This window comes from Pholis gunnellus (genome assembly GCF_910591455.1).
Source record: "Pholis gunnellus genome assembly, chromosome: 10".
Lineage (NCBI taxonomy): Eukaryota > Metazoa > Chordata > Actinopteri > Perciformes > Pholidae > Pholis > Pholis gunnellus.
Window position 1 is genome coordinate 10,510,639 of NC_136537.1, and position 132,400 is coordinate 10,643,038.

Sequence of the window (132,400 nt, forward strand, 5' to 3'; positions counted from 1 at the left end):
CTACTAACCAGTGTCTTACAGTGCACTGAATAGATCTAATAAAATTTCTTGAACACATATAACCAGGGAAAATCTGGCAGCAGAAGGATGAAGAGTAATCTGATCATATTGATTACAAGAAACCAATTAGACACTTGTTATATAAGATTCGTCGTCTTTCTGGCACTTCAAAGTGTGCTTAGGGTTGCAAATGATGGCTTTAGTTCTCTCATTCATTGTAACATGTCAAATGTATTTTATATATATATATATATATATATATATATATATATATATATATATATATATATATAGATCTATATATTTCAATCACTGCACCATTCTTCTGTTTTGTATGAGTTTCAAGCAAAAAGCAATATCATTGTGAATGAGTTGCATTGATTGGACTCGGAGTTCCATAAGGCACTGAGAGGAGGGAACCGCAGCGGCTCTTCCCGTGACCAGTCCAGTCGTGTCGTCATTGCAGATTATCGTGCCGTGTCCGCCCGAGAGGATTTGGCTTGGAGCCCGATCCTCGTGTATCCTGTCCTTTCCTATAGATGTTCGGTCACAGTTGTAAGGGACAATGGAAATGTTTCCTAATCCTGTGTCGACATACAGAGCAGAAGGAAACATGGGAAGAGTTGAGGTATGTATTGTTTGGCAAGAAAAAAATTAAATTACATCTGTATATGACTGTCAACTTCAAGATTTCAACTTAAACATGCTTTTAAAGAAATGTGTTTTTCAGTTCAACACTGAAAAACTCAGTTTATCTGCTTCATCAGAACTGTGTTGGTGGTTTGATCAGATTCGATTGACAGCACCGGCAACACAAGCAAACAACCCACCAGCTGTTATCAAATTTGACTTTTTTTTTTCACACTTGAGCTCACTTGAGAAGAGCACAGACAAAAAAACACAAAGACAGAAGTCTCTCACATAACTAATCTCAATATGTTTTCAGGGCCTTTAAATGACGTAGCTCTGTTGTACAGCTGTGCTTCTGTAAACAGACGTATCACACTCTGTGTTTAACTAGAAGCAACAGAACACACATGCGATCAATCCAATCAAATACAAAACGAACAATTCATTTAACGCTGTACTCATCAGGGTCTCCTTTGTGTGGTTCAGTGCCGTAGAACTGCTTGTAAAGAGATATTGTTTTCATTCCGACTTACCTCTAGTGAGCTTTCAGTGGAACTACCTAATAAGTTTCTACAGAGGAAATGCTCCGTATGAAAGCCGTTCACAGTGTGCTCTGTGGATCATACAGAGGAAGAGGTTTGTTTCTAAAAAAGAAACTGCTGAACTTTTCAAAACTGCACTAACTAATCAACATGTTTATATTAAAAATAGGTTACTTTATGTAACCATATGTGATGTGACAGGGTTCACTCATAGTGGCAAACTCACAGATAAATATCACCAAACTCTTTAGTTCCCCTCAGCACTCTGCAGCATTTTAGCCTCTTTTAGCTCACTGTTTTGGTTTTCTGTCTCACAGCTTTACTGTTTGGATTCACTCTCACTGCCCTTCTAAATGTTTTCAGATTCAATAGACAGTTATTTTCGAGTTTTGATAAGTGACTGTACACCAGCCCGGCACAAAATGACAGATACCATTTTTGTTTAGTGCTGTGAGCACCACAACTTGAATTCCATTCACTTCTATTGTGTTGAGATAGAGGAAATATCAAAACTTGTGCAAGTAAAACCCAAAATATCTGTACAGCTAGATACCATTAGAGGTAAGTGAGAATTTGTTGGGTGATTTGGGAGAACTGACTCTTTAAAAACACAATTGCAGTCACAGAATAAAACACATATTAACATGTTAAATACACACAATGCAGAGTAACCCAACAGTTCTATGAAACTGCACCACCTGGTCATTTGCTACGGTTGTGTGTTGTAACCTTCATGTAGCCTGAGGGGACTACCCATGCAGCTATATGTTACAAGGCACAAACAATATCTCGTGGTTTAGTATTTGAGTGGGCATGTGTGTTCTGTTGTGCCCAACATGACAACCATAAACAATTTCACGAGCAGCAGCCCCACAGCAACGCATACGCACGAATGTCCTCACTCTCACTGGTACGACAGGAAGCTAAATGATTCATCCGCCGCTGAGCCCGGGGACAGAGCGGACAGTGAGCAGCGGCGACGTACCTCTAGATCTTAACGCTCTCGGTTCCGTACACGTTGTAGCCTTCTCTGTATGTGGCAAAGTTCTGGGTGTTGGTCGGGGGAGCCGGCTTAAAATTCTGGGCATTCTTGGCCAATTTCAGCCGTTTGGTTTCTTGCCGTGACTTATAACAGAACTCTATCAGAGCCACCATCATGGCCAGCCCCAGCCCTCCAACCAGAATATAGAAGACCCCAGCCACATTGCTTAGGCTGAGCGCACTTGTCTTGTCCTGGGGGAAAGGGAATAACGTAGTTTAGAGTTTTGCAAGGGCAGCAGAACAATACACAGCCTGCATCCTTCAAACTGAGTCCTCACATAGCCTTGACTTAAACTGCTCTATTACATCATCATACTCTATCTTACTTGTATGGCAGATCATGGACACTAACAGCTACAAACAACCACAAATTTGAAGATGTAATGAGGTGATAAGGCTAGAATTTTGACTGAACTGATTTCCCTATGGTTGTCACAAAGACTGCCATAGTCAAACCATTCTCCACTCAGGAGAAAGAAGCCAACTCTTAATGCTCTATCTGCTGGTGAATGTAGAGCTCTCCCTTCCCTACACTACGTGTATGTAAAATGGCTTCTGCTTTTGACCATGTAAGGAAGCTGGTCAGTATCGCATAGGTCGACAGCTCTGAAAATCCCTATCTTTTTTAAAAATTTTTAATTTATCCTCTTGGCGACATGTACGTATAACTCTCATGGCAACATTGTCATACAGTACAGTCAAATTCATAATAGATGAATGATAGTTCCATTAAAGTTAAAAAAAAAAAACACTAAAGGTCAAACCATTTTGCTGCTGCTTACCTACCAAACATATTCATAAAAAATTTGTTCATTAGAGTTTTACTATTTGCAGTTTAACCCTATGAGCATGGGAATATCATAACGCTATCGAGCAAACCTAACCTATGATCTGAGGCTTCGACTGTATCTCAGAGGGTTAAATAGTGAGTTTATTACATTCCCTAACTTCTTGTCATGTGCAAACAGAGCCTCTAACCTCAACTCCGAGCAGCCACAAGATTTAGAGAAACACCCTGCGGGGCTCTCGCCGCTTTGAGAAGTTGAACTTGAGTAACTCATCACAGTAAGAGGCTTTGCTTGTTCATCACACCACATGAGGCCAAAGAATCTAATAGACACATCTCGATGCAAACTAGCAACAACACAAATAAATCAAATTTTCATTAACAGTTCGGTAAATAGGAACAGCAGCATAATGGTCAACGTATCATGAATGTCAAGAGTGAAAATGAGCAAAAATAGCATTCATCAACAACTGTTGTGATTCAATTGAAATAGTGTATCTAAAAGGCACTTTGGCAATTTCCCCACATTGTTATCCTTACAGTTTTCACAAAAAGAGAGTTTCTACATTTGATATTACATCAAAAATGTATCATTTCTATTGCAATAAAAGAAAAAAAAATCAATTTGGGGAAGGAGTGCCTTGTGTCGATGCCACATATGAACTGTGTTACAGTTTGTGGCAGAAAAAGCACTAAAAAAAAAAAGAAAAAAATTATGTGTAGCAAATAAGCAAAATGTATAATATAGATGTCAGAGAAGTCTTGTCTTGCATATGAACAGTACGTCAAAATGCAATTTGGAATCAGTACAAAAGACCTGCAGCGACTGACCTTACTTCCAGAGTCCTTGGTTCCACATTCACCCTTATCGTACCACCATTTGTTTTTCAGCTTGTCTAAGATGCCTTGTTCACTGAGTTTCAATACTGCAAGGTTTACAGGAGTTCTTCACGTGGGAAATAACATAAATAACATTATATTATGTTATTTTATGTTATTCAACTTTTAAACTACTACATACTTTACAAAGCGATAAAGCAGGGCTCCTGGCTATGTCAACATCACAGAAAGCTACCTATTACCTTTATAACCCCTAGTCTAAAGCCAGGACCTACCCATATCGCTTTGAGTAATCGGCAGACGCTGTTAACAGGGCGACGAGCAGGTACTTCAAGTACAATTCTGCAAGTCTTTGAATTTCAAACAGCACAGGGGTACATTGGTTGGGGAACGGGTAACGGATCACAGGGGCTTTCTGAACAGCATTTAACAAGTTCAGTCCAACAGGAGCTTTGTCGTAACAAACAGAAAAATGATGGACGCTACCCCTTCCATTTCCACAATCTCAGCGTAATCCTGCGATGGCTAATAGCACCAGCACGACAACAATCCATTCTGCAGGTATTACAACCAATTTCATATCCAAGCAACTACGCCCAAAAGTGAAAGCTTGATTAATTCCTACGTGTTCTATCCCGACATATCGCTAAGAAAACATTATCTCCCAATTACGCCAGATTAGTGTCAGATGAGTGTGTCCCAACCAAACGGCACAGAGCTGCAGGACTAAGCTCAAAAGTATCAGTGGAATAATTCCTCTCATATTTGCCTGTAGCTGCATAATCTAATGTCTGACGCAGCTTTTTTTTGTGCCGTTTGATATCTGTAAGACGTCAAACTACTGCATGTAACCATAAATTACCACAATGTTTTAAAGTACTAAATTAATTTAGCAAAAAAAACAAACAAGTGTAGTCATAATAGAACAGTGAATCATTTGTGGTTCGCGTCAATCTCCCTGTGTTAAAGTAAAAAGCTAAGAAACACAGGGCATCGATATATGAGTGACCTGACTACTCCCTGGGAGCAATGGCCCCCAAGGGGACTCATGCAATGTATAATGCACTGAGAGAAGATTACACCACTGTACATCCCTCATAGCCAATCTGCAGAACCGGACTGTGAAGACCAGACCATTGTCTTGGCTCGGAGAGACATTGATTAACAATGCAATTACCCTGTAACATGCTCTGTGTCTGAAACTCAATCTAGGCTGCACTGTGTTGTGCCTGAAGGCAAGAAAGAGCTGTGCTAACTCTGTGTGTGTGTGTGTGTGTGTGTGTGTGTGTGTGAGGGCGCGCATGCAGCTGTGTGCATGATTGTGTGCATCTCCCGATGTCTGTTGGAACATGGAGCTGTGAGTGGGACGGGGCCAAGCGATGCCCTGTTTGGAGCGGAGCGCTCCAGGCAGCTTTAGTCCACCTAATCGGGCCTTTCCACTGAGTCCCGGGGAGTCACAACAAGCCAGGAAACAGACAGTACATACCTGTGCATGATAAAAGATCGATGGCAGCACAAGAGACAGATGCTTTCAAATGGCTCCTGAGCATCAGTAGCACAGGGAGGCCTCTCGAGCTCAGTGACTACAGAACATAGCAATGTTAGCAATGCAAACATTGAAAAAGGTGACATGAAAAAAATATAAATCCTTCTCAGAAATCGACCACCGGCTTTTAGTTAGACATTATTTGTATCTATGCAGCCTCTTGTGGTGATGCTATTTAAAAAATGACTGGCTGCAGCTTAACTGTTCATTGTGGGTTTCGCCAATCCATGACAAATGGCATTAAGGGTGTAATGACACAATCTGCAGTCCACGGGACCTTTGCAGCTTGTCGGTAATCTCCCCAATTACCTGATCCATATCATCACATTTGTGCTGACAGCTTCATTTGTTACCAAATTGACCTGCAGTGTAAAGAGTAAAATGCCACAGCCTTATATGCGATCTAGAGAAAATAGCACAATTCTTCATGGCACACGATCTCAGTAACATTTTGTGGTCGTGGTAGAGTGAGGTTTCACACTTTGCACCATTAGCTTCCACAATGGAGAAAAACAAAAATCATTCATCATTTAACCATAGAAGAAGAGGGAGAGGTCTGATGGTCAAAAGGGTCACAGCTGTGCTGTTAATGAGTTGGGGTAGGAACGGCATGGAGCAGAATCAAACCACAGGTGGGTTATCAGATGACTCATTAAACAGAAATCATTTGTCTTTTGTTTAATTAGAATTCTCACGTTTGCCTGAAATGCTTATTCCCCTCAAGACGCAGCTGTTCCCCTTGCTTCCCTGTCGGTCTCAGCTGAGCAGCCATTTTGAGGTTTTAAAGCTCACATGGTTCTGGGCCAGTGTCATGGATGTGAAGCAGCTGTGCGGTGAAGTACTACGAAGCCATGTATTTCAACGAACTTCACCTTCAGGAGGGAAGGCTGGAGGTTTTGGCCTTTTTCAATGTCAAATATTGAATCATAGGCAAACTTAAAGACCTCTTCTTGAATCACATACAAGTGACTTCATCAACTGGTTTTACTCAAACTGTCAAAGCTACCTAGGCAAAGCCCTAATATCTGCAACTAGGTGATCTACCCTACACATGTGTAAGGGTGAATAAATAAAGCTCAACCTTTCACAACTGCAGGGCAGCCACATTCACCTAACAGTCTCCCTTTTATTTTGAGAATTCCTGATTAATCTCCAAGAAAACTCCTGTTTTAATTCTCTTTCTATGAACATTACTGTCTCAATAACCACAAATATCATTTTTTTCTGTCAGCTACGCAAAGGTCTCCTTAGTTGATCTAAGCTGTTAAAGCGTCTGGTCAGACTAGCAGTGAATTTGGTAATCTGCCGTGGGGCAGCAGCAGGTTGGTTGGGGCGGACAGTTGGTTTGGTTTTGGTTGGGTTGTCGTAACAGCCTTGCCGATTACTCTGCACTATGGTACCCGATTGTGGTGACATCGAGGCTGACCTTGGAGTCACCTCCCCCGCTGCCGCACTCTCCCTTGTCGTACCACCATTTGTTTTTCAATTTGTCCAAGAGGCCTTGCTCATTCAGTTTTAAAACTGCCAGGTTAACAGCATTTCTTGAAACGATAAAACATAACTTGTAAGAAAATGCACAGGTCCGTGAGAAATCTAATGCAAAGTAATAATTGTACTAAGCATCATAATAGGTAATGGTAGCGAGACTACCACTGTCAAAGCAGGGGCTTATGCACATAATCTGTTAGTCAGAATGGTCTAGGAAAGGACAAATTGTTTAAGAATTGAAGGAATATGGAGAGATAAGAAAAGGCTCATATCAGGTAAAGACAGTGTTAAATCTTGGAAAAGGTGGCATGAAGGGTTACGTAGTTTAGAACTGAAGTGTGCGGGATGGGGACACTTGTCATTGAGAAGAAAAGTAACAACAACAAACATCATGCAATTAACATTCGTCACAAGTGACAGCGCAGCTTTTAAAGGCTAAATTGAAAAACCATTGAACTGTTAAATTAAAAGTGACAACACAACAGTCAGGTAGGACAGCACACGGGACAGAGGGAGAGATTGAAGGAGAGAGAGAAAAGCAACAGTAAGAGAGACATAAATATGAAATGATTGTTAGCTTTAGCCTTATCATCTGGATTTGATTCTTCTACTGGATATTAGCAGCTCTTATCACATGTATAAAACATCAAAAGTAAACATTGATTATCATTAAACCTTTGTATCCAAGTGCATTGAAAGGCATACTACCGTTACCTCTGTGTCCATAAACAAAACAAGAAGAGGAAGAGAAGAGAATGACAACAGGGGGACATCAGGGTAGGTGGAATACTATAACAACATGGAGGATATTGTTATATTATTCCACCCACCTTAATGCTGAGCCTTTGGGCGTCGCCACACCGTATCCTTTCGAGTCGAGGTTTCCGCCCACTTTCATGGTGTCGCAGGGCTTCCGCTGCTCGATGTACTCGTTCATGGTGGACTCGAGGAGAAAGGCGAACTTTCCCTTTGACTTTCGTACCCGGGCTACGCCATCGGGTGTGGTCTTAACAAACACTGAGGGCTCAGCGGATTTCATGTATGACCACATCTTCTCATACACTGCTATTTTGGATCGCTGTGCAGAGAAGGAAAAAGGAGAAGTAGTTTAGAACAACTCAAACAGAAATCATAGGCATCTAATGAATTTTGTAGGATTTTTGTGCTTAATGATCACTTCATTTAAACTGGCATCATGAAGTATTTATAGACATCTTGGAAAAAGAGCAGTGTGATATCTTTAAATACTTCCAGAAAATATAGCGGGTGGACTTTACCAGATCACGAAGTACAGAAATTTACAAAATCCATTCCTCCTCATCAGCATAGATGTACTCTTCAAATATATTGTTGCAGCTTGAGGCTCAGATTCACCGAGTGTGAATGAGGACCACACATCACCTGTTCAGTACATAATGTCATGCAAATTGGGTTATAGTAGAAATACTGGCATTTGTGGACTTGGTTATGCAAAAGTAACTTCAATTATTAAACTTTTGTGTCAGTGAAGTGTGGATAATGATGATTTAAATGGAAACTTGCAAAAGTTTTGGACCAATCTCTTGGTGAATTTGAGCCTTGGTTGATAGTCTTAATTTAACTTGTAGAACTTATTACAGTCATTCATTTCAACAAATCTGTCCTTAATGTAACATCTCAACTGCGACTCAGAGGCAACGCACATAAGATTTAAGAGAAGTGAACAAGAAAGCGGGCTGCGCAGACACAAGGCAACTCATCACAAAGTGACACAGATGAGCCTTTTCCCAGCGCCTGGGGTCAGGCTTAGCGAGCCTGTAAAATCTGTGGGAGTTGAACGCTATCTATAATAAGCATCAATTAAATTATTCAATGCCGCTGGATTTATTTTGGCATAGGCATTTCACACTTTGAACAGATCCCGGTCCAAGCAGCGTTGAGCCAGTTCCCGAGTGGCACTGTGTGTACTGCAGACTGGATCCCACATAAAAAATAGACTTTCTTTTAGTAAAGGCCAGCGAGAGAGACGAAGGGGGTTGGACGGTTTTCAACAACCGGCTCAATCAAAAGATCTACTGTCAACCAAAACGTTTGTTTGTGGAATATGGACAAGCTGTTGACGTACCAGCCGGAAATATTTCCCTTGTGTGATTTTTAGTTTTATTTTTCTCACAAGGCCATCAAAGTCATCAGTTAAGTGATACCAAAATGTGAAATGATGAGTCAATGAATTCATTTGACATCAACAGTCCACAGCCACACTAGCAGCTCTATGAGGCACAGCGGTGCTCAGAGCTAAATGCTAGCATCAGCGCGCTAACATGCTCAAAAAAGGCAATGCTTAACACGCCGATACGTAGCAAGTGTATTGTATCATTTTCATCGTCTTAGAATGGCATTTGTTGTGGAGATGTTTCTTCACAAACCAAAGTACTGGACAAAATCTAAAAATGTACCTGACGGGGGAGTTTTTTAATAACGCCACTGGCATTTTTAGCTAGCTAGTGTGGCTAAACATGCCATACATTTGCTAGAAAAAACAGTACAAATCATGTATTGTAAAGCTCTATTATTGAAAGTTGAAGAGTTAGATAACTGCACATGGATATTGACACTCTTGATCTGTAGACTCATTACTGTCCTCAATTGGTAAAACCACCTTAAACAAGAGCATATCCATCTCTAATGCATTTCTATTAATAAACAAAAGCATTAACCTTGACCTAACTAAAGTGCTTTACTGGCTTTATGTAATCGTATACAATTTGTTTGTAGGCATCTGTCATAGAGCATCAGGCCAAAGGGTGAGGATGAGATGAGACAGAAAAATACCCCGAATTAAAAAGTCTGCATGGTGAATGTCCTCTGCTCAGATGAAAAAGCCTTGAATTTGGGGTGATTGCCATTTTGTTTTAATGCAACGGATTGGGGGGGGGGGCAGCCGGAGTTAGATGTGATGTTTTTGTTGACAATCTTTGTCAATGTGTTCAATTTGCATGTGTCAGACATCATGGAAAGGACACTAGTTTAGAGGGCAATTTCCCAGGCTCATCTGCGCTGCAGTGGAAAAACCGCAGACGCCTCCTCAAATGAAGAGAAAAGAATGGATGTAGGCATTGATTACTGACGACAGAGTGTGCTGCCTCAGTGCTTTATGAAGTCAATTCATCAATATCAGAGCAGGGACGAAGTGCGACCAAAACCTAAATAGGCTGATTCCACTGCAACTAAAGTCACCGCTGAGATGCTTAAAGCAGATTCTGATAACGATGGAGAGACAAAACAAGATACCGTGAGAAAGAGGGATATTTGATTATTGACTGCTGGGGCACAAACATGCATACTCACAGAAACACACACAACACACACGCACACACATGAATATAATGCATTGAAAATCTACTCTCATCTCTTTTTAAATGTAATCATTCACACTCTGGTCGACGGTGGTCATTTGAAATTCAATTAGGGAATAATGACTGCAAAAGTCCATCATCAATGAACAGACAATTTGTTGAGCAATTATAGTCGGCCATAAATACAGCTTTGTACATGTGGCTCTCCTTCACCCCATATAATTGCACCGTTAGAGCATGCTGCTGTATCCTAAAGGAGCTTCCACACAATTGAAAGGGAGTGGTTACATTTTAAATTTTATTTGAATAGCTATTGTAGACAGCAAAAAGGAACACGAGTCTATGTTGGGTGACTTACAAACAGCATTATCCATCCCTCCTTTAAAGGTGCTAAGTTTGAAATTGAAAGCATATCTATTGCCTCTAAACGGCTCTCAACATGGCGGCGGCTCAGCGCTAACAGCGCAAACATCGGCAACGCACAGTGCTGACAGAGGTAAAAGTGTTAACCTGGGGTGGAACCAGAGGCTGGGTGCTACGGTTCCGCGACAAATTGGTTGTCAGCTGTTGCCGCCGTATGAGAGCAGTGCAGAGCGTAGCAGTTGTAGACTTTACTCTAGTGTATCTTTACATAGCACATAGAGGCTTGCTGCTATATTAATGATCTGAATGTCGTGAAGCGAACGTTAAAATGTCTTCAAATTATACTAAAGCAATCATAATGTTGCTCTGTTCATAATGAAGTACCTAAATAGTGGATCTCAGCCAGCCCTCCTACCTAGGCGACACAGTTACATCATGTGCGTAGGTGTTCCTCCTGCAAATCTGTCTGACGCAGTGAGTTTCCTGCTGTCTCAAAATAGTCAAAGACAAAGTCACGGCTTTTATTCCAGCCTGGTGACCTAAGATTTGTGGAATAAAGAGAACAGGACTTGCCTTCAGGAAGACAAGGTTAGAGGGAAGCCAGAGGAAAACTGGCACTCTAACGCTTGCGCATACAAATTAAGGTTTCCTTAGAGCAGGGGTTGGCAATGAGGTACAAGCATCGGCCAGCTATTTCTAGCATTTTTCACTGGTGGCCCAAAATAGTTTCACAGGTCGAAGGATACCTGAAATAACTGATTTGTTGGCCACTTGGGGGCAGCAGAAACAAGCTGTAAAAACAAAACTTATCAACTTTTACACTTATATTTTGAACTTGCAGATGTGGAGTAACATTTGGATTAGAGTTAGGTTCTTTGCCACCTGATGAATTTAAGTCCAATAGTCACCCTTTAAGATCTGTTTAAGTCACCACCAACTCCTGAGGGAAATATCTGACTCTTTAGGTGCTAAATGCTCCACAATGTTCACCAGCCAGCAGGTGATTTTGTCTGTCTGCTGGACAGGTATTATCAGTTGTTAGAATTTCTTTTACTGAAAACAGCGGCCTGGAGCAGTTGAAAACGACACCAAATAAAATATGTTAATATTTAGGATTATTTTTTCTCATCAGAATTTATGCACTAATATGCTAACCGTCTGTGAGATTTACTTGCTAGGTTGTCCACACACAATAATGGCCCCGTTGTGCTGTATTAGACTACCACCTGTTTGTATTTGTGAGCTGTAAATCTGTTATGTCAAATATGCTAAAGCCGTGAAATTGATACTGTGTTTGAATTTAAAAGTCCTTATTTCAGAAGAAGTGGATTGCATTATTCATAATTGAGAAGAAAATGCTTATTGGCCAGAAACATTAAAGCTTGTAAAGCCTTCCATTACACACTGAAAGCCAAAAGGAAGATAGAAAGACAAGCGAGATTTGCTTTCCTGTATTTTTTGAAAGATCATTAGTAAATCTAGATTAGAGATTTTGTCGTTCCAGAAATCCCCGAAAATGTGATTAAAGTGTCTGAGACGAGTGATTAAAATCCAAAGTCAAAGCAATTGCCCTTTCCATTCTAAACAACCACTTAATCTGTATTGATTCTCAGTTATGCAGCAATTCCAGACCTCTGTCCACTACCCTTCGAACTGCAGCCTGCTTTTTAGTCTTCCTTTGGCGTTGCAGGCTGCTTTCATTCTGGCTGCTCCCACATACAGTGCACTGCTTGAGTGGCATCTAAATGCCACTCACTACATTTCCTTCTACTTTACTTCTTTTACATTTCGGTTTGTGGACATCACCACTTTCCCCCCAATATCCTGCATGTCAGGACTACCTGTATCTCAAGAATGCAGAAATGAAAGTTGAGGCCCTGGGGATGTACTTTGTCATTGAAGTGAAGCTACGCCCTGAATACCAATTGCTCGTCTTTGATGCTTGTTGCTGGACTCCTATAGCTCTTCTTGCTCCTGCTGTTGCTGCTCATCTAAGGTTCGAATGGGCCCGCTGAGGACGGCGCATTTCCTCAGAGTTTATGCCTATCTCGCACTAGTCTATCATCACTTTTGTCAGCTTTCTCTTTTATGCAAACAGGCTCTAATCTTTATCGCAGCCTCCCCTTCACTCTGCACTGTATTGAAACACAAAGTGACAAGAGCTCTGGGAATTGTGCTGCATGTGATTGCGGGGCAACCTCAGGATTTCTTGAGTAAATCTCCTTGGCGGCTCCTCTTCGTGCAACCCTGGACTAATGCAGGTCTGCTCTGCATAAAAAAACCCTGCACCATACAGAAGCTATAGCGTCGACGCCACAGTAGCTGAGACGTGAAATTGATTTTCATGCTTAGTAAAATGTATTGGTGACTGCACTCAAGCTGTTGTTCCCATCTCCACGACACCTGCAGATCAGTAGGATGCATGGTGTTTGCTGTCGAGGCTTTGGGTGATGTATAATCTTTTCAGGGGAACAGAAAACAATGCTGCCGTCTCATTTCTCAGTGCAATTATCATTCTTTCATTGTTACGCTGTTAAATGAGGTGCATGATGGGACAGCAGCGTGGTTGCCTTTGATGGTCTCACCCTGGTCTTTACACGTAATTAAACAGCCACATCAGCCCATTTTATCATCCCAGCCACCATTACGATCCAGCTTCTCCTTCAAACACTTCAAAATGTAACCGAGTCAAACCTTTTGATGGGATAAAACCCTCATCAAGGGGATAGACATGGCCTCGTTGGAACAGCTCATCATTTTCTCATCATCATCCAAAACACAAATATTCATCTGACTGCATGAAAGGATCCATGACAGGAATTAAAATGATGATACGAATCAAAGTGGTGCAGCGGCGCACGACAGCTGCTGCGTCGAGGAAGAGCAGCACAAAGCTTGAAGCTATCCGGCATTGTCTCAAGGTAAAGCAACAGACAGGCTGGAGACAGAGGAGAAGAGGGTGCCCAAACAAGCAGGGCAGTCTGGGGAAGAGGAGCCAAGTGCGGGTAGAGCCGCTCTGCCAAGCGCCTAGAGCCATTCAGGCTTCCACTGGGCACGTCAATGGATTCCCAGACCATCTGTCCTAGTTGGTTGTGAGCAGCCGAATCAGGGGCTTTCTCTGGGCTCTACTCTAACACCTCTCTCTTTGAAAATTCCTCTGCAGCTCCCCCTCGTTCCCACCACCAAATGAAGACACACACGGTGGTGTGAATATTGTCACTGTGGGGCAATGAGCCGTATGTCCAAGCTGTCAATGTTTCAGGAGCTAGAAGAACAGAGGATCTCGAAACCACAGACGACAATGAGATAGTTTGACTGATTTAGAAACACAAACCATCATAATAAGAGTCAGAAGGTTTTAGAGCTCTACAGGCCATAGTCAAGTTACTGCATCTTGTTTTTTTGCTTTACGCTTACAAGGAAAGCAGAAAAACACATGTTCAAACATGACTGTGTTTGTTCTACCTGTCAGGCAGTTTTATAACATAAACCAGGTGAAATCATCAAAAATTGAAGCCCGGGGGTTGGGGGGTTCAGAGATGATGACATATGTCGTGTTTGAAATATTGGACTTGATTTTGAAAATTTCCAGCTGGCTGATGCCGTATGGGTCTAATTAAGCCTGAATGTATTTCCTGAGAGCCAGATCTGAAATAGAACTTTAACTCCTATTAATCAGTGTGTTTTTCTCCTTGTCAGCCCTCTACAGCTTTAATTAAAAGTCCCTCTGAGTAGCAGTTCACACATGTCATTTCCTATTTGAAAACTTGTGGATGTAACTAGGACACTCATTATAATACAGAATACAGGAAAACCGCGACTCCTCGACCACCTCTCGGATTGTTCTACCGGCAGACCCGGGGTGGCTCCACTGTCAGGCTGGAAACCTAATCTGTAATTGCCATCCATCATGGCATTACAGATACACTGTACATACACCTGTGCAACACCTCTGATGTAGGGAGAATTAAATGACAGGCTTTGTGAGGTGTTGTACGGAGAACAGAGTGCTGCTGTCATGCATGTCATGTGCCATGTGTTCCAGAACATACAGCATTATCTTCACACTCTACAGCCTCTGAAAAACCAGCTCCTAAGAAACAAACCTCAGTTAAAAACAAAACACTGCAGACACCATCTTGTCCTTCTTTGTCCGAAAAAACAGCAACAACCCCAACATGAATTTGATTTTGCGTTTCGTTGTTCTGAGCAATTCAACCCAGGGGTAATACAAATGAATAGCTCTTTCTGCCAACAGTCTGCAGCTGTGAAACATATGAATCGTTTCTTTCCTGCTGATGAGTAATGAGGGAGCCTAGGATAAAAGACTGTCATATTGCCTTTTCGTCATCATAGGCAGAGTGCTGTTCCATTAATTCTACTTCGACTTAGTACTCTGCAAATGCAACGGACCGGACTGCTGTTTGCGGCCCCACGCCACAAGTTCAGACATCTATGGATTTTCACAGCAGAAGATATGCAGCGCCGTTTAACTCCTGCACAGTGAGCATGTGGTTGCCTTTCAGAGCCTAATGTACTTTTGCTTCAGATTTTTACTTAATTTATGACTTAATTGCCAGGCCAGTCCCTCATGCCGACGGACATATTGCTTATTCCATCTGAACCGTCTTTCAGACTGCTCTGTCTGACCTACAGGGCTCTTCTTCATCAGGTCCAATTTGCCAGCCATGGCCAGCTAGCTAATTATATTTCATGAGCTGACCCTTCTGAGTTTGAGCCTGATGTGGATGCTTTGATTAGCCTCCTGTTTTTATCACCTCTGAGTCTTCAACGTTGTTATCACACTTTCTGCTGACAGCCCCAGTGCCTCAAGGTTGCACACTGCAGATCTGCCGCATAAATTTCACGTTCATGTCATGAGAGTTCAAGAACTTCTTCTCTGTCAACATGCCTCATTTGGAGCAATCTTGTGCGGGTCAAAAGTACTGCACTAAAGGTACAAAATGGTAAAAGCTGCGAGGAGGAATTTATAAAGGACATTAGATAAAGTCACATTTATGATGCGCCATGCCTGAGTGCAAAATATTTATGTCTTCGTATATTTTGGACATTTGACCCGAAAGCAAACGAGCCACTGGCCGATTAATAAGGTGCTGTGTGTGCGAAACAGTTTTCTCGTACTTACTCACCCCAAAAAACTCCTTTGTGGAGCCTGAGTCCAGAGTGCCATATGCTATCTCTGTCTGCTTGGCTAAGTCTTCGGCACTTTCTATAGGAGAGACCATCCTCTCCACTGTCAAGAAGGCAGCCAGGTTGGCTGTGTAGGAGGAGATGATGATGAGGGTGAAGAACCACCACACACCACCGACAATACGGCCCGACAGAGACCTGTGAGAGGGGGAACAGAATGTAATTACACGGGGACATGTGGTGCCCATCAACCGTGCTAAGACGCTAACAAGTTTAATGTACCTAATTGCACCGGTAATCAGAAATTCCTTGCAAATCAACCCGGTGCTGTGTCAGCACTCCAAAACAGCACATTTCCAAGGAGAATAGCATGCGCTGTTTAAAATGTGCTCTACTCAAAATTGGCTGTGAAACAATCAATTCTGGTAGTTTTTGTTTCTACTGCCCTCTGTTGTGCACTCTTTGTGTTTACTGTGGAGTTGACCCACCTGGGGGAGATGTCACAGCCCTGCTGCATGAAGGCTCCCAGTGAGAACCAGAGGGAATTGAAGATGCCAAAGTCATTGGGAGGGTCGGGGGGCGTCTGGGGGTCTTTGGTCTCGTCCTGTTCATCGAGGTTCCACTCATAAGGACTGAACCGACTGACCAGGAACAGGACCACGCTCACCCCAATATAGGCAAACACTATACACATCCAGATCTCATAGGCCAGCGGGTCCAGGAAGGAGAATACGCCAGGCTTGGACTTTTGGGGCTTCTTTATCATAATGGAGATGCCCAAGCTCATAAAGGGCTTGGAAAAGTCTATCATCTCCTCTCGAACCAGAGTAATGGTGAGAGGGGCAACAGCTATATCTGCTCTCTGGAAACAGGGACATGCATAGCAAGCATTAGTCAAGACCTGCATAAAGAAACGTGCCATTTTAAATGTATATGTTATGAATGCCTGGAGCTGGAGGAGAAGAATAAAACAATGTTGTTAGCACATTTTACACACAATTATAAGAAATAAGCCACCGGCTGTGAAAATTGATGGCAGGCTGGAAAAAAAGCAGAGTAGCATTTGCACAGGGTTATGACCTGGGATGTTAGCTAATACATTTGACACTCAAACTGTAATGTGTATCAGATATTTGCCTGAATATTTGCCACATTGGGAAATTAGAAGAAGAAAAAGTTCACGAGGGCCCTGCTCGACTTTCAGAGAAACAGCTTGGAAAGAATCTGCCGAGGCAGATGGGTGTTTGAGTCGTGTTTGACCAAATGTTTCCTTAATCAGCACCCAAGGAGATACTGAGGGTGAAACTTTGGGCAATAAAACAGGCAAATTTTACACTACGTCTTACTTTTCGACTTGCTGTTTCATTAATGGTATTGCTTAAATTAAAACAGCATATTAACCCAGTCGGGCTGTCTTCAGAACAAGTGTAATGGGTGCCATCTAAACAGCAGAATATTCAGTAAAGAGGTTGCTGTCTACACAAAAAAGGAGGGAAAATAAATCAGCAAGCCCTGGCTGTGTAAACTTCATCACATGCCATTCAGTAGGCTGGATTTCCCAAACACGGCTTTTCTGGCATCAGCTTTATTTATGTTTTATTTTTCCAAGCTGTGTCTCTTTATCTCCCTCCTTTGCTCTGCTGCTTCAATCACATTACGTTATCAAAACACATCCACGGAGGTGGGGCTGCCTTTCTAGAAATCACTATGGGCTTCTCTTTAAAAGCCGGATAAAAAGAGGAAAATAATTAATCACATTAAAGAGTGTTACTGCAGCTAGCGTGCATGTGATTAATTAAATAACTGCTCCTCTTCAAAGCAGGACAAATCTTTGCATTGTTCTGTAATGTCTTTCTGTGTCGAAATTGAGAAAACATTGGATTGAAGCAGCGCGAGGCGGGAATGTGTTTCTTACAAGGTCAAACTAGGAGCAGCACAAATAGACCCAATAAACATGGCTGTTTTCTTTACCCTGTCAACACAGCATTGTGAAGGGGCTATAACCATTTAATCCTCGTGCAGGCGTAAGCAGCACTCAATCAATGTTGAGCGAAACAAAGCAATAAAGAGCTGCCTCGGGCCTAACCTTTAAAAGACAACTAAAATCAAATTAATTTACTGGTCAAAAGGTCAAAATGTACAAAACTATTAGTCCCGGCCCACCTGCTTTAAAATTACAGGCCTGGAAATACTTGACAGCGACGTGAGTGGGATATTTTTTTTCACCCTCCATCTGCAGGGACTGGACTTTTCCCATTTGAAAGATAATTTGGTGGCGATAGCGCATCAAACCAAGCAATCTCTCAGGCTGATAGTTGGGAAATTGAACAGATGAGGAAGCCTCGCCCTCATGCATTTTGCATTTGGCCCCTGTTCAACTACTGTGGCCTCGGAGGAAGGCGAGAAAAAGGAGGGGCGTCATTTTGGAATGCCTGAGGTGTTGCGAGAGCCCGAGCGCTCCGTCAGATGTACAACACGGCGTGACCCTTCCTTAATGTGAGAGGCTCAACCTTTATGAAGCGCAGCACATATGGATCTTGTTGTTTCAAACCGCAAACCACCATTTAGCTGTTGATTCTGAAGCACATTTTCTCAGCTGCGAATTTACAATGTGGCGTATTCATCACACACATCAAACATTGAACATAATTACACAATCACTTCAAAGGCATACAATCTTTCATTCATCAAAGTGATTACAGTGTGTTTGCCACATGGACTCATTGTTTTCATGTACCTACCTCTGTTTGCGACTGTAAGGGAGAGAGAGCTTTCTAGGCTAAGCAAGAAGGATTAATTGCAGTGAACAGCCCTGAGAAATGATTTCATTTTCTCCGTCTCAAGATGATCACCAACTCCCCCAATGCTTGAGGCTGCGTGTGACAAATTCACTCACAGCAGAGCGTCCTGAGACAGCCTTACACTTTAAACTGGGCAAGAGCTGATGAGTTCACAACGGGTTGGTGATAACCTTAAGACAGAAAAATGAGATCTCCTCTCATGTTGAAGTTCCTTGCAAACTGTCATGTAATCAGCGAAATTAAGGCTCCCAGTACTCACCCCATAGACCAGTTCGCCCACCATCCCGTTCCACGTCTTGGTCTCGGGGTCTCGGGCTCCGTACTTCCCATCCATTACTATAGACAGTTTGTACTTAATTCCAACATGTTTGGCAATCTCAGATGCTAAATCGACGCAGTAGCCTTCATATCTGTCATTCCCATCCAGATGCATATAATTTTTCTTGTACATCACATAAGGAGCTTCCTGTTGATTCAAACACACGCTGGTTTATTCACTCCCATGCCCTGGCACACATTCAGTTCAACAGAAATATGCATACATGCACTCATATGTGCTCGTGCGCACACACACACACACACACACACACACACACACACACACACACACACACACACACACGCAAACAGGCACGCCCGCACGCGCACACACACTCACACACAGAGATTCAAAATATCATAAGCTGCTATAACCACATCCATGCAGTCATGCATATACAGATGATGCCCCGCGAATGCACAACTATACTCTGATAACAGCAGCATGATCATGTGGTCACATTGCTTTCATCAGGCCGTGGCAGCCAGCAGACACCAAGCCCAATGCACCCAACCCATTTTGAGCCCAAGGGTGCAACTCTGTGGCATATTAAAAGAGGGTTCGGGGAAGGAAGTTTTTTACATTTTTTCTTTCATTTATTGTAGGAGACATAAGGCCAGAATGAGTTTTATTAGGGCTGGGCGTCATTGGTAGGCAAGGTGTGGGTCAGCTCAGAGGTGGGTGGGGATGGGAATGGGGATGGGTTTCATAAGTAAATGCCAGTGACAGGAGAGGGATCCAAGTGTGCCCATAGTATCTCAACATATTCAAGCACATTGCACCAATGCGCAGTTAAAGGCCGTTTCATTCCAAAAAAAGAAGAAAAAAAAAAAGAGCCGTTATTTGCTTTCCAGAAAAATGCAACAAAAAAAAAATACTCCATAAATAAAATAATTACATCAGGAGAGCAGGATCGTGCTAGTTTGCCTCTCCTTTCCAAAACGCTGGTGCAGCTCGTCTTTTCTCTGACTGAGCACATCATCATTACCAAACAATAGGACTGCTCAGGAGAGCAGGCATTGTCATTACAGCCACACACAATTAGAGTGCAAGTAGGAGAGCAATGGTTTGTTTGTTCTGTGCTGAACGTATCCCCTCACCTCGGATCTATTGAGTGTTCCCCTCGAGTTAACACATGTTAACTCCTGACTGTATTTGTCTTCTACGGATCTTAAATGTTTCTTCTTGCTACGGAGCGACGAAGGCTTACGCCTTGGAATACAGATGATCTAAGTGTGCATAAATAAAAGAGATCATCGTCGCTTCCCAAACACTCTTTCTTTATCACTTCAGAGTGTTTGTTTGCAGTGAATGAGGTATGACGTCAGCGTAATTATAACATAACTACATTTTCAATGGCTATCCAGCTACCCAATGAGCCTGAGACATTTAGTTGAACATAAATACATCTAAGTTATGTTGTTTGTTTATCACTCTTTGCACTGGGAAAATTCCCAGAAAAACGATCCCTCCGAAATCATTGCCTGGAAGTTATACTTCAACACAGAACACATGTAGGAGCAATACAAAATAGATTGGAGAGGCGATAACAAGGGAAAAAAAATCCCACACCTGCTTATCCCTCCTCCAATACTGTTTATTTTGCTTTGCCCAGCTCGAGAAACCATTGCAGTTTCATCCTCTAGTCATTCTTCGGCCGGTCTATCCCAAGTGTCATTGAACATTTACTTGATGAGGACAGACAGGTCTACTTACGTATGCGTTTGTATGCGTTTTGTAATTGATGGAATCAACCATTATCATTTATACCATTATTGTGATGTCACTGCTACGACAGGCCACTGAAGTATGGAAAATCAAAATGCTTTGACACCCACACGGATACAGTTGAAACACTCCACCGTGTCGGACCGACTGTTTCAACATGTAGTGAGTGGATGGAAAGCAACACAAAAAAGATGTGGTTCTACCCGCCCAGGACAGAATGTATCACTCATTGGAATCAACACCATGACCTTGAGTGGCAGAATACGTGAAACATTTAAAACTGCATGGAAAGTGTACCATAATAGTAGTGACCACAATCGTTCGGTTTTCCACTGAGGAGTCGTTGGAGACCTGCGGGTCCATAATATTTACAAATCGCGCGTACTCGTTCCAGTACCCAATCTGCAAAGAGAAAGCCGTGGTTAGTGATGCATTCCAGCACACTGAGGACATGTAATATATGTAGCAGGGACACGTCTAAGTATTGCTGGGAACTGTCACGGTGCCGGGCTCATTAAAACAACACTGCGTTTCACAGAGGCCTGATGCCATAACGTTTGACCAAAAAAGCAGAGAATGAACAGAATGCTAAAAAAAAAATTGAGATTTCTACATTCAACATGCAGTTAGTGTCGTGATCAAAGATATTATGATCATATACTATTGGTATTTATGATCTACATCCGTTCGAATAGCCAAATGTGCAGGAACTGAGCTGCATGAGCATAACTTCAATCCCCACCCAACCTTCAGCTTCCCAGGTTTTACGGTAAATAATTGATATTCAGGCCTGTGAACTGCATACACGTTTAATAATTTAGCATAATATTCCAGTGGCTCCACAGTTTCTTCTGCACAGTCTGCCGTTGCAGTTTTCTCTCTACTCTGCTGTACAGATGCTTAAGTCAAACCAATGTCAACTGTTTGTTTGCCCATCTGAAATAATGGCTGCTCTGGCTCACGATGAAACGTGTTGCATATGTTGCTGCCAATATTCTAACTGTTGCTGGCTGGGATTTTCCTCGTCACATCTGGTCCGCATTTTCTTTTTCTTTTTTTTCTTTTCTGTGCCTTAGATCTTTAAATGTTCAGGCCAGACAGGTGTACAACAGTGCAGAGTTTTTAAACGCCAAGTGGAGGCGCTAGAAAGCAGCAAACCTCTCAAAACATCAGCTCCATAACTGTGGTTACAGTTATGGATGTAGTTAGTGCACTTGCAAGACTGGAGAAAGCTGTAAATGTTTATTCCCTCGCTGGTGGGGGGGGGGGGACTGTGGTGGGGAGTCTGTGGTGGAGCTGTGTCATGGAGTGCTGTTCCAGAGGCAGAGTCCTGATCCCACCCTGAGCAGCTTGGACAGATATCAGCTCATACATCACTCACGACAGTCACAGTTAAGAAGCTTCATCCTCTAACTGTCAGTGGGGGTGACTGGGGCTGCAGGTCCTGACAAACTGCTGCCCCACTTGCCTCATCTTCCCTCACTCTCTCCCCCATGACCTCCTTTCTCCCACACTCCTTCCACCCTCTCCGTTTGGCTGTGCGGAGAGACGGCTGTAAGGGCTGTGTGATGCTAACTGAAAGTGTGGGCTTTGGGAGGCCTCGGAAGCAGGCGGCATTATCAGACTGAGCCCACACTTATCCAGCTAACGAGAAACTCACAGCCGTCGCTTGGAACTCGGTGAGGTTATGAAATAAAACCAGAGGTCATCATATGGTACCGGTTATGATGTGAACGAACCGCTGGGAATTAGCATACTGAAGGGGAGCCAGAGGAATTATTGGTTCCCTTTTATAGTAATCGGTTATCTGAATGGTAATTATTGTCATGAGAGAGACCAAAAATCATATATCTGCGCTATCACACAGCACCGAAATAGTCTTCTATCATTCTTTTGCGAGGGCAGTTTGAGTGATCAGATCGCAGGCTGTGTGTGATTTGTGTGGCGTGTGATGCTTGGGATAGCTCATCAGTGCTGCTACATAACAGAGTAGAGAAAGACAATTAGCATAACTCTGCACTGTCCTGTCAGGCCTGCTGGTCCCACATGACTGGGAAAGCCCTCAGCACTTTAATGAACGGAGGTGGAGGCTCGTTTGTGTCTTCTTTCACACAATCTTGCTTAATCAGTTCTCTCAAAATAGTTTGGGGCAACTTTTTGACACATTTTGCCGACATTCACTGACTTTAGTTCTTCAGCACAGGTGATCAATAAACCATTTAGAATTGGCCAAATTCCTCACTTTTGACAAGTAATGAGGAAACCTTGATGTGGGCCAGCTGTTAGCTGTGTGCTCGCTAAAGGCTTTTAGATCAGGTCTGGATCTGACTTGCTGACGGAGGTCACCGCTCCGACTCACCTTCCGCGGCCCACCTGTTTTCATCTCATAAACGTCGATGGTGTAGTTGGTCCTGCGGCCGTAGTTGTCAAACTGGATTCTCCCAGTCATACCATGCACTTGGACCTGCCACGAGGGACAGACAGACAGACAGACGGACAGACAGACACAGGGGAATGTGTAATAGCCATCACTTTGCATATCTAGCTGGCATTAAGGTGCTCGTGTCCATGGAGCTACTAGAGTGCGAGCAGTCTGTTAATCAAATGATGAACTGGATACGCTTTAATAAAAGATGTAGTTTTATGGTAATGAGCGCCTGGATTTGACTGAGCTCTGTGCAGAGATATCTGGGGGCAGAGGGAGGAGAACAGCTCTGCGCTCTCTTCCCTTCTCTCTGTCACTTTCCATCTTTATCACAGTCTCACTCCCCATCTCTGCTTCACTTCTTCTAGCCTCCTCTTTAGTTATCAGCTTGCCACTCTCTCTCTCTCTCGCTCTCTCTCTCTCTCCCTCCCCCCCCACTGTCTCTGTTTCTTTTCTAAGCCCCTACCGTTTTGAGAGCCCTCTCGATGTCGATGCCTTGGCTCCAAGGTACAGCGGGATTGGCCAGGCAGTCTCCAGCGCTGCCCCGGCGAGAGACGTCCACGCGTTGGCGCCGCAGGTACCTGAAGGCCTCTGCTATCACCAGGACGGCATCGTGGGTCAGAGCTGAAGTGTACTGTACAAAATCAAAGAGAACGCAGCGCATACTGTGAGACAGGAACACATGGTGACTACATTTTTGTAGTAAAGCTTTTACAGGTTTTATATATATATATATACACTTTATACTGTGTAAAGACGGTCAGAATATGTTTTCTAAGAGTAAAACAAAACAGTTTAAAACCACTTTGGTTATAACTTGTATTTGATATTTTCAAATGACTCTGTTTGCATAAGTTTCTGCTTGCAGTAAAATGAATCTTTCGGCCGATTTCGGCCGATGCATGTCAGTGACCCCCCCCCACCCAGGTGGGTGGGTGCAATCTCCGATGCCTTGCTCATGATACAAATAGCTTGATTAGACAGATGTAATTAGAAAAGCCAAGACTTGTCAGACGGTCAGGACCTCTTTCAAAACTTTTAGTGCAGAGTCGGGAAGTAAACGGAGCATTAATACGTGATTTTATCTCCCACGCACTTCCCCTCCAACTTCACCTGACCTTTTCACCACTGACGGTTTGAGCCACTTGTTTGTTGACCACTGCACCATGACAAAATCTAATTAAATGCCATTCAAAATCCATTTCTTTCTTGATCATTGTTTAATTAGATGTAAATTGAGGCTGCGATATAACCTTGCCTTGCACCGCCTATCAATATATTGATTGCTGGGAGGGATGCAAAGCAGAGAGGAGGAGGCCAGGGGTGGGAGGGAGACAGAATGACAAAGGCAAACAGAGGATGAGAGGAGGAGGAGAACTGATAGAGAGCACTTCAGAAGGGATGATCGTTGCGTTCTGCATGCGCAATGAAAGGCCTTGCAAGCAAAGTACCTTCAGAGGAGTGTTTCGGGCTTCTGGGAATTCTCTTTCATCCAGCCGCTCCCAGCGCTGCATAAACTGCTGCACAATCGGGTTCTCAGGGTTGACTATCTGAAAACCTGAAATGTTGGCTCCACCGGCGAAGACTTTGTCCAAGCTCACATTAGTAAATCCCTGAGATGAGACAAAAGGGAAACAGTGGAGGAGATGACCTGTGTCACATGTTTTTCTTTAAAGTTGAACCTGGGGAGAAGCACCACAAAATATTAGCAGACATTCTGGCAGCGTGCCATGTGCGTTTCATCATCGACTTGCTGTAGTTGCAGAGAGAGAGCAACGTGTTGCCTTTACACTGACATCTTTGCAAGCTGTGGTGCAGGCAAACCTGCATTTATTTACAGATACCTGCCGGTACAGTTTGTGTCAGCTCAGGTAGAAGTCAAAATAGTTTACTTCAACCAGGTGGCCTACTATTATTCAGATCAAAAAACATTTTACAATGCATTTCAAAAACCTCTGCTGCTCAAGCAGCCTGTAAATGTCCTTCTTCGCCCTCGAGCTGTGACATGACTTATTTCTTTTTATGGTCAAATTGTTTTTTTTTTAAGAGCAGCATTGTGTCATGGTGTACAAGGACACGTGTTCAACTGCTGCATAATCACATCTTCTAAAGTCGGGGAAGTAGCAGCAGGGGATCAGCAAGTGAGAGCAGGGCCGGCCTTAAAACTCTCATGCTAATATCAAGGCTAAATGAACATTTCCCTCCCGAGAGTGGGAGGAAAACATGGCTGCCCTCCAACGATGATTAAAAAGGTTAAATGCTGTTTATTTATTGCTCAGGACATTCAACTATACTTAAATATGAATATATTCATTTAGGTCAATATGCAATGTAGTCAGACTGCCAGATTGTGATTGATTAGACATGAGGAACAAACAGAACACACCCTATGTATATACAGTATGGAGGAAAAAAGAGAGTGTGTCTTTCCCTGATTTCATACAAAAGCTTATAATCCACTTATTGCACATGCACATTTGTGCTCATGGCTGCGACTAAGTCCCATCACATGCAGCAAAAAAAAGCTGGTTCCACACCCTCCCAGGGGAGCGGCTCGGTTATTACTCACGAGATTGGCCAGAATGTAGTGGTAACCACGGCTGTTCTTCCCCAGGGTCACAACCTATGGGAGAGAAAACATTGATACAGTAAACCACCCATGAGATGAGAGCTAAGAGCCACGGCTTGTGTAAGCGGCCACAACAGTCTCCGTAAATGCAGCAGCGCCCTGCGAGCGCGCTGGATGCCACTGAAGTTGACACAAAGCAGAGTCGATTGCGGAATAACAAGAGGGAGAGGGTGCGGCGAGAGGAAGTGATAATTAAGTAAAGAGCTGATAATGAGAGAGAAACAATGTGGAACACCCTTAAATGTTCTGCTTTGAAGTCATTCAAGGTGCAGAGATAGGAGGCCTCAGCAACTGTTGGACATAAGGTAAGAAATCGAAGAAAAAAAACATTTCAAAGGAATTTACAGTGAGACGGTAAGAAGTGGATCTCGCTCTGCTTTGAAAATATCACACCTTTGGAGCATAACAGCATGTTTCAACCCACGCAGCCTGTCTGAAAATAGTAAGTGGTGTTCTAAGCCATTCCATCGCCGTAGAACTAACCATATGCTGCCTTTTATTCTAGATTTGCTCCTTCCTTTTGTTCCATGCCTACAGATAAATCAAATAGTGAGACTCTAAATTGTCCTGTCTGTTTTTTTCTCATTACATGCCGGACAGGGTTTTCAACCGGGCCTCATAAGGTCTGTTATTTATGAGTTTTTGCAGTCTGCTGTAGATGGACTGCTGAGTGGCTGCCATGCAGAAACCTGACAACCCTGTCTCCTTTTTCATCTGCGTTCTACAAACACAGCGACACAAGTTTACAGCAAAATCAGCATGTTTGCACATGTTCTGGCTCTGTCACGAAAACAAACTGTCAGTTTATCATCTGTTTGTGTGTGTGCGTGTTAGGTCGGGGACGTTGGGTATTTGTTACTGTGGATCGTTTACGACATTCTCGCTGAGTAATGAAATACAAACGTGTATCTTCACATCCGATGGTGGAAAAAAAATTAAATGAAAATCTATGAAGGACGTTTTTAGTTTCACCCGTTTCAACTACAATTACAGCTATTAATTTAGGCTGAACTTAAACTGACCTATAGGTGCACTAGTACTGTATACAATTGCGCCAAACAATCATCCTTGCTTGGACTGAGCACCCTGCTAAATAGAATAAACCACTTCTCTCCCTCTCGAGTGGAAATCTGAAGGTTGCTCACAAAAAAAAAAGGGAAATTGGTTGTGTTTTTCACAAAGAACGGCGCACGAGGGAGCACAAACGCACAAAGCCTTTCACTCACGCTATCAAGCTGCTTGGGTGGGTCAGTATTCTTTGACAGCCTCCCCATCATTAGGGCTTTAATAAACCTCCAACACTGCAGGATGTCAGACAGAGGAGAACAAATCAAGAAAGAGAAATAGAAACAAAGGGGAAATGAGCTGATTGTAATGCAGAAAAAGAAGGAGTTGGCTTTTTAGAATCCATCAATCTGAGTCTAATGAGAAAATGACAGACAGCTCCATAGAAAAGATAATCTCTGCAACTCTTCCACTGCAGCGTTATCGGAGCTAGATGGATCCCACTGTAATTGTTCACAAGTCTTACTTCCAGACTTTTAGCCCTGCTGAATTTTCTTGGACAAATCCCCGCAGCTCCACACCCCTTCACCGTGTGCTGCTAACCTTGACTCGGGCCGTAAGCCTCCTCACACCTGTCCTGGAGCGAGGCAGAGAAAGGCCCCGGCCCCCCCCCCCTACCCCCCCTACCCACCTGCTGCCCCGCAGCTCACAGCCGGCCTGGCAACAGCTACAAGCCGCAACCTTGGGATGAAGCACAGCGAGACACTGATGACACAGAGATTCACAGAACCTCCGGCCAGATCACACCAACCTCTCCCCTCAGCCTCTTTAATTAGGCAGACGGCAAGACCCGACTCCAGTCGAGACGGACAGACTTCACTCTTACTTGTTGTGATGCACCGCTGATTGCCCTGTCCCTAAATCCCTTCGCTACTGCAGACGGTGATAACTATCTTTTAATGGCGATTCTCTTGAAAGTCCAATATTATTTGAGCATTAACACACTATGATCTGAAACAATATTTACTCAGATAAGACATAAGAAAATGTGCTTACTTATGTAAACAAAGGCGCAGCAGTCCATGCTGTTAAGTTACAGGCATTTTGAAGGCATAGTTTTGGGGAATACACGCTTTCCTTTCGAGAGTGAGATGAGAACACTGATGCTAATCTCACGTCTACAGAGTTGGAGTCCAGACCTGATGAGCTTAGCCTAATGTAAAGGCTGGAAACACAGGGGAACAGCTGGTTCTGTTCATAGTTAAAAAATACAACTACCAGCTACAGCTAAAGCTCACTAATTAACATCTGGTGTCATTTAAGCAAAAGTGCAATGTAGTCGGACGGACAGATGTGATTGATAAGACATGAGCAACAAAAATGATAGTCATGCCCGGACTTGACTAAGTTTAGCATTAAAACAGCTAGCAAAATTAGGAAAAAAAAACATAACTCAAAAAACATCTCATAACACTGTTAGTGAATGGATTAAATGACGTACAATGTGTTAATTAATGAGCTTTACAGGTGTTGGAAGACGTTGTTTTTATGACACTTTTAGCTAGCTGTTGCCCCACGCCTTTTGCCGTTATGCTAAGCTACGCTAATCACATGAGGGAGATATTCACCTGCCCATCTCACTTCCGAAGAGAGGATGAATTAAAGTAATTCCCAAAACGTTAAACACTGACTTTGCTAATATGGCTTCAACCTAAAACAGATATCCACCAAAACCACAGACTTTGCATTATTTTTCAAAAACTGCTGCACACCGTGGATTTTCCTCAGCCTCTTTTTCTTGTCTCCCATTCGCCTTGAATCGATTTATATTGCTGTTAATCGCCTTTAGAGCACAGACATACAAACACAAGCCTACTAACCAATTATTCTGTTTCCCAGTGACACTGACAAGAAGAAATGTGTTTAGTGTGCTTCAATAATGCCGTTCCTCTTTTTCATACAGTGTACCCTCTTTCACATCGATCCGCTAACTGGCTCCACCTTTTGTTCTACTGCTGAAAGAGAGCCAGCATTTCGCAGACTGGAGTTTTCTTTAAAGCCTGATGGGGACAGACAACCAGGATGACCTTGACTTCACCCTCATCCAGACTCGGCCTGCCTCGGCACCGCCAGAGAGAGATAGAGCCCTAAATGTAAAACTACAGCTACACAGTCTCAATAAAACGCCAGAGCGTTTTTCCTCCAAGTATGACCTTTCCACTGCAGAGTTTGCCACAACACAGCAAGAAGCAGACTGAAAATGATAGGTTACCCTGAGTTTGTAGATATCATACTATTCACTGAGGTATAGGAAAAAAGGAGCAAATAACGAGGAAATTACTTTTAGCCTCTTCCAGAGCTATGAAAACGTAAAGACCAGACTCCCTGCCAAAGTGGTGCGGAATATTTCAATCAACTAATTAATCTGAATAAAATATCAATACAAATCTACGACCTTCAGAATATTTTGAAGCCTGAGGTGATGTGTTAAAAACCTTCTATACCTCCAACGTTTACAATCTACAATGATATGAAACAAAAGAAAACAGTCCGCACATTGGAGAAGCTGAGCAAAGCATTTGTCTTTGATTAAGTTGAGCATCCCATGAGTCAAATGGTCATTTCAGCATTAATTGGCAGGTTATAATTATAAAGATAATCAGTGTTTAAGCCACGATTGTCTGGAAGGGATCAACGGTCCAGTTTTGTACGGGGTCACTGCTCATCCATGGGGGACAATAAAAATACTCTGACATAGACATTTAACAATTGTTATTTATAAGTACTGACCACATGGCATTTACTTAGGAAATTATATAAAATCAAAATATATGAATAAAAAATAGGGTGATCAGATATGAATCTTTGTTCAACCACAACAAATATTGTATCAGTATTTAGCTTGAAGTCAACTCCAAAGAATTGATTTGTGACTAGAAAGCCAGACCTTTATTGTGGCACACAATACCTTTTCATTATTTTAATAATTACATTCAAAAGTGGAATTATTAGTGTTGACTGCTATGTAATTGTCTACTTATGGTAATAATAACAAACTGCTGGTGAAGTCACGTCTGACAATTAAATCTGAAGATAGCCGATATCATCTAAATTAACGCATTTACACACTGGCGCATTGACCACTAAGAGACACGAAAATCGAACAAAATCTTTGTTAAGGTTGAAAAGAGTTGGAAAGCTTGTCATCTTGGTTTGGACTACAGAGCCTCCGTGTTTTTGTTTAGTGAATATATCTTTTGGGCACAATTCAACCTGCTCGATTGGTTGAATTGAAAAAAAAGACGTCTCCGGAAAAAAGTATCTTTTTCACCGTGTAATATTCACGTTATGTGTGAAAGTATTCACGTCAAAAACTGATTGGAAAAAATACATTATCGTGTCACTTAATCGCATGGCTGGTTTCTCTCTTACGAACCAACTTTGTTGAAGTGTAACTCACCGAATAAATCTTGACGCAGCTTAATTAAACAAATGTAAAAATCCTGCTCACAGCATTGATCCCGTCCTTGATTTTCTGGGGATTAACTGGATGCAGGGTCGAGGTTGTAGTGACAGAACATTTACTGTTTCTGGCTCAAACCTTAAATATCACTGTCGATTATATTTGCATTATTAATCAGAGTGTTAATAAGAAAGCAGCATATAATTTGTGGCTGCAAAGTTATCAAAGTGGTCCACTTCACACCTAATTCACGACGGGCAGAAGGGTGAATTAGAGCTATAGGCTTTGACACAAAAGGACTTTCGTCTACTTCAGTCTCTAGTTCTGCTTCAAGGCTCTTGGTAGAAGTGCTCTTGGTGGAGCGCTCTCTAATTAATAGCCAGTGGCAGCTGAGGCTGCGATGCTTTTCTTGGCAGTGGCGTTACACGGGGCTGAAGAGGGCAGGGGCATAAAGTGTTGGCCTTTGACCAAATGTAGAACATTTCGGAAACACCTGACTCATATTCAGATGATTATGTATATCATTGCTCTGAGATACCTAACAATGTGAGATGTGATAGCTTGGGAGGATGGAATCACTGACACTGCAGCTGGTACGCCCTTGTGTTTGTGCGGCAAAGCTTGGCTCCGAAACAGCAAGATGTCCTCTTTCACTGAACATGATCGGGGTAATTTAGTTTGATTGATAATGGAAGGAAAAAGGTTCTCTGATTTACAGACTGTACTATTATAAGACTGCGTTCTTAGCGCAGTTATAACTACACACGCAAATCGTCAGAGTCAAAGCACACCGGTCTCAGCTTCCCATTCAGTTGTGGAGTCAGCAGGTCACATTCTGTTTAATGATAACACTATAATCCCATTTAATTCTATAATCGCAGTTTGTAAATGGCCCTCAACCGCCAAGGATGGTGCTAGGGATTTAAAAACACTACGTATCCCCGGCTTTACGTCGAGCAGGGGGGAGTTTGGCTATATTTCTGTCAGCCCTTCTCTCAGTATCCCGGGGACAATAAGCCGATGTTGAGATCAAGAGCACCTTTCATATCAGTAGAGGCATTAGCTCCCTTTCTTGCCTCTCTCCGCCTCTATCTTTTAGAGTTTAGAGCCAATAGAGAGACATGCCAGGAAGAGTTACCAGAAAACATAGTCAAAAGTAATCAGGGAGGTTTGAATGTCTGTGAGGGTTCAATGTTTACAGTACATTCATTCAGATTTGATTTCACCTTGTAATACCTCTAGTTACGTCTGTGCTTGCCAATGTGTTACATGAGCACACAAATGTCAGCCCCTGCTTTACACAACGTTGATATTGCTCCCATTTTTCATTGTTTCATCCACAACCCTGATTGAGCATCTTCCTTTTATTGCTGACATTTTTCTATCAGCTGCTGGCAATCTATCGTGCATCCATTCCCTCTCCCACGACTCCTTATCTCCCATGGTCAGATTTCGTTCCCTTTCTCAAATTAGATACAACACCATTTTTTTTTCTATGAAATTCCTTGCAGTCCTTCATTCAAGAGCAGAGAGAGGGATATGGAGGATCTCTAATTCTCCATGGGGAGGCAATGTGGCCACCCTTCATGCTTCTACAGGCGGCAGAATGTTGTCCTAACAAATCCCCAAATGTACCGCTCTTTTTTTTCCTCATTCTGTGAATCCCTTTCACTTCTTATTGTATTTTTTTTTCTTTTCCTGCATGAAAATGCAGCTTTGCGGCTGGCAGAGGGCTCACTGCCTGTCTGTCTTTGAACAGCTTGCGTGCCCTGGGCCTGTCCCAGACGCCGTTCTTATTTCTTTTTTTTTCTGCCTGCCTCTCTTTACACTAGTGATGAGCAGGTTGTTGCCTCTGAGCAGACTCCAGCTCAGAAATCCCTGGAGGAAAGAGGGCCAGGAAGGAGCCTTAAGGCAGATATGATGCTATATGTGCTATCTCATAGATGGATCAGATTAGGCATGAGCACATGTACAGTCAAACACACATGCAGGCTCTCAAGAGACCGTCACACACACACATACTCGCTCTGAAAAATCATCATTACGAAGAGCGGTAGTAATGCAGAGATGATTATCTCATATTCAATCACACTTCTTGCTTATTTTGCCCCTTTTTAATGCCACAAACATTTTTCTCAGCATATAATATCATAAACCTAGACGGTCCAATGAAACCCGCTTGTTGGATATGATTCAGCGAGCAGAGCTGGCAGAGGCTCTCCCGTCTTTGTCGAAAGGGAAGGAATGGAAGTCATTGGGTTAATTTATCTGCAGTGCAGTATATTGATGGAAAAGTCCTATGAGCAATAAATCCTGAGCGGTTGTTATTGCATAAAATGATAATAGCCCGGGTGTAGCATTCTCCTCAGCATCCCAAAACAAATTTGTTGGGGAGACTCACTCTGCTCTTATAGGAGCAAACAAAACTGCGCCTGATGCAGCAGTATGCAAATATTTTCCTTACCGCATTTCTACATCATGTCAACTGATAAATGAAGCTAATAAAAGTGACATTCAGCTGAGTGTGCTTACGACTGAAGTTGAGGTGCATCCAGTGTGTTTGTGTGTTAACAGTATGATGAGTCAATGACAATTTAGAGAAATTGCTGTCCAACACCTAAGCACAGGTTGCAGCGAGAGCTGAAACCATCAGTCAATTAATTGATTAGTCAACATAGGATGAAAGTGCAACAATTATGACAATGAAGAACCTGTGTCAAGGAAATAAAAAGGTAAACTATTTGCTGGTATTAGCTTCTTAAAGGGGCCAAATTCTAAATTCTGAGCATATCTATGATCATATCTGATTGAGGGATTTCCTCCGCACAGTGCGCAACATGACGAAGGCTGAGCCGGCTGCTAGAAGCTAACAGCAACATATATATATTTTAGAAAAAGAAGTACCTATACTCAGTTAATAACTGCAAACTAAAAAGCAAATTGTACTTGAGTAATTGAGAAAATACAGCACAAGTGGATGTCCCTTTAATAATTGAGGAACATTTGAAATGCTGAAAAACTCTGACAGTGCAGTGAGCTACTGCAGTAGAGCAACAAAGGCCCAGCAGGACCACAGCATTAGCAGCCACAGGATCAAAAGTGGTGCTAATGAATAGCAGCACAGAGGGTTTTCTGCGTGTGGAAAAATTGAACCAAATTGTGGAAGCTCGACACTTGCCTATTCTATACACCATGAACTGCACTGCCTGGTATAAAGACGCTCATTGTGTGCTGGGATTCCTCAGACAGAAATCATAAAACTAAGCCACTGAGCTGATTCCCATTTCCCCCAGCAATCAGGTGGCTGAATCTGTCCTGCCTCATGATCCTCCCTCAACAGCAGTGACCTTGATGGATTGAAGTGACACACACAGACACTGGCCTCGGCACACAGGTTGTGTTCAACCTCCTGTCCAGAGATGAAACTCTATCCGTCAATCATTGGCTAATAGAACTACAATAGCAGGTAGAAGCAGCGGGTTTCCACATAGCTGACAGTGGGTGCCATTGTTTTGGTGTGATTGCCCTCAGGGGGGAAGGTCCATCCCTGTTTCAAAGTATAATGGTATGGCCCAATAGGGGGTGGTCCAGCAGCTTCCCTAAATGCTTGTGACTCATCCATATTGGCAGAGCTAGCCAGATTATTTCAATTAGCTCCAGGAACAAAAGAAAATCCCACGCTGAGGTTGCCACTGAAACAAGGGGCACAATTCAGCACACTGCTGCTTTGAAGGTTAGCTGTTGTAAAAGCTTTATTTTCCCCTTTTGTGCTAAAACAAAGTTAAGGGAGAAAAATGTTTGATGGTGATAGTTGGAGGAAGGGAAAGAGGTCCCTCTAGACGAAAAAGAAATAATTCATTAATTGGAAAAAGACAGAAACAGAAGAACATCAAACAGATTATTGCTCTGCCTACTTATTATTGTTTGCGGGAGGGGGCGGGGGGATCAATTAAAGACGCAACCATTAATATGCCTAACATGTGATTTGTAATGCTTTTCTTAAAAGCTGATGCATAGTCTTGACACAAAAAGGAAATAGATTCCAGTATAGTGCCTGAATGGTAAAGGAAGGAAATGTGCAGCACAAGAATTAAATTAGACGCAGAAAATTAATACTTAAAGCCATTCTGCTTTAAACTATGACTCTGGGATCTAATTTGATTCCTGAAAAAAAAGGGAAACCAACACTGGTTGAGGGGATATTGTGAGGCAGAGAGAAGCCAATAACTAAATGAATGTTAACGAGCAGAATCCAAAGCGGGAGCTGATTGCCTTGTAAGCAGGCAGCAGCAAGCAGAGGAGTGTAGGGTGGAGCGGGGCGGCCGAACAGAGGAGATGCATGGCATAATAGCCACTCATCTATTCATGGTAATTGTGTTTCCCCTACTACAAGGACTGGTGGACCTTTCATTTCCTCCTCAGGCAATGGACGTGATAGAGGAAAGGAGGGGTTAGAGGAGGATTAAAAAGGATGCCTCATCCAGTGGTCTCTCAAATTGGCTGCTCACGTTCGGACCTCTCAACCTCAGGCTCTCGGGCAGCTTCAACAACACGCACTGGTTGTCAAACAAGTCGGCCTCCAACTTGGCAATCAAACGGCACCAAACGCAGCTCCTCACACCTACTGCTGTGCCTGACATTCAATTTAACACTGCCTTTATGAGGTTACACAAACTCAAGGAAAGAACCTATCAGCTATTTGTAAAAACTCACATGCAGAACAAGCAGCAGAACAAAAATGATCTAAGTAAGACTTGGTGAGTCTTAGATCTTAGATCTAAAATGCTGAATAGGCCTTTTTTATTGGAAGACGTTTTGACATGTCACAGTAGGAAAAGCACAGCAACATTAGCATTTATTTGGAGCCTTTGTTTCAGGCGACTGGAGTCCAATATCTATTTTGTAGCTCTGTTTTGTTTCCACATACTTCTGAGGAAATAATGTGGCTCTTTAGTTGCTAAACACTCCGCTATGTTCACCCGCTAGTCTGTAACCCTCTGTGAGAATGCTGATTGGTGCTGGACAGGTAGCGCACAGTTGGGTTTTAGTGCTTCTTCTTTTTCTGAAAACAGGTCCTCCTTGCATGGCAAGCAACTATGTCTTTCATACTCTTTCATACTAGGGCTGTATATTGGAAAGCACCTTGTGGTGCCATACCTATTGTGATACACGTGTCACAATACGATATATATATATATCGTGACAATACTAAACATACATATTGCAATATATTACAATACATTTTTTCTTTTTACTGAAAATGTAAAAATAGAGCTGAAAATATATCTTGCTGTGTTCCACCTGGATAGTCTAATACGTACATCACATGTTGATAACTCAGTGTTACTGACCACTCTTAGGTCCCATTCCTCAGGTTCAGTTTTCAGTAACTACGTGACGTTACTGCCTGAACGGCTCTCGGACATTGCCCCGTGTCTGCAAAACACGTGAAACTAGTTCCCACTCCTCAGAGATGTGGTGTGACGTAATATACGACTCGGTGGTCTAGTCGTCTGACATCTCACGTCAGGGCTAGTCTGGCGCGAGCAACGTTTTGACACGTTTCTTCACCTCTTCGTAAATCATGGGCACTACACTGCTACATCCATCATGTGTCAGCAGGATTGATTCAGGATCACATAGCAGCGCGGCTCCACAGTATACGGCCGCTTGCTTGTGGGACGCCATGTTGTCATATTGGCCGGATCAAGTGACAGTCCGGGAGGTCACTGGCCTCAGCTCAGAAGGCAATAGCCAGCGACATCTATCTTCACAGGAGCGGAGGTGGAGGTAATTTGACACTATATCTATATTTTTGAACGGCACTATTTCATACACATACACAGTTTTTGTGCTACATTTGTCATCTTCCAGTCTAACTCAAGATCGCCATAACTATTAAAATTGACATGTAAAATCGGTGGAGTGGCTCTTTAATATTTGTAACTTTAAATTTGCTTGGTAATCACGTGACTAAAGCAGGAAGCAACAAAAGGGCTAGATGGCCAGTGTAGTTGTTTGGTTATTTAATCTGCAGCTGTTACCACATGTGCAGTGAGTTTGAGGCTCACCTGTTCCAATATGGTGTTGATCCTGTCCACCTCGCAGTCAATCACAAAGCGCTTCTCCTGCCTCCTGTCCATCTCCTCAATGATGCGCTTGAACTCTGCTGCATCTGTTGTGCCGCTAACAGAGCGGGCGGTCACCTGCCAGGTGTTAGCTACTGCAGCCTCCATTATGGCCTGCAGTATAGAGAAACCTAGAGAGAGAGAGAGAGAGAGAGAGAGACCCAGAGGATTAGACACAAAAGAGGCACACGGTTACTGTTATGCAAGAACTGGGAGGCTGCTAATTTATTCTAGAGAGGCTCTTGCTTGAATCCAAAGGTTAAAGGCCATCTCATTACAATCTAAAATAGCATTCCAAACTCTGCAGGCCCTCGAAAATATTGTCTAGAGTCTAGACTTCGTGCGCAAGTGTGGAAGCTATCGTGAATTTACCTTTGCATACTGAGAAGGCAATATCATTATGAAGTAAAGGGACAGGAATTGTATCTCCATAATATTAAAAGATCAGCGGGTGATGTTATTGCGCTTGGCGTCAATTAAATCATGGCACTTAGCTCAGCCACATGTTAACTTTGACAATGTGGTGAAACACATCCCGGCTCATGTCTCCTTGGAGGATTGTGCCAACTCATTTAAAGATAAAGACAATGAAAGATTCATCCAGGCCAGTGGTAGAAAGAGATCATTATGCTACCAGAGGAATGGAGAATGAGCCCTTCCAATGATTAATTCACACGTGAAATATTTTCATTTAATAGAGCGTCTAGAAACACTATGGTCAAATCATATAGCACCAAATGAATAATGAAGTTCTATTTCTGGAGGGATAGATTGCACACAGCAGAAGTAAAAAAAACAAAATGGCTTAACTCTTCTCCAACATTAAAGAAGTGAGAATGAACATAAAGGTTATTAATGAAAATCAAGCACACTGCTGGTATTTCATTAAGCCATGGACAATGCAAACGCAAACTTTATGTAAAATAAGCTTCAGTTCCATCTCTCTTTTCATTTTCTATCGTGCGTCATGCGGTTAGATAGACGGTGCCGAGAAGCGGCGAAAAATTTGCAGGTACAGCAAATTTCAGGCACGCATTCAGACATACAGATCTTATGTCGATTACTACTAATGCCATATGTGAATGAGTATTATGCAAATTGCCTGACAAACTGAACAGCAGTGTGCAAAGTAAACATTTCTCATATCTTTTTTTCACCGTGTGCCATTTCTCCGAACAACCTTATCTCTATGAACCGGCTGCAGACAGTCAACAAAGCCAGCGGAGAGACCAAAGACACAACAACGGCTATATAAGAAATCCACTTTGTGACTCTCTTCATTTCTCTGCTTTTGAAATCTTTTTCCATTCCATTCTGAATGGTCGTGCTGCCCTTTTTCTTGTTACTCTTAAATGCTCTGAGAGTAATGCGCCGTGTGAGTCTGCAACCCCGGTGTGCGGCCGCCTCTGCAGCACACGGCCACAGCTCCATCGGATGATCTTTTGGCGTGCGGCACAGCAAGCCGCAGAGGATGACGAACTGTGTGTCATCAGTCCAGTGGAGCAATGGCATACCGCCTGGAGACATTGGACTCTCAGACCTCGAGGTTATCTGGCAACCAGGTTATCAGGTCACATCTCCAAGTAGTTGAGCCTACAGTTCGTGAATGTACCTTGTAGCACAACACGGAGTGCAGATGCTGTGTTTGCATGTTGAGGGCATGGAGAGGCACACATATAGTCCCTTTGTAGCTGCTGGGTCACAGAGCTGGTTAAAAGTATCAACACTTGTACATCTGGCGTGAAACACCGCAGGACAAGAACAATATGAAGCGTAGCCTGAAGGCATACAATCGTCAAATGTATTTTTTTATATTTTTACCCGGACAAAAGCCACAATTTTCTAGGAAAAAGAAAGACATTTAAAAGTGAAGAGAAAACATCTGAAGCTTTTCTGAGGTATCATCATTTTTACATGAGCACAGCAGCGGCAGTCTCTCATGTAGTATACCTCCTCACATCTCCCCTACCTAAAGCAAAAGTTACAGAACGAAGGATTGAATAACATGGATGCATTATTCATTTTCCTCAGGCATATGCTTAGAACCTCAGCAACCACAAGCCAGCTGGATAGCATGGCAGTCTTCCCAGCAATAAAAGCCTCTCACATTAAGAGATGTCATGCAGATTAACTTGGTCAAAATGTTGTCTTTTGGTTTGGAAACTGACAAGAATACGGCTGGTAAAGGTAAAAATGCCAATGAACCATTTAGCACACTGTAATCACGTTGGGTGTACGACATGCCATGCACATGGGTTAAAATGATAGGGTGGCTATTTGTTTCAGGGCTGAAAGTATCAGTCCAATCACTGATTCCTGTGCAGCTTGAAAGAGGCAATAACACATCAAAAGAAAATATGTATGCCTACATGGGAATGCTCTAAGGATTTGGGTTTCATATATTTAAGTATCTGTAGAGTTCTCTCTCCATACAATCTGTGCATTTCCAATTTTCATTTCTGAGGTCTGAGGTGCCAGGAAAACATGAATTATGCTAACTCTTATGTGCAAGAAGGAAACAGTGTCCTGTCAATCAGATTACAATCACAGAGGGCTTTTATTTTGAAATTGCTGATTTGTGCGGAGCTCATCTTCTCCTGCCTCCAGCAAACCCTGAACTGTGTTGAAACAATTGGATTAATTTAAGATTCACAGAAGATTCCATGCCTGCCTAGTTTTACATTTGTATGGAAATTAAGAGATGGAATCTGGTAGTGGTAAATAGTCTGTCCAGAAATGGATTACTTTAGCTCGACAGTCAGCAGAAAAGTTTTTGTTTTCGTGGTTTAGACTTCAAAATCAAATTTGAACAAAATCCTTTGAGTGCAACTTAATGTGACAGCAGCAACGAGACTGACAGCTCATTTTTCATCTCCACCAACAAGTAAAAAATAAATCAGGTTGTTAGTCTCTGCATAAATGTACAACTGCCAGTCACCTTTGTCGGCCAGAGTCCATTCCAGCTTCAGCTAATCAATGGATTCATCATCATCATTCATCCTACAGCATCGGAGACCCCTCACGAATGCTTTTGCTCATGATATTTATTTCTAACATGAAGAAAAGCCATAAATCCTTTTCACCTCTTTGCCTTCTGGAGCCCCACAGCTGTGTTTCATCCAAAAATGTAAAACAGTCAACTACATAAATTATGGAAGACAACAACAAGATTTCCTTATCACTGGCTATAAATCCCCGATGTACAGATGTCGCAGCGGCATGCAGCAGTTTCTGCTGATCATGCTCCTCAGAGCTAATCATGCCATCGAGACAGGGAGAATATAAACATGGTGTAATGCTCGCTGATGCCAGTATGTACTGTAAACAAAGAAACAGTGTAGCAGAATACAATGTGCATATTTGGTGTGTCACGGGACATTATATTTATGTTTTACTGTATGTGTGTTCATTTGCATAAAACACTCTGAACAAAGTTATTCATCCGGCGATAGCAATGTGCTTTCCTGCGCTGTGACAAGAGTGCGAGCATGAACTATTAAGTTGTTGCATTTTACTAATTTAGCTAGTTAGCTACTTTGCTAATTCCACCATGCTTTCATGCTAAAGTCACGCTTGTACAGAAAAAGAAACCCCACAGGAGGCTGGTGGGTAGCGGAGGCGCTGGGTCTACGGTTCCTCTGCCTCACTTCTTGCCGGTAGGAGTCTATTTCACCGGTAAGAGTGCAGGCAGGAGCTCTGTGGGCTAGCTAGCTAACTAGCCAGCCTTCCACTCCAGGGCTTCTGTCTGCTCTCCTCCTGGCAAAGTAGTCTGCCAGCAAGATATGGTCCCATTGGTTGTTAACTTTCTTAACATTCACGGTCCCGGAGAGTGAGGGACTGTACATATTGAGAGAAACTTGTATTTTCTTTAAGGATTATTAAAAAAAACAAGCCGATACAACTTGCTAGTCGGTGTTAACTAGCGTGCTCAGAGAAGTACTCTGCCTCCACCTATATATGCTATCAGGAGGGGTCTATTCACTACACATATTGTTTAGTTATTCAGATTAGTTAAGTTAAGTGCTACTTTATATTGCAGTAGAACACTAAATCCACTTGTATGAGTCAGTAAGTATAAGTATATGTTATATGTACACTTACTTTGATATACTGTCAATTGACATTAATCCCAGTCTATATTGTTCATTGCTAAACTTTTTGTCTTTTTTCCAGAGAAAACCAAGTAGAACTGCCCTGTAGACCAAAACCAAAAGTACAAGGCAATATCCACCACCTCATAGACTTTAAACGACGCATGAGAGCAATGCTGCAGTTTATAGTTTGGCGGGGTATATATTGCACAAGAAAATAAAGACTTCTCCATTTCCAAGCATAATGCATCAGTCTGTCTATTGGCCAAGGCTGACAGGATACAGGTCTAAGTTGAACAAAGGTGAACTCAGACTGAGTCTGCCAGACTGAAGAGCGGCACCGAAAAAGAAAAAGGCTGGAATATGCTGGGGATGCATGTACTGTAGGCGGACGAGCACAGAGGTCATTTGGATACATAGAGAGTTTCTTTCATACTAACATACGTACAGACTATGAGTGTAACGTATGTGTCTCCTTTTGTGACCTATGGTTAACCATAACAGCTTTCACTGCGTTCGGTCCAAGGAGAAGTTTAAACATGTATCTCTTTACCGATGCATAATTCCAGCCTCCGTCTAACAGGCTTAAATGGAGGCAGAGTCGGTATATATATATATATATAGTGGTTGTGGTGTAACATCAACGACAAGGCAGTGGGGGTGGCACAATTACAAACACTGCTATGGCGATAAAATGACCCGCCCTACTCTGCCTCTGATTAGCTAGTACTCGTTGCCTTCGTTGCTTTCGTTGTCATATGAGGATTGACATTGGTTCGGGTTAGAGTAAGTTTCAGGGTTAGCCAATCAGAGGCAGAGTTTTTTAATCAAGCTTGAACAGGGTATTAAGTTTCTCTTTAATCTCAAATACACACTTGAAACAACTCTGTAGTTGGTGGAGCAGTGTATGAACGGCTGCGATGAGTGAAAACTCAATTATTTCAGCATTTCCCCTTAAATCTATATCAGAACATTGCAGCGTCTGCTCGCAAATCCCGACAGAGCCTAACGACGCTCCGTGTGCTTATAAATCAGAGCTGTTGCCAATGAGATGTTGTGGCAGTGTAGCATGCAGCAGCTGAGTGAGAGCCGCAGTCCGCTTCTTCGTCTGTGAACCGGATCTTAACAGGATGAGTTCTGAAGCGTCACCCGTGGCGGCTCAGCTGTAATTGAATTGAGTTGCATCTAATCTCATTGCCCAGCTCCTTTGGTTCCCTGCCTCTCATTAGGGTATGGTGCAGTGTCACAGGCCTCCATCTCTCTCTCTCTCTCTCTCTCTCTCTCTCTCTCTCTCTCACTCACACGCCTTCTCATATCTCACAGCTGATCCAGGCTAACTAGGCAAATCAGAGAAACCATATTGCAAATTCCTCTAAGCATCTAGCTCGGCATTAGCCACAACTGGCTGTCAGCTTCCGAGCCACAACTACACCACTTGCTTACATGACACTGCATCATCTCACTTTGTCATTGATGGTATTACACTAATCCACATCCAACAAAAATCGTATCTACTAATCTAATCGAATTATAAAAATGTAAGTAAATAAGTCGCCATCAACTACACTACACAATGAAAAAAGGGGGAACCACAAGCAGCTGATTCTACCCGCTGACAGGATAGAGTGCGAAAACCCCAAAAACCTGAACTCATTTCTGAAGGATCAAAGTCTAAAGCTCAGAAAGGAAAAAGAGGCGGTGGTTGTTTAGCCAATAATAAATGTAGCTGCTCCCCAATCCGCTGGTAAATGAGGGTCTGTGGCTGGGCGAAACGGCCTGCTGAGCATAGTCCAGGGTCTCAGAGGGCATCAGAAACAACTGAATTGAAACCACAAAGATAATGGCTTTGGCTCATAATAACGGGGTTTGGTTTGATATCGAGTTCAGGACTGAACACCTGCAGAGAAAGGCGGAGAGTGAACTTTACAGACACCGCAGCAATTTACCTGCTGCCGCATGTTGCTGTATACAATATATCTGTAAAGGGTCAATTAATCAATTCAAGTACAAAAAAAAACATTAATATACTGACTTTTTAATAGACGTGTATGATAGGGGTATAAGAATATACCGATAAACTTGAGTATCTCAATATTATGTTTGATGATACTGTATCGATTTTTAAATAATACTTTACATGCAAAAACATGTGGCTCAGAGTGCACAAAAGTAATGTTATGATGAGGAATGTTACAGGCACTGTGATGAATGCAAATGCAGATGTTCTGATTGCATAAAAAAGGTAAACTTTTTCTCGTCAGATTTTATGCATTTGGTGGTGTGTTCTTTTGCAATATATTGAATCGTAACCTGTATCATGATAGGTATCATATTGCCATATTCTTGCCAATACACAGCCCTAGTATATGACTTAAGTAGTGGTACTGAGCCATGCAAACTCAGTGGTCTTGGAACTTGGAACATGACAAGTAGGCAGGTCATAAAATAACAGTTGCCAGCTTCGTTCGCTTGAAATGTCTACCTAAAATTCTTCAGCTGTCAAACTCTCACTCTTCATTAACTACGTCGCTACGTACGTTCTAATTTATAAATATTCCCACAGCTGCTTCCTCTCTATTGTCTTTTGAGGGAGCCAAAATAAATACTTACAGTATTTAGGGCCTGGTGAGTGTTTGCCTCTGGGCTAAGTATGCTCACAGGGCTCTGAGGATCCCTCCAGTGTTTGCACAGTGGAGATCAAAATCTTAGGCTGGGAGAGGAAGACGGCTTTATGTTTCCTCTCATTAGTCATCTGGCAAAGGCCCAAAACTTAAATAAAATAGGCTGTGGTTTGCTAGAATTATATGACCAGTGCTCTTGACTTGTCCAGCAAATGATATACAGAAGCAACAAACAGGCAATCAACGTCCGACGCTTGATGAAGACCGAGATGAGAATCTCGGAACAGCTGTAAAGACATGGTAATTGAGGTGCCTTTTGAGGAAAGTGTTTAACTACCGACAATTAAAAGAGGAAGACGCAAAAAACAGGTCTATTCAACTTATGTAATTTAGTGGAGGAGAAGGACATTATAGCCAGCACTACAGTATGAGCTCCTCCACTTCTCTCCGCCTGCGGGAGGAGGAGGCTTTGCCTCCATGGCGGGAACGTTGCAATCGCCGTGACGCGAATGCCAAAGTAGCCCCAAAAGTGTGCAGCCAAGGCTTTGATGTGTTGTTTACAGTAGGCCTACAACCAGAAATCATTTCACTGCCAAGTGTTGTCCTAATCAAAAAGACAGCACATGTCAAATCAAACGGAAGCAGCATGATGTCTGTATCTTTAGAAGTGCATACATGTAGGAGGGAAGAGAGCGAAAATCCACCCACAGAGCTTCTCCATCTCTCCCCGTCTTTGTTCCCTGCTCTCTCTCGCTCTCTCTCTCTCTCTCTCTCTCTCTCTCTCTCTCTCTCACTCACTCACTCACTCACTCACAAGGCGTACTGATGTCAGCACATAAACACAGATGAGCATGTGCGCCAACACATGACATAGAGTTGTGTGCGTGTGTGTGTGTGTGTGTGTGTGTGTGTGGGTCGAAGGGATTGATGGGATTGATCAAGTGCTGCACCAAACTCTCTGGCCAGCTGTGGCTGATCAGCTGAAAATGAAGGACAAATGACAAAAAAAAGAGACTTACCTTTAATGAAAGGAGTCCATACACTATTTTACTCTTGTGTTTACACTTGAGAATATATATATTATATTTGTTGTTTCTACAAACAAATTGGCCCTGTAAGATAGCGTAACATCAAAGAAATCAACCTCTACTATGGCAGCAGGAAGCAAAGGCCAGGACCTTTTTGTTATAATGAAAAAAAAGAAGCTCCCAGCAGTAATTTCATGGCTGCTGAAGCTAGCAGTGGGTAGGTGGTAAAATGGCTTTATTCCAGGTTCAGTTAAAAAGGGACACAGAGACAGCATAGAGGTTCATTGTGTGCTTATTGTGACAGGCCATGGCTCTCCAATCTCTTCTTTTGACTTGCAGGTTTTTCAAGGGGTTACTGAATTACAGAGGTTGCCACTGCAGGTCGGACTATCTGTATATTTGGATGTCACTTTGGCAGTGATACCTGTTTGTGCGCGCAAAAATAAAACGAGAGCAAAAAAATGTCAGTGATGCATCGCTTCGTCCATATTTCTTTAATATTATTTTTTCCTGTGCATTTTACGGCTTCTCTGATGTGCCCTTTCTTGTCAGCATGTCCAGGCTGATTTATTCTCCCGATGCATGCATAATTTAGCTGTTATGAAGCCGGCGTGAAGGAGAGGGCCACTAAAGCACAAGAGGCATATTGTGTGCGTAAAGTCTCAGCTGGGTGCAGCTGATGTGCCATTATAGCTGTGATGAGACCACAGAGCCAAGGAAACAAGCTGTGGTCTATAGACGTGGTTGCAGTAGGGAGCTGTGCATTCACACTTATTATCTCACATTGTGAGCAGAGGGTATAATCAACAATTGTGGGAGACAACATCGCACTCGACTAGACATTATTTGTGTGAAATGTGTCAGAGTGGCATAAAAATGACTTGTATAACAAATTTAAAGGGAAAAGGCAGCACGTTGCTTTGCAAACTAATGACACTGCACATGAAAATAAGTCACCGCACCTTCTTAACTGATTATGTACAAGAAAAGGAATAGCCATTTCATGCCTGTCTCCCTGTGTTTAATCACTGGAGTTTGGACTTTCCTTTTCGGTAGTGTAGCGCATTGCTTGATTTGTTATGTTGTTTACAACAGTGAGAGCAATGCCAAACCACTACAGTCAAATTAAAGGACAGACTTGATTTGGTTTGCCATCAAAGGCATCCAGGAGAGCAGCGGGAGACATTAATTATTTGACTCTTTTAGGGAACAAAGGCAACTGTCTCTGGATAGCCAATTAAAGGGATTGCAGAAGAATAGGGAGCAAGGTTTGCTTTGGTTGTATCTGCCTGATTGGCCTCCCCCCCGTCATATCTGTCCTTCTATCTTTCTATCTACAGTAGCTTGGCAGGAACTAGAAGAAACGAGGCTAACTCTGTGCGGTCATCCAAGCCTCCCATCCACAAGCCTCTTGGCCCTGTTGGCGCGTCACTCTGCCAATTGTGCCAGGCTGGAGTTCTCATGTCTGCCTGTTTAACAGCTGATCAACAGGGTCTGTGGTGAGTTACGAGGGGTCCCATTCATAGCCAAGTGGTCCTGATTGATGCAACTAGAATATCATTAATCTGATTTATTTGGCCTTTCAGCATGTTTGCAAATAATCATGTAATAATAATTACCCATCCACTGACATTAGCAGCCATTAGAGAGGCAATCACATGTTCAGAATTCTCATCCACTTTCCATATAATTTAGGAAATTTACACCACGCTCATACTTCAAGGACTACAGTCCACGATCCACATCTTTCTTAATTCTGATTTATTAAACTCTACTGCTATTTAGCATGGAAATTACAACTCTGTCTGGAAAGAGACAATTGGAATGGAAATTACAAGCTAAGGAGGGCAATTTGGCCCTTCAAATAGTCATAAAATGAAAGACTGAATATCAAGATGAGTTATTTCTAACACCTGATAAATAAGAAGATACATTTAACATGGTCTGTATTGGGCTGAAAAGCTAAATTCTTCTGTTTGATACATTGGCCACTGTTGGCCGCAACTACATGTGACTTGAATGCTACACAAGCCACATCACACAAGCAGCTTGTCAGCAGTGTGTGCATGCCGGCTGACAGCGTCACACTGATTCTACTCAGTCACTTTTGTCACATGCTGCAGTCGAACTCTTTCTGACCCTCAATACAGACCCGGGCATAAAAATGATCCTTTTTTAAATTTTACAGTCACTGAGTGGCTTGTTCTTTGATATTGCGTACTGTAAATTATTACAAATTAGCTGACTGCAAATTATTTGTCACCTTTAAGAAATGTATCGTTAATTGATAAGTTAAGGGAAAAAACAGAAGCCTTTCATTGTAAAAGGTTGAGGTGTGACAGGAAATCTACCTGCCTGCCTATAATTTGCTATGTAACCTTTTTTTTCAGTTTTTTGATAAACAATACTATGTATTATGTAATGTATTGTCATTTTAATGTGATTTTATCCTGATATCATGATAATATGAAAAGCATAATAATGCAAGTACACCCTTTCAAAAAACAATTAATTACATTATTTAAGAATTTTCAGATATTGGAATTGGATTGTGAAAAAAAGTTAAAAAAGAAAAATCTCCAATGAATAAAACATGAATAAATTAAAACCATACAGCCGAAACAATAAATAAAATGGACTCTCAGGCGCTTTTAACAACAACGTGCGAAAAGCTTTATAATGGTAAATAAAACCCTGCTGTTTATTCTGGCATCTATTTAAAATGTGGGTGAAGAAACTGAAATTGTCTTATTTGATTCAGTTGTTTTTTTTAAAGTGACTACATTTTTCTTGAGGGAAGATTTGGCGTATAGTTCAACTTCTTCCTGCACTGTAAGGGCTTGCTTGTGTTTTGCAATAAGAAGCAACATTTTAATTCAATATTGGCATTTTTAAGACCTTTAACAATAAATGTGACTCAGATAAATACTGTATTAAATGCCTGCACACACTTTGGAGACCATATAGTATAGGTCAGAATTTGCACATATTTGCATGTTTCATAATAAGCTGCTCCCTTTTTTGGTTACAAATACTGCAGCAACCTCTCAGGATCAATACTGTTCATGCGCCTTATTGTTCCATATAAGTTTGCTGAATTGACTCCTCAACAGTTGGGGGTCATTGGAAATATTGACAGAGTGAATGAAAGAAGTGCCCTGCAGATATTTTGGACTAAATGCTGGAATAAAGCTTCCACCTGGCAGGTTTTTGTTCAAAGAACATTTGAGTTCCTGGTGCTATAATGAGGCTATGACATCGAAAGCTATTTCAACTGTCAGCAGTTAAATGATAAAAGTAAATAGCCCTGTGCTTTGAGTGCAGCGGATACGTGTTGGATCGCTTTCCTCCTAACGATATCACATTCAGAATATCGATTGCAGAGGGAATGATGGAAAGCGCCGACATGAGGCCCGCCATTGTTATTCATATGTCATCAACGCATCGGTGTGGCGATGGATATTGTGAGACGGGGTAAAATCCGGTGTCTCACAACATCATCGTGGATATAAAGAGGTGGCATCCGCAGGTCTTACCACAAAATACCACTGCAGATTGATATTCACTAAATGTCAATGGGAAATATAAGTGCTTTCCCGCCATCAGAGGACTCCATCAGTCATACTTACATCTTCATTAATTTTTTTGTCTAGCTGCTCAGTTCAAGGTGAACAGGATTTTTTCAAATCTGACAAATAAAAAGGAACACAGAGAGGCACGGGGAGCGACGTGGACACTGATGAAGCAGAATGAAACAGCAGCCGTGAGGGAAGGACAGGTATACAATTGACCCTTTTCTTAACCCCTCCCCCATGCAGCGATGGTCCAATCACTGCTTAGCGACTGTGACTAGGCACAGCGGGCTTGTCAAGCTTTACAATTAGAACAATACTCATTTAATACACATTCAAATGTTAAGATAGTGGTGTCCTTTGATAGCCTTTCCCAAACCAAAAGAGCCAACCAGTAAGTAATGGACAACACGTTCTCGCTCCCAGTCAGCTTCCATTGACACGCTTTGGCTTCTTACCTTGAGGGATGTCTTACCCCGGTTTAGCCTATCTTATACTTTTGCTACTAAAAAGCTTCACACTGGGACATTTTAACTATAGCCTGAGTCTTCAAGCCCAATATCATGTATGTAGCTAACAGGATTCTCATTCAAAAACAAGTCGGCTGGAAGAATAAGGATGTCAGCTGGAGACAGCGTTTCAACCAACTTGTGAGGCTAACGTTAGCTGATGAAATCTGTCAGAGACAGTTGTACGAAAAATGGGTAGAAATGAGAAGCTCACTTTTGTCTACCTTTGTCCTAACCGTTGAAAATGAGTATGAATTTCGGGTGCTAAATCTGCCACTTTTGTCGTTTTGGACTTCACACTGTGCACTTGTGGTTTGTTTCACAATTCGTCTTTTCTTGACCACTTTGCAGCACTTAAGACAGGACAGGTTTTCACTCTTGTACTTCCACAGTCACAGCTAGGCGACTCTCACGAGACTCTCAAGAAGAAGGGAAATAAGAGAAAGCTAAAAGCATATAAAGACACTGCGTAGAGAGACAAAGAGAGAGCGAGAGAGAGAGAGAGAGAGTGACTCATAAATCAAGTAGAGGTGAGATTGCTGAATCAGGGTTGATTGTGCCTGGGAGAGACAATAAAGCCTGTAATCATCTGTCTCTGCTGCACAGACCTGGCAATTATCTGCCCATACCTGACCGGCAGAACAGAAAGGTCAAGGTCCATCTACCTTCACCCTATACAGCTCGGGATTTTTAAGGGGAAATTTGTCTGCTGATGCAAGCTGGAAGGACAGAATAAGCAATATTCACTCTTGGAGAACGAAGAATTGGGGGGAAACACAGTATTCGGTTGAAGGAGCGCTGCGGGGACTGTCAGTTCTTTCCCGGTGAGTCATATGTGATGTTTGGGAGTGATTCAGAAGAACCAGCGGTAATATCTGTTTGGACCTTTCATCTCTGTCTACCCATACATGTGTTAAAACACACACCCACACACACACACACAGTTCCCTGTCAATAGATTACATCCTATAAAAGAAGAGGAGCCAATCATTAATATCAGTGCCTGCGGAAGCTCCATTTGCTTCCAGTGCAGGTCCTTCATCATAACATCTGCTTTCATGCTGTCTCCTAATAGCATTTAGGGTACAAATTTACCTTCATTTCCCTCCAATACATCTGAGCCTGAAGCATATGGACCATCCCTCTCTGACTGAAAGCACTACACCAAGGACTAAAAGCATTTTTTGCCAGCCCCAATATAGGAGCCAAATGAATAGTGTGGCTGTAATTAATCTTTTCTATTGACTGAAATCTCTTGGTGGAACTCAGCTAGTGAATGCGCTGCGCTTTGTCTCCTGAATAGCAGAGTTTGGAGAATAATTGAAAAGTTGCTTCCACTATTATGGATGATCAATGCTTTCATCAGACACAAATTAAAAAGGCAAAAAAGCACTCAAGATAATAATGCTTAGTACATCGCAACAGTTACTTTGTGTGGCACAACATGAGCAGAGTTTACTTACAGCAACATTTGAAATCAGAACCAGTCAGAACCAGCAGCTTATGAGGTCGTATTGTGACACGCCTTTGCTTTTTATGTACTTGTGTAAAGATTATTTAGGGCACATTTAAGGTCAGAGTTCACTTAGTGGCGTTTGTCAACATGTCAGGCCTCTTTTTCAGACAATGCAATAACACAATGGATAGCAAGACAATGACCTTTCATTAACTCCCAATTTAGTGACCCAAAGCAGCATTACCGAGAGCGTACAAAGAATTGAAGACATCAGTGACACCCGACCAGGTACTTGTACCCCAGGGTATACTTCTGTAGCTGTAAGAGGGTACGTGGAACGATTGTGGAGTAGCTCATCTAAATTTAAAAACAAAAGAAAAATACATATTCATGTAATTGTTTTAAGGAGGAAAATAAAAATCAAAAAATAATTATTTTGATGCTGCTTTTTAACATTTCTTTTGTCACAATAACCAGTAACCTACCAGCTGTTAGCTAACTGCACCCACCAACAAGAGTCAGTAATTACGTGTAGCTAGCAAGCATCACAATAGTTAGCTCAAATTAATGGATGAACAGTTGAAGTGACTTGTCAAATTTAACTTATAAGCAGTTGATGTTGTTCGTTAAAAGTAATCAATATTTAATAGGTTGAAAATATTTGTTAAAAGTAATATTTTAACAAATATAATATTTGAAAGTAATATTTGAAACAGTCAGCCTAAAAGTAATTGATAAATAACTGAAGTACGTAAATAAAAGTAATGGATAAATAGCTAATAGTAATAGATAAACAGTTGAAATTATTAGCTTAAAGTAATGGATAAATAGCTGAAATAATTAGCTAAAGGTGATGGATAAATGGTTAAATATAAATATGAACTATTTTGTGGTGTTCCTAACATACGCTTTAATAGACAATACTTGAACATGACGGATGTGGTCAATGAAGGGGTACTTATCAGGGTACGTCAGACAAAATAAAAGTTGGGAACCATTAAAATAAATAAACAACTCAAATAATCCAGAAAACGATACAGACGAAAGCAGTTGTCTGACAATTGTACTTTTGCCTCAGAGCCAGAGGGGTCAAAAAACATACACCCTTGAAGACTGTTTTCCCTTGTCACTCCTCCTGGTTCAGCCAGCAGTCAGTGTCCATATTGCCTGGGGAGCTGCACTACCTGATAAGCGAAGGTAGAGGCTCCCTGACACATCTGTCTGCTTGATGAGCCAAGTGTCAAAGCCCCCCAAAGTGCTGGATGGAGTGCATCAATAAACGACTTTAATCCCCTCCTGGGGCCAATGTCCTCCTACTAATAAGGGATCGTCTTACACCACTGGCAGCGAGGAGGGAGGTAAAAGTGGCTTGGCACGGGCCTCAGCACGGGTACGTACAGTACGCAGGGAATAGTCTGTACACAGGTAACAGCCTGTAAATCACACGCGCCTGCTGTTGGCTTAATTGCTGGATTATATCGGTGTTTTGTTTCCTCTTCCTTCTCACTTTCCCTGCCTCCTTTGCCCTCTGTCCTTCTATTTTCTCTTCAAAGTACACGGCTGTTTGTCATCTCTCTTTCTCTATCTAACACCACTTCTGTTTTGGTATTTCAGCCTCTTTTCTCCACCTCCGCTATATATCCAACTCTGCCCCAGACAGTCTCACTTGCCAGACAGAAGAGGAGAAGCAGAGGGATGGGCAACATTGGCTGCGCTGAAGGACGTGTGGGTTGCTAGCATCCGCAGGGAAAGATCCAATGAGTGTTCTAGTCAGAGTGACCCTAATTAACCACATATTATCTGCAGGCTGTGCGGAGGATTAAGGCCCTCAGCTCTGGACCTTGCAGGCCCGGAGACCCAAAGACTGTGTCCGCTAAAGCCCACTTCATATTCTGCCTCAAAGCAAAGACACAGAGAAGAGGGGGCGTGAGGCGAACCACAGAGAGAGCAGATAGCTCGGAGCATAGCTGGACCTTTCTGTAATGAGCAAATAAACACGGGCATCCCAACTGCTAGGTGCACCTGCAGGAGGAATACGCAGCCACCCTTTTTTGGCACCCTCGCAGAGAGGAAGACATGTTTTAGCTTCGTCTGTCAAATCCTGAATATATATCCATCCCTCCCGCCCAGGTGGTGCTTGAGCAAACTGAAGTTTCTGTCGGAGGACGGGATCATCATTCTATTGAGAGATAATGAGCTCATTTTCTCGTTCGACATTAGAACACCCAGGAATGAACACTTCGCCATGTTTACAGGTCGTCAGACACGCGACATGCCGCCACATTAAACCAGTGTCTATTGTCAACTAGGCAATGCAATCTGGGAACTGCACAAAAAACCCTCATTGACGCAACATAATAAGCGGCACCCACAGGCAGCCAGAGACTCTGATTTCTGTAGAAAGCACTTTAGCAGCAGCTGTGACATACCTCATTTCAGATGAAACACAAGCCAATACCAACAACGTGATTAAACAGAAGATTAACTGACACCAACCAGCCGACTGCTGAAAAAAACCTCCCAAAAAATCCCAACCCAAAGGTTATAGCTCTTAAAATGCGTTGTTTCTTAAAGTGGAATGTGTTATTACAAGAGTTAAGAGCTGCAAGTGGATATAGTATATTTAACATTAGCATAAAACCAAACTACTGTATAGAATAGTGCAGTGTTCACAGTTCAAGCATTTACAGGGCTTTCATGAATTATTACGGGGGAAATCTATCCTCCGCTAACCCCGGAGTGCAGCTGCTATTCTGAGCCCCTGCAACATTTCCTGTGGTTCCACACTGTAATTCAAGCTGCAAGTCCTGGTTTCAGGGCCCATGCTGTCACTTACCCCGGTCGGTGTCGTAGAGGTAGACGAACTTCTGCCACTTGTAGTGAGAGAGCAGGCTGAGGACGGCACCGCGGAGGGCGGGGCGCATCTGGATGACAAACTGCACCTCGTTGTCGGTGGGGTAGCTGGGCGTGACAAAGGAGGTGTGCAGCGCTCCGCAGAACGACGTCAAGGTGTTCATGGACTTCTTGTCGTAGAATCCGAAGATGGCGTACACTCCGCGGGAGAACTGGGAGCAGACTGCGGGGCCAGAGGAGGACAAGAGGACACACGCGTTAGGACGTCAGAAGAATATGCACATTCACAAACGTGTGCCTCATCACTTCAGGCAGTAACAGATCAATTGGGTTGTTTGACCCACCACTAATAGCCAATTAAGGGTATATGTCACTCTAAACGACCCCCCAAAGACATTTGACAAAGTCCTGTAAAAATATGAATAATGATACAGATTCTGTTTATTATAATAATTACACAGCCCAAGGTGATAAAAATGAAATAGTTGCCAATTAATTTTCTCACTAATTGATCTTCTATTACTCTTTGATGAGAGACTTCCTGATTGAAATGAATGGCCTACTACTCAGCCTGTAAAATAACCCGAATGATGACATCAGGGTTATCCGGGCTTGGTTATGGACTATGGACACACCACACTCTGCCTCTGCTGCTTTGACCGTTTCCCAATACTTTATATGACTTTGTATTATTACCAAATAACTGGAGTGCTCGTTAAATTGAGAAAATAATCATTGGAGTCATCAATAATGACGTTGCAGCTCCAAATGGAACCCAACCCCCCCAGTGATCACAATATAAAATCCTATTTACACCTGGTATTAACGTTCATTATCTGCATACGGATAACCTATCTGAATGAGAGAAATGTACGTTTATACACATTGCACAAAGAGACAGCACGCATTGCATCAGAAGGTGAGCAGATCTGGTAATAGAGGACCGCATAGTGACAGGATGTCAGCAAACATCCCGCAGCTGTAAATGCAAGCGGTACAGTGTGTGCTTGTTTGTTTTGGTGGCAAAGCGGCAGCCAATGGATAGGAAAAAAGCCACGGCGTTCACCGAAAGGTCTCCAGCTCCCACCAGAAGCTCCCCGCCGGTGATCGCTCCGTTCCCTCGTCCACAGCGAACGACTCACTGCAGCATTCTAAGCAGCAGCTGTGAGCTGCCCGTCACCGCTTCTGTTGCCTCCTACGAAAGGAGCTGAAAAAGACAGCTCTTTCTGCCTCGAGTGCAAAGTGAATGCAGCTTCACTTGCCGCGACCTTGAAGCCACAGCGTTTGTGTTTGTCGGTGCCACGATGTCACTAACAGCTACACACCTGAGCGGTAGCTTTGCATGGTTACAGGGTAAACAAATAGAGATCACATTTTAAGGCAAGATTGACCCCCCACTTCTGAAGAGAAAGACAAAAAACACACACACCCTGTCAACAATCTACAGACTGTTCAGTGAAAATGAGTTTCTGAGGCGACTAGAGGAAGAAGAAAATAAACAGTTGCACCATCATTTGAATGTTTTCACTTGAACAAATCTATAACAACCACTTCAGGGAATGAACATCTCAGTAATACAATAATGTTTTTTTCTCCATCTTTCTGTTATTGTGTGCGTCTGATGACATTTCCTGAGAGGCAAAAAAAACTTTTCCCTTTGTTTGTGTATTCATCACGCTCTCTAGTGGGACGACTTCCAGTCAGTCAGAAGCCATTAATGTGTAAACTAACAGTCAGAGCTACAGGTGCGTTCTGCTTTCCCACCCTATCATGAATGGCTGCTCACTTATTCTGATTGACTCTCAAGTGCTCCCGCTGGCTAATCAGGCATTCTTAACATCCGTAAACACTTTGGATATTCCAGCACGGCGGTTGGATTACAGGAGGAAAGGCAGTCATTACCTATCTCATGCAATTGCTGTGTTGAATATTTGTTTCCGATTGGCTGACGGGTATTCGTTCAATTGTTAAAGGATGCGATGCATCAGACATAGCTAACAGGCTCTTGTCTAAACAAGGCTCTAAATGACGAGTTTCAGCACTCAACAAGGTTATCCATGCTGAACTGGACACGTTGGGCGAGATTGAAACCATAACTGTACGCACACAATAACTTTGTTACAGTGCGACAGTATGTGCGAACCTTTCAGGCACTCAAGAGGACAACATGGCGGTGCTCATGTATACGGCTCTTAAGCACAATTGCTGTGAGTATGGGACATCTAGTCACTGGTGGGATTTGCCTCATCCTTTTTAATTCTATTCCCTCCCTATCTGTCCTGGTACAGACACCTCTCCCAAGGTATAAGCAACCATTCTCAGCAACACACACACACAGACACACACACAAGCATGCCCACATGCACGCCAGGATGCAGACATACAAACAGGCACATACACACACACACACACACACACACACACACACACACACACACACACACACACACACACACACACACACACACACAACACTGCTTCTTGATAAGTGAATCAACAGATGGACAGCGGTATTGTGGGCAAGTGCTGCAGGGTGAGTGGTGCAATCTCCCTCACTGAATGGGAGGCGGTAGGAGCTGCAGTCCTCGTTGAGGCCCAGTTTTCTCTGCACTCCCTCTTAATTTGGGCCAGTTCTGACACAGAACCTATCCCAGGGGACCAGATGTGGCAGCCTCTTTCTTTCTGCTCAGCTGTCCTCTGCTTATTAGGTTGAGCTGAGAGCAAGCCCGAGCTTCGGTAACAGATACGTCCCCCGTAACCTCCCTCTTGCCCCCGTTAGATGTCAAGTGTCTCGATGCTGCACCCTTTTCGGGGTTGCCGCGGGAAGGTTCGCACGTTGCAGGGATCCCATGAGCTGTGCCATCTAGAGTGATCCGAGCCAGCAGGTATGGTCTCCCATGGCGGTGAGGTTTTACGAGGATGTTCTAGACTAAGAATGACCTGTTCTGTTTTGGGGGCACACATTGGCCAGTCTCCCTGCACCAGATCTGCCAGCATCCTATACCAGCTCTGGCCCTCAGAAACAAGGCATCCTGCCACAGGAACTGCACACCGTCGGCACCTCCAACTTCTGCAGGGTCTGTCAAGCTGCAAGCTGTGCTGTGCAGAAACCTCGTTTTCTCACTGTTAATCACTACCGGCACATTTCCTTAGTCAGAGGCGAACACGCCACGCCACACGGTGAGGCAGCGTGGGTTCATGAGGCGTTTATATACTGTGGCATGCAGGTGACAGTAAACCTGAGCTCCAGGAACCTTCTGGTGGAACAAGCAGCGCTGTCCATCGTGATTGATAAAGCAAATGTCTCCTCACATCGGTAGAAATTACCCTCACTTTTTTTACGACCATCACTTTCTCAAACTGCTGAGGGAAAATAGTGAAAAACAATTAGCTGTTTCACTCAGTGCTGGTGGAGAAAAACAAAAGGAGTGTTGGCTCTTATCACCAACAGCCGGGATCACCTGTGAGGAATGAGCTAGCGGGTTGTTGTTTTTTGCGACTCCGTCTTTTTTAAATCACATACTTCTGCATCACATTGTAACTTTCTAATTGATCTACTTTTATGTAACAAGCTGGACCAATTTCATACCTCGTTAATTTGTGGCGCATGTATATTTCTTACTCTTTTGAATTTTAGTAAACTGTTCTTTCAGTCAAGGGTGAATAACAAGACAGCAGAACAAATGAGCAGACTATATACACTGGGAAGTGTATTAATAGGAAATAGAAAGGGGGAAAAAAAGCAATCAATAGGAACATATTGACCTAGAGGAATTTAATGTTTCTTTGCCGTGAAAGAGAGAGTGAATTGCATCAAGATTTCAGCTGAATAAGTTCTATAAAACAAAACAAAAAACGCACATAGTTTTAACACAAAGGACTGGTTGCATCTTTCTGAACCTTTGCATATTGAGCTCCCTATTATCTGCAATTCTTTCGAGCCAAACTCGGAACTTAAACTTGTTTTTAGAAAGATTCCACAGACTGTATGGAAAGAGCTGTATATGTATGTATTCCTACACTCAGAGATGTGTCTCCATGCAGTACTGATCCCCCCTCTTCCTTCAACGCCTCACTGTCTCTCTCCACTCTCCTCACCACTCTATTTGACCTCTCCTTTTGCCTCAGCCATCTGGTCATCCCCCAAAGCATACATCCTCTTCAAGCGTGGCAGTATCTCTCTCCACCTGAGTGCCTCTCTCTTTCCCCTCTCACATTGTTTCCCACATAATATCGTCCCGCTCCACCAGCGGAGCAGAGATTGGTGATGGACTTGGGTTGAAAAAAATAAATAAAATTGCACAGTACAGCCAGGAGAGAGAGAGAGAGAGAGCAGCTGTGGAGAAATGCATCGTCCTCATCTCTCTCAGTAATTAAATTAAAGTTAAATAAATGTCCTGTAGGTGGAAATAAGACGACCGGACTCCAACTCTGACGAAATAACACATCAGTTAATATAATTTGATGATTCTGCGAGTGTCACCTTGAATTTCAATAATGCTAATTTACTCACAAGTCCTCAGACAACCATGTGCATCTACACTGAGCCATTAGAGGAGCTTGCTTGGGGACAGAGTGGTAAACAACACAAGGAAAATTCCCTCTCATCTGCTCCTTCTCCGACTCTTTTTCCCTTTTTTTTTGTTTTCTTCCTCTGCAGCTAACCGTGCCTCCTCCTCCTCCTCCTCCTCCTCCTCCTCCTCCTCTTCCCCCTTCCTGCTGCAGGGGACCATGCATCCCATCTCCAGTTCACTGGTCAAACACACACAGTGTGCCGCCCTCATTCCCTTCTATAATCAGGACACTCGGCAGTGCTACGGGGATGTTACATTTCTGATGCATCGCTTGAGATGACTGGCCTGGAATGCTAGTTCAGAGGGATATGTGGTGTCCTGCAGGCATGCTGAGCTAATTCATATTAAAAAAAAAAGAAGAAGAAACATTTTCACTCAAAGTATTTGGAATGCTCTTTCGCGGCCCATGAGCCAGAGCTTTGCACAGCCTTGGGAAGGGGGGGCTGGGAACAGTAAATGTCAACGAAGATTGTGTCTCTTTAGCTGTTTGCCTCGTCCTTTTCCGCAAAAACCCACATTCTCTTTCTGGCTCCGTTGTTTCTCCTCTCAGCCACGTGTCCTCCATTTTCCCTGAGTCTCGGCCTCCTTCTCCTCCTGGTCCTCGTAACTTCTCTCGCTTCCTCCCTCCTCTCGCTTCCTCCCTCCCTGCCCCCTTTCCCAGCTTCCCCAGCCTACATCAGGACCAGCCTGTCTTGCTCTGAAGAAGGGATGCTGTCACTGGGAGATAGCTCATAAGTGCCCTGGGGGATTGCATCAGCTCTTGTCATATAGAGATGTGAAGTGCTTCAAACTGTTAACTCAAATGGCAGACCTAGATTCGAGAGCGACTCAACTGCAATGTTGCCGTGAGACGTTAAAAGGAAGCTGTTACTAGTCCTGCTCCATCAACATCCTCTTTAAATCACCTACTGGGTTGAATGACATCGACTCACACATTATGGAACGAGAAGAACAAAAACGCACTTATACTAACAGTAAATGTATCCAGTGGCTGACATTAGAGCAGGGCCACTGTTTATTTAGATATTATTGTTAATCGATGTTGGATTCATGTTATTGTTAAACAAAAACAATCTGTTTCCATTCAGACTGTAATTGAACTAAATACGTCGTTTTACAGAATGCACGTACAGTATAACATGATTTTTAGATGTGATGCAGAACAGTGGAACAGAGTTCATTGTAATACTCCCATTTGACAATTTTGTAGGTGATCTTTTTGCCTATATTTGTCATATTTTGATACAGTATATTGATATTTGAAAATATTCCTATTAATATATCATTTTTGGAGCATTTCATGCCTTAATCAAATAGTGGTAGTATGCAAGGAAGTAAGGAAGAGAGCTACAGAGGTCCCCAGCTGGACTTAAACCAGGGAAGATGCAGTTCATGGTCTTCTTCTTCAACTTCAGCTTCAACTAAGCCATGGAGGGCCCTGTATTACTGTAACAGCTGTGTCATAGCACTAACTGTCGTAGGCTACGAAACAAAATATAAATTTTTTGACAACTAGTAGAGCTACGGAGCAGTTCTGCTGTCGGCGCATTTGCCACTGGTTTCCCACTGATTCCTTGTGTCATTAGTGGGCCGAGAAACACAGCGACGCACAAGCAAAATGCAGTGAAGAAGACAATAAACAAGGATGTACGAACTCTCCTGCCCTGTGCTCGTCCATGGCAGTTTAAGAAGCCACTGTGCTAACAACCTCATGCTGTTTGGCTTTGAAAAACACAAAGTACAAGCAATCCACTGGTGAGTTCAGACGTGCACCTGTGTGTGTGTGTGTGTCTTCATGCATGTGCTTGTGTGTTTGTCTGAGTGTATGATGGATGATCGGGGGTAAGGAGCTCTGTCACTTGGGCTGGTTAGCATGGAGCTCACCCACGAAGAGATAAGCATCTCCACATACTAAAGACAGCTTTCTAACTTGCTTTACTCCTGCAGTCAATTGTCCTCCTCTCATATGTTTTTAGCTCTATTAGTTTAACCTTTACATTTTGTAACTGAATAAACTCATAGATTAATATATTATGCTGTGGTCATGTAAAGCTGGAACAGAGCATGCATAGATTTACCAACAGAAAATGGATGTGTACATTTTATTGCATCTATCTGGTGAATACAACTGCAGTGTGACACTGCCTTCTCTGCTAGATACATTAGTAAAAGTCACAAAAAAAGGGTTACTGGCCAGTAACTTTAATGGCTCGAATTAGTGTGTCTCTACGAAAGAGGGGGCTGCCTGTAATGCTGGCAGACTCTACACAAACAGGAACATATAAATGTTTTGTTTCTCCACTGGAGAGCAGGGCAACTATTAGAAGAAACATGATCTTATTCCAACATGGCAATCGTATGTGGGAATAACAAGTATATTTTTCCAAAAGATATATGGAAATGTTTGAATGTCAAAACAAGTGGAAGTCATTTTTTGTTGCTCTTATTTTTAGAATAACAAATGAAGAGCAGAGCAGAGCAACTTTAAAATATGACAGGAGTCATTTCTATGAACAAGCAAACCCAAATTGTATCCACTGAGCAAAACTGCATGAGTTAAGCATGTGTTAGCATGGTGATTGATTTTAATTGAGCTCAAGTTAGAATATTTACTTTGGTTTGTGTGAAACTGATCACAGTATATTCCAAAAGAAAAGAATGTTCACAGAGCTGTATGGTTACTACGTACCTAGTCGAATATCCTTTGAGAAGGAATTAATGGAAATTGTATGAAAGTATCAAATTAAAATTTCCCTTTTTTTCTATTTTTTTTTTTTTAATCCTCTCTGAGCTCGTTGCAGAGGGGTGAATCCAACTGAGAAGGACATTATGGAAATCTGTGTGAAAGCGTAAAATTCTCACTCTGGTTAGCATGATTTACATTCTCTTTGAAGCTTCAAGAATTGGACCTAAAAGGCATCCATAGGGGGAAAAAAGTATCCCATACCATGCTGCACCTGGAAGGCTCATATACTACAACCCCAGTCAGTCCTGATGGGATGTGAGCAGACGTCTGATCTGTTAGCAAGAAAGACTGAGATATGAATTATGTGTTATGATTCTGTCCGTCAAATCTATTCCAAAGTAATCCGAGGGAGGATTACTGATGCAAACTTGAATTGGCTGCTTTTTAAATGACACAATATACCAATAAAACATCATTTTTTAAAGATATTTTTGAGATGTGACTTAATAGGATGGCCAAAAAAGAGATACTAATAAAATCAACCAGGACTCTATGGCAGGTGAAAGACTGTCGAGAAATGACTCCTTAAAACGAAGGATTGATAGAGATATGTACTGTTATTTTCAACACTTTAATGCTAGAATATTTTATGTTAAACATTGTATTTATACTTTCATAACATGTTTCTTTCCAACAGAGATCTTATAAGGCTTAAATCAGGATTGCTCCGCGGCATAAATTCTCATCTGGCCAATAGACGTTTTGGTAAAAGCACTTTATAATTATAGCTATAAGCACAAATAATTATTCATTATGCGTTATAAAAATAACCATAACAGATTATAAAGCATTTCATAGTGACATAAGGTCAAGTATCATAATACTTCATAATTGCTGTAATACATTATTATGTATTAATAATGCATAAGTGGTCATTGTTTGCATTGTTTAAATAAAATCTATGCAAGAACAACCCAATTCATTTCTACTTTACTTCAAGCAAACAATGAGCACTTTGAGTAAATTATAATCCCATTAAAACGCATTATAACAGTAATGTAATGAGTTGTAAAATTATTATTATGTATAATAAGTATGGGAATCGTAATACACTATGATCCTTGCAACAACAACAAAATGTCAGTGAGTGACCAGCACTCAAAGTATGATACTTGACCTCATAAGTCATTGTGTTGTGATTTTTGTTATAAAGCATTACGGTTATTTATGAGTGTATGTAACTATAATTATACAGTACTATGAGCAGATTATAATGCATTTCACGTATGTTTAGAATGCATCATAGACAAGTGTTTTCATTACATTCTGTATACATAGTTAAAAATTCAAAGTATTATTGCTGGTCTCCGTTCAAAACCCGACACATTGTAGGTTCGGCTGTTGCAAATTACTATGCATTAAATGCCTTGAAGACGAGAAACTGATCCGGAGTCGCTGAGGTCAGGTGTGGCCTACAAGCATGTACTTGTCCATCACTGGAGTTCATCAGCTTTTTTCTCTTCCCTCTCATGTTTTTCCTCTGCAGCCCTACGACCAGCAGCCCCCTCTCCTCCCCACCTGCCATCTTGATGATGTAGTCCTGTACTTTTGAGAGTGGCTGGTGAGCAACCCTCAAGGGAGTCGATGACTCTCAACTCGTTCTGGCAGATATTTTCACCTTCAAGGTCTGACCCTCCTGCTTCTGTTTGATCACAGAGCAACACGCGGGGGCTGAGAATACTCTGCGGGTCAAACAGACCATACATGCCGCCGTATAGCTCCCTTCAATGCATATCAAATGTCCAATATGTTCAAACTCGGTCGGATGGGACTCCACGTACATGCAGAAGTCTCACTTTGCCCTCGTGCGCTGCATTTTATTTCCTCGACACATGCAATGAAGGACCATCGATGCGAGCAGATAACAGACCTAAACCCTCGGCCCTCGCTTCACCTCGAGAGCCGTTCTCCGGCATTCCCCGGCCCATCTCGTTGAACAAATAACAAGCCCTTCTCCGACAGGCTCTTGCAGTCCACCATTTGCTGCAATGCAGAGGCGAGAGGAGCGCTAGAGGACTTGTCTTATCCTTTCAAAGATGATCACTCCTCTCACCTTCAGGAAGCTGTCACCGCAGCACACAGCTGCTGAACACTGACCCTTTGAGTGTGCCTGTGTGCATTTTTTTTTTTAAGGAGGATTCAGCAGAGTATGAAACATGGAAGGCTTATGATATTCAGTAATTGGATTTCCAAGAAAGCTGGTGACAAAGTCCCTCACACACCACTAATCCTCCCGATCAGGACTGCAGGCCTAAAGCGTGCTCTTCTTCGCAGATGAATATGGAGGGAAGAAGGGAAGGGAAGAGGATGGAGCATGAAAGCGAGGAAGAACACGGGGACCGCGGACGCAGAGGGGTGTGGATTGCACCTCCGTGCCATGAGCGAGTCTAGTTAGAGGAAGGGTTCCCGACACGGCAAACATTCGAACTATCGCCGTCAGAAGTGGTCAGGGGCTCTGCCTTCACAACAAACAAGGGGAGATTAGCTCTGCTGAATCACAGGAAACAGTTCACTTTTAGGACTCCGTGACAGATGCCTGCAATAAAACAGGACACACGGAGGACACTCTCAGCCATATCAACGAGATTAAAGGGATAGTTTAAGACGACGCCCCTGACTGATTGGACTGGACTACGGCGGAGCTCGGCTCGCCTGGGTGAAGATGTGTGGAGATATTTCAGGTATAGACCCGGCTGACTTGTTTTGAATCCAATTGTACACATCAGGAGAAATAACTGGCAGCTGAAACCCTCTCTGGCTCCGTACTTTGGATGATTGAGAAAGAAAAACAAAACAAAGAAACAAGCGGAGTAAACTTCGTCTGGCAGGCGCATATATTTTCCCGTCACTGTCAAAACGCCGGATTGCTTTTCCTGCCCTACATCAATTCTATCTGTTCTGCAGTCTTGCTTGCTAAACTAGTTTCTGTTTGTCATTCTCTCTTTTCCTAATCTGCAAGACGAGGAGTCTTGAAATGTCTATATTCCGGTTAGGGTGCGAACCGTCTGAGCCGTAATGCTTCCTGACTGGTTGTTTCAGTCCTTTAGGAGGATTTCTGATCCGTGTTTCCCCGTGTAAAGCTTATGTGCACATGCAAGGCCAAGTGTGTGCCGCACAGGGCCACCAAGAGAGGATGACAATCTGCCACTCTCACGAGCTCCACTTCCAGCGCATGTAAACTAAGCCTTTGCCCCCCGGTTGTCGCTAATCAAATTACATGTCACATTTCATATCCGATGTCGATGAAACAAACCGAGCCGAGTCACGGAGGCGTTTGCATTGTGAAGCTTGATTATTACCTCTCCCGGATCAGTCTCTCCCAGCTCTTTGCCTTCTTCTGCGGAGAATAATAGAATAAGTAAACGAGGACGGGACACGGGGACCAGTTGTTTAACCTTGAAGACGTCACTTAAAGAATTCCCTCTCCTTCTCAGCCTCAATCCAGGCTTTGTTAAGTACGTAGAGTCCAGCACCACTTTTCATCTTATTAGTGCCCTTGCTGTGATGACGCTTCGTCCCTGAATGATAATGCTGGAGGTGGTGGTGGGGAGAAAGTGAGTGAGCTGCAATCCTATATATGTGCCCGGGCCCTGGCATATAAACCCTTGAATATGCCTCACTCACCTTACTTTTTTCAAGCAAATTTTCCCACAAAAACCAATAAAGATTCTCAGCGAGGGGATTTAGAGCCATTTCATATAGTCGCTTGGAGAGAGAGCGAGGAGAGCAAGACGTTTTCTCATATTAGATGAAAAGATGGATTCTCCGTGGACCTTTCATTGTCTGGCTATGTGCTAGGCACTAACTCCAATAAGAGAAAACACAGTCCAACTCGGTGCCTGTGTGATATCTCGTCTGATATGTTCACTGCGCTGCGATGTGTTCAAGTTAGAACAAGTCTGCGGTTTAACGGTATCAGTCTAATGACAGCATGATGAAGACACACTGGAATGGACGGGTTCTGCGTGGCAGGCTGATCAAAGCAAATGAACTTCTAAGCTAGAGCGATAAAGTTGCCATAAAATAATGAAAAAAATATATATTTTTCATTTAACGGTGGCACTAAAATTATATTTACAATGTGTTGATCACACAGGATAATCCACAGGTTAAACTGTCTTCAGTGAAACAGCCAAAGAAATAGTCCCTATAAAAATATTTAAGTGGAAGCCATGGCTTATCACAACTCAGCTTTTATTTTTCGTAGCTCTGGGCCTTTGGTTCAATGGGTTATGGCTGCTTTTGTGTCAGACGACCATAGAGTTGTAAACAAGCCGGTAGCTTTTGCAGGAGTAGCTATAACTTCTTTTGGAGGAAAAAAACAAAAGGGAAGTCCAAAACTAAAGTTGTAATAAACCGTTGTTTATTAAGAGCATGTTTTCTGGGTTATTCAGACTATAATAAACATCCTATTCACGTCCATCTTATTTGGGTGGAGGCGGGAGGAGGCTCGATACCTCTGGTGGAAAGTGAGAGGGTTCACTGACACAAGATGGTGTTATACACGTTTAATTTTTTTAATTAAACCTGCATCTTGTGCCAATCCCATTGTTTCCCATAACATGGCTGCTCCACACTTCTGCAATAGGAAACTCTTCTTCATTACACCTATATATTCAAATTGTGTTACAGGGAGTCCTAGGGCTACAAAGCTTAACTCGGAGACAAACCCCTGAAATTGGGAGTGAAATGTTCACTGACGTTTCACAAACTTTGGCCACTCGAGAGCAATTTCCAAACTTAAGCTTCTTTATGCATAAAAGACCTAAAGTCTATCCCCTTACAGCTCAGGGATGGGACTTGGTAAAGCAGCAGCAGCAGCACTACAATGTGCGAGGGGGAAAAAACATTGCACAAAGACGAGCCTTCTCGGTGCCCTTGGCATACTTAAGAAAGGTATGTTATTCAATCTAGCTGCCCATTTCCACTAGACAGAGCAAGGTGCTATTTCACACATATTGCACGCTCCTTTCTCGTAAGTTCATTTTAAACTGGACATCTTGCTTCCGGCCACTGTCCACTTCACAGACTTCTGTCTGCTGTTGAAGGTGTACAGCTCATCGACGGCTGCGTAGTTAAAATCCCACACAGCATATATTCTCACTATAGAAGGCAGGTAGTCGGAGAGAGGAGGGAGAGATGTGCTGTGCTGTGTTTTTCTTCCAATCCAGTTTACATCACACACGGGCATACACAAACACAGTGGTTGGTCACTTCATCGCTCCATCTCCAGCACTGTGGCTCTCTCTCCTCCACCATTCCCTCCTCTCGTAAACATAGCTAAGCCAGTGAACTCTCCCAAGTCCCTTTTCATCATATTCTAGCACTGTCAGGGCTGCAAAGGGCACCGGCATCTGAGAGGAGCTTTCCATTGAGGCCCTCTGGAATGGATTCACTCCAAACGGCCTTTTCATTCTGCAGCTGCGATGGATTAGCTCTGTCATGGGTCCAGATGGGGGTTTTTGCCTTTCCTGATCAGCACGCCACGCCGGGGGGGGGGGAATAAATCCACGCCACGGAGATAAAGATGGGAGGAAATATAAAATTAAGGGACAGGAATCGCGCCGGCGGCTACCCAATGGTCGATGATGGAACACTTCAATATTTCATCACACGGTCATGCATGGACACGCAAACACGGACATTGGCCTGGGAGCAACCGCCCACAGGTTTTATGTATCCATGTGTGAAATGGCAAGAGCCACACAACAGTACTCTCCGAATTAACCATTGGAGGGGGGAAACAGAGGAGGGTCATGGTCGAGCGAGCACATCATGTTCACTTAATTCTCACTCATGGGGATAGTGAGCACTGAAGACAGGAGGACCCGCGGTACGACGCGTGTAAAGTAAAGACAACCCCGCTGCGTCACAATCAAACCGTTCTCTCGCACACACCTACTAAAAAGTCTTCTTGATCTAAGTTGGGAAAAAGCAAACGGCTTCCGCCTCCTTGGTGATGGTCCGAGCAGGCGGATGAGTCAAAGCATCTCGGAGCTTCGTACCCCGACGACAACCGAATAATTCCACGCCTGTTACTCGCGGCCGTTTGACTCTCATTCTACTCTTTACGGCATTCATGCAGATTCGATTAAACGTGTGCGCTCGGTGTGAATCAGTGAGCAATCAGAAACGCATTGGCGCTTGTTACGGTGACAACACAGATAAAATGATTTGAGTGGCGTGGGTTCGCTCCTCGGGCCCGCCAGGAGACATTTCTGCCTCGGTGTCATCCGCAGTTCATTCCAACACATCAACAGATCCTGCTCCGACATCGCTGAGGTCTTCAATCTGCGACTGCAATCACAGTCGCAGTAATTGCCTACAAACCCCCCCCCCCCTTTCCCTTGTTTCCAGATGTGTTGGTCTGCATTATGTCACCGCACAAGATGCGTTTAATATTAACCGCAGAGGCTAACCATGGCACGGCACGCCTTATTTGCATCTCTGTATCACTGCGAGGAATATGCTAATATCTTCCCTTTTCTTCCTCCTCTCCTTCAGCTTGTATGCTAGAGTGCCCGTACACTAGTTTCACAAGGTTATGATGCTCCAGTGGCCCGGCGACTGTGAACTGTCACAAGCAATCAGTTATGATGGAAGCCCTTGTTTCTGCACAGACATGCAGCTCTGGCGGGGCTCTGCTAGCGACTGCCTCTTTTGAAGCGGGCCAGAAACGTGCGGAACGGTCTGCTCAGTCGGCAGACGGAGAGCTGGGAGCTGGAAGCCCCGTCGCACTGTGATCCAATATTTACTAGTTGGGAGAGTACATGGTGACACTCCCTGTTGATGTTTGGTATTCATCACAACACCGCCCCGATGTCCTGATATTTTTTTGGAGCGTCTTTAGTGCAAAATCATCCTATGCCACACACACACACACACACACACACACACACACACACACACACACACACACACACACACACACACACACACACACACACACACACGGAGAGGGGAACCGAACAATAAACAGCTGATAACGCCGTCCGAGTGGGCCGACAAGATTAGACAGCACATAGGTGCCAATTAATGCTTTTCTCTGAGCTCCTCCGAAATAATAAAAAGGCTCAAAAGTATTTTCCTTCATAAGCTGTCTGACCTTGGATAGGACAATGCAGTCAGCATCTCCTATTGCACACGACTTCAGAGTTTCTTTTGGACCCAGTGAAGCCAGGCCAATGCAGCAACTTCCGATGAGGCGCGATGCGGATGTGCTATTCCGGCTCAAGTAGGGGATTACTGATTCAGTGATTACGTGTATTGTAGAGGAGTCTAGTGAATGACCAATAGCTAGCTGAGTGTGACTGCAATGGCTGCGGGAACATCGCTGTAATGGGCTTTGTGGGACAGATTAAATACATATAAAAAGGAGGAATATAGAAATGAGAAAGACAGAGAGAGGGGGAGGGGGGTGTACAAGTAAAAGAAATGCTGTCTGCAATGTAAGAGATCTTTACAGGAGTTTTTTTTTAAATGGTCTTCCTTTTCTTCTTCTTTCCTCCATCCCTGCCTTTTCACAACTGGCTCATAAGGGTAAATGCCATTTCCAAATAAAAAAAAATAATCTCTGCCACAAACGACGCGCTCCACTCTCCTTGAGAGGTTTTTGCTCATTGAGAAAACAAAAATGGTAAACAGCCATCACATGGAACTGAGCTGCTGGCAGACATATCCCTGATGCACCTGAGATGAATAGTTCACAATGGCAGCTTGCCCCCCCCCCCCCCCCCCCCCGGTCCATTTGACTTAAAATGCACCACATGTGCAGGGTTCTTTTTTCTTATCGTAAACCTTTTTTTTTTTTTTCCTCACACGGAACAGAGCAGCGAATGTGTCTAATGCACCACTAGGACTGTGTGCGGTCCCTCGTGGTGTGTTTATCGGTTGCTTCGCGTACGGTCAGCCAGCTCCTCCTGCTCATCACAACGCGGCGCTGATAGCATCTTCAATAAGGGAACACAGACTTGGCCTGTCATTGTTGACTTATAGTTCAGAAAACCACCCTATCATTTGAACAGTGGTGAACAGATGTGCGGAGCAAAGATGGGCTGTCATGTTGCATCATGTCTGCAGTCAACGCCTTCGTGGGTCTGCCATGAAGCTCACACATGGGTCAGCGGTGCACAAATTATTCTTATACATTCTTGGTGGGTTCATGGTAACATCCAGGTTGTAATTGCTCAGCTGTGGCAGAAATCGTTTTTATAGTTCTGGAAATGTTATTGTCAACAAAAATCTATTTAAATATTAAAGCTTTACGAGTAATCACGTAACATCCCTGAAACATGTAAAGCATTTCTGGCGGTCCCAGAATTACTGTAGTGTTCATGTATTATATATCAAACGCATCAGTTACCATGTGAATACAGCAGTATGAATGGAAATTCTATGTTGGCTGCATGTTTGAAATAACCGCATGCTGCACGGTTATGATATTTTTCAGGGTGCCATGACAGTCCATTCATAATCATTTCCCCTTAATTCCTCTTCTCGCTCGCAATAGATCACATTTGCCCTGGGAAATGAAGCAGATAGATAAAGGAAAACCATAAGATATCCAAAAGAATCCAACATCCACACAGAACACAAACGACTGATAACTGTCATGTACATCTGTGATGTGATTTACTCATCTTCCAAGATCAGAAAACCTGTCCCTCCACCAGATTCCTTTTTACATTCCATAGCTGCTGTAGCCCAGTGTTTGTTAAAGATATATGGAGATTTGAAGCCACCACAGCAGCGAGGGAGGAAAGCTGTTGTTTTATCAAACAACATCTGCCAGCATCATTGATTCCAAGACAAATAGCACTCCGACAGCAACACTTCTCCTCAGGTTGGGTTTAAGAGGATCTTTTGATATTCTGATTAAAAATTCATTGTGTTGAATCTGCCTCGGAGTGTGTTTTATGTTTTTTAGTCTGAATCTCATTGCGGCTTCAGCTGTGTGCCTGACTGTAGAATAAATAAATAAAAATACAGAGGAGGGCATCTCATGGCCAGAAAATTAGGTCAAAATAATGTTCCATTTCGGAGGTTTGGCCTTTTGAGTTCTTCCAGCCTTTTATGTGTTTGCTGTATGAAAAAAGAAAAGAAGCTTTAACCTCATATGACCACCACAAACAGTACCAGTGTACTAGTTACGCCAGCAGGACTTGAAGAACATGTAGGATAGGTTATTGGTATTTCATCAGTGCTAAATTTCAGCAAGACTGCAGATGCAATTATTGTAGCACTTGTAGCAACAAGAAAGATTCAATTTTTAATATTTAGTCATAATGTTCCTAAAAAAATAATGATAATAACTCTGCCAGACATTTTTAAGCTTGAGTCAGATCATAACGTGACTGCATCTGACAGAAACTCCACCCCCTCTCTGCCTCATCCTTTTTTCTTTTCTTTTTTTTTAATCTGAGCCACACTGTCAGTCACCCCCTTCTGCTGACGTCCCGCTCCCCTCTCAGAGGCATTGCTGTTCCCAGAGCACGTATCCTCATCCGGGGCCGTTACTGTGCCACTCATCTGACCGAGGGCCCCGGATCCAGCTCCCTCGGAGACCGCCTGGCCTGCTGGCCTCCGGATCGCGCCATTACATTACACCGCGTGTTTCTCTCAGAGGCTTTTGCACAGTCATGGTGCTTATCAAATACGCTCGTCTACTCTTCGCATTTCACACAAATCCTAGCCTTTTCGAAAACAGTATCTCCTAAAAAATAAATAAAAAAGGGACGCAGGGGGGTGAGCCGGCAATATTTTTTACCATGACCTTTACTTTGGATGAATGATGGAGTGTGTCAAGGGAGCTTCAGTACAAAACAGGGCAATTTACTCAGTAAGAAATGTGAAGAGGGAGACAGCTATGTGTCTGTCCACGCATGTGTGACTGCATCCGCCTACAGTGTCTGTGTGCGTGGCTCTGTGCATATGTGCACACACACACACATGCATATGCATATGCACAAGCCTGTGCGTCCATAAACAAACCTCCATCTGTGCCTCCAACACAGCTGGACTGTGATGGCGTGCCCCGGCACAACCCCCATAGCCCGGAGATCTCTCTCTCGCTCTCACACACACACACACACATACACACAGTCATACACTTGTGCACACACATACTCTCTATAAAAGCAACATCTGAAACCTCCTTTATTCAAATTCTAGTTTCTTCATCTTGCTTTCTCTTACTGCGGTCTTCGTCTCTATCCTCCCACTACTGCGTTTCACCAACTCTTAACCAGCTCCTGCTGCCATGTTTCCCCGGTCACACCTTTCAAGCTGAGTTACAGCCTGCAAGGACAAGAAGTGTAGCGCTACTACAATCACCTGAGGAACTTCTGTCGACCATAGCCTGTATCTGTCAGGCCGTGCGCTGCGGAAATATGCCTGCCTGTCGCATTGTTTGCCATCCATTTGCACCGACACCACCACCAACAACTGCCCCAAAAGCTATACACAGAACGATCCACGCGAAGATTTGGTAAGGGCCCTTTCGTTTGTGCTTCGCAACATATGCCATTTGCCACATGTGCTCAGTCATAGTGCGGGGCCAACGGTGTAAAGAGACCGTTGGTGTTTCTGGCCCACATGTGCGGAGCTAGCACTCTCCGGGTAGGCGTAAAGGTCAGTGAAAAAAGATGCTTCTAAGAATGAGTTGTGTCTAGACAAAAAAACAAAAAAATATGCTTGTGCACAGTTTATGATAACCCTATTCAATTTAAATGAACTCTAATGGGCTCCACACACTTTCTGATCCTGATACTGTCCTGATATTGCTCACAGATTATCACCATTGATGGTCCTGCATCACGTGGAATTAAACATCCGCTTAGAACGAGAGACACACACATCATGTGCGATAATTCATTTTTTCTGCACACTGCTTAAGGCAGCATGAACGTCTCCAAACGATAAGTCCGTAAGTCCGCTGCTATTAACTTGAAGCAGTGTTTAAGGAATAGTTTGACATTTTGGGCAAAACACGCAGCGTTCCTGCCAAGAGACAGAAGAGAAGATTGAGACCTCTCTCTATTGACTGTACGTTAAATATGAAGCTACAGCCTGCAGCAGGTTAGCCTGGATTAGCATAAAGACTGGAAACAGGGGGAAACCGCTGGCCTGGCTCTAATACACCTACCAGCACCTCTAAAGGTCATGAATTAACATGATATACTTTGTTCATTTAATAAAAAAAACAAAGTGTAAAAACAACAATTTGTTGCCTTACTGGGGTTATACACCGGACTATTTCTTGACTGGGACCAGTAACTCCCTGGTGTCCCGATTGATTGCCTGGCAGCTAAGAAATAATTTGTACCACTTGTAGAATGGTGTCTTTAAAAACACTTTTTTTCTATGGATTTAAGAAATGAGATCTAACACGTTAAGAAGTGAGCCTTAGCTGTGCTGGCAGATTCTGTCACCTTTCTAGCTACCAGGCTAGCTGTTTCTCCCTGTGCCCAGCCTTTGTGCTAAGCTAGGCTAACAGGAGGCTGGCTCCAGCTTCATCTTTACCATGCAGACATGAGAGTGGTATCAATCTCCGAAGTCTACCTCTCGGCAAGAAAGCGAATATGCCCATCTCCTAAAATGTAATACCATTCCTTTAACTGCACCTTGTCTCTAAATACAATAAGATGAATCGCAGCTCACAGTCACTCTGCTCTCTCTCTCTCTCTTGTCCCTCCTCTTTCTCGCCTTTAAGAAATGACGAAACGCGAATCACAGTGACTCTTGTTTCATCTTATTTTCTCCACACTCTCTGAGCAAAGCGGTCTTGCCTACAGTAGCTAACAGCGGTGGGAGACGGTGGCTGAACTGTGCTGCCAAAGCAGCATCTGCTACTGCCAGGACTTAAGGACCTGGAGGATTGGATAGAAGAGGGGTAGGCACATGTAAAAAGGCTGGCAGAAGGGACACAGACCATTAGCTTAATGACAGAATGAGGAATGAGGAATGGGGAGATGAGATTCAAAAGCCAACCATTGCAAAATTTGCCTTTTACAGGAATCAAGGTGAATAATCCAACAAATAGCGTATAAAAGCAGAGGCGGAGGGGGGGGGGGGGCTTGATGTTTTCTTCGCCTCAGGTAAAGGGAAGAAGAAGAAGAAGAAGAAGTAAAAACAGGAGGGAAAAGGATGGCAGTGTCATTAAGTTGGCTAGCCGTGACCATCAGGAACATTAATGCTGTCGACTCTGCTTTCTTCAAACCGGTAGCCTTTGCTTTGAACTCCTCCCGTCTTCTCGGTGAGCGTACCTGACTCCTAGTTTCCGTAGCTATTATGGACCCAGCGCTGGTAATTACACATTTCACAATTGCTGATGTCACTTCAAAGCAACAACAGCATTGCCACCGAAAGCACACACATCAAGCCTCTGCAGTACAAAGCTGAGCCTTAAGGATTACTGAAGCCACACATTGTTTTGCTGCCGGCCACTAATTCAATTAATGGCACAAGGTTTTTAAAACTGACTTGAAAGAAGCGGTCCTGACGCGAGGCTGTGCCTTCATCACACCTAAAGGTTTTCCGTGTTTTGTTTCTAAAAACAAAAATACAGTCCAGCCCGTTTAATTTGAACCACCGTATGCACGTCCTCTTGTTCCTCTGCCTCTGTTATATTACTTTTTTTTAAAGGATGTTCGGCACATGAGGAGGAGTGATCTACACGATGAGTCAGAGCAGAGGGCTGTGGCAGTATCTGTCCCGGAGTAAAGAGAGAATGCACACTAAAGCAGAACGTCAGCTTCAGGAGGAGGGGAGTCCGGACAAGACCAAACAAATGCTGTCATTTCTACCACTCTGCAAGGCCTGAGGCAGCCACAACTCACATTGATCAAAGCGATGAAGCTAGCCTCGAAATAGATTTATTCCCCAAACCTCCATAAATGCAATTTTTGTAATAAAAATAAATAAATGAAATAGAGCTTAGTTCAGATTGCACGATCATAAAATAGACTTGTGCTACTGCTGACAAAGGTCTAAGTCAACCACAGGGGGCTATTGATGACGAAGGAAATTTGAATGTCCGCTAAACAATTGTGACAGCTTGCAGAACAAACAACAGCGCTGACAAATATAAAATACAAAACTCACCAGAGGCGGAGCCTCAAAGACCTGGAAGTCAGCAGATAAGTGATATCTAATAACCGTCATCTCTATTTTGTTCACTACATCAGTGGAGACAATCTGAGGTGCTTATGGACTGTTGTGAGCTCAGCAGGAGCTGTCTGCGGTTTGAGCGCTCAGCTTGACAAGAGTCTCAGGGCACTACCTTGAAAAAAAGTCTCTGATCAAACATTACACAAATCAGATGTGAAAGAAACCCGCACATCAGACTGTTTTAAGAGCTGTCTTTGCTCGAGTTTGTTGATTACTTTACAATTACAATAAGTAGAGGGCTTTTCGTTTGTTAATAATAAATTGTCTTCTTGTATAATGCAGCAGACTGAAGATTCAACACTAAAGAGAAATTTCAAGCAGCGCAGATTATTTATACGCACATCAAAGCAAAAACGATGCTCTCGCCAAACATTACGATGACATTTGACAATCGCTCTCCTATTTTTGCAACAGTGAGCGCTAAATTTCCTTTCAGCATTGGATACTTTGCGCCATTGAAAGCTCACAGTTCTCTCGCATCGGAAGTTCAAGGCAGTCCTGAGACGGAGCTCTTGATGGAGACGCTAAGACGTGGCAGCGAGAAACAAGAAACGGGGCCACGGCTCCCACAGGAGCCCCTTCCTCTCACTAAAGCTCTGTCTGCCCCGGACTTTAATTAGATTCTGATATCAACCCTTTTCCTACTATGCTTCCCTTCCTCTTCAACATGCGTGAAATTGCACGGCACTATCTATTATTTATTCACTCTCTTTTGCTTATTGTTTCTTATGGGTGCCTTCGTTAGGGCCCTTGCAGCTCTGCTGCCTGTGATATGATGCTCTGCTTTATCTCCCTTGCTGCTCAGACCCACCTCCTCTGCAGGTCTGAGCCCAACTCATTTGCTGGCATTGGTTGGGGAGCTATGGATTTTTTTACCCCCCCCCCCCCCCCCCCCCCCCCCACCCCACCCTTTCACCCAATGACAGCACGGTGAGGTGCTATGAGGGCTGGGTGCTAATGAGCTGACTCTGCAATGCTGGGGGAGATGCTCTGTAACACAGGGGGAGTCAGAGGGGCCATTATGACCGTGCCACACAGGGTTTAGAGGGACTCAAACCGCGCCAGTCAGACAGAGCCGCCTGTCTTCAGAGTCGGCTATTTGGCCAAACCGAACCCGTCATTTGAAATGACATCACAAAATGGCATTCTCGGCTCTATCTCTTCCGCTTCATGTCCAATCTGTTACCGCCGATTTCAAGAAACTGAAAGCCAATGGGGGTGTTGGGAGGGGGGGGGGGGGGGGGGGGGGGGGTGATTTGTTGGAATCCGCCACTGCACCAGTTGCATCATGGGCTGGACCATAAGCACATAATAGCACCCATGGAGAGGGGAATCATGTGTTATATATAATGGATACTTTACCAGTTTGGAATATTGGATCATTTATGTGGTGAAAATGAAGGATATTTATAAAACACTTGTCAAGTTATAAAATAAACGTCCAACTTTGCTCCATAACACATGACCACTTCTCCAGCGCTGAGTCCTTGACACAGGGTTTGTGTAATCGGTTGCATTCTCACGGCCGGCTTGTCTATATGCCAAAGGAACTTATTTTACAATGTGGAATTCATGTATTTGTAATATATCAGCTCTGAACAACTAGAGACAGCCACAAACGCTGTGAACGTGGTTCCCAACCACATTCTGTCTGTAAAATGTTTATATATGTGTGAAAGTAAATATACATTTCTAAAAAGAAAAAAGGATGTATGCATTTCGTGATAAAGCCCATGATAACAAATTACTATGGGAAGAACACTGTGTACATCAGACAAATCTGTATTTGTAAATTCCCACTGGGACTTTATTTGAGAGAGTGAAGTGAGGCGAACTGGACTGCCTCCCCTGGATTGAGATGCCTCTATAAGCTCCATATGGATGAGTTTGACATAAATGATTCTGCTCGCTCCGCTGTGGACATAAGCGTGTGTGTGTGTGTGTGCGTGGGGGTGGGTGGGGGGGTTGGACATGACGGAAATAGAAGCACACACTTACACGCATGGGTGACTGCAAAGCTGTTGGACGACTCGAGGTTGTCCACATTGTAGTTGAGGTGGAAAGGCTTCTCCGTGGTGTTTTGGTTGGTGTTGTAGAGTTGGACAGCGAACCTGAACGCGCTGTGCTCCTGCACCGTGGACCGCATGAACAGTCCCCCTAAAAAAAAGAGATGAAAACCAAGATCACACCATGGCATCTTTTCAAGACTCGTGTCAGTGTAACACCTCATTTCATTCAGTGAGGAAGAACTCCATCCGTCCCACTGCAACGGAGAAGGAGGCTGACTGGTATTAGAAAGAATAACTATATCGTGCATTTTATTTTTTTTTGACCAGTGCGCCTGTCTGCAACTCTTCAAATCCCGTCTTCCTCTCCTTATTATCATTATATCTTTCAGCCAACGATTACAATGACACAGACAACACACTACGGGAGGCTTTCATCTGTAGTTTTACAGAATCAGCGGTTTTAACATCGCAGCATACGTGAAATCAAGTTAGTCTATATCATTGCGCAGAGCTCCGCGCTCCGTGCACGTCTCCCCGGAATCAAGCTGCAACCTTTTGTGCACACAAAACCCCACAGTCTGCATCCCTTTCATTTAAACACACAAAAGACACTTACCGATATTTATCTGATTGGGAAATCCTGCACACGATCTGTCACAGAGCCACAGTAGCAACAACAAAACCACTCGTTGTGCCATTTTTTTTCTCCGAACCGATCTGTTCAACTCCTCAAAAGGATCTGTCTGAGCAAATTCATATGTTCTGGATGGGAGCCGGGCGCGATGGAAATCCAGTGGAAAGATGATGGTCGCTCACAGTGCACCAATTAGGTTCATTGAGGTGCAGCCCAGCTGCAGAGCATTTTTTTTTTGCAACTAAGAGAGGGAGAGAGAACGAGAGAGAGAGAGAGAGAGGGAGAGAGAAGGGGGCGCGAGAGAGGGGAGGGGTGGGCTGGTGTAGGGGGGGGGGGGGGGGTTGCTGCTGATCTGAACTCCGATTGGACCCGTAGCGGCGGGCCAATGTTGGTCAAAGTTGATCTGACGTTAAATACAAAATAAAAAAGCGTCAGCCCGCAAGATGACGAAGGTTTTGGACTAAGCGCGGCACTAGTCAATATTAGCCTTCTGCTGGTGGAATCAATGGCAACGCTGCGATCTCAGGTGGACGGTGATCCCGAATGAGCCGCGCGTGCAGCTGCTGCGCATCTCAAGAGGCGCGAGGAGGGAGAGAGCTGCGGTTATTTCCCCCACAGAGAGAAACGTTGTGTCCATGTCGCGTCTTTTCCCCTTTAAATGCTATATTAGCGTTAGAAAGGGGCAAAGAAATAAGCGACGAGAAGAGGAAAAGTTCCTCGCAAACACGCGCAGACACGCACGTGAGGCTGGAATGGATGTGGAGGACACGGAGCCAACAGAACTGTCTGTGGTCCTGAAAACATTCTGGCTCACTGTATTTAGTTTATTCTTTTTTTTTTCCTCACCGGAAACACGTTTAGCCTTCTGTGGAGGTTTGACCATAACAAAGTGAGCGATATCTCTCAGTCTGGTTTTGTTTACCTCTAGTTTTACCCCGTCTCTAATGAAACATCTATCATTCCCGCGATTCTGCCTAAGAGGGAACAATTAAGGGATTACCGGCCCATTTATCACCATCGCTTTGAAAATGGAGTTTTTAATTGCATTGGAAAATGTCTCAGCCTTTAGCTATTGATACTGCAGTGCACTAAGTTGCCTTTTAACATAAGACAGACTGTGTCAAAAACTTTTTCTAAATATGCGTACAGTGAGCTGAACCCAAGGAGAAATGAAACACTAGGATAGCCGCGTGGTGAGGGCTCTGCTACATTGCTGCAGCTGATCAGGCGTCAGTGACAGACACAGGGAGGAATATCCACGTGTGTTGTGTTTAATGAAGTAGACAACACCTTGTTTAAGATCTGAGAGATGAGGATGATGAGTTGGATCATTTTTTTTCCATTTATATGATTAACACAAGTTTAACTGGCATCATGTGTTTGAATGTGGTGCTAATCATTCATGGCAGTCACGTAATGGTATGATCTTAGTGGTGCGGGGGGGGTGTGACATCCCATTGATTCTCTGCTCTCCACATCCTTCGTGTCAGAGTGGTAGGACGCCGGCTGCCTGACCTTAATGGCTGAAGTCATAATGACCAATGACAAACTGTGACTGTCACCACATAACACCTCGGTCTGCAACGCTGCAGGTTGTTTCAGTTTAATAACAAGAGGCCACCTGTGATGTTGGTTTGCTAAAACGTTGTCTAGAACAATTAATTTACAGCAGACCAAAGGAGCCATTTAATTGGTCATTTACAGTGCATGCTGGTGCTCAGTGTGAATCGAGTTAATCACGCAGCATTTCAAACAAAACCCGTAAAGACAAAAAACATTTGCTACAAGGGGAGCCCGAGCATTTGAGATAAGGCCCCGATATAATTGAAATTAAATGGTGATGATTGTGCTGCCGTATTTGCAATTAGGACATTTTGGGCCATGCCGCGTTATCCTCGAAGCTCAACCTCCGCAGGAATTCAATTTTGTGTAGAAATTCCCAGATATGATCTATATGAAAACAAATAATTTCATGATACGCTCTTTCTGGATTTGAAAACTCTCACAGGAGTGTTACTCTCACGGGCAAAGTGAGAAAGACTGAAAAATAGATGAAAAGATGTTGCCTTTTATCTCATGATGATGATGATGATGATTCACTGGCTGTAGCTCTGAGCACTGCAAGGCTGACCAGCATTATTATCCATTTGCTCCCATGTCTTCTCTTCCAAACACAACAGGATGAAAAATCTTCATCTTCACCTCTTTGAGGAAACACAAGCAAATAAGTTAGAAACTACAACATTTACTGAGTCTGACTCTCGTCTCAACGGGAGTCCAGGGGCCACGGGTGGGATTATTTTTAAGGTTGATTTGCTCATGATTGCTGAATAATTATGCGGTCATCTTGACATAACAAGCTCGTGATCCCAAAATAATGATTGAACACAAACAGTCTTCTTGTGTTCTTGTGATTAAAAACATGCGTAATCATCTATGCTCAGGAAAATGACACAACTCTATGGCTTGTGACTGATACTGGATATTTAAGGCAATTGATGTTTGAGATTTGAGACCACAGTCTGTACTGGTTGGGACATTTTATCAGTTTAAAGTGGTCAGTCCTTTCTGTTGGACAAATAGAGTAATGGTGTCATGTTGAATCTTTCAAATGAAGCAATGTTTGATTGTTGCCTAACATTAAAGATCATTGTCGCTGACATAAATGTATGTTCCACTGTGAGCGTGCAGGTGCAGATAACTGCAACGTCCTCATGTTTCCAGTCTATGAGACCGTCAAATAAAGGTAAATAAATGAAAAATAAGAATCCTTCGTGGCCTAAGGTGAAAGTATCCAGATTTTGAGTACATTTCTGTACTCAAGTATCAGTTAAACAATACCGTGTTGTGAGTCCAAGGGAACCAACAAGCCTGTGTTATTGCCTAAATGCAACATTGGTGGGCAACCATGGAGCTCGTCCACCACTGCTGCATTCAGCTTTAATCCGCGGCTTCAGTCTTTCTAGCTCCATAAAACCCAACTGGCAGCGTTCCTCGCAGCCCCATTGGTGACTCCTACTGGTTGGTCGGGACGGCTGTGTGCAGCTGGATTAAGATCGGCGGGGAGCTTCTTTGAACCTCTGCGTGTGCTGCGCCCTCCTGGTGGAGCTCCTCGCTGTAAGGTGAAAAAGAAACACCTAGTGGGTCCAACGCGTATCGGAAGAAGCACATGGCTGCCTGCGCCCTCCCGAGGAGAGCAGTGGGTGCTAGTCACCACAGCAGGTTCTGCGCTGCATGGGGATTTGGCCTTTACAATTGGGGAAAAATGCCAAAAAGTAAACCTATAAATACAAAAAACAACAACACAACAGCAGATAACACTATTAGAGAAATATAGCTCCTGTCGCATTCACAAGAAAGTGACCCTAGATTTGACATAAAGGCTGTTAACCACATCACAACCTTCACTTTTTTATCTGAAGTTTATATTAGGTTATGACATTATTGTTTTATGATCTCAAGAAAACGTAACGTGGTGTGCAGAGATAAGAACATCTTTGACCAAGAGAAAAAAATGAGCACAGTTGTTCGGTCCATGTTGTGAGACAAGAACCAAACTGTCTCAGTATCACACATCTGCTCTGAGGCTCAGGTACAGAACCAGGTGTTGGGTTAAATTCTCCAATCAGCTGCAGATTACCTCAGAGCTTTCATCGAATGTGTTGCAGCGCAGAGCGAGTGTACGTTTTAAATCTAGAGTGACGACTTGGATTTAACGAGGCTCATTTTTCAGCAAATAAAAGTCGGCAAAGGAAATTGCTTTTCATGTTAAACATTTAAACCATTAACACCTTGGAAATGTCAACATTTTTCAGTATGATCAGGACTCGTCACGTTGCGTTTCACACATGCGATTTGACTCAACTTTCGAATGTTCTTTTTCCTACCATTTAGTGCACCGTCTCACATTGTTCTATACCCCGCTGAGAAAATAAATTCAGTAATCATAGAAATGGGTTCCTCTGGTGAAAGACACATATTGAGAGGGGCTGAATTAGTATTGTGGGAAGGATGCAGTTAAACAAGCATTATGCAGCTCAAACTCAATGATATTTGGAGAGCTATTCCAAGAGCCTATCAGTCTTGGCCAGATGTTGGAGGCTGATAAGAGACTCTGCTCTCAAGGAGCTCTTCTTTATTCTGTCAGTGCCTCTTCCCATGAAAGAGACTCCGGCAAAGCAGTGGCCTAAGGAGATATGAACCACTTGCCATTGTGGTGCACAGAGTGTCACACAGATGTAAAGAAACAACAAATCTAGCGGAATGAAACATTGTACAATGTGGAAATCACATTTGGGTAACAAAAGTGAAAAAAAAAGAATCTCGGAGTAAAACGGATAAAACTCGGAGTATGTCAAGTGGCAGAGCACTGCGATGGGGAAGACGTCTGGGAGGAATTGCTGTGAGCTCCCTGTGAGGAGAATGAAAACGCTTCATGTGGCACACGATGACTGACGTGACATAGTTCAAGGGACGAGGAAGAAGCCCCAGTTTCACTATTTGAATGCCGCTGCGTGCTGCGTCACAAACCCATCGCGCGCTTTGGCTCCCCGGCAAACACTCTTCGGCCCGAGTGTGACGGAGGCGGCGTTATCAGCTGCACAGGCTGACACATTTCACTCTCCGCCTCTGGCATTGCACAGTCTGATCCATGCGGCCGCGGTGGTGAGCGCGGCGTGGCAGGCACACATCTTCACCGCATGAGGTTAGAGCTACACGAAACAGGCCATCTGCGCGAAGAAAGGCAACCTCACAGTTAACACACAAATATGTACTGGACATAAAATGTTCACGCACATGTGCACAAAAGGAAACCGTGGGGCATGTTAGGTTATTCATGCCATCAGTGACTTTGAGTTTGGCAGTGCAGGGGTGAGCAACCATTGGCAAGCGGCGGCTTACCCAATAACCCAGAACCTAGCAAGAGAGTTTTTTTTTAGAAATGTTGAAGTGCCCTCTTGTCTGCAGGCCAAATTGTGCGAGCTGTTATCCAAGCTTTTCTGTTCTTTGTTGAGGTAGCCCGGCAGTCCTTGCGTGCCCCACTGGCTAGCTCACTGCCGCCTGCACTGCACTGCCTCATACGCCGCTTACAGCTGATAGCGTCCACCCTCCAATTTTCCCTCTCAGGTAAACACTATTAGACGCCATGTTGAGAGCCGTGTGGAGACAGTAAAGATGCTCCCAGTTTTGCATGTAGCACAAGAAAGTTTGAAACTTTGAAAAAGTTGCCGCCGTTTAGAGAAACATTGAGACCCAAATGGGATAATTGAAACACAGAAGTCATGTAAGAAGCACAATACAAAATAAAAATAAAAATTGTTTTCAGTTGGTAGTTTTAGCTTTAACAAATGCTAGTTTCAGCTAAAGCTAGCATTTTGATGCTAAAACTACCTTAACTTGTGGCTTCTAAAATGCTAGTGATTCTAAAAATGCTAGTTTTAGCTTCTACAAATATAGATATAGCTAAAAGCTAACAGGATAGAAACTGAACCTGGTCCCATTGTCCTGAGCACAAACATTGCTACATATAATAGCTATGTCAAATCCCACTGGCTGGATTTCAGATGCATTCATTATATCCCAGGCTTTTTAGCTTAATGTCACCTGCACAGCACAGAGGTAAAAGAAAAGCCAACCACATCATAGCTCTGACTTGGTTTGGTTTCAGTGACCCAGTCACTTTCAACCTCCAAAAAGGGAGTGACAGAGGTTTCATAGCGGAGGCAAGTTATCGTGGCAAGAAGAAAGAAATGAAATGCAGCCAAGAAAATGCTAAAAACAATCCCTCAGCAGCAGCAGCAGCAGCAGCAGCAGTGATAACAACAACAGCAGCCTGCTGTTTTCCCTTCCCCCATGGCCTCTGTTGCCATATCCCAGTAATAGGAGATGGGTGTTGCTCACTGCCAGCGTGCCTAATTGAGAAGAAAACAAACTGGTTGCTACTGATAATGGGAAAGGTGAGGAAAAATACCATTAACAGCCAGTGATCCTTTTAAATAATTAACAGTGTCCACTGTGCTACGTTAACAACACTGGTCCCGTGATTGATGTTCCAGCTAATATGGGTGTGAAGATAAACCGGCTAATAAATCAATCTTACATAAAATAATGAATGATACATATTCTCTGTGAGTAAATAATGCAGTTTAAGGTGATTTAACGACACTCTTACATAAGGTTTTTGTCTAGGCTGCCGAACAGCAAACATGATGAGCAGCACTAAATGGACATGTTCATAAAGAGCCTCAAATTAGGATAACCATAGGCATATTAGAAAAAGGCAAAGAAAATATTTATCTTTGTACCACAGACAGAGATGTTTCAGGCATTCAGTGCGTGATATGAACCTAATGATGGTCCCTTATGCTTTGATTTCAAACATACAGGGATGCATGAAAGCAGCATTCAAGGTCAAGCATTTCAGCGGAGCGACACACTAAGCCAACAGCAGATGATAAATGATAAACATTCTGTCGATAGTCTGTGCCATACTTCTTAGTAATGCACTCCACATCGCTGCAGTTATAATGAAACATTCAGTAGCTGGGAGTATGAATATTGCATTTTATTAATTAATGGATCAAAGAATCAAGAGGTCAGGACACGATGTATGCTTCTTTCTTTTTTTCTGAGGGTGTGTGTGCCAGTGCTGGTGTGCGTTTTTTGTGTGTTTGTCTTTATGTGTGTTCCAGCGCCGTTTGTCAGGAGGGAGGCTCCTGCTGTTTGTTAGTCCCTCACAGACCGCAATGCTTCAGTCATCCCATTGTTAGCCGGTTTTCTACCGTACCTGCAATTAAATTTCTAAAGTCAGAAGAGCTTAACTAATTACTCCGAGCAAATGGCCCCTCTTTCCGATGCAAAATAACACCGCAAATACGCTCTAATAGTGCAGGAAGCCATAACGTGGGCTTTGGTGAATCTCGCACTGTCAATCAATACGAAATTGGATTTGCAGCAGAATGTTATGTCAGCTATTTCTGCGCATTCATTTGACAGATAAAACTGTAATCTAGCTAATGCAATGCTCTCACCACAACAGTTTAGCAGGGGAAGTTGAAATGAAGCCACTGAACAGAACCCAACAAGTCTCAACTGCAGCATATTCCTCATGTATGATAGTGACGAGTGCTTGACAAGGTCAAGACCAGGCGGCTTGTCTGCACGTGAATGAGAATGAAGCATTTTTTCAAATACAAATCACCCTGCAAACCTCACCTTGGAATACGAAGCTTAATGGAAATGTTCTCCCCCTTTTACACGTAGGCCTACATTTGCATATTCTCATGTAGTGTGCTGTCAGCGGCATTATTGCTATAATTTTATAAGGACATCTGCAAGGCCCCCGTCCGCCTACAAAAACACCTGCAGACAAATATTGTAGCAAAGGTGGCCCTCTTAGAGAAGTTTCCATCAGCGGTGAGTAGGAGATATAAAATAAAATAGACAGCGACAATCAAAACAGCAGACATAGCCATAAAACAACCACATTGTGCATTAGTCTCTATATCAACGTTTTACAGTATTCTTTGCATTAAGAGTTTATGTCACGATAGATCAGCCATGGTAGAGCTGATGATAACGGTCCTATTGACGAAACAAAAAAACAAACTGGCCACAAAGCGTTTTAAGGAGCAAATAAAAGTCAGAAGCAACATATTGCGGTGGGTTTAGGCAGTGCAGTGTGAATGACATGAGGGCTGCCTCACTGCCTACGTTGTGTGAATTATATATTGAGTCCGTGCTGCAGATGCACAGGAGTGCATTATTTACTGATGCCAGCAGAGGAGACGCAGATGCTCTACTGTATGTCTACAACAGACAGTATATACCTGACAGCTGGGGAGGTTATTCTATAAGCATTCTTTTGTCACTTCTAGTGTTTATAAAGATTAAGGATGCTGCGTGCAGTTCAGCCGATCACCACAGAGCTGCAATGGTCTACGATGCATGCTGTGGTCTAGGTTTTTTACAAAAATCATCTACTGTCAATAAAAATGACTATAATAAAACTGAAAGCACGATCTCAACACTTATCGTGCTAAAAAAAAGCTTTTTTTTGGCCACAATGTCAGTTATATTTTTAAAATCCCGTGTGTGGGACATTTCTTTGACATGCTACAGTTTATCACATTTTTCACGTCACTCCTGAACACCACATTCCTCTTAGAATCATTAATTTTTTACATATTTGCTCTTTTTCTTCCAGAGGTAAAGTGCACCAAATGTGTCATCCGTGTGATCCAACCCACTCTGACAGAAGACTTTATTGCTCATCCGCGTTATTCCGCATGTGCGTATGTCCTTGCAAAATAACCCTAATTCCTCTCCGTTTATTTTGACCAGCGGCGGAGCTGTGGGGACGCCGACAATAAAGCAGCTCATTTATTTGACATGAAAGCTGATTATTACTAAGGACAGCTAGAGCGGTGACAACAAAGGCAGAGGAAACGCAGAGAAGATAGAGTTGGATTGATCTGCCTCACAGGCGACAAATGGCCCTGTCACATAGGGGAATAGTTATACTTCATCCTCTATTGCCCATCTAGTAAACCCACATTTTCGTTTAATGTTATGTAGAAATGAAACACCTAAACCTAATGTGATACATTCCCTAAGTTCTTAAGAAGTCTGCATAGGTGCCCACACACAGCTCGGTCCATCTCAGTGGGAGTTCTGCTTTGTAAGGGAGTTTCCCAGAAACATATCTGAACTATAACAAATTGCTTTGAGCTGTAAGATTCATCATTGTCAGACCTTCTTTTTTTGCCGCTTTTCTATAGGTCATCCTGAGCCCCCTAAAACAGGAATTTGGTACACTTATTTCAAAACCTTCTCACCTGACATTTTAAAAAGGTTAAGCTCCCTGAAAAGGTCAAGCTAATCAAATAATTTCTTCTCAAAGAAAAAAAATAAAATCTCAGCTTAAATACTGTGGAGACACAAATATTAGATCATCGTTTAGAAGCTCTTTAGAGGAATCAGAGGCCGCACGTCACGTTGACGCTACAGTAGTAGAGGGAGTATTGTGTTGTACCGTTGTATTAGCCACGTGTTTTACAGTTTAACTAGAAATCCAATTCGATTAAACTGGATTTTATATAACTCAAGAATTGACGAGGACTTAAGTTTAGGCTCTAAAACTTACTGAAGCCCTCTCTGAAAAACCGACTGTGCATTTATAACTTAGTAACCGTAAGTGGGCAAAGCAGGTCAGTCAAGCATATTTCAACACATGAAGTGGTGTGCATGTGGAAGTAAAAGTAAAAAGTTTGGATGTCTCTTGTCATTAAACACGCTCTTGTGGTGCATCCAATGCTATTGCGTTTTTTTTAAACATTAGAATATTCATTTTCATATTCGAATGCAATATCTGTTCTTTTGCAAAAATATATATATTTTTTGGTAGTTGTGAATCAATTCAGAATCCTGGAAGATTAGATTCTCCAACTCCGAATGCAGATACCTGGATAGTCTTCGTAAACACCAGCAGCACAAAGTCCCCGGCTTCAAGATACTGCACATCACTCCTACAGCTCCAGAGGATCTAATCGCAGCGGTAGGATCTTACATAATAATTACATCACTGATAAAACGCCCCCACAATGCAGTGAAGTGACAAGAGGTGTGTTCAGCTGATTGCTCTCATATTAGACATTAGTTCTTGACAAAAATGAAAATGTAACAACGCGCCCTTTGTGTCCTCTACACACATACAAACAACCCCTTACTGCTCGTGACCCGCGAGCCTCGGGCCACACCAGAGTTCCCCGCTCTAACTGACACGCATGCAGAATTATTACAGCAAATATCCTCATGTTGTATTCTCTCTTGGTCAATCAGGAGGAGAGCCATAACCTCTTGTGCCCGTGCAACTCCTGCTCAATTTAAGATATGATTTCCGCAGCTCGGGCTCATGTTGCCGTCTGGATCCACTGGCAACACTGACCAGCTGCAGATTTAGTGATTCACCAGGATCCTCACGTACAGACATCATGTTGATGTTTTCACCGAGACGTTACGTGTCCTTCGCCTTCGCATAAAAGAATGCATTAGCGTGATTAGGATCAGTGCGCCGGTGGTAACGCTCGGTGCGGCCTGTGCGATTTCACAGCGTGGGTATGATATAAGACTGTGTCCTATCGGACGGAATGGAATAGACGGACGAGAGCGGTGGACTAATGCAGAGTGACACTCGCTCTCTCAGCGACTCCACTAATGGCCCTTAGATAGACCGGCGAAACCAGGGTGGTGTGAAGGACACACAGGGTTACAGGTTTATTCCACCACTTCTCTATCTAGTCAAATGTGCTCTATTATTGTGGTGTTCACATTCAGATACCAGTGATACAAGTTCCTTCTGTCATTCAAAATATAACCATTCCTCATGTAGCTAGAGGCAAAGTTTGTATTTTTATCTCGCTTGTTTGGTGTGTGTGAGATTTTGGAGGAAGGGTTAGGAAATAAAAAAGCTCAGTGTGATATTTTGAGTATTTTACACACACGCACACACACACACCACACACACACACACACACACACAAACCCCAAACAGTGACAAACGGTACATAACTGTAATAAAAGTGCAAGTCGGTGTTTAACCGAGTGACAGTGTTCATTTGTCACCTTGTAGACTGCTGGTGGTTGACTTTTCGGAGCACAGGAGTAGAGGTTGTGTGTGGCTGCTTGTTTGTGTTTCCAGGGAAAAGTGCTGCTGGATGCGATGCTACAAACAAAAAAGCACTATTCTGCCGGAGCACTCAGGGAATGGAAATAGAGACTCGGATGCTTTTAGCGGTGGCCCTGACCCGCAGCCAGCTATAGTAGATATGAGATTTTCTGTCGTTTCACAATTAATTAATTAAATTCAGTTGCTAACTGACAAGAATCACATGTGTTTACCATAATTCTACCATATACTGCAGGCGTTCTCCTTCTTTTGAACTTTTTGTTGTTGTTTTTGTTTGTCTGGCTTGTTTAGTCATTGCGCTGTATCTGCGTCGAGGGGTAAACAGACACCGTCGCTGAGAGACTTCATCCGCCTCACTGTATAGTGTTAAGATGTTATATAATCGGCCCATCCGGTGGCCCCGAACACCAGCGAGGCTGCTGGTGCCACTTCAGAGCCACAGGCACCTGCCTGTGGAAAATGTCCCGAAACTGAGAGCAAACGATCCTCGCTCAGCTCAGTCCTCCCATGTCGTCGAGTGACAGCGGGAAGCCTGCGGGCTCAGTGAAGACGTTCCTTTTTACGCGTGTCAGGGACTTTTTCTGGAGAAATGAACTAAGATTTTTATTCCTCAGCGTTTCAATATTTATCTTCCATAACACAATAAGTTTTCCACTTCATCGGGAGATGGGCTTTCTGTGTATTCCCACTCTGCTGTGAAGCACTCCGGCAGATCACTGCTGTCATAAAGGAATACAGACTCTGCTGAGATGTGACAGCACCTCTCTTTTTACAATTGTCCCTTTCAGACAGACATATGTAATATGCATTATGATGACATGGCAAATTTCAAAGTAAATCTACACTTGATCCGTCATTTTTTTACCTAAATTTCTAAACTTACAACGCAACAAAACACAACACTAATGACTGCCCTGCAACCTAACATAGAGCCTTTTTATGGAAGACATTTGGCATGTCACAGGAGGAGAAGTGGAAAGGAACAATGGCTGAATTCATTTCAGTTGCTTCCGTTCCAGGGTCTTGTGTGTTGTGCGTGCTGTCTCACTGTCACGGCTTACTGGGGCACTTGAATGGAACAGAGCCATCGTTAAAGTTATTAGTAACACCTGTGCTTCTAAGACAAGTCCAAACGTCTGCTGTGAGAAGGGTCAAATCTGCATCAATGCACTTTGATGAATCACGACACAGCAAAACACAGGTGACAGCAATGTAATGATGTAATAATAATATATCATATGAAGGTTATTGGGGTAATAACTGGGTCACACACTTCTACAAGAACTCATGTTGATTATTCTGTGAGGTCTTTCATTCATAAATGAGCCAGTAACCAAAAGATGTGTGAAAATCTTTAGTTTCTAAGATGCATCGCGTTCATCGAGAGGAGTTTTTATTTCAGCTCTGGGGGAGTCTTTGTTGCGTTTTGCTGTCATTTCCTGTCGCGGTTGTTTCTCTCTTGTGATCTCGGTGTTTCACGGAGGGCGTAGCTTACACACACTCCGTGTGCTCAGAGCTAAAAGACAGAACTCGGCAGTTTGTTAACTTGTTGCTCTCGCTACCAATTTAGCTGCTCTGTTTCAATAATGTTGGGCAGAAACAAAAAATGTGCATGCAGGCCAAATTTCAGCTGTGGTGTTGTTCTGTCGGGACATTCAGTGACTTAATAAACCAAGTAAGAGTAGAAGAGCTATAAGTAAGTAAAAGTAACTAACGTCCACTAGCCGCCAGGCTAATTTATACAGCGTATAATGACATAGGCATTCAGGAAGTGCCCTGTCAGAGATGCAGGCTTTATATTAGAATGTTGAAGTCTGATTTTTGAAACTACTTTCTAAATAAAAAGGAAGTTGTTGTGGCAAAATGACGAGAAGAGACATCGAATTGGTGTTGCAACCCAGCGGGAAGTGTTTTAATGAGCACACTCATTTTATAGTCACACCCTCTTATAGTCTAACTTCATCCCCCTTATGTCACTCTCCACCAATCAAACCAGTCGGTTGGACCACAAACAAAGCACATCTGGTCTCCTCATTATGTCATGCTCTCATGTCTTCGTCTGGGTCAAGATAACTTTTTGGCAGAACACACAATTCATGTACGGGAAATGTTTGGAATCAAATTGGAGTGATGTATTAAAATTAGTCTGGCACGCCTTTATCACTTTCTAGGAATGTTTTTATGAAACCAAATGTGTTCACTATAACAAGTTATATAAACCGTTTTCTTATGAAACCAAATGTGCTCGGTTCAATCCTAGGTGATGATTTTCTTCAACAAAGAATTTAATTTAATTTGACTGGATGTATTCATTGATGGAGAAAGTGTGCAGTAATATGGAAAATTGAGGATGTGACAAACTGAAATGCATGAAGAATTTAATTTATTGCGTATTTATTTCACAGACTCACAGATGTAATTTTGGGGATCTCTGAATCACTGGGTTGTCCTACCTGTCTGGGGAGAAATGAAACACTGTCACTGTCAATCAAGTCCATACAAATATATAAAAAGTCTGTGATCTCCCTTTGTGGGCAAGGACGGGTAAATATGTGGATATTTTCGTCCTGACTAAGCTTTTTATTTTTCTCTTTGCTATAAATACAGTTTGCCACGGAACACCTGTCTCTGTCGATGAAATCTGAAACAGGTGGAGCAGAATAGCTCTACAGGTCAGTCACAGACTTTCTAAAGATGAACCACATGTGAACAGTATTTACAGTACGGAACGATATGAAACTTGGCAAAGACAAGTCTGCAAGGCATAAAGGCTCACATCATAGTGAGACCTTTATATTACTGTATGATTAAAATCATAATAAACCGTGTCACTGTTTTGCCTTATTTGATGTGTAGGTATTTTCTCGAAATTGAATTGAATGTTTTTTTTAGTTTCTTTTAGTTTTTACACTGTTGAAGTCAACTTGAGCTCTAGGGTAGTGTTTTATAGACTAAACAATCTGTAAGGTGATTGAATGTTCCAAACTATAAATGTAGAGAAGTAAAAAAGTACGTATGTTTCCTCTCAACTGTGAAAGATTGGAAGTTTAAAGTACAGAAAGTAGAAATAGTCAAGTGAAGTACCTCAAACATGTACTTGATGGACACGTACTGTGTGTTTTATTTGCCCCTTTGCACAAAAAGCTACTTCAGAGCTGTCAGTGGTTGAGAGGCTGCATCAGCTCTCCAGCAACAAATCCAACCAACACAGTTTCACAAATATCTTTCTATTTGTTGCTGAAACGTTGCTGTCGTTTACGAGGTTCCTGCTTCCATAAAGATAATGTGTAGTATCATTTGTATAAATAGTGGCCTCGGCCTCTAGTTGTTGCTGCAGAATGTTAAGTCGAAAAAATGAGCCATTATAATAAAAGCGTTACTCTCATGTGGCGACCTGTCAGGCAGCTACAATAATTGGTAATGGGATTTTCACTGAGCTCTCAAGGTGGAGTCAAAACACCGATGTACTATTAAATGATTTATTTCTACACGGGCCCCCAATGCAACACCTTTGTTATTCCAAAGAATTAACTGAACACAAACTGCATGATACAAGCCACCCAAAGCTGTGCACTGAAATGGTATGTGATTCCAAATGACCACATTTAAGGCCATTAGATCATTTCTGATTGAGAGAGGAAAAAGACAAATTGTAGTCTTCTTTTAATGAATTCCCAAGTCATGTTTTAAATAACCACTAGCTTTGTGCTTATTTAAAAAGAGACAAATGTTGTCGCCCAAAGCTAAGAAATAAATGGAATCCAATCTAAATACTATATAATATGCACAAAGTTGGATCCCCAAAATTAAAAATACACATTGTGTTTGCATAATGGCAGGAAAAAAGTGTCACATTATAAGCATGACTTCTCAAAAAATGATATACGGTAATTTCTCTCATTACAACAAGGATAATGACGCATGCAGGGCTAAAAGTGTTAATTAATACAATATTAATATGCAACATGGTGAAGACTTGGGTAATGGAGTTCCTCCAAGCCAAATAACAAAATATGTAATTTTGCCACAAATAAACATATGGTTAAGGTCGTTGATCATAGTTTGGGTTAAAATAAATACTGGTGGTGGTAGTGGTGAAGAAATTTCTCCTGCGGTGATAATAACTGTCTCCATTGTGCAATATGCATTTTTGTTTTTGTTGCAAATTAGTTAATTTATCTTCATTTTAGTTCTATATAAATAAGCTTTATTTGTAGTTTGTCATTTGGTAGCTTTTCAAATGACAAAGATGACAGTTTTACAATTAAATACTTGGCTGTAGCTAAATGCTGAACACAGATGGGCAATGAGACGCTATGTTGTTGTTGTTGATTCTTTGGTTGCGTCTGGTTGCTGTGACGTCGGCACAAGGAAGAGTACTTCCTCTGGATGAATGGAAGGCTGAAGCACGTAGGGAGGAAGGACAAACCCGACGGTTTATATTTATTTACTTCTCCTCTATTGTTGCTGTTGTTCAGCACTTGTTCAGCAGTAGGATGTGAAGGGTGGTCTTTGTGCTATTTGCCCCGCCCCTCCTCTATAAAAAAAGTGTAAAAAGTGACAGTGACAGTAGCAGTTTACCCAAAGCTGATGTTTCAACTTTCATGGACCAGAAAACAACAAAAAAAGTTGTTACCTCACCGAGCCTCATCGTTTATTTGGCAAACAGGTCAAAATGAATTGTCTGGTCACATAATGACGAGGATGTTCAGGTAATAAACAGGCTAATCTAAGTGTGGGCTCGTTCCATGAAAAAGATCCATGTCTATGCATTTTACATGACCCTTTGAATGACGATTGGCAGCGTTAGCACACTCACCAACAGGCCTGACTCCCCCCCCCCCCCGAGGTTTCACACCGTTTAAACTTTGTCCAGTCGGGCCACTGCGTCTTTAAGATATCACAGTTCATCGACACGAGCGTGTCTGAAGCGAACAGCATTCATTCCCTGGGCACTGATCCCTCTTCCCGGCAACACTCCTCAGTGTGCTGTGCTCTGTTTGGATTTGTCACCCAAAGCTGCTGTGAACAAGGTGAATGAGTAAAGACAAGGCAATAGCAGAGAGCCATTCCAAGCCGGGAACGCAGATCACACTGGGCTTTGAGTCAAGGAAATGTTGAAATCACATTTAACATTTTTGCAATAAAGACAGCCTCATCACTATTCATATTCCTCTCCTATTGTAATATGCTATGTTACATGAACATAATGTGACTTAGGGAGGAAAGGGGCATTTTGTGTACAGCAGAGCTTTTGCTTTTTCAATGATTTGTGATGTTTGAAGGACCCGAGGGCTAACTTTTACATTATCATTAGCTGAGAAATGTGTGTTAAAATTGTCTTCGCTTTCTGGCAGCTTTGTCCTTCTGTGTCTGGACTGTTTTTCATTTATATATTTTTTTTTCTTCCATCCTGATTAGGCAGCAGTAGTGATTTGGCACAGGGAGGAAACGGTGCCGGTTATTGTTGAACTTGACTATTGTGTCTGTTTATCTTGCTGAAACAAATGTTTCTAGCAAATGTTTCTTTCAAAGTTTCTGGTGTTGTCGTGAAGAAAACATTTCACCCAGTTGAATCAAGGCGGTCTTAAAATACCGCTGTTGCACTATTCTGCAGAATTAGAGACCTTGCCGCCTTAAGCCTGCATGTGGAGAGATAAGATTGAACGATCAGAGTCTCCTCTGTGGTGTATATGAGTGGGCCAAACAAACCACAGAAGAAGCAGCATTGTGTTGCTTGTTGCAAACATTTTTTTTTGTTTGTTTCATTTAGTTTTTCTCTTTTTAAAATGTGCACATTTATGCTTGCTATTGTTATCTCAGAGTCCATACAACCAAACAATTTCTCTATAATCTATTTGCATGCTTCTCGTCTGTGTTAAAAACGCCCCTCAGCGTTTGTATACATAGTAGACTTAAAGATGGAGAGTGAAAAGTTTCCGGGAGTTTATGGACCTCGGGAGAATAGTAACACTGCAGCAGCAGTCTTGATTAAAGTAGAGAGACAGTTTGTCTTCCCACAGCTCAGCATATGCTGCTTACAAGCTGGACATATGGGAGCTTATGGTTGTGTTGTGAATACTGTATTATATTCGCTGATTCAATGTTTTTAAATATAGGGCTTGATTATATGTGCCGTCATGGTTAAAGAAAAAAGAAGCTACGACAGCTTGGTTGTGATTTCAGTGGAAACATCATTTGATAAAGCCGCTGATTGAAATACTTCAAACATTTTATTTGAGGTATTTTCAGTGTTTTCCCCGATATGCATTCAACAGCATATCGCAGTGCCGCTCAAATTCACAAACTATCAACGGATGTCACGTTCGGCCTATATGCCGAGATGGTGATGGGTTTCTACTGTAGGCGATGTTTTCAGTTAAGATTTGATTAGCTAAGCTACACCTGTTTGTAATGTGGCGACAGCTATTAGTGGTTGCTACTTCAGCAATTACCAAACAATAGGGACACCGATAATTAATGATGAAACCAATTTCCAAATTGACAAGACTTTTCTTGGGAGACGTATGAGTTGTCACATGTGCCACTAGATCTTCTTGTTTATCGACAATGACCTCTTTTTTTTCTCAATAAAACTCTCAAAGCATTTTATCAAACATAATTTGACGTCCACGGCTGGGTTGAATTATGTTTCTAAAGCCCTTCTCGTGTCAGCTAATAACTTCCAGCGACGCAAAACAAAACTTTACCTTCGTGTGTCTGCATTGCAGTTTAGGGTTATACATGGAAAAAAAAAAGCATGTGTTCAGTTCATTAAGTATGATTAACTGTGATTGAGTAAACTATCACACAGTGTGTAAAGTGATTAAAAGGAGCTGCACCTTAACACAGTGTGATGTGAATGCTGCTCACACATTAATGCGTGGGTAATAATAATCCACGGAGTCCATTCTGCTGAAATAATGAGGACCTTCTCCACCACATGAATGCATGTCATATAAAAACGATGTGCCCTTGAGCGAGTGGAACTCCGGTTGGAAAAATAGTTGGGAAAAGCACAGCATGATTTATAGTATTCATTCTGCTTAAGTAATTGTACGGCTAAGTCAATAAACAGAGAATTATACACATAGCACAAACCAGAAAACTCCCATTCGTATGATCTTGTGAAAAATCTATTCATGGTATAATAATGGCTGCATGTATTTCTAAAGATTTAAGAATCAGACCTCCCCGACATCGTGTTCCAGTTTTTTTTTGTCCCCTTGTTCTTACATTGAACATTCACTCTGTGTTTAAATAAGGAAGAATACAGCAGGAGCTCGCCTCTGTAAGCGGTGCGTGTTTGGCATCTGGTAAAAAGGTTTGTGGCCTATGTGTTTCTGACAATAAGGCACGGCCCTTTCGGAGTTAGTAACTTTGAATCTGCTAGAATATACAAACAACCTCTCGCCATTGACATATTTAAACACAGAACAAAATGGATAATACCAGACGGCATTTTTTATCAGTGATGGAAGCAGCACTATAAAAATAATGGCGCTTCCTTTTGACAAAGCTGTCTTGAACACTTGTGTTTACAGCAGAAGTAACAGCAGATTAGCGTGTTTCTGTGTCAAAATCCAGCCATTAAACAGCCACTCACTTTTTTATCCCCGTCCACAGCTTTTAAACCACTTACCGTACTGTAGGAATTCAGACTGCTCTGTTAAAAGGATTCGCTCTCTAATTCCTGTTTGATATGGAAAATAGAAACTCTATCAACGTAGGAACCAAAATGTGTGGAGCGCATTTACATTTCCTGGATGTGAAACGTGCACAAAAAAAAAAAAGAAAGCAGCAGAGCTCAGCAGCATACACTTCCTGCTGGTTATTGTAGTTAAACCTTTTTCTTTGTTATTGACCTCTATAATGGTTATTGGCATAAAAACACACAATTAAATATTTAGGAAACACATGATTGTATTTTTACCGAAACATTTACTTTCATTAAAAAAAGTCTTGGCGTTAGTAGTTTTAATTATGTTTTATAAGCTGCTTAGAGACAGTGTTAGGAAGTTAAATAGGTCTTAATTCCCTCTCCAATATATATTTTAAAAAGTTTCTTGCGAAAAAAAAACTAAATTTTACAATATAGCATCGAACACATCACGATAGCTATAACTTACCTTCGCCCCAAGACTCATTTTTACTGAGTAGAGCTGCACAATATCGTTTAACCACGTGCGTAGCACTAGTTCGCACATGTGCAGTACCGTTCGAGCATACAGATCGGGTAGTGAGTGACGTGTGCAGTTGTTGTTCACGTGTAGCGTAAATGAGCTGATTGGATCGGTGCATAGACTCAAGTACTCACAGATACCCAATCCAGACTTTTAGACTATATCTGAAGCGTTTCCAATACTTGTATCAGTATCAGAACAACTCAAATTGTAGTAAAAGTTAAGTAAGTATTTTGTGATATGTTGTGTCCGAAGCATCTAATATTTGAGGTTTCAAGCCGTCTAAAAAGCTTAAAGTAGAGAGTCGATATGCTGAACGGTGATTAAGACAGAGAGAGGCCATCTCTCATTCTGCCACTACTTGTTGTAGCACGAGTGTGACTAACAGCAGGGCTGAATGTCTTTTGTCAGTAAATGAGAGTTTAATATGTTGCACCATGGAGATGGGACGCAGAGTGTGTGGCCCCTGCTGTTTCCTTCATCAATGCCCTGCCTCGTCAAAGACCGCGCCGCATGACTCCGCTCTCATCCTCAGCGACAGGAGTCTGAAAGAGTACAAACCTGAGACTCCTGTAACGGCCTCCTCAACAGCTTTGTGATGTACATTCATCAGGACTGCTGCAGTCAAACTTACCTAAAGGTATGAATCTCAATTAATATTCTGACAGACGAGGAAAGGTCATTTATCTTTTTTTCCATTAAAGGAAACTGTCCTGAAAAAAGAATTAATGACTTACAAATTATTTCCAGCTGTTTTTCGTGGAATGAAAGCGCTGATGCACAGAGCCGCTTTGTTTTCACAATAGTTGGTGAAAATGCATATTGATTTTGTCCACTGTATAGAGTACGGAGCGTAAGAAAACAGGGTTATAATCATATCGTCCTCATGTAGACTTTAAGCCTGTAGGGTAGCCTGTAAGTCATAGAGAATTAAAATCATTATGAATGTAAAAGTATATATTTTGCCATACTCTGTCCAAAATGTAATAGCCATAACTATATTGTTTTATGCAAATCGAGGTACATTTATTGTATTCAGTTATGAATTTGAAAGTCTGTGAGAGCATTTCAAACATGCCTCTAAAACGTATTCAAATTTAGACTGAATGAGGCTCGATGGTGATGTGATCCCTTCGTCTGTTGATCTACTCTTGTACGCTTTGAGAGCACCGCTTGAAAACTGTCTGTGGCCTTTCACATAAATTGCCAAACTTCGATTGTCACGTCGAGAGTTTTGGTTCCCAGCCCGAGTCTAACGTATCCTGACCCTCTATCACAGGGGTCTCAAACTCAACTCGAATCCGGCCCGCCACGTCACTTTATGTGGCCCGCGAATCCGCCAGCAAAAATAATGTAATAAAAAAAAAAAAAATTTAAAGTTAGACTTGATAATAAAAATATCCCCATAGCCGAAATTATGAGATAGAAAGTCAAAGTTATGAGATACTTAAACACAGTCATAGAAGCAGCTCTTTGGCTGGTTACTCTACATTTGACATATAAACGTATTGTGAGTACATTGAAGACGACTTTAAACGTGACTTTACAACACATGAAATACTTCACGTGGGATTGTGCAAACGCACCCTTGAAAGGATTTTAAGCTTTGAACAAAGTTATTGACATAACTTGTTTAATATTTGTAAAAGTTTAATAGAGTAATGTGGGTTTCTTAACCCTAAATTAAAAGGATTTAAGTTATAATAACAGAAATGTGCATAAATATATTTTTACATTTATATAACTGCATGTACAATATTGTTAACAATAATAAAATGCAGAGACAGTTATTTACCAATATGTTCAGAGTAGTTACATTTACACAGTCTTACATTTACAACCGGCCCTATGAGGGAAACCATGATGGACCCAAGGCTTCAGCTTGGGTACTGAAAGTGCAAGTGTGACGCGCAACGCCGAGTAGGAGAAGAGCACTGGTCATATTAATTCAGTCACCAGCCTGATGGTGGGACAATAGAAAAATGCTTCATAACACCAAATAGCTCCTTTTTTTCTGAGTATCCCTTCTTTTTGTCTGATGAATTAAATCAGCGAGACTCTTAAAGGGTTTTTCAAGTGACCAAAGCACATAGTAGCATAACTGTCTCAGGTGTACCTGGTAACTGTAGTCAAACTCATTTTCATATTCATGGCGGCCTTTTATATGACCTGAAAATGATGATCATCAATCACTGTAAGTAACAAAATGCTCTACCCATATTTATCGGTAAAACAAATGCTTGGATTCACCCTCAAGCTTTTATGTTGCTCCTTGCTGCTTTAATGACTTCACTGTCCTTGTAAAAAAAGAATAATTATAGGCTACAGACTTTGATATTCTTGATTTATCTATTTTAAAACAACAGTTTCAACAGAAGACTAGTGATGAGAAAAGAACCGTGAGTGAGGAGCAGTGTCATTATCACTCAAGTGAGTTTTACATAGCTTTAAAGCCTCTTACAAACGGAACCATCAGATAAAGTGGAAGACATATCAAGTATGGCTGACATGCTTTCTTTGAACTAAATGATGAAAGGTCCTAGAAGAGTCACATTTTCTTTGACGGATTATATAATGATAATTATAGATGTCAGAGTTGATCATGAACTTGCATTTTATAATCACAGCTTAAACAATTTGCGCATAACAATGTCCACGAATACCAGGGGGCGAATATGGCACTTTGTATCTCGTGCTCGGGAATAAGTCTTTGATCCTCTGTTAAAAACGATGTGCCATGTTGCATACAAGTGTATGGAGTGGGAGGAAAGCGTGAATAAAGCCCTACACTATGGGTCTATGACATTATTTTGTTGGACGTGAATAACATGAAACTAGCAGTGATTGGTGTTTATGAAGTTTAACGTATAGTGAGATAAATAGCACCCCAATTGATCCTTTGCTAAGCCCCCCCCCCCCCCCCCCCCCCCCCCCGCTACTCCGTCAAGCTGTCAGAGCTACCATGGAGCCCACACTGTCACTAACTGCACTCCCTGCATCCATATAAATAAATGCCTTAATACAAAACAAAAAAGTGATTTCAGAGAGAAGCGGACGGAAGGGTCTATAATATGCCTTTGAAGATTATATTCAGGATGTCAAACTGATTCAGCAGAGAAAGCAGGTTGAAAAGATAAAGATAGAAGCTAAAGCCTTCAGATCACAGTGTAAACGTGAACCACCAGAACACCTGGAGATTGAGACAGACGACAAATAAATGAAGGAGCAACACTGTTCCTGTAAAGCCGGGTAGGTCTTTATTCACTGTTACAATATAGTTAAAAAGCAAAAGCAGCATTTGTGTACATTCAGTGTACCTTCAGCAGCTAGCGTAGCATAGAAGTGCTAACGCTAGTTAATGATGTGCCAAGTTACTCTGTTAATGTTTGCTTTTTAGGTAGAAAAAGATAGTTTTAGAAACGTGTAACTCCTTCCAACCTCTTTCCAAGCCTCTCAACGGGGCAGCGTCTACCTTTACGTTGGACCCAGGGAGACCATGTCAGATCAGTGAAGCTCACCTAGAATAAGGAAAGGCTTCACCGTGCCCGGAGAGTGACATCACTTTTGAAGTTGAACCAAGTTTCGAGTTGGTCCAACTTCTGCAATGTATTCCTGCCTATCTCCTCAGGGATGTGGAACACAAAAGGCGCCCGTGAAGAGAATTAACATTTTTTCACAGTTCATTGAGCTCATTTAAATGAATCAAAAGATGCAACTGACTTCATTTTCACACAGTATGGCGACGCTGATCAAACACTGCTCAGTAATAGGCCTTACTCTATTTACGTTGTCGTAAATGTGGTTTTCAGGGGAAGTTGGGCGAGCTGCTTTAATACCCATACTACATTATATAACTTCCACTTTGTGCACACACTGTTACCTTTGTTTAGTGCGTCAGTGAAGTTTCACTGAGAGGCAGCCTTTTCTATTTCGGGAACGCCCTGATCACATTCGCACCTAGAAGATGCCCAGTACAACCACAGTCTGTAACCTCCTATGACCTTTAGGTTACCACCAGTATGAGAGTCAAAATGTATTCATTTATTATATATTTGAAACAAGTTTTTAAAAAAGCATTAGTTTAATGTGCACAGCATGACTAATAGTCAAAGCTTATTTTGATTATTTTTGGTTACTTATTATTATCTCCAGTAATCTAAAGTTTGTCAGTGTAAAAGAAGCCGCTTGTTTAAGTCTCTTCGAGGTTTATGTCAGCGTTTGATTTACAGCATATTTGGGGTATTTTGCATAGTCTCGGAGTATTGCCACCAAACCAATCCCGTGAAAAGTTATTTCCCTTGGAGGACCATTTATTTAGTCAAGGCCGGAGTAGTTTAGCGGGATGGCTTTCATTTCACGGTTCATACTCTCAATGTGATTAATAAGTAAAATGCTGTTGAAGAGGGAGAAAAGCCGTCATTCAATCCTATCTCTCTGGAACGGTGGGGAGACAGAATATCCCGGGGCATTAGGAGCTGTTGTCAATCACTGCACGGAAAATCAAGCACATTTGGATCTGGTCTGACAAGTTCTCATCTGGTTGGACTATTTCCACAGCAAGCTAGAATAAGACACGGGGGGGGGGTGGTAGTTACTAAAGATCAGCACACCAGTGCTGCAATCAGAGTGAACACATTTCTTCTTTTATTTTATCTTTGATGATGGATTAACTTAATTTAATGAATTGATTGATTTGATAATAAGCCACTAGTTCAACATGGGTTCAGTTTCTAACTTACCTCGTGAGCTGTGGTGCAAGGGTTGCATTGCTGTTTGCTGAAAAAATATCAAAAAATACATTTAGCATCACTGGAAGTTTATTTAACCGCACTGTAGATAAACATGCATGTGTGTTTGTGCAATCATGTCCTGAACAAAAGCAATACACTATTCAGAAATGCCTTCCCTAGTGTGAATACAACAGATACTAATACGTTTCCAAGGAATTGATTTGGAATATGAAAACACAGATTATGACTTAACCTCATACACCTCTTTTTTACTAATGGCATCAAGCTAGAGATGATACAGATAGTCAAACCATTCAATTCTTGTTCAACACAGGCAGCACGATTACCAACAACCAACAAACAACTTATCGAAATACTTTTTTTGCTTCGGAAAATCAGAGATGAGGCATCCCACACTACGTGAGTTTGTACACGCTGTCTTGATGTTATAGCCATCAGTGCACATGTTGGCACTGGATGCTCACTGAACATAATGCGGCATTGTGTAAAACATGCTGGACGGAGATGTTTTGGGGTTTTTTCAGCGCACTCAGCAGCAGTTACTCGGCACTCACACCTGGAAGCCGCCCAGTGCGACCACAGCGTGATGGCCTCCCTCGATCGTCTACCAAGGGGTTAGTTGTATAAAAAACATCAGTAAAAAACAGCTAAACTTCCCTCGAGCATTTGATCTCGGCTAGCTGTTCCTTTACAAAGCACATAAAGTGTCTTCAGCGCTCCTTGTCATAGATTCTCCAAGTTTCTGGAGCTCCACTGGAGCAATTAAACGCAGTTTTCTTCACAGTTATTCTACCAGTTGCTGTCTAACATGTCAGTGTAAAATCTACAATCGGTTAATTAAACAGGATCCTAGCGTTCACTCATCTTTTGCACACATGGGCACACACACACACACACACACACACACACACACACGTATTGTGTGCCTTAACAAAGCATCTGAATGAATAATTTACTTAAAGTTAGTGGCTAATGGCAATGCATAATCACAGGAAAGACATTGTGTCAGAACTTGTTGCTATATTTCATATTTCATATCACAGTGATTCAAATTCCCTCGGCGCGTTCTCTCTGCCTCTGTCACTGTAAACAATGGGCAACATCCATCCTAAGGTAACGACAGTCAACGGAGTATGGGCATGAATACTGAAACTATTTGAGCAGTGAGAATGTAAAGTTCACGTTAACAGACCCCACTGGCCTGATTCATTTCAACGTTGAGTGCTCCACGCTGACTAACTGATAAATGAACGCTGAACACGAGGATCTCATCACTCATTGACTCGGAGAAGTTAAACAGAAAAGAAAATAGCAGCTGCGGCAATGAAAACAACGATAACAACTATGTTTATTATAATTATCAATGTGTGATTTCAGCCATAAATTGGCTTAGATCGTAGAATTTAAATCTCCAACATCAATATCACATTTAACCTTATTTTTTATTATTATTATTATTATTATTATATAAGTCTCTCTTGCTTGCAAAAAAAAAAAAGTGTATAGTTCTCATAAAATCTGTGTAATTCTGGAGAAGCACCATTGCGGACATAATACCCTTACTAATTAACCGTTACGCAACACGACAGCACATTCGGTGAGCATTTGCAAATGCGTGCTTGATACTTGGACAACTCCGCAACTTATGTTTATCCTGACTCTCCTACATGTTGCACCTCTGGCCAAGCAAAGTGTTTATCAGCGGGAAGATACCGAGTTCAGTTTAAAACTCCATACACTCCCCCCATGGCAATGTATGCATGATTAATACAGCCTGTGTGCGCCTGAAGTACACTCGCCATGTAACCAGTGTCTGCCGTGACTCACACAGCCCTTGGCAGGTGTGACAATATCCAACTCATTTCTGAGGAGTGTTTTGGTGCCATCCTCTGCTTTGTTGTTTATAACGGCATGCGGTCACCTGTCATTTTAATTTATGGATGCTCTTGAATCTTCTCTGGTGTTATTGACTTCAATTTCCTTTTTTCCCCCCGTACGTACTCAAACGCTGTGGCTAGATGGAGGAGAGGAACAATCATGTGAGCTCTTTTGACTTTTAAGTCTGAATGGTGAATGAGTGTTGGAGGGTTTTTGCTGAAAATGAGAAACAATGGAATATAGTAACACTGCAGTTGGAAGATACAGTGTATCTGACCTATCCTGATCTGTACAACACTATGTGTGTGTGTGTGTGAGAGAGAGAGATCCTGCTGGATTCAGGGACTTTGTGCAAATGTCAGCAGGCCTCTTAGCACCTCCCAAGCAGTCTAACTGGAAATGGCACTGAGACACTGCTGACCATATGGCTCTTGTAATTAATTGTGCCGATTAATTTTTGGCTCGCCCTCAATGTCTGCACAGTCACTTATGTAACACCAATAACCCCATGAGCGAGCACTTCCCCGAGCCTTTCATAATGAATGCTGGAGAATGAACAGGAGGGTTGTGTGGTGGTGAAGTTAACGCCGCAGCAGAGAGCTTGATCTCATTCAGGAAAAAAAAACCCTGAGGTGATTTGGATCAATCTAATCGTTTCATACGTCGTAATTCATAACATCAACTGAATGGAACGACTTAGAATTTATTAGAAAATATGCTTTAATAGAAGTAACTTCCTCCCAAATACAGATTTTAAAGAATTCTATTATTCTTTAATGTGAGAAGAAAACTAAGCTTATGATAATAAGTCACTTATTATAGCTAAAAGGACAAAATATTTGAATATATTACAGTACGTATACTTGTGTATCTGGCTAATTTGGTCAATATTATTGTAAGGCCACTAAAGGCACCAATGTTACACATCAACGCATGTTTACAGATATCCAGCTTACAGATAGAATACAACTGCATATGAAAAAAGTTGCTCAACGCCTTTTAGCAGCAACAGAGGAAGCCGCGTCAAATCTGCTAAATTACACTAAGTGTCGTCTCGTGAGTCAGCATTGTTGAGTTTGAAAATGACCCGATGGAAGACAAATTCTCATCACACTAAAGTGTGCACTTTGCATCTTTCCCTCCCAGAAAATGACTTTTTTCTGATACACTGGTGCAGACTACCTACACACAGCATGAGCTGAAAAGGAGCGAGGCAACGCAGCAGCAAGCAATGCAGAAATAATTCCCTGTCATTTCACATAGCTCATGACGCGCAACAGCTGCAAGTGCATGTGGCCTCGATATAGGCCGAAACACTTCAAAATACAAGAGTTACCCATGTATTATGCATTGTTTAGCGCTCAGCTAAAGTAATGTATCCAGTCGAAAGATGAAGAATAGCCTGTGGGCATTTACCACATGTTCATTCATAAAACAAAATATATTCATTGTAAATGCAGCGCTCGTATCAGCGCACCTCTACTGGATTGTTTTCTTTTTAACAACTTACTGCGACTGTGAATAATATGCAACGCTGTCTTGTGTGTGTAAGATAACCGGGCGATGCTATCAAAGACACCGACACAGTCCGTGAATCTCTTTTCTGCATCTCACACAGTGCTCTCCTCTGTTTGTGCGCTTCTGTTTTAATTGACTTTAATTATTTTCCGCTCGCAGATTTGAGGTGACCTATAATTGCGGCTTACAGTTTGTCTACCTAACTACAGTAAAAGCCCTGATTTGTATGCGCTGAGCCGTGAAAAGGGTCAGCGTCACCTTCTGTGTCGTAGGGCACCGTGCTAATCGTCCTTGGGTGACTAAAGAGCTCAGTTTATGACACTGGTTTCTCCTTATAGGAATGCAAATGTGTCGCCTGCAGAATATTAGTCGTACTATCTACACGTGTACACGTGGGGGAGTCAGAGGGCGTCGCTGGGGGGGGGGGAGGCCTTGAAGGGCTCATAGGTTTTTCAAGCCTCATCCTTCTGCCGCTCTCTCTCACCTCAACCCTGCGACTGATAAGACTTCTGCTCCTGCAGCTGTGCTACTCTGGAGCGCCGCGCGGCGATAACAGAGCAGCGAGACGTCAAGCTGTTATCTCCTTGATGCTGACATTCACCTCATATACTTGCTAACATGTGTCCAGAAGGTACGGTGCTCTCACTGAGAGAGCGCTGCAGGGGAACCGAGGAGGCAGAACGCGGTGACGGAAGACTGCTGACAACTAAACACGACATGTCACCCAAACAGACAGCCTACATTACTGAGAGGCAGATTTGAGAGTTTGACTAATCCATTTTCACATTAGCACCATTACGTCTGCACTAGGAAGCAGTTTTACTGTCTTTATTTAGAAGAGAGTTGCCTAAACTCAGGATCGTCAGGTCACTATTGGCTGTTTAAGGTCACATTACATATTTAGATCCCCACCCAAGCCACTTCCTGTTCACCCTGCTGCCGTCTGGTAAGTGATACATAAGTATCAGCTGCCATACCAACAGAGAAGTATGTTTCCTCAGGCCAAGAGTCTCCTAAATTCATCCTCCACCCTCCACATATGATATAGTTTTGCAGTTTGTGTGTTTTTCTTATGTTACAAAATGGGACTACAGACTGCATGTCGTTGCGCAACCGTGTGCTCTTCAAAAACCTTGAATGAGATAGATTTAGTTCTGTATTTTTACATAAATCCAAATGACAAAATACATCATGAATGAATGTCATCTGAATTAAAGATGCAGTTGAACCTAATTCTAACAAAACAATTGCATAGAAACTGTCCAAGTTGTTCAAAAACTATATCTCCAGAGGAAATAAAATGAGAGAAGACACAAAACACGCTTTGAAGCCCTCCCTCCTTTTTTGTTTCAAACATGACACAAGCTGGACAGAACCTGTTGTGAGACAATGTGTTTCGAGACACTTTGTTCCTCAGAATTAAATTAAGTTTTACATTAAAGAGAGGCTTGTACTTCATAAGCGCAGGCAATAAAAGGAAAGGATGTACCTTATCTCTCTGCCTGTGCTCTCGCTTGCTTTTTATGACGGAGGTAATTTGCATTTTAATTTGGAGCTTGAACCTGTGCTTAATAGAATTAAACTGAGAGACGCGTTGACATGGTTTTTTGACCCTTCCAAGGCCTGCTAGTACAAAATCACTCAAGTTGTAGTGAGGCAAGGGGTTGACCCCAGCTGAGATAAGCCTTAGAGGTAAACATTGGCTGCCTAAATGCCAATTATTACCATCATTTTCAACAAACTCCCTGCAGAGGCATGTGTATTAACCCGTAAAATGGGGAGTTTTTGAGAAAAACACAAATCAGCAAGATTTTTTTTGATTTAGCTCGCCCCGTAAAATATTGCCTCTTTGGTGTGCAAGATTGGAAGACCTTGCACAGAAAGCCAAACAGAATTGTCTTTTTCTCTTTAATGCACAGCAAGATTGCAGTTTGTTTTTCCCATAATAACTCCCAGGCCTGTATCTGTGAAATTGGAAGTTGGCCTGCCAGAGATTTGAATGTTTACAACAGCTTTGAATTTCCTATTCCAGTCAATATTAGGTTAGGCTAAGAGGGGAAATAAGGGGGAAGCGCTATGAAGCATGAACAGACTAGCTGTCAACCTACAAGAAAGCGAACCAGACAGAATGAAGTTTGGCATTTTATAATTAGAGATGAGGGGCTGGAGCAGCAAACAATACCTGTCAACTGGCGCACGTCAATGTCTTCTACTGTAAGTGCAATAGCAGGAGTGAGATGTAGCATGAGACGCCTGCCTCAAACAATAACAGCACAACTCCTCCAAAGTACGCGATTGTTCGTTTTATTATACGATCAATTTCACTGCTTTCAGTGAGTGAGACTTAACTAAAAGACGCACTATGTCTCCACTGATGACGTTTTGTTGGCTTTCTATAGGCTCTGCTCCTCCATCTGTACACAGTGTGAGTCATTTAGTCACAGACAGACAAGTTCTAAACACCGTGTTATTCCAATAGTTGTCAGCCTTGACCTTTAAGGTGCTTTTAATAAAGGTATAATTGACGCCGAGAAGACTGTTATGCCAGAAATACAAAAAGCTGGAAAAGGTCTGACTTACACATAATTTGCCGCAAGGCCAAATTAGTGAGATCTGAAAAGATCATGGCCGCACTCAGCACAGTCAAATACTACTTCAGTATATACGGCTCTGCTCATCAATGCAGGTATGTGGTGATGTCTGCCCACCCACCTAAGATATCCAGCATGCACTTCAAACGCTACATCCAACCGCAAAATAGCAACAAATAGGAATTATTCAATATTGCAGCGAAGTAAAAATGTCGTCTTTCACACACAGCTATACATAAGAGAGAATGGCTGCATTGTTTGTTGGCAAAGTTTCATTTCTGAAAAGCACCAGTGTGCATTAGAACAAGATTTAATCAGTGAAATGCTGTGTTAATAACTGACACCTTTAAGTCACACTTTGGCCAATACACAGACTGCTGCCAACTGCTTACAAAGCATTAATGCCAGGCACTGTTGCACTCCTCATTTGACCAACAGTAAACGATAACAGAGTGGAATGTCTTTCCTTAAACTGGGTGTTTGTTCTTTTGCCTTCCTGTGCAGAAGCACTCAACACCATACATGGCGCCATTCAGACTTGGCTCATCTCTTTTTGATACATCCCAGGTTGGGCTACTGCCAGTAGCAGAGTAGCTGTTTTCAAGGCTAGCCCGAGTGTCCTTTCACCTTCCTCCTCTTCAGCATTATCGTTGTTAGTTTAGTTGCCCGGTACTTAGTTTGCTGCTTTGGGTAAAATGTTGATTCCGTGGCCTGTTTCCACCACTGAGAGTTCATACATATGTACTTTGATTAGCCCGCCATCAGGAACTCTGCTTACCGCACGTGAATGTGCAACAGCGCCTTCACGTGGCCGCCAGAGTAAAACAATGCAATGTAGAGCCCTTAATTAAATAGGCTCTATAGTATAATCTAAATATTTTTACACGCCATCTATGTGTTTTGTTATCTGTATTATTATTTCTTTATTAAACATTGTCTTTCAAATAACTTCAGCCTCTTAGCGTTCCTCCTCTACTGGCTGACTGACACTTATTTAGGTTTCCAAGGTGGCCACAGTTATTGCAAGTCACCCCCTGCTGGGCCCTATTTATAAATGTAGCAGTTATGAGCACTTCACAGCACATTTGAGGTTGTTTGTACACCACACTGTGTAGCCTAGTGCTGCCTCTGTGAAATAATGAAGATATGATTGTTTTCCCTTCACATTGTAAAGAGGTTGAATCACTCTCTGCAATTCAAGAACAAAGGTAAAGTGAGTCACTTTATTTGTATGATTTTGCAGAAAGCTTGGTTTGTTTATGCTTTGCCAGACACAGACAAACATATTTGTTACCATGTGGTCTTATCTTGCCATTGTCCATACTGTTGCCATGAACATTGCCCGTCTCCGCCCCTCCCGCTCCTCCTCAGCCGCTGAAACACTCATCCACGCCTTCATCACCCCTCGACTGGACTACTGCAACAGCATCCTGTACGGCACATCCAGCAAAATCTTCAACAAACTACAACACGTACAAAACTCAGCTGCCTGTCTGCTCTCACTCTGGCACCAGAAATCGAATCACCCCAGTCCATCAAAACCTCCACTGGCTCCCCATACAGCAAAGAATCCAGTTCAAGATTCTCCTCATGCTCCTCCTCCACAAGGCCATTCATAACCTCCTGCAGCAATACACACTCCCACCCGCAACCTCAGATCCACCGACGCCAACCTTACCCCCCCTACTCTGTTCAAGCACAAGACCTGGGTGGACAGGGCCTTCTACCATTGCCTCTGGAACTCTCTCCCCCAGCACCTCAGACATTCTCCGCCACGTTCAAAACTGCACCTCAAACTCACGTATTTAAATCTGCTTTTAACCTGTAATAGTTACGCATTTCTTTGTTTTGTTATAATGTCATCTCTCTACCTTGTTCATATTGTTGTTGCTTTTATTGTTTCTGTGTTTACCATGTAAGGGGCCTTTGAGTACCCTTTAAAGCGCTATACAAATAAAATATATTATTATTATTATGAATTGCCAATGCATGCTTGAAGCCTTTAGGCTGTTGCCACGAGAAAAGAACGATTAGTCATAGCCAAGGTGTTGCAGTGGCAATGAGCTGCTGGCATCACGGGGGAGATCCATAATGTAATGCCTATTTATTCAGAGAGACAAACTGTGCATTTCACATGAGCTTCTCTTACCCCATGACATAAAGTGCTGTATTTAGTAATATTGTTGTATTAACACTTCTTGAAAAAGAAAAGCTCAAGTCTTAAATGAATGCAGCTTTACTTGGGTATCCTTGTTGCTTTTTCCTCAAAGGAATTGTTTGATGTACTGATTTGTAATCCAATTAAAGGTTTTTCCGATCATATGATTAAAGGTGAGAGTTATGTTTTCAAACATCTTGAGCAATATTTAGCTGTTTAACAGTGCACAGCACTGGATTTTGTTGCACCCATTGAATGCTTTTTTCTTTGTGTGCTAAAATCACATTTCTGCACTCAAAGCCTACAAAAGAAAGGGAAAATAGAAATGGAAACATGTAAATTAATAAAGGAACATTTCAGAAACATTAAACAGATAAAACAAAAAATATTTAAAAAAAAGCTAAAATATTGCAGAACGGGGGCGCTAAAGTGGAACCTCAGATTGTGGGTTTTTTGTTCTCTCAGGCGTTAATTAATACCAGGAAGTGGATTCACCACGCGCCTATAATGACTATGCTAGCTAATGTAAAAATGCGGCAGCTCCTGAGCAAACAGGTGTCAGTTGGCGAGGCAAGTGCAACAAGTGAAGACACCGAACCAAACCCGGCTTATTGACAACTGTCCCGTTTACTTTAAGGTAAAAGCCACGTGTTTGTGAAGGCATGACATTGGGATTAAGACTGGCTGGAATAACCTTTATATCGGCGAGGACGACGCTGCATATTAATGGTTGGACATCAGGACATTCTGATGCCATACCTCTCAAAGGAAAAGGCCCAGCAAGAGCAGCTGACCTTTGAGAGAAACAAGCAGATGGAGACTATTCTGAAACGGTTCAACATGGACACTCACTACCACTCCTCTTATTTTAATGGTGAGTTCGCCGTTACAGGCTGCAAATGGCTATGTGTTGTTCTGTGAATCATGTAGTAAAGTGCACACACGTGCTTTCTGTCCCCCTTAGTATGACTTGTCAGTACAATGTCGCTGTCCATGGTGTTGATCTAAAGTAACAAGCCAGCTTTGATTTGAGTTGTGATTGTATTCAGTAGTTAGTGTCAATTCCCTCTGATTGGCTAGTAGTGGTTTGGTTGTTGTCTTCAGTTCAACAAACTCTTATAGCTGCCATTGACATAGTCATAGTCTGTTCCATTAGTCAATTGACAGGAAATGTATTTCCAACAAATGTGATACTCTGTCAGTCATTTAATTAGCAAATCTGCCTTGTTTTTCCTACTTTTTAAATGTGAGGATTTCATGCCTTTCTCTGATTTGTGCATTGTCGAATTTGTAGTTCTTATCTCAGAAAAATAAATCAAATAAAATGAACATGTCCCCTCAAGATTTGGGACCTCAAGATTTGGGATTTGTGATGGTTATCTTTAACTATTCTCTCACACTTTTGTTACATGAATCAGTTAATTAAATTAATCTATATCGGACATAATCGTTAGTCGCAGCTCTATTTCACACATGGATGAATTTAGAGTCCATGTTCTTGTCTTATGGGTGAAAGTCCTGCGATAAGATATTTGGTGTCCAGTCCTACCAGCGGGAGGTGACACAGCTCTGCTATGTTTACAAACTAATTGTTCAATTAAAAAGAAGAAGACAGGGATGTTCCAGTGAGAACAAAACCAATTTGTTCATTGCACCAGAGAGATCTCGACAGAATACACTATATTTCAAATTAAATAGCAATGCTGTGTAACAAGGGTGGCCTGTGGATTTTGTACTGGAAATATATAGGTCCAGAAATAAGCCAGATAATAACAATAACGATGTTATTTTGCAGTGAAGCACTGTCCGAGAATAGATCATTCAGGCAAAGATATCTATATATAACTCCGATTTTTAAAGCATTATAAGCATGTTATCGACATCAAAGCCTACAACTTCCTGCTCTTAAAATAAGCCTTTTTTTTTTTTTTTTTAAAGCGCCGAACTCATTCGACGGAGTAAACAGATGGTAGTTTCACACAGTTATTCACTTTGAAGCCGCATCTTTGCAGTGGGGCCTCTCCCTCCGATGCCGGGGAGCTCTGGGTAAAACTCTCTTCCAACTAGAACATTCTGACATGGTTTCAAATAGTCCCTCTCTCTGGCTGCTGCTGTCCTCACCGCGAGCAGTTTAGAATGTGAATGTGTTTTGTGTTTGTTTTGCTGAGGGAGAAAATGCATGCACTCCAGAGTATGATCTGAAGGAAAGAAGACTGAGACGGGCACAGCCCCGATCTATAATTGGAATCTGTTCTTGGATGTGGAGAGTTTTTAAACGCCTATCCTCCAAAAAAAAAAACTCTTTCTCTTCCTAATGGGAAAGGAGCTCATGGACACATCTTTTCAGATTTCTGCTTCTGTCTGGGACTCTCAATAGAAGCCGGTGCTGTTGTTCAAAAATATTAATGCTGCAATGCAGAATTTCTCAGAGTAATACCACAAGAAGAAGCTGTTATTTTTGCGGGGTGCAGATATGCATCTTCAAGAACGTCACACTCGTGTGCACTATTCTGTGTACTCAAGGGTCCGTGAGATATTCACAAGGCGAAAAACATACAGCCCAACACATCATTAATGCTTACAGTTTCTTGTTTTTGTGCTGGAGTCCTGAGTCCTGTGCCGCCATTGATTGGCCCATTATTGAAGACACCAACACGGAGCAGCCTGTGGTGCTAATGGCATGCTCTCTCATTCATACGGACACTGAGCAATGGTGAACCATTACAACATGCAGCTCCTCAGCATAGCCTGTCACTGCAGCCACTGATCCGGCATCCATCCTCACCAGTAGACCCCGTAATTGCAGTCGAGGGAAAATGATAGAGCTTGTTAACATTTTTTTGGAGGAAGGCATCGTGTCAGGTGTAATGCGTTAAAAAAAAAACAACAACAGTAGGGGGTGTGATAAATATCTCGAGTGTGATCCCCCATTACAAAGTGAATCTGGGTGGATGAATATGTCTGATGGAATGCCCCTTTTGTGATGTACATCATTGTCCCGGCTAAAACCAAGGTTGACATTTATCACCTTGGAGAGGGTAAAAAAAGTTGGGTTCGCTGAGGTCCTTCTTACTCCGTGATCTGTTTGGATTTCCTGAGATCCCCAGGCTTTGACCGACTTCACTCAACAAGGCTGCAGAAGGGACAAGGCAGCAAAAGCCGAGGAGTGGGAAAAAAGTACAGAGTGGACAAGAATGGAGGAGACTAGTAAATTATTTTTATCACTATTAGAGTAAGGAAGAAAGGGTTAGAGGGGACAAGGAAAGATAAGGAGAGAGAGAGCAGCAGCGATTTCTTTTTCTTTGGATGCAACTGTATTTATTAGCATCCCTTCCCTTGTCTGGAATCAAAAGTGAAGAGCAAAGTCAAATTTCATAATTGACACCCCAAAGATATGCAGTAGATGTACTTGAAAGTTTTTCTAAAGTTTTCTACCGTCTCGTCACTTTGTCCCTGACAGTTCTCAAGTCTCCCATCACTCAGAAATGTGTTTTGCTTATTGTTGCTTGGCCTGGTTGTTTGACCTTCACTGTGCAGAGTGATGCATGTCTGACACTAGAAGGATGTTTTAAAATTCATCCGCTGATGGAGGAAAGTGTTTACGACGTGTATGTTCGAGCTTTGTGACATCATACCAGTTTTGGAGGCCAGTGTGTTCAAGAAGGAAAACGTACTCACATGAGTGTGATGTGGAAAGTCGAACATAGACTTTTTTAGTGAAGCAGGAGACCTCTTCTGTCCTGTGCAATGCAATGTGGTTTTACTTATCGGCCATCATATGACGATGCGATCTACAGTATCTATGATGGCCTAAAATTGGCTTATATATTGGTTCAGCAAAATGCCTTTTGTCTCAAGAAGATTTTTGCATCATTTTTAATAGGTGACTCATCGATTATCAAAGTGGTTTTCCCTTTGCCTGATTCATGTTTTATTGATCAACTTATCGGTTAATGGACTAATCGTTCCCGCTCCTTTAATCTATATATATTTAAAGTATTTACAAGAGAAGTTCAAGACACTGTTGTGGGAGGCACAGTAATCTGGTAATAAACGTGAGTCACACAGACAGAACACTGATCGACCTGCCTCACAGATGAATAGTGAGAGAGAAGCACTTCCTTGTCCCCGCACCCATTTACGACTGTACTGTGAAAACTCAAGAGTGGCCGGTGACAGCGATGGAAAGGCTGTCAGAGGATAAAGGCACAAACCCTCTCTCGCAACACTATTTATGGCTCGGCGCGTATAAATGCCAATAATTTATGCTGACACATGTAAACGCCGCTGTCACATGAATAATTGTGTTGCTAAAATAGTCCCGGAAAAAAGCATGCAGCGCAAAATGTCGGCATGGGATGCTTTTTTTCACAAGTGTCCGGGAATCCGTGAAAAGATCAAACAGTTTCCCATTAATAAGCACTAACTGGTGAATTATTTCAATTGCATAATGACTCTGGTGAAAACCAGCAAGGTGCATGCTGTGTGTCAATGACAAAATTGCTATGAAGATATTTAGATGACATACGAGATACCCCGACCCATCTTCCCCACACTATATTTACTTGGTGCTTTGCGTGTCCCGTTTTTCAATGGGCACACCAAGAAAAGCATAGCAATCAATACTTCCTGCACTAATTGAAGTGCTTTTTATCTTGTTGGACTCACGGTATAGTGTGTGCGTGTGTGTGTGTGTGTGTTTGTGTGTGTTGGTGAGGCACTTGTATATTCATCCACATAGCTGTGCACTTCTCTTTGTCTGGCCTGTCCTGCCTTTTAACTCTGTCAGCCTGAGGAAGCGCCTGCCTCTTTTATCAATATTTATGCCAGACAGCTATTTGGACCCAGGTCACGAGGTTCTGCATTACTTACAGTCAGCTGACTGTGAATGCAACTCGTGGATCACATCACGGTTGCATGCCTTAATCCTCCGTGAGTTTAACGTCCTTTTTTTTTTTTGTGGTCGACCAAAATGAAATTATGGAATCATTTCAATTAAGCATGTGTTTCTTTCTCTCCTTGATTTCCCTTGACAGAAATGTTTTGTATTGTGCAGAGATAACCATGTCTGAAGTTGGTAAATGTGCCCCAGAGGATTTCGGCAGTTGTGTTTTCTCAGTCAGAGGCACAGTAATGTCGCAGTGTCTCAAAACAAAATTCCCAAAAATCAATACAGGGAGACGCCGGCAAATGGATATTGCCATTTGACAGTCTAATTCCCTTTATCATGAAAAAGAACAGGCCTGAGTCTCAACAATTAATTTAACGTACGAGGCCTCGAGAGATTCAAAAGCTCAAGGGTCTGAACAAATGTCTGCGGTGAAGAAAGTGACGAGGACATGCATTGGGACAGCATTATTTTATTTTAATGTCATTATCTGCTGATGTCTCCGCTCCACTAAATGACAAAACAAGTACGGGCATCAAGATTTAAAACTTCGCCAAGCCTCTCTTTCCCTGAGCATTGGTAAGGCATACAGTGTGGCTGTGAGGGCCCACGATGAATTCTAATAAGTCTACAGTATGTGAGGGGAGTTTCACACAAACGTCTCTGTAGATGTTCAGTCCAACAATCACAACTTTCTCTGCAAAATCTTCAAAAACCTTCAAGGCAATTGCATAGCAAATATCAAGTTTGCCAACCGGGACATTTCGTCCGAGGCTATGCTTATGTGTGGTAATCTTCCAGACTTTCAAGTGCAATCACTCTCCGCTGGAAAGTCCGGCACTTCATTTGACACGGGGTGTTACTCTGGACCAGCGGCTAATTGTGTTGGCCCAGTGATTAACATTTAAAGGAAACACTATCTTCCACAGTCAGGGCAACAGTTGCATCACAATAGAGCACAAGGGGCTGCCTGGGTTTCTTTCTCTTTGTGGTGAATAACTGTTTGTTTGAATGCATGTTTGTGTGTGTTTATGTCTGTTTTGTAACCCACTTACATGCAAGTAATGTTAGATTACCTGAAGCAAAGCTAGCCTTGGTCCATCTCCAAGAACACGGCTCGAAATGTATACTTTATCTAAAAAAGGCTTATCTTTACAGCCTTGGCATTTTTATTTCTTACAGTATACTTTTAGATCTTGAAAACAGAGCGATACACAAGTGATGTATATTTTTCTCACAGAGCAGCCATCTTACTAAGGGCCTTCTAAAGAGATGTTTATCAGGAAAAGATGGACTTATTGGTCACTTGTACTTATTATTATTATTTTTTTTGGCATTTTTGGCTTTGTTTGACAGAGGACAGTGTAGAAATGAGAAAGGGGAGAGGGTATGACAAGCAAGGTCCCCAGGCCGTATAGTTATCATGATGTGTCAAATGTAATCTTGAAAAAGGTAGCAACAAGAGACTGGAACCGTTCTTGGTTTTAATAATGTTCATAGCGGAGAAAGCTGACCCACAGCTGTAAGCTGATCTAAAGATGGGTTAGGTGTGTCGTACGACTTTGGTTGGACCAGAGAGAACTGTGTCAGACACAGTCTGAAGCCAGGAAGTAGCAGGGTCAGGTTATTCTTTTTTCTCAATAATTCATCCGAAATTGGTCACTGGTTGAACCACTTGGTTTGGGTCTGGACCCTGGTCCACCATATGGCTGCTCATATGTATGAGAAACCAGAGCTATTAAACCCTCACAATGTAATTGTTTTGTGTTTTTCCCACCATATCAAAAGGTTGCAATGATGGGTGCACACAAGCAGAACACACTGATCAGACTGGAGCTAATAAGTATTGTCAAGATAAAGAACATTGCAACAATACCGCAATGACCACAGTTCACAGAATAAATAACTGTAGAAATTGCAAAACTTGTAATTATTCTGTTCTATAAAAACATCCAAGTGTTTTGGCAAAGCACAAAATCAGCATCACGTTTCAGGCCGGCTCCTATGGAGCTATGGGGACCGGACAAGACAGCGTACAATTACAAGCACAAATTACAGGTCTCCACATAGTTTTATGTGTAGCTACTGTGCTGAAGCCATTGTTCCTAGAGGTCCATTGTTTTCCAGAGTTGTAATGGCATTCACAGTTTAAAGACAGGAGTTGGGAAATGCTAATTCACATTGTCTTTGTTTCCACATTGTGCAGCAAGTGGAGAACTCAGTCTTCAGTGCTGTGCTCTTACCACATACCGCATATTCATCCTAAATGAATAGCAAGAATCTCCATTGTAAGTTTGTAAACTTCTTTTAATTTGCATGGATAAGGTACATTGACGTTACACGGATTGAACGATCTAAAATATTTGGTAAAAAAAGAAATCGGCTTTGCAGAAGCCCAAAAATATCAAGGACTGCCTGCATTAGTTTCAAGCCAGCTCAGCGATGCATGAAATAATGTCCTGTGGCATGTTGCTAAGACCCATCCCCGATGGGAACAAGCACTGAAATAGCCACCGAGCCCGAGCATTCCGGCCCCCATCAGCTCTAAGACCGGGCAAACCGGCCGCGACTAAAATCTCTGCGTTTCTTCATCACATGCCATCATGCAACGTCTCTTTTATGTTTGTTATGTAACACATCTGTACAATGCAGCTCCTCTCTGTCAAACATTCATTCCCGTTTTCCATTGCTGGCGACGTTTCTTCTGCCACTTTGAACCCACATGCTTTCTGTTTTTAATTGCGAGTGTTTGAACAGGTTAGGAGGTTGCAGTGAGTAATGGGTTCTGGGCTGTTAAGTAGACCAGACATGTCATGAGGTGACAGCTTTTGTTTGAAGCAGGTACAAACATTCATATTATACATGCTATAACAATGCCCACTCTCAATTGTTACATTCTGCCCTTTGACATACTGCTATTTATTTAGTGCTGGAAGTGGTCTGCCGTGTAATAAATGCCCATACGATGAAATCTGTGCCCACCAGTTTCGTATCAAGCGTGACACAAAGCTCCCGTTTTCACTGCCGTGCCTGTTCATTGTGAGACATAGAATGGCTCATACGTTACTGTGTGAACCTCCAGCACTTTATTCAGTGGCCTATGCTCAGGTTCTTATCCTTTTTTTAGACAGTTTATGTCACTATAATTGAAAGGAACTTATTCAGCCAGACAAGGACGCCTAACCACACACACTGAGCTCACATCTAGTGTAGCCTTACTATCATTTATGGCAGGCGTGACTTTCTTTCTTTTTTTTTCATTAAAATGTCTTTTGGGAAAACTGTAATGGACGTAGTCTAATTAAATCATACTCAAACATCTCACTGCAACATATTTTCTAACCCCAAAGACAATAGTAATAGACTGCTACTATGGTTGTCTATTTATGCAGGGGGACGTTCTAACGCATTCGGTTTGCTGGAATTCAATGGGAAAGACTAAAATAACTCCACCAAAAAACAACTCGTGAAATACCAGTCGGTGTGTGTTTTATGAGCTCGTGTATTCTTTGATACATGTTTGACAAGTTAAACTGCAGATTAGATCAGGGGGAGACAACCTGAGGCACACGAACAAATGGTGGCACAATAGCAATAAGTGTGCAAGAGAGATTCTTTGGAAATATTGAAGTGCGCTCTCATCTGCTTGCAAAATGATGGATATCTAAGACCTGTCCATTGTGATAGCTTTCGGCTAGAGAGGATGAGCCGTAGGCAGCAATTAAATTGGAAACCCTGAGAGGAGCTAGGTTGCGTACACGGTTTGAACACGATACCAACAATTGGCATGTGAGAGATGAGTATGTTTAACACAATTTTGAAACCCAACTGACAGCATTTCCAAGCACCTTTGTCCGTGCTTCACTTGATCACCGCAGGCGTGTGTGCATGCTAGCTACTGGATGGGGGTCAGTGTTTGAATTCATCTCTTCAAGCTGGTGAGAGAGTGAGACACGGCAAAGACCAAGTCTGTCTGCTCAGAGAGGAACGGGCTCCTCTACATATTAAACACAGCCCTGAAGAACACCGTGTTAATGCCCTGGTGTTCCCTACGGTGCATCAAAGTCAGGAGCATCTGGCTCATTTCAGGGAAGAGGGCCAACATTTTTCTTAGCAAGCAGTGTGACACAATAGCACAAATTAAAGGGGGAACATCTGCATTTTAACCTCAGGTATGAGAGGTAGAGAGGATAGCACTAGTTCTTTGGCACCGGCATGCAACGTGGATCCCGAGAAGCAGGAAGTGGAAAGGAGACACACTTTGCAACGAGAGCAGAGAATTGTTGATGTATTTCACAGGAAATGTGATCGTGTTATTGCCATTGTCTAATGTTACGTTCTCTGTGCGCTGACATGTAGCTATTAGAGTAGACTGCATCTCTACATCCATGATTTGGGAGGTTGAGACAACATGATGGAAAAAAGTCTTCAGGGGTCTAAATTTCATGGATGCCAGGGCTGCAACTAACGGCTTATTTTATTAGCGATTTGCCTGCTGTTTATTTTCTTAAATAATTAGGCAATTGTTTAATTGTATTGTCTATAAAGAAACCGCAACAAATTCCAATAACCCAAACCCCAAAGTATATGTTATGCGTATGAAAGATTGACTGTCATGCAGCTAGAAGTACAGAATATTTGAGATCCTTGTTTGGAAATTGACGATTGACCAATTCTCAATAGTAGCTGAAGTTATTACAACTTATCAGTAAACTACTAAATCAACTCATTGTTCAAGCTCAAATTGGATGCTCTGTTGATTATTGCTACAGTTAAAATGTATTTACATCACATTATAACCACATACAATAGATTATAATGAGAGATTTTGAAGATGTGGAATGGTAACGAGACAGACACAAGCATAAAATGATGGCGGTTAAATTGCCAAATCTATGCAAATCAGAATTTGTAGGCCTTTGTCAACCCCCATTAATAGGTTAGCAGGTTGTGTAATAATGACATCCCTGTGAAGGATGAGGACCGCCGCGACAACACACAGAAAATCCTTCCAAACCTCAATTGGCTGTCTTCAGCAGACAACTCTCCCTGATTAATCAACTGATAAGGACATCGCAAAATGACAGTGACATGAGGAAATTGCTCAAGGTTTTATCAAAAAGGGTTTTAAAAGAATATATATATATTTTTATTTTTTTTTGTCTTGATTACAGCCACAGTCAACAATCCCCAGCTTGGAGACGAAACAAAGCGATTCTTAATTTCCAGCAGTTACAAATGCCAGAACCCAAGGCGCATGGAGGAGGCAGATAAAGTTGTTATTGGCAAATGTCCTTGGTGCAAGCAGAGTGAGCGCTCAGTAATCCTACTGTGTTATTAGTCTCCCAGGACCCTGGGACTCTGCGTTGCTATCACAGGCTGGCCCCATGTAGATAACACCGGCTCCATTCACTCTCACATCTACTCATAGCTAAATTGACTGCAATTATCAGGACTGGGGAGCTTATTATTGCCCTCTTTTATTTACACACAGAGTCCCGCATGAGCCTTCAAGTTTTTAATGGTGGGAGATGTTGGACATTTCCTATCATGTCCTAATTCCCCATTAAATCCTCCGGAAGAACAACATTGATTTTCATCTGCTTTCCCCCTAAGCCTTAATTGACCATGGAGCAATCAGGTGTATTGTATTGCTTGCATTTTCACGTGCTTGTTGACCCATCGAGAAAGTTACTTGGGTGAACTTGAGGTTGATTCACATATAGCTCAGTGTTAAACCTGCAATGCTATTCTATCTAGACATGTTATTTTATAAATACCAAGATTATAGTAACAACAACTGTATGCTTTATGTTCATATTTGCCTCTAATAATTACAGCATCTGCATCTACTTCTGTTTATTCAGGGGTTCGAGTTCACTTAACTCTGGCAACTGCTTTCTAAACAAACAAGCAAGGGCCAGTGGCTTCAGTGTCAGCTGCCATGCGTTTAAGACAGGGGTGTAAAAAAAAAAACAGGCCACAGTATGCTCCTGAAAGAGGCTCGCTGCCAAGTGGCAGAGCGAAGCAGGAGAGATCATGACCCTCTCCATCAAAAGGGAGGACCTTTGAACGTCTGCTATAGGTGAGGCCTTTAAACCTGCTTTTGCTCAAAATCTGGAAATATGAAGTGGTCTGTCAGTGATCTAAAGTTTAGGATGGCTCCAGGAATTTAGATGGGAAAAATATTAAAACTTATCTTTATTTATTTTTAGCTGATGTTGTTTCTTTTTTTTTACTTTTCACATTATTTGATGATGATAGTCAGGAAAGGGGGCTGAAAGAGAGAGCGGACGACATGCACCAAAGGGCCATGGGTCAGATGTGAACCCTGGCCGCTGCAGTAAGGACTATGCTACTGGGAAACCCCAAAATGTATTATTTCTGACACGCCATATGTCGACGCACTCTCATTTTTATTCTGAGTTCCCAGAGGCTGTTCTTCCAATTCACCCATGCATGGCAGCTGAAAGGCTAAAAATTAAAATTAGCCTCATCCATATGGATAAAGTGACATACCACTCTGGAAAAAAAAACATTCTTCAAGAGATGGTGAAGGGGCATATCACATGGCACACTCAAGTAAGAAATTCAATATAAGAAAATTGATCATTTAATAACCCCGCATGAAAAAATCCACTAAGATTACCACTTGCTGACTTGCAGTAAATGTTAGTCATATTATATCAAAGAAAAACAGACATATATTATGTATGAGCTTTATGGTGAATTAGTGACTGTCCCAATCTTGAGTGCGAGTGCACGAGAAAGCACAGACTAATCATCAGTAATGCTGAAACAGCTCCGGAGTGCCATCCCGCTTTACGAAGAGCAGGCTGACTGTGGGGGTGCAGTCGGTCTCAAAGCTTCCCCGCTGGACAAAAAAAAAAAAAAGGAATCTAAATCATTTCATTTTGAATTCTGGCCAAACAACGGTCAAAACATTGACATTTTATTTGCATAAAAGGGTTACCTCAGTAATGGGATATTCATCAAAGACATGGCTGTATTGGGATGGATTTTAATGAAACAGCATGCATTCATACATTATTGAACACGGACCCTCCTGAAACGGTGTGCCTCGAGTTTGCCGTGGGCTGTGTTATTCCAACTGACCTTTTGAAAATGTAATCTCTTATTACTTTGAATGGAAAAATATTTAAATAAGTGTATAGGGCTAATCTGCAGCTCACATTTCAACTCACAACTTTGCATGTGGTGTATGGAAACTGCGTTTTTTATTTTCCATGTTGTTGTTTTGGCCAAATGGGCAATTTGAAAATGAATCCGATAGACGGATCTTTTGCTGACCTTTTGAGAGGGAGTGTGTGCAGCCCACTCATTCAAGCATATGCCTGAGTGCGTGCGTGTCTTTGAGTGGGATCCGTCTGATATTTTACAAAGAGAAATAAAGAACAAAGATCAACTTCATTGATATAATTTGGATCACATGAGATATTCATTCAGGGAAAAAAAAACCTTGATTCCTCTTCTGTGCTTTCCAATATCAAAACTCTGCAGGAAACAGAGGATGCACAAAAGTGTGTGTTAAAATGAATAATTCAAGTGGGCATCTTGGAAACTTGTGATCTTGCTGATACAACATGTGAAAGGACTTGCAGTAACTGTTGAAATATTCATGCAATTAAACACTACACACAGGGTACAGGGTGGAGAGGAGGTTAAGCCTCGTATGCATCAGTCACTCACCACAGAGTACATTTCTAAGCAGGACATATGTACACTGTGTATTTTTAATAACACTAAATGCTCAGTCATTGCCATTGGCATACAGGGGCTGTTAATTGCCCACTATGAGCATAAATTGGACCGTTCTGCTATCCAAGAGATTCTCCCCATAGGTGTAATTAGATGTGCAGCTGCCCAAGCATCCCCTATAGAGAACCTTCAACGGGTAGCGTTTCCTCCCTGTGGATGGCTGAAGAAAGATAATTGGTGTAATGTTCATGCCCAGTGTTGTGAGCTAATTAAAGCTAAGGGCATTGGTTATCAGATCCCACAAACTTCATAGCAGATGTCCACTGTTCTAAGAAATGGTCTAAAGTCAAGTATGATTCATTCTTATTGACGGTCTCCTTATGATTTAACTCTTGGTTTTAGCGATTGCAACAAATGGGAATTGAAAAATGTAGTTCTTGGAATTTTTATGGTCAGTTTTAAGCAATATTGTATTGTCAATGGTGGGTGTTCTTTTAATTACATTGTGTCATTGTTTGAACTATTTTTTGAAGGAGGCAAAAAAACACCTCAAGCAAGCTTAAAAACTTTTTATTTCTCGATTCCCACACAGCTTTTCTAATGCGATACTGACAAATGTGCCTAGAAATATGTGAATGGAAACACGGCCACTTTCTACCTAATTAGAAAAAAACATGATCATATTTTGTTGTCTTGGCGGTTCACCCATGAGCGCCCGTTGATCACATGAGCATGTTTTTTCTGTCGTTGCACTTCAGTTGTTTTGAGGAGAGGATGTTTATGTGTCGCATGGTGGGTTGTGTTTCTAGAGTTTGATTCAAGCCCGTTAATGCGTTTGATTGCCCCATTAAGAAATTATCCACGTTCCATTCACAGACATGACGCAAAAAACAACAACAAGGGGGTGGATGTCCAGTTTAACCTCCACGGTAAATGGCAGGACAACGAGGTGCTGGGCTGCAATTGCATGAGAGTGATTATAGCTTTTATTTTTAGGCTTTTCACAGAGGATGAAAACAGAGCATCATTACCAAGCCATGATTGGACTCTTCTTGTCATCAGCGGGATAATTGTCCACGAGTTCATGATCTCTCCACAGTGCTCACTGAATTGATTCTGGAAATGAAAATCGTTGCACCTCCCACATACAGTAGCATTACCCCACTGAACCACCTCAGAATTAATTCAGAGTATGAGCTCTACCGCCTGGAAAGACATTTCCAGTGATCATTTCAAGTCTTATCATAGGAGGAGTGGAGATGGTAAAAAAAGGGGAATCACAATGCAAATTATTTGCTATAATTGACCACTTTTATCTGCACTATTCGTAATTCTGTCCTTGAGGAAATAATATGGCATTAGTGTCGAAACCTAAAAATATATCATATATATTTTTCTATTTTCACTTTTAAGGAGAGGTAAGCTCCTCTCCTCTCCCCATTATTGAGGTGACGGTAAAGGGTCAGCGGTACAGAGATGTGGGTCTGGGTGATATCGGATGGGGGTCAGCTTCGGCCGCCCCGCCTGATAGCAAGACTGATGAGGACAGCAGACGGAGCGCCGCAGCAATCTGGCCTCCTCCAGACTGGCTTCGCGGACATCAGCAATGAGATCTCCATTACTCTGTTAAACTGTGTCCGAGAACGCAACCTCACTACTATGTCAATGTCAGGGGCTTAATGCTGATTCATACAGCCGCTAAAATCCCAGATTAACCTCCGGGCTGGAAGACCTCTTTCAGCAGCAAAACTGCATCGGCAACTTTATGTCTCCAAGGAGAGCCAATATGATGTTGTTTTGATAGAGAGAGAGAGAGACATGCTGAAATCCAGATACGAGCACCGACGTGCACAAGTGGACAAGCAGACCGGTAGTTACGGAGTGGGGACCATATAGCATTGTGCATCTTCAAAAAAGATAATGTGTAGATATGCATATTGTGAATTTATTCAGCTGTCAAATGCGTATTGAATATGTTCAATGCCACGTAGTTTCATACACTATCCAACGTCAAGGAAAAAGTCTGAACCAAAATGTGTCCTTCCTCAAAGATAACAGGAGGGAATCTGAGTCACTATTGTTGAAGTGAGCCTTCTGTGCTGCAGTGCACCCCCCCCCCCCCCCCCCCCCCCCCCCTGGCCTGGCTGGTTGGGCACTAAGAGCCGCAGTGTTCCTGTAAGAATGAGTATTAAGCCATAGCGGGGTGGAGGACTGGCAGTATGTGTGTGTGTGTGTGTGTGGGGGGGGGGGGATGTTCAGCTGCAAGCCCTTGTGTGCCGCCCAGTGGTATCAGGCTCCTTTTGCAAAAATAAACCAAGCAAAAGTGGTCAGTTATATATTTAGGAAATAGCAGGCATAAAAGTATAATATATTTATCAGTGAAATATATTCATCAGCACCTTTTCCTAATTTGAATCAGATCAGGCTTACAAATCAGATTGAATCTAAATTGAAAACAGGCCCCTGTCATACATTTTCTAAATTATTTATACCACAGTTTGCCTCTTCTGGTTATTCTACGTTATCAACATGCCAAGGCAGGCATGAGGAGAGTGTGTGTGTGTGTGTGTGGGGGGGGGGGGGGGGGGGGGGGGATTTTGGCACTACTCATGAAGTGGCAGTGCTGGTTAGACAGGGTTTGTAGCTGTATTTTAGAAACCCGTCGAGGCATGGTGCTGGAACTTGCATCATATCCTCTGTGAACAGGCTACAATCTTGCTGAGAGAGTGTGTGTGTGTGTGTGTGTGTGTGTGTGTGTGTGACTGGAAATGGGTAGGTGGTGAAAGAGGTGCAATATGATAATCAAAAACATGAAGACTGCCGATGAAAGTTTCTCTTTTGACAACGGCTTGGAGGGTTTATTTAAATTGCAATTTGGTGAATGAAGGGTTCTACTTGAAAGACTTGGCTTCTTCATCACAACGGCCACTTCCTCAACCCAAGATTTCGGATAAGCATGGAACTTTGAAATGTGATTTGGCTTTTGGAATTCATTATAAATCCGTGACACAGATTTTGGGTGGCCCAGTTGCTGAGCAGTTGTGTATCATAAACAGCTGCCTCGGCCCTCGGGTCCTCTGAAGGGTTACAATGTCCCAATCTGGTGGACTGGTTCTGGACTGCTCTCTTGTTCCCAGATCATCCCAGTAGAAGCAGCTTGGTTAAGGGTCTTGCACAAGAACACCTCGACGTGGACTGGAGGAGCCGGGCAGCCTCCTTCGGTGTCGCTTGGCTGACTTCATGGCTTCGTTCACTAACACCTGAAGACCCATGACACATTTTGGGTCTCCTGTCACTCTTCTTAATAGAACCAAATCTGAACTATTTTTTCAATTTAGCTAAGTTTGGGGCTTTGGCTTGCTTGCCAATGGTGACTGACCCAAATATTTCTCCATACTTACCAGCTAGCTAGATGACTGATAAGCCAAGTTGAGCAGCAGCAGGGAGGGTTCGTTGTGCCCTGAGTGAGGTGACTGATTTATGACAGATTGAGGTGATGCGTCACAATCTCTTTGTATTGGCCCAAAGCTAACGTTAATGGGAGTAATGGACACAATAGGCTTGTTTTATCGGCACAAATGGTCCCCATCTGTAGCTATGTCATGTTTAATGAAACTGCACAATTATGGGTTAGGGCAGGGGTCGGCAACCTGCGGCTCCTTGAGAGCATCTCTGGCCATCACTACCAGTGTCTTCTGAATTGCATCGTCTAAGTCAATCCTAAAACCCTGGTCCGTAACGTAATTAAAGTTCTTTGAACAAAATTAAACGGTCACTTTGGAGTTCCACAGCTCTGAATAGCTGTGATTGAAAATGTGAAATTTAAGTGTTGCACATCCACTTCATTGTTGACTTTGATTACCTGCTTTCGGGCATGCTCACATCAAAGAAGAATGATATTGTCAACTTCATTCTTTCATCGCAACACCCCCAATGAAAATCACCAATCATGTTTTATGTTAGTGTGAATATAATTGATAGCTCGGATTTTTAATACCTTCCATTGTCATCATCTCAGATTTACATGAATGTTAACAGCTGATGTGTAACATTTGGCATTTTAGCATGCCAACGTTAGCATAAAACATTTAACTGCTACCACTGGGAGGTTGTATTCAAAGGATTTCCCCAGACATTTTTCATATATTCATGAAAAATATGATCAGACATTAACACGCCAAACAGACTATACATGGTTTACTTTCCAGGGAACAATATGCAGATGCTTCGTGCTATGGCTAATCTGTTATATGCAGACCCTGTTGCAGTAAACGCTTCATGTTGGTAGAACGTGTGCTAATGGCCTTGGGTTCAGATGTTGGAGATGCCCTATATTACTTTGGCCCTTTCAGTGGAGAGCTGCTCTCTCTCTATGTGCTGTAGTTGCCCATGGTAACAACGTCCCCCCCCCCCCCCTTTAACATTAACTGAGTATCACAGTCCCTCAGAGTTTACCTCATTGATCTCAGATCTATCACTGTGCCTCTGTAAGCTACTTTACTTCCCCTTACTCTAAAGCAGCCCCTGGTCTCTGGACACAGAAGTCAGTTCTGACTTAATATTCATCCCCATAAATCCAGGATAAATTTAAACCAAGGTTGGCTCCACTGTGGGAATATCCAGCCTCACTTAGCATGACTTAATTTCAGGTAATACTGAGGGATGTCATTTCTTTTAAATGAATTTCAGATTTATTATGACACACTGTTCCTCTGATAGGAGTTCAAGAACGTGGTGTAAAATCCTTGCCTGTTGGTCTATTACTGATGTCTATCTTCAAAGCTCAGATTGCGGAATCAAAGACAATGAAAGATGGCCTCTCGAGATAGCGCGGGACGTGACTAGAACTAATCTGCTTTGACAAAAAAGATTGGTAATATTTTCTGACATGTATGTTGGCACGCACTTTTTAACTACATTTCCAAGACTGATTAATGAGAGCTCAGTCATTGCCATTTGATTTATTGGATTGACTTTCAGTTTCTACATGAAGGGACAACCACGTAGCTTTTATAAACAGATGCGCAGCTACAGAGAAAGATCTTCTCTGCATTGCATGCACTGCATAGGGCCACTAAAAATAGCAGCTATTCTCTGAACAGAGTGGGAAATGAACCCGTAAGAAGCTAGCACAATTGGCACAGAGACACGGCATATCAAAGGGCAAGTGCTGCAATGTCATGTGGGTCTTGGTCTTGGCATAAGTAAACCAGAATGGAACAAAGAAGCATCCACACAAAAAAAAAATCAAAATTGGCAGTGATTTTAATACAGTGAAGGAAACAGTAAAATCTGCCAAAACAGCTTCCTAAGCTAAGCGGCGAAAATGGTTGAAGTGGGAAGGAGTAGAGACAAAGATGTTCAGATGAAAGTAGATGTGATTTTGGAAAAAATGAAGGATTAAATTCTTTTGTATTGCAAAACAATGAATGATATTATGCTAAAATCCCCAGATGTTATTTGCGCTTGCTTAACCTGCCAATACCTGCACATGTGTCTCAAAGCAGCACAGTCTAATCAGTCTCTTGAAATACTGGACACCTCTCCTGATGCAATAGTTTTCTACTTTGTTCTGCATGTTGACTTCAGCTGAGCAGGTCACTTCATGCTAAATATTCCCCCAGTTTCAGTTAATTCTGTTTCTGAACTATTGAATGGCAGTTTTATTTCAGAGCGAGCCATCTGTTCCATTAATGTGTGATTGGCAGTAAAAACGCCGTTTTCTGAAGTTCTGAGTTGAAGCCAGGAGGGTAGGCCGACCTATTAAACTGTGATTGCTGGTTCACCACAATGGTGTTTCAGAACTGCTGTATGGAAAGTTGAAAAGCAGCCGGACCGGTCATTTTTATTGGCTGTTTGGAGGTGAGACTGACTTTGTGTTTGAAAATTTGAATCACAACCCTGTGGACTGACTACACCTCTATGGCTGAGTCATTGTGGTTGACTAAGTATTGGTTTGATCAGTGTCAGAAGCAAGTAGAGAAGCTGTGGGTTTGAGCCTCCTGAAACACTCACGTCCTTGTTTCTCTCAAGAGAGCCAACAGTTCATGCAGGTTTCTTACACTTGATTAAAGGGACAAGTTCCAGCACATTCTAAGTGTATTACTCAACCTCTTAAGATGTCGTTCACAGCCATTTACTAAAACGTTTCATCGTGTTCATTGTTCTTTCGGGACCCTGTAGCTTAGGCGAAGATTCACTGTAATTACTTATTGATGTGGCTACTATTGTTTTTACATTGGCACTTTACCATAATGGGAGGAACACTGAAAAAGTAATATGACTTCAGTCCATACATGAGATTTTATTGAACCATTTCAGCTTCCAGGCTTCGTAACTCTTGCTGCTATTCATTGTAAAGAGGACAAAAATCTACCGACTAATGTGCCAACATCAGCAGATGGAATTTACGGTGCACATTCAGTTGCTTCAACAAAACACCTTCCACTGTGCGGAAAATTAAAATGTTTGATATGTTGAAATACAGTAAGGATTACAACGCCGAGGATTAGGCTTAACCAGCTAAGCATGCCTAATCACTCCAATGTTAAACAGGATTGAGCTCAGGTGAGGCTGTTTATTATCATCCATTTCAACCCTGAAAAATACAAAGAACCTCCAGCACTCCTGGTATGTACAAGCTTCACTTGATGTGCTGGCTAGATGACCACAATATATAGGGTTCAGCAAAGTCCAGCCATTTATCACTTGCCACCCCTCTATTGTGCCGTGTCACCAGCTAGATTGCTAGAAGACTGGATGGAGTTTGGTTGTTACTTATTAAAAGGCAAGAGGTTAGAGGGTTGTTCTCCTGTCTCTGGCCAGTTTCTTTCGTGTGTTTGTGGTGGTGGACAGACGGATGATACAGGAGAACATGGTGCTTCTGTAGGCTGTTTGCTCAAGCTTATCAGATGACTTGTACAGACTGCAGAAATGTTGAAAACAACCAGAAAAGAATAACTTAACTCCATTGTTTTCTTCGACTGATATCAGATATTCTTGAACAAATAAAAGATGTTCTTGCAGAGTTTAGGAGTTATAAAATTACCAGTGTTGCGTAACGTACTGGGTAGAATGCATAATGGCCAATGTAATTAGCTGGAGTGTGTTGACTGCATGGGTTCGTAGAATGAGCGTGGATACAGAGAAACACTCATTGGATTATGTAAGATATAATGAACAGATATTGTCAATCATGTCTGTTTTATAAATCAAAATTAAGCTTCTAGTTTTCAGTAGAAAAAAACAATAACATAACCTTGTGATTTGAGTTCTTTTTGTAATATTTTGATGGGTACAGTTACGCATCATTATACTATGGCATTAATTGCAACATAAAACTAAACGATACATGGTGCATGAACTACTCCTACTTGAACCGATTATACTAATAATGATTATACAGTTTCCAAAAGATACAGCCAAGTTGCTTTGAGTAAATCAGTTAATTAAATGGGAGTTTTGGATGGTGTAGCGCCCCAAATCATAGATAGTGTTGATCCGTTAGCTTGTACATATCTGCATTGGTGATGGGAGGGTGCATAATGCCTTGTGACAGCTATGAAATAAAGTGAACCCAACCCTGCTGCAAGCAAGTGTTTATCTATAAAGCCTTTCATTTTGATGGCACAAACATTCCAAAGTGATGACAAGCGCTCTCATTTTTTCATCGTGAACAAAATATAATTTCATGCTGGATTAACTACATATTGACCAGGAGTAAAGAAGAATAATCTTTGGGCACAATTGAAGCCCCTTGGCTTGAAGATCCCCATCAATTCACTATGTTTCAACACATTACTAGTGAGGGGAGGGTGTGGGGGGGCTGGGGGGAGGAAAGTGAGTCTGATTTTGACTTGTGACCCGAGGAATGTCACATGCTTAATCTAGACACATTACTTCTGACATTCCAGTATATATCGCCTCACACATCTATGATTGAATTCCACTATTTTACATTTTAATTGCTTTATTACCATGATAATTCAAGACTTGCAGGTCTACGATGGTAAGACATCCCTGCATAAGCTCCATCATAAGAGCACAGACAGCTACAACCAGAGCATGAATGGAAACCTGCAATCATTTAACCAGTCTATAGTCACTTCATCTAATCACCTACTGTCGTTTCTGTTGTCTTATGTCTAGATACGATATTATGCAGCAGACCTCTGGATACCTGAGACTTGTCAGAGTTTTACAAATGTGAGCACTTGATTTACATTGGACTTGACTTAATTTAAAACTTAAAGGCTAAAAGTTGATGAGATTTGGTAGCCCAGAACAGTAAATATCCAAAAGTGCTGCACATGCAAGTTTGCTGTAATGAACAGTGCATGAAACATTGATATTGTAATGGGGATGAGCATGCAAACGTTTCCAAGTCTTAAAAATAAATGGTTGCATGGTCACCAGCTGGCATCAACTCTAAATTCAGATTAGAGAAAGTAGCCTATCACTGCTATCTTTTGTTTAGCTCTTAAATTATGGGCTTTAACACCATTAAATAAATTATATTCTCTGAGGGCCGACATTACTGCTTGAAAGAGGCTGTAGTTGGCTCAGTATCGAAGCTAGACTGAAGATACTGGCATCAAAAACTAGATGACCTAATGAGTCCATCGGTTCCAACAATGTCATGCTAGCTTGTCGGGAAGGGGGCTGAATCACGCTCCAAAGCTGGAGCCGGCTTGGTGATTTTCGTAGGGGTCCATTGACCTTTCACAAGATATGTGAATGAAAAGGGGTTCTACGGGTACCCAGAAGTCGTCCCCTTTCAGACACACCAACTATTCTAATCCCTTGACATTTAGGGCAAAAACCATGCAGTTTTTTGAAGGCAGCATAAATGTTATTTCCACCTATTCTAAAACGGTGTATTTGATTATATCTGCATCCTGGGGTCCCTAAACTGTCTTGAAAAATAAATTGGGTAAGACGAGAAAGCTGAGACTCTTGTGAATCCACTGAGGCCAATTGAATTAATGTGTGATGATATTAGTCCCCTTAGTACCCATTTTGCATAGTGAGACCATTTTTTGAAACTTGATTAGAGACTGAGGGCATTCAGAGGATCTATGGCTGTCCTAGTTATATGAACTATTTCGGTGTTCGCCATCCAATCGAAAGAAATCTCCAAATATCAAAAGTTTTAGATACCAAATCACAGCATGGGGTTTTTTTCTGATGGCATTCCTTAATTTGGTATTTTGGAGGGATTTTATAATATTTTTTTATCACCTCTCCAGTGGTAAATTATTATTAAATGTAGCACCAAATCTGTGTCACAAATGGTATCAACCCAAGAATTGCTGCAAAAACGTATGAAACATAAGTGAGCATGGGAATGGCCATCATATACTTCCATCATAATGTTCATGGCCGTTATACACTCTCACAATGCATTTGAATGAATTATTATTTATTTCTGATTCATGACTAGAACAACTTGACACTCACTGCTGAGCAGCATCTCAAATTCATCTTCAGGTTCCCAGTTTTCAGATGATGTACACCATTTCTATGGCATATAGTGTTGACCTGCTATTCACCCCTAAAAATCCCCTGTACCCCCTAAAGAAGACAAAAGCAGGTCTATGTGGGAACATTGTACCAATATTTCTTTGGTCATGTAGCCCAGCCTTTCCAGCGTGTTGTAATGATCTGATGATGAGCCTGGAATACGTTAATATGCACACACGTGCTCCGTAGCCCTGGACGGGTTTGGTGTTCGTTTATTTTTAAAGGTGTGCAGAAACATAAAGCGGCTCTGATATTCTGTGTGCCACACATTTTGTGCCTGTTTTTCCTCAGTGATTTCTTCTATGTACTGAGAATGAAATCCTTGGGGCTTTGGCTTCACATACTTCGCATTCTGGGATTTTTGGAGAGTGTATGGCAGCTGCCATGCAGGATGCTGGGTGGCATTGTTTGGATCTTTCTGTCTATGTTGTGTCTAGAGAGCTCTGGCTCCCGGCCCAGAGATGCTCGGCACAACCTGAGCGCTGTTGGTTGGGGCTCCGGGGGGGGTTTGGGGCTGACTGATTGAGAGCAGAGATTGCCTTTATACTCGACCAAAGCATGTACAAGAGCTGATGCTTCAGCAACTTCAGGAGACAGACACAATTACATCATTTTTTATTACTGAAGCTAACAACCATGTGCCGTGTTCCAATACCAAGGGATACCAATTTGATAAGAAAGATTTTTATAGATGTAGAAAACAGACAGAGTTGGTGGTTTGAAACGTAACATCTGTATTTTTACTGCTACTTTGAATTATTCATCTTTAAATTTGAGGTCATGCAAGCAGAAAGCACAGTCTGTCTGTTAGTTAAAATGCTGCCTTTCTGATTTAGTTTGTATCTCTTTTTTATGCTGTTAGTGATTTTTATGAAATGAAAATAAGAAAAACCAAACAAGTAACTTCCCCACTTGATAATCATTCATTTGTTTTTTTTACAAAGGGTGGCCTCAATAGTTGTTTGTGTGTTGTGATGGTGCACCATACTGATTAAAAATGAAGTACTTGGCTTTGAAAATATAGTTTTTTTTCAACCTCTGCATTTGTTTTGGCTTGAAACAGCCTTACTGTAACATCTTTTTTTGTGCAGCAAGCCATCTACACGGGACATATGTTCAATGCCAAGTGTTTTGCTGCTAAGAAATGACTCGGTCCAAACATGAGAGAAAACAACAGATGTCAGCGTTTGTCCTCAGAAACTCGCAGGGGACGATTTCATAAAAGCAAAGCACAATTCTCTTCTTTAAAGATCTGTAGTTAAAAGAAAGAGCTGCCCTCGTGAGTGAGAGCCAATCAGGCTGATTGCAGAGCTACAGTGTATGCTCTGCTGTGATTCTAACAATCTCAAGTTCATGTCATCATCATCACTTCTTTGTTGACACGTTCTGTTATGCCTCTCTTTATTCCTCTGCATCTGCGTTCACACAAAGTCGTGTTGATAGCTCGAAAGCTACAGACATCATGCACAGTAACAGATCATGACTGGTGATGGCACCGCAAGAAGATGGAAGAATATGGGCAATTAGCAGACCTCTACCATCACGGCGGACAATTTCCATGATCGCCAGCTGCTGCCTGCTAGCGTGTACACCTGTCTGGCTAAAAGTCACTTGCATGGTGTAAGCCACAGTGGCAGTCCGTGGCTCTGTGCCCTTTGACTACGCCTGGTTATCCCCAGGTTTCTGCTGAGCTGACAGGCAGGACGCACAGGCCAGATGGTCAGGGCCCCGAATCAGGACTTAGGGTTTACAAGGCCGAGGCCACAGCTACTCAATGATAACAAAATGGATGATTTATTAGAAGCGGTCCACATTGCATCAAGTTAATGTCCCAAACACTTGAACGACACTGTAAAATTTCCCCTTCTTTAATATCAGCAACAATTATCTACTTGTATAATCTTGTAAATCTATAAGGAGTTGTTTTTATTGATCAGAGCCCTTAGTTACAGGCTTGAGCGCACCAAGATGGTGTCAGATACATTTTTACAGACGATAGGATAAATATAGGAAGCTTTTATTAGTATCAAGGTTAGCTATTATTCTAGTCTCCTGTCGATCTGCTGTTGTGAACTTCTCTAATTGGTCATAATGGGAATAAGATGGTTGGCTAATCTAATTTATGACTGTATTAAGTGGGGTTCACGACAGAGTTCAAGTTAAAACCAGTTCATTAAAGAGCAGTTGAGTCCTCTGTCGACTTTACATCATCATACCCATTTAATATATACATATGTATGAGCATATATATATATATATATATATGTGTATATATATTCAATACTCATTTCCTCTCTCCGCCAAAACATCCCATTCAGCAAGTCCCTTGTCTCAATTGGCATTTATGTTTAAATATTTTAAACAAAGTTAATATCTTTCATTTGGTTTAATAACTCTTATTTAGCAGAAAATAGAAGTGAGGTTATTGATGGAGCTATAAGTTATTCATTGAATTTCAAGTGGGCATAATTTGGCAAACTCCACCCCACTATACAAGCTTGCAAACAGAGTTTTCCTCTCAGATGTATTAATAATGGAAGAACCATACAGCATCTCTCTCTCCTGACTCCAGAGACTTAAGAAGACTGCTTTCCTCGAGAAATGAAGGAAATCATTGGCATATACCAGCCCCGGGTCAAACTCATCAACACGTCCTACATTGATGAAGGGGGATCTGAATGCTAATGACGGTGTCCTTGACTCACTCACATCTAGTTAGGCTATCTGTCCTAATATTGTTTAAGAGCAATTCGGTATCTCACTTGTCAATTCAATGCAACTTTCTTTTTGAGAATCATTTTACTGCCCCTTTGCTACATTTACCCCCATTCATTTATTTTTCTGCTTTGTAACTCAGTAGTCAGACATGAAATACTGATAACCCAGATGCTTCAGTCACAAAATTGCAATGTGATCTTCAATTTCAAAACAACACCTGGTCGGAACAGCTTTATACAGCAAGCGTGTTCAAACTGGGTTATATTTGAGCATAGAACGTGTTTAGCCTTCTTAGCTGCGTAGCTC

At 42.3% G+C, this 132,400-nt stretch overlaps 1 protein-coding gene across 1 annotated transcript; it reads right to left on the reverse strand.

The window, feature by feature from the left end:
* Nucleotides 1–446: 446 nt before the first annotated feature.
* On the reverse strand, nucleotides 447–75,545 carry LOC306702384 (glutamate receptor 3-like; the record flags this gene model as incomplete). Its single annotated transcript, XM_079167993.1, has 16 exons — nucleotides 447–584; nucleotides 2,158–2,405; nucleotides 6,813–6,927; nucleotides 7,705–7,952; nucleotides 15,723–15,921; nucleotides 16,212–16,585; nucleotides 18,784–18,990; nucleotides 20,869–20,973; nucleotides 22,931–23,035; nucleotides 23,463–23,630; nucleotides 24,448–24,609; nucleotides 25,566–25,619; nucleotides 36,165–36,352; nucleotides 52,335–52,574; nucleotides 74,837–74,995; nucleotides 75,464–75,545. 15 exons carry the CDS (start codon nucleotides 75,543–75,545, stop codon nucleotides 2,160–2,162), a joined length of 2,652 nt encoding a protein of 883 aa, XP_079024119.1. The 3' UTR covers nucleotides 447–584; nucleotides 2,158–2,159.
* Between the last annotated feature and the right edge of the window lie 56,855 nt (nucleotides 75,546–132,400).